Source organism: Zeus faber, assembly GCF_960531495.2.
Source record: "Zeus faber genome assembly, chromosome: 3".
NCBI classification, from domain to species: domain Eukaryota; kingdom Metazoa; phylum Chordata; class Actinopteri; order Zeiformes; family Zeidae; genus Zeus; species Zeus faber.
The window spans coordinates 21,714,566-21,827,065 of record NC_137190.1 but is presented as its reverse complement, the minus strand read 5'-3'; the positions used below and the strand labels follow the sequence as shown (position 1 = coordinate 21,827,065).

Sequence of the window (112,500 nt, the reverse complement as noted above, 5' to 3'; positions counted from 1 at the left end):
TATGTGGGACCATCGTGTGGGCACCCGCAAGGTGCAGGGTAGGGGTCGGGTTCAATGCCTGACAGGCAAGGGGAACTGGCGGAGCGGGACTCGTGGCGTGTTAACCGGCGGAGCGGTTCCAGACGTTCTTGACAGGCAACGTAAACTGGCTTTTGGTACGTGGAAGGTTACCTCTATGGGGAGGAAAGAGCCTGAACTAGTTTGTGAGGTTCCTTGATAGGGGCTGGTCTCTCACGTACTCAGGAGTTATCCAGGGCGAGAGGCGCCAGGGTGTGGGGATACTCAAGTCCCCAGCTGGTGGCCGCACAGTTGGAGTTTGTCCCAGTGGATGAGAGGGTCGTCTTAATGCGACTACGAGTTGCAGAGAGGAAAACTCTCAGTGTTGTTTGTGTGTATGCACCTAACAACAGTTCAGAGTATACTGCCTTCTTGGAGAAGGTGGGAGGGGTGCTGGAGAAGGCCCCATTTACTGACTCCATAGTCCTACTGGGAGAGTCCAACGCTCATGCTGGCAAAGATAAGGGAAACTGGAGTGCCGTGAATGGGAGGAATGGCCTCCCTGATCTGAATCCGAGTGGTGGGTTGCTATTGGACTTCTGTGATATTATGGATTGTCCATAACAAACACCATGTTCAAACATAAAGATGCACTTGGCACCAGAACACCTCGGGCCAAAGGTCAATGATCGACTTTGTAGTTGTTCCAGCAGACCTGCAGCCATATGTTCTGGACATTCGGGTGAAGATCGGGGGCCGAGCTGTTATCTGATCAATCGGGTGGTGAGTTAGGTCAGAGGGAGGGGGAGATCTGTCAGAGGGGGGAGGGGGGATCTGTCAGACGGATGCAGTAAGCCCAAACGTGTAGTGACGTTGTGCTGGGAACGACTGGGGGAGGAAAGCGTCCTGAACGACTTCATCTCTCAACTCCGGAAGAGCTTCTCCTCGGCAGGCGAAAAAGGCCGCAGCGACAGCAGTTGCGGAAGCAAAATCCAGGGTGTGGGAGGAGTTCGGAGAGGCTTTAGAGAAGGACTTTCGGACGGCCTCAAAGAGGTTCTTGAAAGCCATTCGGCGACTCAGGAGGGGGAGGAGACATCGCCTAGGATGTTCTGAGCAAGGGAGGGGAAACTAACTCTGACCTCGACTGGTCATATCGCCGAGAGGTGGAAGGAATACTTTGAGGAACCCGATGGAAGAGTCTATTTCCTTGGCAGAGGTCACTGAGGTTGTTGGAAAACTCCTCAGAGGCAAGGTGCAAGGAGTGGATGAGATCTGTCCAGAAATGCTGAAAGCTCTAGATGCTGTGGGGGTTTCTTGGTTGACACTGCGATGTCGCGTGGACATCGGTAACAGGGCAGGAGGGTTAAAGGAGGGTGTGTTGCAATTATCAGGGATCACATTACTTAGCCTACTAGGAAAGTCTATGCCAAGGTGCTGGAAAGGAGACTCTGGCTGATTGGGTGAACCCCAGATTCAGGAGGAACAATGCGGTTTTCGTCTTGGTTGTGGAACAGTGGACCACCTTTTCAACCTGTCGCAGAGGGAGCATGGGAGTTTACTCAACCTGTCTACAAGTGTTTTGTGGATTAGGAGAGGGTTTACAATTGTCTTCCCCAAGGTCATCTGGGGGAGGTGCTGCCGGGGTATGGGGTGCTGGGGCTGCTTCTGCGACCTATTCGGGCTTTATACACTCAAAGCGAGAGCTGTGTCCGTATTACTGGCATTAAGTCAAGCTTGTTCAAGGTGGGCGTCGGACTCGGACAAGGTTGCCCCTTGTCTCCTTTCCCGTATGTGGTTTTATGGACAGAATATCAAGGCGTAGCCATGGTCTGGAGAGTTTCCAGTTTGGTGACATAAGGGTGGCATCGCTGCTATTTGCAGATGATGTCGTACTTTTGGCACCATCAGACTGTGATCTTTGACACACACTTGACCGGTTTGCAGCTTAGTGTGATGCAGTTGGGATGAGGATTAGCACCTTTAAATCTGAGGCCATGGCTCTCATGGAAAAAAATGGCTTGTCCTCTGCAGGTGAGAGGGGAGCCTCTGCCCCAGGTGGAGGAGTTCAGGATTCTTGGGTCTCGGGATGATGAAGAGAGAGCTGAACCGCAGGGCGAAGGTCTCAATATACTGGTCGGTCTTTGTTCCCACCCTCATCTATGGTCATGAGCTATGGGTAGTGACCGAAAGAATGAGATCGCCGAGCAGCTGGAATTGAGTTTCTCCATAGGGTGGCGGGATTCACTCTCTGTAATAGGGTGTGGAGATCTGTGATCTGAGAGACCTCAGATTACAGCCACTGCTTTTATACAGAGAAGAGTCAGTTGAGGTGGTTTTGGCATCTTGTAAGGATTCCCCCTGGACGCCTCCCTTTGAAAGTGTACCGCGCACGTCCAACTGGGGACAGACCTAGGACACACTGGAGAGATAATATCCCTCTGCTGGCCTGGGAACACCTCGGGATCCCCCAGGAAAAGCTCAAGGAAGTTGCTGGGGAAAGGAACGTCTGAGCTCCTTTTTAGCTCTGCTGCCACCGTGACCCTGACCAGGATAGGCAGGTTAGAAAATGTATGGATGGATGGATGGATATCTCATCATTGCAAACACAGGTGATGATTTCCATGTGGCTCCTCTTTTCCTTTGGGACATCTCAGAAGCCAGATTTTTAATGGAAATTAACAAGCAATTCACAATTGATACTTCTCTGAGTCAACGGCCACTCCGCAGTCATCCTACACAGTCCTTCTTACTGCAACATCAGAGTGCAGATATTTTCTTGGATACAAAAAATAAATGTGTGTAGGTGTGTATGTGTTGTGGGGTTACTTTACGTAACTAATCCAAACTTATACAACTCCATCATCTTGGAATTGAGGCTGAGTCTCATTTGTGTTGCTCGGTTGCAGATTTATACTGAGCCACAGCCTTATGAAATGTGATGAGGATTGAAAAGGCAGTGGGCAGGAGATAAGTGTATGAAAGGAAAAAATGATGAAATTCCAAGAGAGCATGAAATGACACCAGGGTTTGGGATGAAGCTGCAAATGGCGACAGAAACAGGCCTGGAAATGGGCAGAGTGGGAGTGGGCAGGCAACAGACAAACCCACACACACAAAAATAAGCTTCAGGGGAATTGAAGCATGGATTGTTCTGCCAAGAGTAATCCACAGGTGGCACAAGGAGCATGGGGACAAAAAGCTGTGCTTTGGGCTGAAAAACACAAATGTGAAGATGCTGCTGGTGTAAATAATAGGAAGTTATTTTGGTTTTGGCACAGGTACAATTAGACATGGCTTTCTATTTAATTTAAGCTGGTTTCCTCTTGTGTGAGACAGATGGCAAAAGAGCAGAGAGCACACAGAGGGGATCCCTTCTGACATCACTTTAGTCTATTTTGGGATGATTTTTGGAGTGAGGACATAAAAGTAAAAGGCTGACGTGGCCTTTGTTGGTGTAAGATTAATGCTCATGCAAATGTCCCTATGACCGTTATACAACCGTTTTTTCTGCAACAGTTGCTGTCTGCAAATTGCACCTCCATTGTCATTCTGATGGTAGACTGTAAACCCGTCTTTTTTGGCCACAGGGCATTTTCTTCTTCTCTTAGATCAAGTCTACACCTAATAGATATGGCACACAACTGGGAACACACACCCACTAATCAAGTAGTAGGGATGGGAGGAATAGAAGAACACTATCTACTTGGCTCAGGGCAAAACGAAATCAAAGATCAAATTGGAGCAATATAAATATACAGCAAAGCTTATAAGCAATTTTTGTTGGTAGATATTTTGTTTATGACTTGATCAATATCACGAACCACCGGGTTAGTCGAACAAATTAACTTCATAGGAGGCGACCCATCTGTTGTATGGAGATTAATGATCAGCAGGTGTGAAAGCAAAGCAGGTAGGTGCTGAAAGGCAGCGATGAATCCCAAATGAGGGCAATGCTTCCACCTCATGCTCATCAGTTGACACTGCAGGCAACCCAGTCTCCATTATGCAACATAAATTTACAGTAAATGTAATTATACCACCCCCTTGTGTGCCATTTAAACTGCTTCATGTCAGTAGTTATGAAAGGAAAGGCAATGAGCACCACAAGACAACAATCACAATAATGAGCAGGATTTAATCACTGTACACAATGAATTCCCTAAAATTTCAACACGTCTGTGCCTGGGCTTTATTTAGAGATAAACACCTTGTCTTCATGCATCCATCAAGGTTGACTTGTTCCTCAATCTTCACCCAACTCGAACAACAAGTTATGAATTGTTGCTATAATTTAGAGTCATAATTATACATTAGGGCTGTTTCAAGTGGGTTTGTTTGATATACTGGGTGAAGAAATATATTACAAACGCTTTCTTAATAAATGTTGGACCTCCCTTTGTACAAACAACATCTTAAGCATCGCAGAACTCTTCTCTGCATCAGTAATGAACATTTTGCATAAGGCAGGGGATCCAGGGGGCTCCAGTCTCATACATATTCCCTATCCAAATACTCAAGATTCGGGGCGTCCAACCTCTGTTCTTGGTTGCGATTCTTTGTAAACTCCTTCAGCAGATCCATGACCTCTCCTTGGTAAACCTCGGGGGTTGGTTGGGCCTCTGCCAGCAACAAAGACAAAAAACTTTAGTTATTTTGAAAGGGTAGAATGTCTTGCATTGTCTGCCTATTAGGATACAGACTAGTCCATTATCAATGTGTAAAGATAACAAAACCATCAATTACATCTTATTTTAACTCCTAACTGTACCAGGGAATATACAGTATAAAATTAAAAGCTATTCAAATCTACTGATATGAGAGTATACATTTTAGAAGATCTTTTTGTATGCAAACACAATTCAACATATTGTCGCGTTACACGTACAGAGACTACACAATAAAAGGGAAACATTGTTCCTGACCTGTTGCCCAGTAGTAGATATCCCAGTCATTACTGGGCTCATTAATCAGTCTGTCATACTGCAGAAGCTGCGTCTCGCTCATTGTGTTGAGGTACTGCTTTGCGAAAAGGCTGCAAGGGAAATAGGAAATTTAATTTGGAGAAGACTGGCACAACCAGCTGTGCAGGCCCAATGCAGTCCAATGCAGGTTTGACTCCATATTTGTGCCATTTGTTTTCTCGCCCATGTTGGGATGCTTGTCTGTATTCAGTACACAGTTAAAGTAAGACAGTAGACTGTGTTGTAACATAAATATCTGTATTTGCTGCCAGAATAACTGGAACTAAACTGGGTTTTGGTGCTACATTAAAAAAATAAATAATAATACTTTGGACCCAACCTGGTTTACAAACCTAAGCAATATGCAGTTTTCCAACATGCCCCTCTTACGACTCTCATAGACCAAACGCCGCCTCTTGATGTCAATAGACTCTCCAACTCTCTCCTCCCATGGGGGCAAAGGAATCTCGATCAGATCAACCTTTGTGTCCTCTGGTGCCTCTCCTCGGTAACCACGAGTTGACACCAGCCCTGTTACTGCAGGCCTCCGTGCTGACTGGCAAACTCCGCTCACAAGCTGACAGATGCAAATATAAATACATTACAATCAACAACGGTGGAACAAGCTGTCCCAGTCTGTCAAACCAGCTGAATCGCTTCCCATCTCTAAGATCAGACTAAATCGGAAAATCGGAATCTCCTGCTTACACTGACCTGTCTGTCTCATAAGGATATCTATATCACCTTTACTGTTCTGCATCATAAGGATCTCAATGCCACCTTTACTCTTCTCTACCTCTATCATAAGGATCTCTATACTCCTTTAAAAATGGTTTAACTCTACTAATGCCTATAGAAGGGAATAGCTGGCTTTGACTGTGGTATACAGTTGGTTTGACTAAATGAGTCTGCTAAGTGACATCATGTAATGTTGATACAGCGATATTGATAAACAAATATGTTATTACTTACAATGGCCTCTATAATGTAATAGATAAATGTTTATATGCGTGATGACAACACATCCAACGTGTTTGTCTGCTTGACATAATATTTTCATGTGTAGGTGTAATGGAAATGATGCGAGCCATTCAAAAAGAAGAGTTACGCAATCGCCACAGCAGCAAAGAGTTGTTTTACTGAACTGCCCCCATGCGTTGGGATGGTACAACAACCCTGCTGTCCTGGGTTGAATAACTGCTCTTGGCAAATCCACCCCAAATGTACAGAAAACGGAATGATCTCGTATTATGCTCAGTCAAATCGGGATAATTCAAAAGAAGCACGTTAACATTGCTGGTTCTTTTTTTGTTGTTCGTTTTTTGGCAACACTAACGTAATTGTATTGCGGCTCCGTGCCTCGATACAACAAAGCCAAATAAATGTATAAAACCTTGCTAATAACATGTTTTACTTACTCTTCTCAATGCGGCGGGGAGCATGTTACACGCCGCCCTTGTCTTGTGCCTTGGAGCTGGGAAGTGGTCCCGAAGGGTGAATCTTAGGACACCTTAGAGGGAGAGCCGCGGTCGAACCAGACCAACAGAAACACACGTCACAACAAACCGGAAGTTGAGAGGGTTGAAAAGTCGGACGCACGTCGACGCCATGCTAGGAAGGTCGCCGTAAAAGTCGGCCTCACTGAAACGCCTCGCTAGTAAGGCCACTGTTATATTGAACACGACGCGGGGGGTGGGGGGAATAAAGGGTTTGCAGTGTCATTATAACGCAGGGCAGATTGAGGTTTCGCACGCACATCTATACAGTTAAAAATGTTGTTTTTCCTTAATGCCCCCGACAGCTCGGAACCTTTAAACACGCGGGTCTCGTTTGTCACCGGTTGCCTTTCACGAACGCACAAGCGCCGTGTGTTTCCAGGTTAGGTCAGTGACGTTCGACGCGTCCGTCGTCACAATCACGTGGTCATCGTAGGTCGACACAACAAGCTCCGGCGACGTCCTGTTTTGGTACGGTGCTCTGCACAGGGTGAAACAAGCACCGATGCGTCCCAGCCCTCCTGTAAATAGATATATATCCGTTCACTATGGCTGTATAATATGGATGTATAATTAGGCATAGTGCACGCACGAAGCAGGTACAGCAGAGTGCAGATCCATCAGCCTGGTTCCGCCGGGCCCTGCGGAATGGCTGCCAGGGAACCTGCGGCCGGTTCCTCCCAAAAGGATCCCATAGATCTCTACGAAGGACTGAACTGTGAGGTCAGTCTGTCCGGAACCGTTCCATTCAGCGTTTTGATGTTTTCCAGTGGTGCAGAGATAAAGGTTTTCCTTTCCACCTGTTTTCAAGGCTGTAACTGCTGCAGGGTGTCCGCAGGTGATTTCAAAAGCAATATATTCAATGAAGTTATTCAGTTAGGGTTGGATTTGCTTTAAACGTTATTGAACGGTCTTGTATTTAAATGTATGAGGTTTCATTTCAGCAAATATTATGTCTGATTAATTCTTTTAAGTCAAGTGTTTCTGACGTTACAAACCCTAAAACTACCGCTGAACACAATACTTGCAATGTATGTAGGTATGCCATGCACTTCCCAGAAATAGGTCTGAAGGGGTCTAAAACGTGCCTGATGTAGCTCTCTGAATCCTGCAGACACCCCGATATGCGATTTGCATGTAAGAAATGTTACTAATAACATAACAAGGACGTTCAGTCTGCTTCCGTAGAGCTCCAATAAACACCTGTGCAGGAGTAGGTGTTTCTACATCTGGTGGGAATCGGATCTTGGACCCAGTCCGGACCGATCGATACAGTGAGACGTGACTTTTGCTTTATTATTATTATTTTTTTTACCCTACAGGACGGTGATTTTGACAAAACCGCAGAGGCAAGCGATCTTTACGATGCCGTCCTGACTGGTTTCGGTGATCAGAACAAGAAAGTGCCTTCAAAAGTGGAATCGCCAGTCACTAAAGACAGAGCACCGGAAGAGAAGAAAAAAACATCAGTAGTAGACCCCAAGAGTGGAGAAAAGAATTCCAAGAAATATCCTGTGTATGTTGGCAATTTCTCCTGGGTGAGTCACGCACACAGAAATTTCTCTTTTCCTTCTCATCTTTATTAGTGTACATTATTTGCTCATCGTGTACTGCACACGTATTTCTTTTGCCCCTACTACAGTGGACATCTGAGAGAGACCTTATGTGCATAACAAAATCTCTAGGAGTAAAGGACATCCTAGAAATCAAATTTGCAGAGAATCTAGCCAATGGCCAGTCAAGAGGGTGAGAACAACCATTTTCCTTTGATATGTTGGGTTGCAGATGGATATTCATGTAGTGTGGGTTTGGGCAGACAAAACAACCAATTACACTCCAGCGAAATCCTTGACTGTGACTCGGCCTGCGCATGTTATGTCTGTTCCTCTGGAAGGTACGCAAAAATAATGGTGTCATCAGAAGAGTCATTGAAGAAGTTACTGGACAAAATACCACAATGTCGATTAGATGGGGAGAGCTTAAACTGTCTCTTTGCCACTCAACAAAACCTTGCGGTATTTGAGACCATAGCAAATCAACGTAAGGACACTACATGACATTGCAAAAAGAAACTGAATCACCCATAGTATTTGTTATTAACATGTATTAATTTTCCTCTGTTAATATGTCCTACAGGTATACCAATGCGTGTTAATTCAAAGGATCTCAAAGAATATGAGTTTGTAGATAACACATCATTATTATCTCATGAGCCCAGCACTCCTGCAGAGCCTCCCGCTTTCCCCCTGCACCCCTATGCCAACATGCCCCCCTCAAACTTAAACCCATTCCTCAATCTGCCACCTCCTCCATTACCACACATTCCTCCAAACTTCCCTCCCCCTGTGGCACCATATGTGTTCACCCCTCCACCCTTTCATGTTGCCACTCAACCGTTAGTCCAGCCCAGTCTTCACTTAAATCCAGCATTCTTCCCCCCGGGCCACGACAACCACAGCCATACTGCTTACAACCAGAAAAGGTAAATAAATGTTCCTACTCTTCACTGTTCTACCAAGTACATAATCATTTCGTGACAAGATAAGGTTATCCTGTGACTGAGGCACCAAAAAGACTAGACTCTAAATACTGACACAAAATAAAGCAGGCACACAAGACATATTTGACATAACCATGACTACATTTATGATAATGCAACAAGTTTAATAACAACAACATATTAAGGATAAACATGTCAGTGTCTTTGTCGTGCTTGATGGGAAATTTAGGGTGCATTTGTGTAATTGGTCATTTAGCTTGTGTGACAGCTGATCGTGACTTTATTATAGCAACACGCCTCAGCCTTCAGGTGGAGATTTTGAGGAGCAAATGGAGAGAAATAGAACCATAGCCAGCAGTGCCATCACCAAGGCAGTGTCAGAAGCAACAACTGGTAAATATGTTTTCAGAGAAGAACACATTTACATTTTTCACTGTGTAGGAAGGCAGCCATTATCCATTTAAATTAAATCATATTACAAATCTATGAGGCAAGACTTCCCACCTCTCTGTGACTCAGTAATCTTTTCTAAGTATATATCAAGTCCTTCCATATCATTGGAAAATGTACTAGGTTTGAATGTGGACACAGGAAAATATTGTTTTTCAACATCGTACTGTTATTTTCATTGAAACTCATTAAGGTTGGTCTTATTTTCCAATCCCCTCTATATTGCAGGAGACTTGCGTGTGGCAACAGAGACTCTTCTGACTGCAATTTCAATCATTAAACAATCCAGAGTTTTTGAAGACGAATGCTGCCAGTTCCTGATCACCTCACTCAAAGACTGTCTCGTTTCCATCCAGGGAAACTGCAGCTCTAGGTTCCAAATTTACATTACTTGTTCTTTTTTATCGTCGTATTTCAACTGAAACCTCTTGAAATACATACGAGCATGACATACTTTGTTTTTCACATTTCAAGCTTGGATTTCCATTGAAAAGTGCCCTACACAAATGGCAAATAAATGTTTCTCTGCAGGAGGGATCAGGACCGGGGTCATGATAGAGACAGAAACCGCAATAGGGATCGTGAGAGAAGCGACTCGAACGGAGCGTCCCGCAGACACAGAGAAGAGCGTTCCTGGAGCGGTGAGAGGGACCGCATGCGCGACCGAGACAGGCACCGGGATTACAGAGACCGGTACCGGTAGAGTGGTAAGCCTGTCCTTTTGTGCCACTTCTACTCGTCTGTTCATGGCTGCCATAATAAAGTATGTAATAGAATGTATGCTATATGAATATACTATCATTAAGTAACCTCTCCTCATTCAAAGGGTGGTTCTTTGGGTGAATTCTGAACCCAAACAGAATGGGCGGGGAGGAATACATCACCCTCCCTTTGCAAGGGAATTATATAGACCAAATGAAATGCGGAAGCCTTCTATCAAAACGAATACCAGCCAAGCCTTAGACTGTCTTCACTTGAATAGTTTGCTTTGAAATTGTTATCCTCAATACAGAATTTAAATATGGTGTATAACACAGGTTAAGAACAGAGCAGATGGCCCTGAACAGGCTGGACTTGACAGTTGGAGAACCATGCATGTCAGAGCCGGGGCCAGATATGAAGTTCAAGGACCTTTCATTATTCAACTACCGAGGAAAAACATTTAAATCGTTAAGTTGTTGGTACACAGAATGCCAACTCCCATGTCGACCTGTGATTGCATCACTGCTGGTTTTTCAATGGTTTACCCTTTTCTCCCAAACCATTCCAGCCTTGCACAAGACTATCTGCACCCGTCGGTAAGAGGCTGCTGTTATGGTCGAGCCGGAAGTGATGAGACTGACAAACTCTTATGGCACTCAAACTGTCAAAATACAGAATACACCTTGTTTCTTTGTGTACATGTTTTTTTTTTTTTTGTTTTACTCTGCAATGTTTCAATGTTTTGTATACAATGTGAGCTGAACAATTAAAAATATTCAGACATTTTAATGTAAACGTAGTCTTGTTTACCCGCATCATAGAATTTCGTGAGTGTATTGTGTGAAAGGATTCCTTTCAATTAAATGTTGATGAATATGCAAATATCTGCAAAAGAAAATATTTTAATTGAAAAATTAAAAAGTGCCAGTAATGGGCAATTGTGAAATCAAGATATTTAACATGAAGTAAGGAAATCCCTCAAGAACCAACCACAGATTAAATACAAAATTTCCATACGAGGTAATTGAGCGTTTAACATACCCTTTCTATATTATATATTCTATATATAAAATCCTACTTAGCTGGCCTCCCCTAAATCTATCAGCACAAAACACTGCTGAAACTGAAAACCCTTAACTGGGTTTTCTGGTTCAAGCCACTCATCAGAATACTGAAACGTTAATGATACACTAGCTTTTATTTAGAAAAACGTCTTTCAAACAAAGAAACTTAGCCATACAAAACCCGAACATGACAAATCTTGATCGCATGATGTGATGTGCAGGCGGTCGGCCTGGCCATCCCAAAATCTGAGTTCATGAGTCCTCTAGGGATGTCTCTTGACGGAAGTGTCACTTCTCTAATGGGGCATAATTCAACAACTTCTCGATAAGATCCACGTGGGCGAGGAGCATCCTTCGACAGCAGTACCTTTTCAGGCCCAGGGCGTCGAGAGCGTCTCTGTAAGAGGTGAGGGAAGGGAAAAGGTTAGGATGGGGAAAAAAACAACACGAACACAAGCTGTGACTCACACCTCAATGCATTTGATAGAAAAAAAATGAAATTCTCACCCTTCTGTGTATTCGGCTTGCAGCAGGCCGAGATATGCCTCCCATTTATTCCCCACAATTTTGCCACAAGTGAAGCAGCGAATTGGGATGATCATTGTTGTCTGTATAGAAATGTAGGACAACTGTAATAGTATTGTAACATTGCAATAATGCATTTTTGAACGGACTAAAATAGTTATAACATCGTAATAAGACAAACTCGTCCATTGTTCTGCGTAGCATCCATTGTATACATACGCGTATTCATCCTGTACCATCTAAATTTATACCCACAGTCAGCAGCTAAGCATACTGCCACTGAGCCTCTGCATCTATTAGTTTATCCTGTGTATAGAAACGCATCCTGTATATTTGAGCTACGAATGACAACTACAAACAACTTCACCAAACTATCTAACCATCCTAAACGTACACAGACGGCAGCTAAAGCGAAAAAGCTACATTACTAATAATCGTTCGAATGTCAGGATTGTGGCACTTTACGCTCCACTCAATACAACGACGGGAATGAAAGCCATTTTGGCCTTGAAAAGCTAATCCCATCGGGCGGAACGCACCGCGCCGAGTCCACGAGTTAGCTCCGAGTGTTTGTTTACATCGCGGTCAACGTCGTTAGCAAACCCCGGGCCACATGACGAAGCTGCACGCCACGGCGCGTCTTTCACCGCGAAGCCAATTCAATTTTCGAAACCCTTTCCCGCAAATTCACAACGGCACACCGGCATGAGGAAGGAGGTACAGGCGTCGTACCTAGGCCTCGGGAGGAAACACAGTCCTGGTGGTTCTGAAACGTTCGGGCGCCGTGGAGACGACGCGGAGCCTGGACGCTGGTGCGGGCGGCGGGCGGCGGGCGGCTGTCTTCTTTGCGTGGCGTCTTCCGCTGTTGCGTTCAACCGGTGCGCGCTGGCGCCACCGCCCGGAGCGGAGGCCGGAGCGGGAGGTCGGGGGTGAAGTCAATTGGTTCGTTGCCACGGTGACTTTGCAAACAACCGTCCCCACGGTCGAAGCTAATCGATTGACGTGGCCGTCAGGGCAGGGCCGGGGAACTGTAAACGGAACATTTATTCACGATTGATTCCTTTGTGTTGGGTTGCCTATAGCAGTACATTACAGGCTGTCAAAGGGCATGGCATATATACATACACACACACACACACACACACACACACACACACACACACACACACACACACACATATAGTCCCTGATTAATTTGGAGAGAATTTTGTCCCCATAGTCCTGCCACATTCAGGGACTGTATTTAATTGATGAATGCTATACATATACAAACTGTACATATACAAACTGTACATATACAAAGTGGCGATAGTGGCGCCGCCCCTAGCGGTCGCCTGCGCCGGCGCTCCGGTTGTCGCAGAGGACTTAACATGGACTGTACACACAGACACTCTGGTGAGAAAGGCGAGGCAGCGTCTCTACCGCCTCAGGCAGCTGAGGAAATTCCGGGTCCCGGTGAGGATCCTCAAGTCCTTCTACTCTGGAGCAGTGGAGAGCATCCTGACAGGCAACATCACTGCCTGGTTTGGGAGCTGTACTGCTCAGGACAGGCAGAGGGTGGTGCGTTCGGCTGAACGTGCCACAGGAACTACCCTCCCCCCCTTGCAGGAGCTATACACCAGGAGGTGTAGTAGCAGAGCCCGCAGGATCATGAAGGATCCTCATCACCCCAACAACGGACTGTTTCAGTTGCTGCGGTCAGGCAAGCGCCTCCGCAGTCACGCAGCGAGAACAGAGAGACTGAGACGGAGCTGTATGTAGCATACTGTACCGCATACTGTATCACTGTTCAGGGTTGTTCGTGATGCCGTATTGCTGCGCCGTACTGTTGTATACTGTGCTGTATTATCCCAAACACTACCTCACTTTATCCACATGCCACTTTAATGCACATATCTGTATATACATAATTGCCTATTCCATATACATAAGCATATTCCCTCTATCTATTCCATTTAATTTCATTTTATTTTTATTGTATTTTATTTTATTCTATATATTTTTATTTTATTCTATAAGTATTCGACTTACTGTATTACGTTTTAGGAGTCAGTTAGTTGGGCTATTAGAAATTTTTCCTAGGACATATTGTGTGTTATCACCGGGTGCGTTGCATTACATTTCACTGCATATATGTATGAAAGTATGTATATGTAAGTGACGAATAAAAATCTTGAATCTTGAATCTTGAACTTCAGTTCCCGATCGCAGGGACCGTCATTTTTTACAGTTTTTGTCCTTTGGGGCCACATGTCCTTCACCTTAAATACACAGGCCCTGCTCCAGTGGCATCAGGCCAAGCTGCTAGTGGAGCTGGCCGGCTCAGCCACGGCGAAGGAGGAGAGGCCGGTGGCGCCGCGACCTTTCCCTCCGCCGCACTCGCTGCTCGGCCCAGGCTGCCGGACATAGCATGGGCGCGAGCGTAGCCCTACATGGAGCCCTCTGGCGAGGCCTGACCTCCGGCTTCTGGATCCTCCGGCTTCTGGATCCTCCGGCTTCTGGAGGCTCCAGTGCGCCCCTTTCGGCGATGCGATGGGCCTCATGACGGCCAAATTCGAGGAGGAAAAGATGGGCCAGATTGTCGTTTGTGGTCGCGCAATCGCCAAAGAGCTGTCGCTGTCGGCTCACACCAGAAGCGATCGCTGTCGCTTGTGGCCGTTCCTATTCAACTCATCGCTGAGTAGTTGCTATAGCAGCTTATGAACATATTAATGTGCACATAGCTACATTCATTTATTTAGATGTTGTTTGCAAATATATACATTTTCAAGTTGGCATGGTTTTTATAAATATAACATTTAAAGGCATTAGAATGCGTCTCCACATGCGTCTCGAGTAACCACTTGTGATCGGATCTCACTTTCCCGCTCTATATACAAATAAACACCAACGTAATTTCCGTTTGCAAAGACCAAATGTGAAGACCTTGGCGTGCGGGGCAAAATCAAAACAATACAAGCTGAAATGTTGGTGCCATGTCTACAGTACACAGCACAGGGTTCAGGTTGCTGAGATTTATTTTGTTTTTTGATTTCTTACTTGTATGAAAAATTGAAAAACGTGAACATAACTCAGAGAATTGGAGTGGAGCTTTTTCTGTGTTTTTAGGTGCGTACACACCGCGGATCGGGACACTCTGGGAGAGAGCGCTCTGCGGTCCACTGACAGGTGTAGACAGGTGTATTTGTTTTCATTTGTTTCCTACTTGTACGAAACAACATTTTAAACACAACTGAGTTGAAGGTGCCTCGTGTAGAATTTAGCGGCATCTAGCGGTGAGGCTGCCGATTGCAACCAACTGAATACCCTTCCCCTCACCCTCCCCTTTCAAGTGTGTAAGATACCTATGCACTCTAGAGCCAGTGTTATGTTTGTCCGTTCTGGGCTACCGTAGAAACGTGGCGGCGCAACGCGGTGGCCTCCGTGGAAGAGGAACAGCTCGCTATGTCGACATACACAGCTCAAGTTCACGAAAACACGATTATTATTTTCATGGGATGATACACCAATTAAAACATTCTTATGAATATTATATTCCGTTTCTGTTCTGTAAATTCTATACACTGCACTTTTAAGCCACCGTCCTGATCATTGTATGTCTAATGGAAATAACAAAACTAAAAACATGTGTCCCGTGCCCACGCGCGTCTCTCCGTCGCCTCTATACCATCCTGTTCAAAAACGGGCTGTTTTTTTGTGGGAGGAGCCACCCTCCGGAGGCCCCTAGTTCTACGAGCCAACGGGGTTTGAACTTTACCTCTGGGTGCCCGCCTCGTATTTAGTCAGTAACTTTCACTGAGTTCACCAAAATCTGTTTCTAAACAAAGAAGTAGGCAAGAAGTAAGCAGTCCAGTTGCGGAATCTTCACTCATTATATCTACCAGGCCTCATTTAAAAGTTTGCCGGGACACTGCACAGGGATTTTTGTTTCACGTAAACATAGGAAAATAAATACATACATCTACAATAAAAACACACTTGTTTTATGGGTTTTGTTTGGAGAAACACAGCGCATCACGCGCTGCAGCCTACAGTCTATCTACCACATACTTTTTTTATAATTTTTTTCAGAAAGAAACACAGAAATATTCTTACAATACACACATTTCCATCGTCTGCAGTTTCTTCAGGGACCGTTGGTATTATTTCTTCTATTTTCAAAGATTTGTGCTGGTCTTCCCAGTGGCCTTTGTTATTCTCTGTGTTATTTATCCAGCCGTGGGGTGGACTAACTCTCAAATGGAGGGCGTTTCTAATTCTACTATGGGCCCTGTGATGTGCAAATGGATCAAAAGGCGATCCCTAATGTGCCCCAGGACACATTCGCGCTTACACTGCTCCAAGAATGTGGCTCAGACCACCTCCAAACGTGACCTGAGCGATCCGATGTTAGACCGCATCTAACAGCTGGCATTAGTGATCGGATCACCAAAGATGCATGTTAATTCCCGGTGTAAACAGGGTTTGTCTCTCCCTTTGTGGATGTACAGTATGTGAGTGTGTAGATGCACATAGAGTAGATTAACTTTAAGTAGATTTACTTTTCAAAAAATGTTCACGTGTTCCAATTTGTGCTGTATGACATCATACTCTACATGGAAAGGTTTTAATCAAACTATATGGAAGTAAAGGGGCATTGTCAGTCTGATCACATCTCCATGAGAACTGAGAGATCAAACTTGTATTTTCACACAGGGGTGCCAACTGCCTCCCAAAGGTTCTTCCCTCATTTTTTAAATTACATCTCTATAAATGAATAGCATCATAATCATAAAGTACGGGCAAACCGTCTCCCGCAACAATTAGCTTTCCCTCCAAAAACACTACCGACTTCAAACCAACGTGTTTGAAGTCGGTAGTGTTTTTGCAAAATATTAAATATTTTTTATTTATTATTTTGCAATTAATTAATAACATTTTATATTGCACGCTTAGTAGTGGAGAAAGAGAGAACGCAATGATCCGGATCTGAGAGAGCTTGCATGAAAAGGTCCTATTGTGTGTGTCTATGTAAATTAAGATAGTGTGGGTGTTCTTTATTGTTAATCTTGCCGGCCACTGGTATAGAGTTTCTTCTACTTTTTCCTTATAAAAGAATACAATAAAATAAACGCATAATAAATAAACAAATAAATAAATAAATAAATAAATAAATAAATAAATAAATAAATACATAAATAATTAAAATAAACTATATATAAATAAAAAAATAAATTACAATACAACAAATAATAGCAACATAAATATATCTGTTGGGATTGTTGGGAACAATATTGCAAGGTATAAACAAATACATAAATATCCACTTGGGAATAACGAAAGAGAAAGAAATCTGTATGTGTGCAATTTGACCATGACCATTGTGATCATTTTGTTGATTGCTGCTGGTGGTTGGGTAATCGGGGTTGATGATTGGTGCTTTTGGGGTGGCCAGGTTTAGTCCCACTCTCCATGTTGAATTATTTTTGGCTGTGAATGTGGTGATGTGACCTCATGGAGATTGGTCGTGTGGTCGTGTGCTGTTGTAGAGCTTTGACGATGTGACTATTGGGTCAGATGCTGAAGCTTCCAGCTGTGCTTCTTCCCATTACTGACGATGACATGACTGTTTGACGACGGTAGCCTTCGTGGTTTCTCCCCACCCAGAGGTTGATGGCAACGCTTGGAAAAATGTAACTACGAGGACTTTTATCTTATTAGGACAAATATCAGTGGGGTGTTTGTTATGTACGTCTGTTTGTTTTTTGTCTGTTTTTCAAACAATGTAAATTCTTTGCAATCGGTTGTGTTTTGTGTCTAACTGTAATAACCTGTTTTGTTTATTTGATGGCTGATTCCTTTAATAGGTAAAACCATACGTCTGTTGTTGCTTATTATGTAACACTATTTGTCTCCTTTACAGATTAGGAAATTGATTTAGTTGTTTTGCCTCATCGTAAAACCATGTGTCAAAAAATGGGGAATAGGTAGAGAGTATCATATTCTGTGTTTTACGATAATTGCTGAACAAACGCAGGATGATTGACCTATCGACCCAATTCCCAGCCAGGGTAAAAATATTGGTTAGTGGTAATTACCATGTTTTCTTAAATAGGGATTCCAGTGGAGGTAAGCTCTGTAACAATATTTATTTCACTAACCAAGTGTTTGATTGAGTTTATGCCTGCAACTATTAACTTCTACAAACTACTACAAACTACTACTTAATTCTTAACCACTTAACAGACAAAATGGGAGATTGTTTTTTTCTTCATATAACCACAGATAAATTACATAGTTAATCAGTAGTGATCAGTGATTGTTCAGTTAATATCTAACACTATTATTAATACAATTAATTATTGATTATGTTCGGACAACATATAATAAATGGGTTCCAGAAAGATTAACACTGTACAGTTCATATTATGGGCCCTTTTGTAGATGAACATTATCCCCTACATTATGATAATATTATTCTGTTGTTATATTTAGGTGCATGCATTATTTTGGTATTAAGATTTCAGTCTGTTATTCAAATAACTGATTGACAATCACAGATTTAATTTGTGTACTCCACTTTCACAACAGTGGACATGAGTAAAACAATGCTGTCATAACGTGTGCGTCTCACTCAACTGTTCTAAGTCTATGTTCCCAGGTCAACGCAACTCAATCCCCCTTGAAGGATCACTGCACGACCTCCAACCAGGTGACTGAGTGGTGATCCGTGACTCCGGTGAAAGAGCCGGAGCTCCGCCAGATTCCTCCTCATCACCGCAGCGGCAGTCAAAGTGACAGAACAACCAACTTGGATACACGCATCTCACAAGAAAGTTCCCAATCCCCCAGAAGATGGGATTAACGATAATGCAACGGATGTGAACTGAGATCACGATCCCCAGGGGGAGACAAGTAAGAAAACCTGGGATACGGAGATGATACTGCACTACATCTTTGCAAAGGCCTTTATTCACAAAGGATAATGCCCCGACAACAGGAAAGGATCGGTCACGTCTGAGTGATCGTCTCCCTCATCACCTCCACTGTAGTACTGTTGATCACCCAGCCCTGGGACATAGCCCCACAACAATTTTTAAATAACAGATGCTCCCCCAACCCACTCACACGACACCTAGAAAAAGAGCCCCAATTGAGAAATGAATGCCTCACTCTGTACAAGCACCATTCCATCTTACGCCTATACCAACGACCGGGGAAGAATCTAAATGCTTAGCATGGGCTACAATATTTCCAACCTATATCAATTTAGCTAAACGAACATATAATTCTACTGATCCTAAAGGGATCAATTCTGTCGAAATGATGAAGAACGGTAACCCGGTGATAGTATTTCACTAGGATCCTTCTAAAGGACAATCTAACTGCATTAATGTGAAGAAGATTAGTTGCTACTGTAATTGTTGCGCTATACTACTCAATTGTAGTTCATTCACCCGCTGAAGTCATTTATCCCTTATGTTACAAATCTGTTTGTTTGGATAAAATAAGCAACTGTAACCCTAAGATTCTGGTAGGAGTGACAACCTCATGCATCCAAACTGAGGGAATTTACACAATGGGACTAGCGACCATTCCAGTCATCTATTGGCTATGTGGACACACAGCATATGCAAGTCTGCCTGTGGATTGGACTGGCACTTGTGCACCAATTATGTTAGATATGCCAATCTACATGAACAATCTGACCCACAAAATAGCACGCGTAAAATGATCAGAGACATATACATCCGTGACATCAGTCCCAGCTGAGGATAAGATCGTAGGAGGAGCAGAGCAATTTTTTTACTTCTGTTAGCGCATCTGTAGGTGTATCCACAGCGCTTATGGGGCTGAACATTATACATTATAGACTGTTACTGTTCAGTAATTCAACCATCCTAGCAGAAGAAGCAGTCAAACAGGAATTAACTTCAATTCCTTTGACGGTCCTTCAGAATCGTATGGCACATTAATTATTTAAATTCCCTTAGAGAAAGCCCCCCTCTCCTCTTTGTTGCCACTCTCTCTCTCAATGTCTGGACCCCCCGAGTGTTCCTCCAGTATAAATGTGATTCTTCATGAAATGTATGTCAGAACTCACGATAAAACACTGTTTGGAAGTGTGTCTGAGTCTCTTGTTTAATTCTATAGAATAACTCCATTAATATGACCAAGTTTTCGTTCTCGGTAGCGGGGCCAGGTTAATCTCACCAGATCCGTGTTGGAAATTCCACAACAGGGTCCACTGGGTTCATGGTTTGGTCAGATCGTGCTGTCACGGTGCTTTCAGGTGAAGCCAAATGCAGGACACAAGGCGACTCAGGCAGGAATGCTCAAACAAAGGTATGTTTACTCAAGAACTCAAAATACTCACAGGACATACAGGCAACACTCACTAAACCGGGAATTTACGGTCTGACAGACTGACTGGGGAAGACAAATTAGATACACTGGGGTAATGACAAGATGAGACACAGCAGAGGGGAAAAGACTTGGATGCACGAGGGGAACACACTGAGGACAAACAAAGGAACACAGAGATACAGAGAGGGACAGAATAACCTTCAACAAAACAGGGCAAAACTGGGAACAGAATAAACTTATAACAAAACAGGGCAAAACCATGACAAAAACTGTAATTTGATGGGTGGCGCTGTCGCAAAAAAACGATGACCGTAGGGTCGTTGAAATGTAGGTCCTGAAACTGCAGCCTCTTCGATCGCAGGAACATACTGTACTCTCCAAGAGAGAGGTAGGCAGACAAGCATTACATCAGAAACTTTGTGGTGCCGAAAAAAAGACGCAATCCTTCCCCTGATAATAGACCTGCAAATACTGAACAAGCATCGAACGAAAATGAAATTTCAGATGTTGACCACATTGGTGAGATTTATTTGACCAAACAACTGGTTTGTGAAACTAGATCTGAAGGATGCTTATTTTCACTTCTCCATCCACCCCCCTCACAGAAAGTGTTCACAAAATGCATGGAGGCGGCGCACACCCACCTGAAAAGTCTCGGCTTCACCATCAACACGGAGAAAAGTGTATTAACCTTGAGCCAGCACACCCCTTTTTTAGGCGGAGCCGGACTGTGTTTCGATGATGGCCTGTCTTTCTTCAGACAGAGTTCAGGCCATCAAGTCATGCGCATTACAGTTCAGACCCAGACGGTGAGTGACATAAAATTTGTGCCAGAACCTGCTGGGCATGATAGCATCAGGAGCCATGGTACTGCCCCTCGGCATGTTGCGGGCCAGGGCGTTCCAAAGGTGGCACAGATCCAGATGCCTTCACCCAGTAAAAGACAAACAAAGAAGACAGACCATAAAACAACAGTGTCGTTGAGGTGCAAGAAGGTATTATTAGTGTGGAGAAGCCCCCGGTTCCTTCATGCGAAATCCGTGCTGGGGAGTGTATCATACCTCTCTACCCTGACCACGGATGCATTCCACCACGGGGTGGGGCGCGCCGCCACCCGCCACCACCAACAGGTGGCGACGCAGGCAAGCGTCATATAAGCGTGTTAGGGCTGCACCCAGTGTTATTAGCTCTTCAACACTTCCTGCCAGCTCTCAATGGCCAACCTGTTCTTGTAAGATCAGACACCATGTCAGCATGTTAGCATACATACTGTACATCAATCGCCAGGACAGGGTCCAGTCCCTCCCCCTGTATCACATGGCAAACCGCTTACTGCTGTATGCAGAGCAGAAACCCCTCTCCCTTCCGGCGGTCCACATCCCCGGCAGACTCAACCACCGAGCGGACCTATTGTCGAGGGGGAACCCCCGGGCAGCAGACTGGCGCCTTCACCCTCAGGTGGTGGTGGAGATCTAGAGACAGTATTGCTGGGCGGAAGAGGACCTGTTTGCGTCATGATAGACAACACAGTGCCCATTATGGTTCTCCCTGTGGGGAGAAACCCCCCATTGGGCGTAGATGCGCTTGCCCACCCGTGGCCGAAGGCACGGCTCTACACTTTTCCCCCTGTGGCACTCATCCGGCCATTGCCAAACAGAGTGCGGGAGGACAACCTGTCACTGCGGCTGGTGGCTCCCTATTGGCCCAGCCATCTGTGGTTTGCTGATCTGTGCGACGTGTGTGGGTCCCTCGTGGGAGCTTCCTTTCTGATGGAAACTACTATTGCAGTGATATGGCACCCATGGCTGGACCTGTGGCGCCTCCAGGCCTGGTACCTGAGAGGGAGATGCTCCAATAGCACCAGGCCTGTCAGATGTGGTTTTCACCACTATACAGAGCACCAGGGTGCCCTCTCCACTGGCCCAATACACATTGAGGTGGCGTATTCTTGCCCAGTGGTCTGAGCAACTGGGACACGCCCTCTCCGACTGCCCTATAGGACCAATATTGGAGTTCCTACAGGAACTATTTGCTGAGGGAAAAGCGGCCTCTACATTTACGGTCTATCTGGCAGCAATCTCAGCATGTCATGTAGGCTTGGACGGCTTCACGCCAGGCAGTCACCCACCGATGTTGCGGTTTTGGCGGGCGTGTGGTGCCTGCGCCCAGCCCGAACATCTTTGATCTCTACCTGGGATTTATTGGTAGTCTCCTGGGCGCTGTAAGGACCTCCATTTGATCCCCTGCACACCGCAGACATACTGTTATTTCAAAGACGTCTTGATTGCTGGCACTGGCCTCTGCGAAACAGGCACTGTCAGTCCACCCAGTCCTCATGCATGCAATTCTTGGGTGGAGGCAAAGTGGTCATGTGTCCTAACGCATCCTTCACTCCGACGGTCATGACCACCCTGTTTCGGGGTTAACAGCTTTCTCCCCGTCGCCTTTTGAGTTGGCGGAGCAAGAGAGGCATAACACTTTGTGCGCGGATGGGCTCTCCAGTGTAATGTTGAACGCACCAAGGACTTAAGGCCTGGGAACCAATTATTTGTGTACTTCGGTCACCAGGCAAAGGTTAGGCCCCTATCCAAGGAGAGATTGTCTCATTAGCTAGTGTCGGATATAGGTCTGGCTTACAGGAGTCATTTGAGGCCCCACAGGGCCTGCGCGCACACTCCGCGCTGTTTAGCGGGGTGTCGTGGAGGATATGTTGGGCAGCTTCTTGGAGCTCCCAATACACATTTGTGTGGCTATACATGTTGCCAGAAAGCCAGATTGGCAGAGTACTGTTAATTGATTAGAAATTGAATAACATTTAAAAATATTTACAGAAATTAATTGCAAAAATTTCAATAAAGTTCGTTATAAACAATGTCTTCCAGAACTGAGGTGGCGTATTCTTGCCCAGTGGTGTGAGCACTAGAAATAGAAAAGAAAAAATAAAGAATACAAATAATAAACCCTCAGCTATCATTCCTAAACCTTAATGTTTCATCCAGAGGAAAGGTAATCAACAAACCATTTATTTGGGATAGTCAAATTCCTTTAATACAATTGTGATTACAATGGAACCTAGTCTTACATTTAGGAGCTTTGGTGGCCAGAGGAGGAACAGTGGATGAAGAAAATATTTTGCAGGGATATGTAAAGAATATATAATCAACATCATCATAATCATGATCATTCATCATAATTGTTAAATGTTCATTTAATTGCTACAGCAATTGAGCTAAAATGAGGATCCTATCTGAATTATTGCATTTATACGCTCTTGAAATAACTAAAATAAAATATATTTTTTTTTCAAATCCTGTATATCATACAGTATTATACAATGTTAAGTGACTATTTTGGCATCTCTTCCCAAAATATCAGTTGTAGGTGCTGGGGCTGTTAATAATGGTGAACTACACTTGTATCAGAGCAAGATCTTTGGCTGTTGATATGTTAAACCTGTCCTATGTGCCCTAACAACTACTTCCTGTATGAAGTCGTGTGCACAAGAACTCACTTTATGATAACTTACTACAGTATACACCTCAAAGAGATATCTCTATATATATATATATATATATATATATATATATATATCCCAAAAGAACTGTGTGGAACTGAGCAGTGATCTGTGCAATTAAATGAGGGGGGCACCGGGTGATTATGGAAAAAACTTCACTAGACTACAGACTACATTTTTGGCCGCAGTGTACATTTCTTTTTTCCTACCAATAAACTTCCAAAAGGAACAAGAACAATTCATCTAATCTAAGGTATTGGTGCGGATTGGTTATGCGTAAAAATCTGTGATGTGCACATATAAGCCGGGTTTGACCGTCTAAAATACCTTATTCAATGTTTAATGTTTTGAGGAAATATGGCAACTTATTAAACATTAAAATAAACATTGTTCCATGTGCAGAGATTTATTTTAACATTTCTTTTCCATCAGCACTGTGCCTACGGGCGGGTGTGCAACAGATAATGCCTATCTCAATGTGTTTAGACTACAATTTAATTATTCTGATCAGAGTGGCATTAAGTTTATTTTTTGTTTGCCATTGCCCTAAAATGAATAAATGATTGTTCACACCCATATACTTTTCTTTCCTTCACCAGTGAATTAATTGAAATGTCTTCCTCTCCCTGAAAAAGAATATCTTTGAAATGTAAATTACAGTTCTACATTGGATTCATGTGATGTGCGAAGTCTTTCCCCTCCACTCGTCTGATGAACGAGGAACCAAGGAGCAAAGCAAGAAAATAAACTAATCTCTTATGTAAAATGTACAAATATTGCACTGGCTCTGTCGAAACCGATTTGTGCAAACCAGATCAAATAAGATAAAGCTGTGAATAAGAGTTTGGTTTAAGTATGTGGGCTTAGAGTACAGTGTGAGTGTTTTCATGAAACAGATTATTACAGATCTGGTGCTATCAAAGAGATTAAGCACATCCATGCATATCATAGGTAAATGTGTGTCTCATATTAGACATATTCATATTTGAATCGATTCACTGCAAGCATATTTAGAGAGAAAGCGACATGAAATACACAACAGCTCCCCACCCACGTCTCTACCACGATAGTCTATTTGCCAAATCAGTGAGTGACCCACTAAACCCCCCTGGACGATAAATAGCTCTTGATTATGACTCGGGTTTAATTTCTTCTCGCAACCAGTATGACCCCCAGCAAGATGGCCCCCACGGCGATGACAGCACCCCCGATAAGAAAGGGTTTCAGGTGCTCCAGAGAGTCTGTGCTGGAGCTTGCCACCTCGTCTGCCTCAGCGGCGGCCTCCGGCTCCGCCGCCGCATCCTGCGAGGGAAGCTTTTCGGGCTCGGCGGCCGGCGGCGCAGGGTCGGCCTTGTGAGGGGCGGCCGGCTCCTTCTTCTCTGCTTTCGATCCCGCTTTGGCCGCCGGCGTCCCGCTCTTGGCTTTGGTTTCCATAGGGACACAGAAGCAGAGGTGCAGTCTGGGGAGGGAGGGAGCTCTCTAAGGACGGCTTTGTGCTGCTTCGCTGAAGGGAGAGAGAAAACACACGCGGGCAGATTAACCTGCGCTATCGGGGTCGGACGCCGGTGTTTTCCGCTTCGCTGGAAGCTGCATACGCAATAGATTTAGATCTGTGTGTTCACAATGGTGACACAAGCAGATGAGCGCAATTGGGGCCTTAAATTTGACCTTGGAAAAGGATGACATTGGTGGGAACATCCTGACGGCCAGAGAGGTCAGAGAATTTTTCCTCCTTTTTTTGGGGGGGGGGGGGGTTTAGAGAGAGCAGCTGTGGAATAAATAAACATTGCCAAAAAAAATCCTGTCAAGTCGGCTTGCTGTGTGGAAGCTTTCTCCTTGGAGAATGTGGCTATTTCAGTCAGGACAGAAGGAATGCTGCAGCTGAAGAAGAGCTCTGTCACGGTAGAGGTTTCGATCCCTTCATGTCATGACAATGTTCACATCTGGATTCTAAAACAAACCTGCATGGATCGCTCTCTCTCTCTCTTTCTCTCTCTCTCTCTCTGTCTTTCTCTCTCTCTCTCGCTCACACACACACACGCACACACACACACACACACTCATGCACACATCAAATTGTATGAGTAAGGTGTTCTATAAATGGAGCACAAGATGGAGGAGTAGTAAGGACTCGAGTCACCGTAAGGAGATCTGAGATCGGGACAGATGAACAAAAAAAACAAAATAAATAAAGATAAATGACAGTGAAAACATGACAGCAAGTGAAATAAAATCTGGGTTTGCTGGCTGCACAGGTGTAACATGCTTAATCACTAATGCTGCAATGGTGTTTAGGCAAAGAAACGCAGGCGTTACATACCGTTGCAAATGTCTTGTAGATATTGCTCAGGTAGACAGCAGAGAGCCTTGCAACGCCTACGCCAACGCCGGGGACCGAGTGTCCTCAAGATCAGCAAACAAGAGGAAGCAGAGAGATGGAGGACGCAGGAGAACAGGGAGAGGAGGACAGGACGGGATGTACCATATGAGGCGCAACCCAAGGGGTGTTCATTTCTTGACGCTTCATGTTCATCACACGCTGGAGTCCGGGGGCTTGTCAGGTTGCTCAGGGGTTGTTGTTTTTTGGGTTGTTTTTTTTTACAGAATATCTCAGTGAGAAATCACTGCGGTCCAGTGGGCACACGTTATATGACATTGACGGGGAGCTGAAAGACTCTTCAACTGGAATGATGTGAAAGGTTGAATATGATTCCGGAAAATATATATATATTTTTTTTGTTTTTTGTTTTTTGTTTTTTGAAAGCAGGTCAAACACATTTGGAGTAATGCGAAGTGGTTATGCAAGGTGCCTCCTCTACTCATAAGTGTTCACTTTGAATGTACAGAATCCATACGCCAACATTAGAATACTAATGTGTGTGTGTGTGTGTGCTCGCCACAAAGAAAGTGACAAACGATTTGAAGTGAATAGAACTATTGTACAACTATTCAACAATTTTAACCTTATTTGAGTGAGAGGTCTTGTGTGTATGTGTGCCCAATATAACACACTGATAGTTTGGTGGGTGCCCGGTAGTACCAGCCAAACACACATTGAAGTAGTATATCCATTCATACTCCGTAATCCAACCACCATTTTATCAGAATGATATTGATATCATTGTCTGTTATGATGACATTGGCATGCAATTAAATGCTGCCAATTAGACTCATCTAATTGCAGCATTGTGTCATAGATTAATAGAATAGATGACTATGTCCCTTTTTAAATACCCGGTGTGTTTTATGTAATTGTTCATATGGGTTACTCCCTGAAAATGCTCATCCGCTGATCATTTTGACAAAGCCATGCGGGGAAAAAAAGAATATCTATCACGCTCCGTCTAGGACGAGACCCCTCCTGGCTACACGCTCCCTAGTCCCATCCATCCAGCGGCTCACGGCGATTCCCTGATATTCACAAACCGCCCAGTGGCGCACTTTCTCCGCAGGATCCCGGCGGTTTGAGCCCTGCGCACGGCCGCGCTGGGTGTACGTGAACGGCGTACTGCTTCGCTCCGCTCTCTCGCCGGGGGGTCAGCGATGACGTAAACACCCTACGCAAACAGCGTAGGCCGGGGCTCGGCGTTTCGCTGGGAACGGTGAGAGACTCGACTCTCTTTTGGGATTCGCTTCTCGAGAAAGCCGCTCGGCGAAAAGGAGCCGTTCGACACGACCTGGTGTCGCTCGCAGGTGTGTCCGCACGGCTCGTCGGGCGGCGTGCGCGGAGCGAGGGGTGGCCTCCGGCGGAACGAATCGAATCACGCCATCGTTTAATTCCGCTGAAACGGTGTATTTCAGTGTGGGGCGGGGGGGGACCAATTGTGGAGCCCGAGACATTTCAGCCCAATTCCATAAAAAAATAAAAAATAAAACAACAACATATTTGTTTTTGGCGCATAAATGCAATCACAGATCGATAAGTGCGCGATTGTTTATTTTGGTCCGACGAGAAGATGTAAATCCGTCGCACCGCGTCCAAAGCCAACAATACCGTCCCGTACAGCATTAAAACCAGTCGTCGGTCGTCTCTTCCCGTCGGCGAACCGTTCCGCCCGCCCGGATCGCCGCTCGCTCTTTGGCCGGCCGATTTATGGTGTCCGGTTTGCGACTTTACGACTCCGGACGCCTGAGTCGTTCGCCGGGAGCGGATCGTTGGCGAGCCCCGCTTCACCGGGGAGCGGGCCGACTCGGGGAACGGGAATAGCGACGACGACGACGACGACGACGTCCCTTTTTCCGGGAGGAAATGTTGTCTTCTGTGTAAGGGGGGCGGGTGGGTGGGGGGGGTTGTGGGCCGGTATGTGAGGACCCGCCGCTCGGCGCTCGGATGGTGGGGGACCGGGAGGCTTGCCCCGCGGCGGACTGCGCTTCACGCCGAGAATAGCAAGAAACCCGGGAGTAGAAGGACGACTGCCACGGCCGACGCCGTGTTGCGAGCAGCGGGCAGCCCGGGGAGGGAAGCGCCGTCTCCCGGCTCGGCGGGAGACCTGTGGAACCCCGCTGTCATTCCGAACGGAGGCTCCTGTGCTGTCTGCCGGGGTATGATGACGCCAGAGCCGGTCGGGAGGGTCGCGAAGAGTCGCCGTCCAAACACGGGTGAGTGTTGGGATTACTGCTCACTGTTGATCCCCTGATGTGTGCTGTGTGGCGGTCAACATGTTGCCTCAGGCCCTCCGCGACCATCACATACCGCTGACCGACACTCAGATCGGCGGTCCTCGACGTCGGGTCCGGGGACCCACGTTGGGTTCTCTCAAGAGGTTCCAGCGGGGGGATCCGACAGCCAAACGGTCACCGGTGACACGTCACCATTTATTTAATTCAGAGTGTACAATAATGTCAGTAATGTACAGTAAAGTCCTGGTGTCCCTCGCAGGTTGTTATATCGGGGGTTCTCCACCCGGGGTTCGGGGACGCACCTTGTGTCCCTTCAAGGGGATCCCGGTGCCCCCCCCCCCCCCCCCCCCAATCAATTTATTTCATTTAGAATGAGCATTTTTTGACTGTTTTGATTATTGTTCCACTGGTATCCACCTAACTACAATGTAGAAGTATAGTACACAGTAGTAGGGCTCTGCGATATGAGGTTATCGCAGTATTTTTTTTCACCAACAGCTCTTCTTGTCAGAAAAGAGACCCAGAGACAACATGCTATAAATCTTATCTCGCCTGATGCGTATCAAATTGAGGATCCTTGGGGAAAAAGGTTGATAATCACTGTGCTGGTGCACACAGAAAGAGCGTACTACTGCCATAGGCTTCTAATGTCACGCCCTTCTACCCCAAGGATATCACTGGGGGTCAGTGGCATTTCATGCAGTATGGTTTTTAATCCTTTTTTTATTTTTATTTTTTTAATAGTAATGTGTGAAACCCACCGGTCTGACTGAGGCTCCTGTGACAAGCATGTTGCAGAAAGTGATCAAGAAGTACTGTAGCTGGGACCATCTTTCCCAGAGACATTGGAACATTTGACTGATCAAATGTGGGTGAATGGAAAAGTTTATTACAGTGAGGGTTGTTTTAACAAATCAATCTTTTTGTGGCAAAACCTGTGTAAAATCCTGTCGAAGTTCGAGATGTTATTTTTCGGACGCTCGTGATATAGCATCAACAGCAGTATGTTTCGGCTGAGTTCTTGTATAAGCTTCTGCCCCCTCAGAGATTTGGTGTGTGTGTGTGTGTGTGCGTGTGTGCGTGTGTAAACTGACAGAGCTGGTGTCATTTGGCAAAACCTTTGGATTTGTTTAGGCTGTTAAGTTATAGGTGTGAGAGTTATATTTATTTGGACCTCAGGCGGTAACAGAGTGGAGCCTATCCAGTCCTGGAATTGTGGGCCTGATGCCAACATCAATAATTCCAAAACAAATATAGAAACCAAGGAGTCCATGAAAATGTGATTCTCCAACAAATAATAGGTTACAGAAATGCTTGATGTTTTGGTTGATTTGACCAAGCCTACATAGCTTAGGCCTAAAATATACAGTGTGTATATACTGTACACTGTGTACTGTTGTACATGCTGCAGGTTGTATTTTACAGCTTCTTCAGTAAGCATGCAATGTATCACTCAGAAATACAGCTGTTAAGAATAAAATGTTCAGTAATTTAATTATTTTGAAACTCTTATTTATTATAGTTAAACTTCAGAAAAAATACAATTTTGGGCTACTTTGAGCTTCAATATTGTTTGTGTGTTTTTGTTCTGTTTCGTGACCCCGGCAGTTTATGGTTATGACTTGTTTTTTGGATAATTTTTTATGAACTCAAATGGGCTTCACAGACCTGAATTAAGTAACTACAAAACAAATTAATGAATAATCTGAATCTAATTTATATAACATTTTCCTCCCGTGGCTGCCATGCACTGCGCAGTGCCCACTACTGGTGTCTGAGCAGAGACAATGGCAAACAAATTTATACACATGGGTTGAGACGGACAAACACAGTTTGGCAAAGCATATATAACACAAAACATTGGCATACTCCGGGCATAAACGAACGTGCACATACTCTCTTGCACACAATCGCTGAGCTATTCTGCCGTGCACATGCTACCAACTAACAGAAAAAAATAAAAATTAAAAAAATGAAGCGCTAGGAGGTGAAAGGGATTGAGTGGGTGGCGGTGGGAGAAAAAGATGGAGAAAGAGGCAGAGGAAAAGAGGGAGTGAGTGGCACATGGCTTTCCGTCTAAAAAAAGAACAACACGAAGCCAAAACCAAAATCTGGATTAGCTAGATAAGACATTAGAGACAGAAAGAGAGAGAGACTGGAAGAGAAAATGTAGGTTTCTTCAGTGTCGGAAAATAGTGCAGATGCTTGCTCTGGGTTTCATGCTCATAAATGTCCTCTAAAATATGAATAGTGAATGAGCATGTGGGTAGAGTGAAGCGGGAGCTGAGGAGGAGTAGAGAGAAAATGTAGGAGATGGTGAGATGATAAAAAAAAAAAGCAGGAGGTAGGCAAAAGGGAAGATGGAGGTGGAGGGGGGGGGGGGATTCCCAGCGATCTACAGCCTGGACAAGATAGGACAACGTGAGGGATAAGGGAACGGAGAGAGGACGGTAAAGAGGGGATAACCTGAGGATTTAGAAAGCGTGTGAGGGAGGACGGGGACGAGACGCAGTACCAGAGAGACATTCGTCCTCGGCCGGGTTTAACACTCACCCGCAGAAAGAGAGAGCGATGGAGGCTGAAGCAGAGGAATTGAGGACCGGACAACTGAGCTGATCGCCACCAGGTCCGCTCTCCCTGCCTCCGTGTCCTGCCTGTCTGGATAGGGCTCTAATCAATCGACTGATGAATTGATTTTGATTTTCGATTTGAGTAATCTATGCATGATGCGACTGTAAAAGCTCTGAACTAAAAAATAAACGAATTAAAGTTCTTTATAGGTTTACTTGTATTATCATTTGATAAATTAATATATGATCGCTGGCCACAAGTGTGGAGGGAAAAAAACAAAACTGTTGGTTGGTTCTAAATGGCACATCTTTAACATTTTCACACGCTTCACGAAATGGATTATTTCTGTGATCGGTCAGTCGACTAATAGATTATTTGATTGATCGTGAGACCCCAAATGTCAGCGCCTCCTTGCCTGCATTGTTCTTTCCTGGATTTTCTCTTTCTATCCTGTTGACGCCATTTCCTCTTCTCTCATAACTTTTCCTATTTTCCAGAAACTCTTTATTGTTGACGGTATTTGAACATGTAACTGACTTGCACGGCAGCATATCCAAACCGCCAAGGAAAATGTTGAAACCAGCACTTAGGCAGTAGAATAACCTTCAACCAAACACACGTGCACTATATGATCAGTATGTGGAGAGCTTGGGGGATCTTCATTGCTCTATGTATGGGGTGATTCCAGTCTATGTATCTTATATATATATATATAAATATATATATATATATATATATAAAACTCTGATTTTTTTTTTTTGTCTGGGCCCTGGTCAAATTAACTTGCATGTATGAAAAGATGCAATTTAAACATTTTCTGCAATCAGCCAGGAGAGGGCCACAGCGAGACTCATTTCCTTTATGGCTTCATTTTCTGACATGGGACCCCGAAACCCCCTCATATTTGACAAAAATATTTTGAATGGGATCATCACCCTCTCTCCTGTAGTGTTCCACTGCAGCTCCCATCAGGTCTGGTGGAAGTCAGAAGTTACAGCTTCTGACATTCCTGTAATCAAGCAAATTTATTTTTCTTTTTTTTCTTTTTTTCTTTTTTTTACTTTCTTAGTATAATTTAGGCCACACTTTAAAAATTTTTCTTCAAACATTATTTCATTCCCACCATCCGGCCTCCTGGGTCCCACTGGTGGAATGGATTATGTCATTTCTTTTCAACACCTGCTGTTACTGGAGGGAGAGCTTACAGTTTATAACGTTTTTCAATGTTGTACTGTTTACTCATACTTGAAAAACCAAATTTCATCACTTCTGCATGTAACTAGTTCCAACATTTGGCGAATAATGGCACTTCCATTGCGGAACAAATTGTCAGCAGCCTTTCCCCCTGTGTTTTCCGCACGCCGAACAGGAACACCGCTGTACGCAGAGCTGTGTCGATGCCATTTCGGAGGCTGTGGCCATGAGGCTAAGTACACAGAAAAGTTCCATGTCACGTCTGCAAACACCACACATCGCGCAAATCCAGACCGACAAGTGTGCTGACTATATCGTCACTTAATTTATTGGGCCTTTCACTTTCTGTTGCACTCGGGTCAGGTGTGTTATTTGTCTGGTGCGAAAGAGCCTGGCGACACCACGCTCAAGTCCAGAGCAGGTGTAAGAGTCAGTTCAGGGAGTTTGTTTTTCATGGGCATAGTAAGGTTCCCGTTCGGCAGGAAATACTTCTCAAACCATCGCAACGATCGAGCAAGCGTAAAATATCAACACAAAAACACAACACAAAACATCCACAGTAAACTATATCTACAATTTTTTTGTATCGATTAATATTGGCAAGATCGGATTATTAAGTGATTATCTGTCCATGGAAAAACATTAGTTTGTGTCATGTTCTTTTTCTTTTGTCCTCTCAAGTGTAGTTGCGTTATGGGTTGTGTTTTGTAACCGAGTTATTCATGTGTCACAAGTATTTATGGAGTGCAGCCGGTCCGGGGACTGGTTTTCATGATTCCTCCCATCCCCATGATGGTACATATCATTTCAGGGATGATGGATTTTTTTCTGGCATTGATTTCGCTTCCTTTAGCCGCGTGTACATCTAAGTAGGGTTTGGCACAAATGAGGGCCTTACGGCGTAGGCGAGATGTCACGGATGACATACACAACACCAATTCTTTTATTTCTTATTTCAAATCCACTTTGAGGATTTATTTGATTCAGCCAAGTCTAAACCACATTTATGTAATCTGAGTTTGCAACAGTTTACACAAATGTCCGCTTTCCTTTTGTAATTTTATGTCTCATGTTTTTTCATACTGAATTTTAAACAGCATTTTATTATTATTATAATTTTTTTTTATATCACCTTATCAGATGGATATGTTTGAAAAGAGATTATGCCGTTTCCAAACATGGATTTGGAAATTATTATTTTAATTCCTGAGCAATGCTTCTTCCTCTGTATTAGTACTTAATCATGCCGAGGACAATATTGGAAACATTGTTTCATTTAAAACATTAAAAAATATTATAGACAAGATCTAAATATTGAAAAGAAAAGATTATTATACAGTGAAATAGAATGTTTGAATCCATATCCTTTCTGTGAATATTACACGATAACTTACCCATTATTTTGCCATGCAGAATACACATTTCTGCTTTTCTGGTTGTGTTGGTTAATCACATTTGATGTGCAATATAAGTGAACAATCTCAACTGTTAGAGTTCCGTTTGTGTATTTATTTTTAACAAAGGTCAATCAAGGCGCTTGTTGAGTCCAGTAGTTTCGCTTGTAGTAGGATGGCTGGACAGAATCCCCAAATGATCCTTTTTTTTATGGATTAAAGAATCACGATTGAGATAAAATAGGCCAAAATTGTAAGCTCCGGGGCGAAACTCCAAAGTTAAACCAAAACAACAACAAAGCAATGTCTTTATTTGACTACAAACTTACTCCATGTCACAAGGAGATAATCCTGACGTGACCAGTCTTGTTCCAGTCGTTGGCAAATGGCCACGGTATAAAGAGGATAACGTCTGCTTACTTAAGGTTCGCAATGACACCGGCAGACACTTGAATTATTATGTTTCAGTAAGTACCGCAGAATCCGGTGTTGCAGTGTTGGTGCAACCGTGCCTTAATACTACTCACTTCTAATCTGGTCGTATTGTGTCTGTGGTTTGCTGACACCCACGGGACAAAAGTGTCGTTGTTTTGAACTAATCCCGCTCAGTTGGATTTAAGTGGCCAAATAAACACAGAGTAGTATTCAGAAACTATGAATGAATAAGACAGCCATGACAAACATACAGTAGTAGCGTAAGAGGAGTCTCGTACAGCGAGACTGGACCAGCTGCATACCACCAGAGATAATGCTGGCATTCTTCATCACGCTATCTGCAACGAGGCAAAAGAGAGACAATCACAGCTTCATGCGCTGCAGATGACCTACTGGAGAAGGAGACAGAGGAAAGATCAGCCACAGTCGCTGCTAACCATACCGGTTCACCTTGCTGTTTAGAACCTAATAGATTGGACTGGAATGCATTGCAAGTCTCTAAAGGACTCAGGTGTTTGCTCTACTCCTAGCGGCAATCTTACAATATATTGTCATATACTGACCTAGTTTGTCAATGCGTTTTTGTCTTTGAGATGACATGTTATTTTTATTGATTTCACCAGTTATTAGACTTCAGCTGTGTCAATAATTAGAGCAGCACTATGTTACTCCTGGGATTTGGCGCCCCTACAGTCTCTGAGTACAATTGCACTTTTACACCACTGTCGTAAAACTCGGCCCGGTATTTGAAAATCATTTATTGTAACGGACAAATTTGAACCTTATGGATCACGTTTAAATAACAGTCTTTGTTACAAACGCAAATATCCAGCGCTCCTTGCACGGACCTCGCCGCTTCAGCGAGTGCCCAGTCCGCAGGCCCGAAGCTGTGTCACGCCTCTCACCCTGGGCTCTGACCTGCTATTTCAATGGGACTATGCAAAAGTTGAGGCAATAAAGACGGAGTGGCTCGCCCTGCCATTGTTGTTGCGTCATTGTTGTTATGTCACACGGGCCTGGCTCGGAGTAGCACACTGCAGAACACAAAAGAATTTCTCACATGCAGGGACTTGTCCACAAAACGCACACCACTCATATTCAGATAGAATCTCCAGACTCGGGGATATAGAAAGAGTTTGTGTGAGTCATGCAGCCGGCTAAATGAGGGAGAAGCACCGCTATAGGGGGGTTAGAGAGAATTTAGCGTCTATGTTAACAGCAGCAGGGCATCGTGGGTGCTATAGAACAAGCACAGGCCTGTGTGGAAGTTTCTGTAGTCCTCCGGCTGTGAAGTCCTTAAATATGACCTCATATAACAAGCCAGGAGGCAGTTCTTCATTACCTTTCTGTCTGTGCACAATACTTTCCAATGCGCTCTATGTGCTTCTAGAGGTGGTCGACTGTCTGGCTGCAATTTGCAATTAGATATTTTTGAAAAACTTTCTGCCCTTCATTCCCAAACATTGTCCTTTTAAAAGAGCTCTTCAAGCCTCTCATTTATCCCTGGCCTGCCCACAGTTCCCCGTATTATTTTCACACATTTTCCTTCCTTGAACCCATGTTCACCCAAGTACAAATCCTCTGTGTATATTACGCAAATTCTAGTATTATTTTCGTTTTACTACACCATGTCCATCAAAAACTTATCGGCAATGATCTCCTACAACCACGATACACTCGCGATATAAGAAATTCCCTGAAAGAAGGCCAGAATGGCCACTGGAAATTCTACACGCCAACATTATCAACAAAGACAATAGCATCAATGGAGTCGCTGTTCCAAGGGTGGGCCGATAGAGAAAACACTGCGGTAAACGAGGCGGCATTCAGATCAGAATGAACCTTACCATCCACCTCTGCCCAGCATCCTTCTTGCCGATGTCCAATCCCAACGCGGCTGTAGTGGTGGCTGGGGCAAACCTTGAAAAAGTTCTGCCTAATTTCCATCAACACATCACGTGTGCAACCAGGGGACAAAGAACATTGGCCCACCGCTACACACCGTACAAGAATGGATACAAGACGGTCTTGCTCCCTGCTTTCTGGAAATCGGACCACGCCGTCATCTTGTTGCTTCCTGTTTACAAGCCTAGCATTAAACGTGGAACGGTAGTGATGAGGGACAAAGAGTGGTGGTCGGACCAATCAGAGGCTGAACTTCAGGACGCTCTGAGTGAGCTAAGAGTTTCATAGCTACGATAGCAGACAGCATCGTTCCCACAGTGGAAGTTAGGAAAGTTAGTTTCCGAAGCAGAAACCGTGGGTCGATAAGTCCATCCGCGGCACTCTGAATGCTCGTCCTGAAGCAGCGTCAAACAAACTGCGGAAGGCGGTGAAGGACACTAAACGAATATACAGGGACACAGTCGAGCTACAGATGGAGCAACGAGACACCAGACGCTTGTGGCAGGGGCTGCGGACTATTACTAACTACAAGAGCAGCCCCTGCCTAGCCATGAGCAGATCCACAGACGACTCGGTCTCCTAGGTGCTGCACACCACGCTCACGCACCCAGATGGCCGGAAGGGGGCTATGTAAGATTGCTGTTCATTGACTATAGTTCAGCTTTCAATACCATAGGCCCCACCAGACTGGCTGTCAAGCTGCGGGAGCCAGGTCTGAACACTCCGCTGTGTGCCTGGATCCTGGACTTCCTCACAACCAGGCTGCAGGTGGTTAGGGTGGGGAGGTTCACATTCAGCACCCTCACCCTGAACACAGAATCCCCCCAGGGCCAAGTCCTGAGCCCCCTACTGTACTCCCTGTCCACACATGACCATGTGGCCTAGTCCAGCCGCAACACTATCATCAAGTTTTTTGATGACACTGTCGCCAGTGGCTGACCTGTCACTCTGGTGCCAGGACAACAGCTTCCTCCTGAACATCTGCAAAACTAAGGAGCTGATTGTGGACTTTCAGAGAGGTTTACAACCAAGGACACACATGGGGTTGGTGATTAATGGGACTTCTGTTGACAGGGTGAGCAGCTTCAAGTACCTGGGAGTCCACATCACAGAGGACGTACCATAGGCTATACATACAGACACTCTGGTGAGAAAGACGAGACAACGTCTTTACCACCTCAGGCAGTTGAAGAAATTCAGGATCTCGTGAGGATCCTCAAGTCCTTACACTTTGGAGCAGTGGAGAGCATCCTGACAGGCAACATCACTGCCTGGTTTGAGAACTGTACTGCTCAGGACAGGTGGGCCCTGCAGAGGGTGCTGCATTCAGCCGAACATTTCGCTGGAACTACCCTTCCCTCCCTGTAGGACTTATACACCAGGAGGTGTAGTAGCAGAGCCCGCAAGATCAAGAAGGATCCTCACCACCCCAATGACGGACTGTTCCAGCTGCTGCCGTAGGGCAAGCACCTGAGCAGTCACGCAGTGAGAACAGAGAGACTGAGATGGAGTTTCTTCCCGAAAGCCATAAGGACTGTCAATGATGACCTCACCAGAGGCCCTCACTGAGACACACACATAGGCCCCACTGCTTTACTGTATTGTATGTTGTATGTCGCATGTATTGTACTGAATACTGTATCACTGTACTGGGTTATAGCATACTGTGCTGTATTGCTGTTAGGTGTTACTGTACTGCTTTGCCGTACTGTTGTATACTGTACTGTATATCTCAACACACACTACCTCACTTTAGTCACATGCCGCTTCACTGCACATGTCTGTATATACATAATAGTCTATTCCACTTACTTCTATTTTGTACCCCCACTTAGTAGATCACCTTTTTTCTCCTATTTTATTATATTTACTAACTGAATTACATTTGAGGTATCAATTAGTTTAGTTAGTTAGTTAATGAGTTAGCTATTGTGCCAGTCAGTACCTTATTGTGCATAATTTCTGGGTGCGTTGGCAATGTAATTTCACTACATATATGAATGCTCATATGTATATGTATGTGACAAATAAACATCCTGAATCTTGAAAGGAGTCATAGTCACGATCCTCCCATTGATCTTTTATAAACATAATAACAAAACACTAGACGAGACTCCAGTTTCTGTTGCAGCTCTGTTCCATCCCATCATTGTTCAGCTTTTAAATCAAAAACATTGCACTGGTACAAATGGAGCTGGGTTTGGGAAATGAGAATGGATGTCATATGTTGATCGTAATCTTACAATAGCTTAAGTAATGTGACTGCTGAAAATACAAAAAAAAAAGGTTCCACTAATCTGAATGTACCGTATGAAACAGCAATGGTTGTTCCAAAGACATCATCGGGTGATCTATACTGTATATGTATGTATGTATGTATGTATGTATATATATGAACTGTATTATGAAAATGAAAGTTATGACTGAGCTATAGGATACCCATATAAACCTCTGATTGGCTTAAGTGCATCTGCTAATATTTCCTACCTCCTAACGCTGTCCACAGCAATTAAAGACTGCAGGCCCAGGGTGATGGATGAAAATGCCCCTTAAAGTATACAAGTCGTTGCCTGTTTGACAATTTCATCCTTCGTTTACCTGTAGCTTTATTAAACAAATGGCGAGGTCCCCTTTAGTTTCTGACTGTGACGAGATGAAGAGATTCACACTAGATGTGTCATATCTGGAGAGGATCACAGTGGTTCCTTTTTATCGGTTTCATTTGTTTGTGTTAAAGGGGATTTCCTGTCAGTAGTGGAAAATTGCAATTCATTTTCCCTTGCACAAGGAGCCAAGGAGCCATCTCAAACATTAGCCAGGATTTGTTGTCACTTGCAAAATTGCCCTCCTGAAATATCAGACCAGAAACAAATATACTTGTTTGTGTGGGGTGTTTTCTGCAATGTCTGCAAAGCGGTCACTATCGAGGTGGTTGACCATTCATAAAGTTGCAGGGGTGCACAGAGATGTGTGTATATATGTGTATGTGATGCTCAGCAGGTTATAATAGAATCAGAATTGGGCATTATCTGCCAAGTGTGTGTACCTACAAGCATACAAGATGTTCTTAAACTTTCCTTTATTTTTTCTCGTCAAACAATACATACACTCCGTGATAGCTATAGTAGTAAACAGTATTTACAATGCAAGTATGAGTGCAGCAATGAGCACAGTCTAATTCGATTTAATTGTTTATTTTCTGTTGTGGTCCCTTTTGGGAGCTGGAGTCGTGTTGTGCCATCAGGCCTGAAGGGGGCCGCTGATAACTCAGTCTCCAGAGGTACCAGTCCTCCTGCATCCCAGAGATCTGCTGCGTTTCATTGGCCTGATTAGTTTGGCCTTAATAGAATGGTGTGTGTGTGTGTGTGTGTGTGTGTGTGTGTGTGTGTGTGTGTGTGTGTGTGTGTGTGTGTGTGTGTGTGTGTGTGTGTGTGTGTGTGTGTGTGTGTGTGTGTGTGTGTGTGTGTGTGTGTGTGTGTTTTAACTCATGACTGTACACCATTGTAAATTAAACATGGTGAATCTCATTAAGTCATACCCAAAAAGGAGGGTTTTTTTTACCACTATTGAACTAAATGCTTCAAAATAAAAGCGTTGGTTGTAGTCTGCTTACTCAATGAGCCAATATATCCAACTGGGACACTTTTTCAAATTGATGAAATAGGTGTGGCACTGCCAGCTGGTATAAATAAGATCAGTTTAGGCAATTATACAAGTACATTCTACTCCCTAAACGAATTAGCATCGTTATATTCTGCTCTGTTTCTTCATCGACACAAATCATGACCGTCCTCAAACAAACAAACAAACCAAAAATTGCGTCACCCTTTGAGTGGGAGACACGATTATTGAGTCTGTTTGTTTGCCCCCTACTTTCTACCACCCCAAAATATTGTGACTTCATGGTAAAACGTTTTTCAAACTGTTTTGTTCAGGCCAGGGCCTAGGATCAGAATCGTCATTCTTGTCTTTGTGTCATTTTTTTTACATTGCTATTATGGCCGGCCGTTTGGAATTGACGACTTGTGCCTTGTTGAAACTCCTGCTCACTATATAACTCTGAGTCACTGTTCCCGGAATCCAATCAGCACTTTTTTTGGGGAAAATGCTGTATTAGGATGTATATACAACTGGGGAAATAGAACAATTTCATGATTACAGATGCAGGGAATGAAAGGGAAAAGGAAGCGACTGCCAATTTCTTGTGAGTATAAAAATATTTTTACGATTTTTATTTTTATTTTTATTTTTTAAACGGTTTTGAAAAGGGTCCTGTTTATTGACCAATAAAGATCTCATTTCCTGAGCCTGGCTTTTAACGTTGAGCTGCTTTTCACATTTCGAGCCATACTGGTTCACTCTTTCCAGTTCACTGTAGCTTAAAGCCCAGGGCAACTGGACTGCGCTCAGAGTGGCTTCATTGTACCAAGAGAGTAGCGGGTGAAGAGGGATGCCTTTTTACATCCCATAAACAGCATGAGACCATTAGACGTGGAAGTCCTCTCCAGTGCTCCAGACAATCTTTTAACATTGGTGGCACTGGTGCACCTAACTTTTTATTTGAGGTGGACCAGCACATTATTGAGGTGCACCCAAAAATGTTCAGGTCAGGATTAGGCATTTTAGGACCAGGGACAGGGTAGACAGGTTGAGTGGTTATCCCCGCTAATGATGTTAGGATTGGGCTGGGTCTTTCAGGGCCGGGGGGACAGGTGTAACCGGAACCGTAGCTTTTTTTTTCTTGACGAAAAGATCAATCAATAGTTAGTTGTCTTCATTTTGAATCAAGTCCTCTTCGTTATGTTTTAAGGTTGCGATTCTCACGATTTCTCTCGTTCGCACGCAAGGAATGTGGGAGGAGTCCAGGGCGCGGTCTCCCACATACACACACACACACACACACACACACACACCCACACACACACACACACACACACCCACACACACACACACCGACATGCACGTCACATGTGCAAGATGTACATAAAATCCCACTTTACGCTGACAAAATAATCTGCAGAAATGTATTTTTATTTTTATTCAATCAGACCAATGAAAATGTTTAAATGATTAGTCACACTTGACAGATTTTTGGCCGCAACATGCGACCAAAATGGTTACACGCCCTCATTCTCTGTGCAATGCACTTTACCCAGTTAGTCTAATCTGCTCAAACTGCCGCTACCTTTCTAACACTCTTTACAGCTCTGAGTGGGATATTAACTTTCAAACCTCCTCTCAGTTCTTACATATTGGTGTTTTTTGGAGACTTGAGGGAAGTAAGAATGCAGCACAGCAATCACAGTCAGTGCCTGTTTGTTTATGCGTGTTGTGTGTGTGATCAATTTTCAAATGATTATTATATAATTTGTGCTACCTATTATGGGTTTCAACTTTTTCTAGGCTAGACTTCATGTTATTTACTCAGGATGTGAGCTCAAATTTCGATGAATTTAGTATTATTTCATTTGAGAGGGGTTCAGAACGTGTCCATCTTTGTTGAAGGCGTCTCTCTCCTCTTGGCCTCCCCCACAGGGCAGTGATGCCTGGCATGGTGATGTTTCGGCGGCGCTGGTCAGTTGGCAGTGATGACCTGGTGCTGCCCGCACTCTTCCTGTTCCTATTGCACTGCATCTGGTAAGTCAGGATTTATTTGCTTTTTGCTTTTTGCTTTACAGTTTCCTTCCAATCTTACATCAGAACAGGGTTTTTTTTCTTTTGATCGGGCGATCCTGACTGATCAACGCACAAATCCCAAACCTGGCAGTTATTTCCTCCGACTTTCCTCATTTAATTGAGCTTCAAACTTGACACGCGGGCAATTTTTATTCATCCTCCTATTTGGTATTTTTCTCTCGTCTCCCTCCCGCCCACCTCCTCTCCTCCTCCCCTCAGGCTGGTGGTCCTGTCGGTGGTTCTGTTCGGCCTCCCCTACGGCTCGGATCAGTCGTGTTCCATCACGCTGGTGGACCATGGACGGGGCTACCTCGGCATCCTGGTCAGCTGCCTCATCTGTGAAAGTGCCATCATGTGGCTGAGCATGAGAGGGAGCATCCTCTACACACAGCCCCGGGAAGCCGTGCAGTATGTGCTGTACATACGTCTCGGTGAGACACGCACATTATTATTTTGAAATTATGTTGTACAGAGCACAACCTTACTGCGGTCGAGCTTCACCGACTGTATTTAAGGCAACCCACTTATGATTTGAGAATTATTTATAGTATTGCATAACGATTGTTATTCATCCTCCTTTTCTGCTTTCTTTCTCTGTCCCCGCTTTCTTGTCCTTGCATCCGCTCTTCCCTCCACTTTCATCTCCTCCAGCGATCCTGCTGGTGGAGCTGGTGTACGCCGTGGTTGGAATCGCCTGGCTCGTCCAGTATTACCAACCCTGCTCTGATGTCACTGCCAAAAACCTTGCTTTGGGTGGGTTTCAGGGGGGAGAAATAGATATTTCGGTTTGGGTGGTGTTGTTACATTTTAATTAAGAATTTGAACATGTTTTTTTTTTTTGTTTTTCTTCCACAGGAATCGTTGCATGCAACTGGCTCGTGATATTCAGCGTGTGCTTCACCCTCATGTGCACCTTCGATCCTACGGGACGGACGTTTGTCAAACTGAAAGCCACGCGCCGGCGCCAGCGCAACCTCACCACATACACACTCAGGTATTAACAGGCCGGTAGAAAGGGGTCTATCTTGAAAAAAAATGACTACAACTTTACAATAAAAAAAACAACTTGATACCGACACTAAACCTTGACTTCAATACCTGTTCAATACCAAATACCTGGTCAATACCTGTTCATTACTTAGTTATTTATACAGGAAATCACTGATTTAATGCCCATAAACTGCTATGAAAAAGGGCTGAGCGATATATTGGTAGTAATAATATTGTGATATGACACTAGATATTGCCTGTGATAATATTGTGAAATAGTTAAACGTTGGCTTTAAGGCTGCATTACTGTAAAGTAATGCAGTTTAAGTTAACAGGTCAATTAACAATGCTAGCCCCTCCACCGGAGCAACCGAGTACAAGGCGCAAAAGAAGTGCGACTGCCCCCAAGGCTGCTAGATCCTCAGGTATAGGTCACCTTTAACCAAGAGCTGCATGGCGTACCCAATGACCATCCGGTAATAGCCGAAGACTGGATAGTGTTGGGACAAGTCGCAGGCTCTATTCCCATGTACGTGCCAGGTGGTAAATGCTTAGAATCTACCTCGCAATAGCAGATGGATCAATTACTTGTGGTATAACCAACAGCGCTTCATAAACCACACCAACCAGACATTAGAGGGAGTAAGACAACAACTGCATGCTGTGTCCCTTATGACCCTGCAAAACAGATTTGTGATAGAAACCTTACTTGCCGAGAATCAAGGGGTGTGTGACATCGTGGGAGACGAATGCTGCACAGTCATTGGTGTGCATGCGGGCGAAGGCGGCAATCTCACCGAAGCATTGAAGAAATTGAAATAACTGAGGGTAGAACGTGTTCAGCGTTCCAACTGGGACACAGTCCACTGCTGTATGGAATTTCTTACAGTACCTATCATGGCCCAAGATCTATCATGGCCCCACCCGTACAACTTCCCCACTAACAACCACACATTTGGACAGACCGAACAGAGAGACCCCCACCCCCACTAACACCTAAACATGCGACCGTACAGTTCAGTCGGACCCCTACCACTTATACAGTGTCCCCGCTAACAACCAACCATGTGAACCCTTATACATGTCTATGGAGTAGCCCATACAGTGGCAGATTGTGCAGTCACGACACCACTGATTCTGCTATTGTTTCGATAGATAGTCATGGCTGACAGCTACAACTGGAAGGACACCTATACTCGCTGTCCCGCCCCACACATACCACTTCCCACTGCGAAGCCTCGTACGCTCAACCCACGCCCGTTGACGCGCGTTCACTGGGGCTTTTTGATGGCACCCCTTGCGGCCGCCTGCGCGAGCGCCTCGTGTCGGTTACGCTTATTTTAGTGTTTTTTGTATTTTTAGAGCTTATTGTGCGCAATCTCCGGGTGTCGTGACATTTTTCTGCATATATGTATGACCGTATGTATATGTGACAAATAAACCTCTTGACTCTTTTCCGAAGTTTATAGACTGTTCTAGCTTTAATCAATGCCTCTACCTGCTTGGTCATAATATCCACATGATACTAATGATGGTCTTAATTCTAATTGACAATATTTCTTGTTTATAAATATCTCATCCCCAAATATCATCAAGTTATTGATATTGGGGTAATGTAATTATAAAAAGATATTGTATTATTTGATTTTCATCAATATCTCCGTAAATGAAAGAAATAAATAAACAATTTCTTCTGGGTAAAAAAAAAAAATCCCTTTACACCAAAAGGAAGTCATGACACATTTATTCTTTCATGTACAAATCTTAAGGTATCAAACTTTGGTATCAAATGACAGAATCTTTAAATATTGAGTAGTATCAGTGCAATCTGCTCGATACCTTGAAAGAAATTTCGGTACCTGGCACTACATGGAACGCAGAGTTCCAATCTACATCTTGTTCTGATTCTCTTGCAGACACCGGCTTGAAGAAGGCCAAGCCAGTAGCTGGAGCAGGAGACTCAAGTTCTTCATGTGCTGCACCAGAGCCCAAGATACTCAATCTGTGAGTCACAATTTTTTGGTGTTCTATATTTCACTTGATTGACGGCTCACTGATCACACGTATTGCTATCAGTATTAATTGACAAAGGTCCTTGTAAGTAGCCTCGTGTGCAGCGATGTATTTTGAAGCCGTATAAATAAAGACGTTGTGTCTGTGTGTGTGTGTGTGTGTGTGGCCATTATCTCCTTCAATTTGCTGCTCACTGTAGCTGTGATTTGTGGTGCTCTCATGGCCAGGATGCCTACTCCGAGGTGGCCAGCCTGTTTGCTGAGTTCTTCAGAGACCTGGACATTGTGCCTAGCGACATCATCGCCGGTCTGGTGCTTCTTCGGCAGAGACAGAGGTCGAAAAGATCAGCCATCCTGGACCAGGTAGGCCACGTTGCGTGCGTCTCTGTGTTTATTCAGGTGTGTATGGGCAGACCTTTTCGTGTACGGGTGACTCTTGTCCTTCTCCACAGGCAAACAATGACATTTTAGCCTTCCTCTCCGGGATGCCTGTCACTCGCAACACTAAATACCTTGACCTTAAGAACTCGGTGAGTTTCTCTCTGTGATTGAAGCAGACCTTTATATATTTGTCCCGATATTTTTGGAAAAGCTGGTCCCTATCCTAACCCTGATGCACCACGATTGATCCAGAAATATGGGCTATGCAGTCACGCTCGTTTTGAAAGACGCTCTACAGTGCACTTTGCTTTCGAAAAAGCTTTTTCCCTTCAGAGCTGCATTGTATAAAGTTCTAGTATCGCAAATGAAAAGGCCAAGCATTTATTTTGTCACAGCTGGTGAAATTGAGATCAAATCAAAGACAACAGAGAATTTAACAATAGAACATCAGTGTGCTGTGTAAATACTTTGTGTGTGTGTGTGTGTGTGTGTGTGTGTGTGTGTGTGTGTGTGTGTGTGTGTGTGTGTGTGTGTGTGTGTGTGTGTGTGTGTGTGTGTGTGTGTGTGTGTCTTTCTTTCTTCCTCGGAGACGGAGATGGGCATGTACAAGGAGGTGTGCTACTACATGCTGTTTGCCCTCGCTGCGTACGGTTGGCCCATGTACCTGATGAGGAAGCCGGCCTGTGGGCTGTGCCGCCTGGCCAGCTCCTGCCCGTGAGCACAAACACCTTTTTTTTTCTTTTTTTTTTTGGTTTTATTTCATTATTATTATTATTATCCCCCCCCCCCCCCGTGTCTCTCTCTCTCAAGCTCTTCAAAAGGGCTCACATTTCAGATGCACCATCACTGACTAAGAGACGTTCCCCTCTCACTCACACACACTCTGCACCTGCTTTGTACTTGTATTTTAATCGGTCCCTTTTAACAGTGTTTGTTTATTCTTTCAGTCATTATACGGGTGATTCCGCGGTTAAAAGCACTTTTGGCCGTCCACTTTTTTCAAAATCGAAACCTCTTGAAATTTCATGCTTATAGCTTCATCATTTTCTGTTTGTCTCGATTAAATATCGGATAATGGCCGCACTTTCACCGAGGGACGAAAAAATAGCCTCTTCTCAAGTGATATTTTCCTCTATTCTTCATCATCTTAAAAATAATCCTCCTTCTCAGGCAATTGCCTGACTGGGAGAATGTCACATGCTCACGAAATAAACTTTATACAGTATACTGTATATATACGTATGTGTATATTTTTTTGATCTGTTGAAAAGAGCTGTTCCAAGGATGCAAAATAGGATTTTGGGGGTGAACTTACAAGGAAGGAGAATAATCTTCACTTCAGACACAAAATGTCCTGCAGCACAAAATGTACCGCTTTCAGACGTGTGTCTCTGTGTTTTGGTGTGCTCCTGTACTCTCCTGCCTCCCTCCTCCTCTAGCTGCACATCAGTGTCGGGCTCTCGCTTGTCGCAGAGTGTGACCGTGGAGGAAGACAACTGCTGTGGCTGTAACGTCCTGGCCATCCGCCGACACTTCCTGGACAGGGACCTCAAGCAGGTTCACATTGTCTACACTTCCTGCCATGACGCCGTGAGTGATCTCCCGAGTACTCCGCAGGGTGTTAGGGGGTTGTTTCAACTCAGTTGCTCGGGGCGACAAGGAAGGATGTAAGGAAAAGCACAGGTGGCGGCGTTGGGAGCGCCGATTCCGGCTTTACCTTTGAAAAGACAACTTTTCGGAATCTTATTTGGTCCGAGCATCGGTCCTGTCCCAACGTGTGAGTGAAATGACCCCTAATAATCCCACACCATATTAGAGGAATTACTGCTTTCACAATCACCTCTTGAGCACGGTCTGTAAACACCCTGTCACGTGTTTACATAATGAAATGGTTTAAGCCTCAATAGTAATTTGCATTTACCACGAGCCGCTTTGCATTTTGCATTTTATTGCTGAAGGCGTCCTTCAAAGCACTATTTTCGATTGCTTTCGAGCCGTCACATACCACATTAAGCATACGATTTCTATTTTACATTGTTGAATTCCCAATTCCCATTCATGCAGGGCCTACTGGTCAGCCCCTACTTACCTCTGTAACAGCTGAATTTACTGTTACTACTACTGTCCTATTACTCAGGCACATTTGTTTGTGTTTTTATTTACTCCCTATTCCCTTTCTGTTGCTGCATTTTTTGTAAGGTTTATGAAACTCCATTTTTTGTGGCGGTGGATCATGGGATGAAGAAGGTTGTGATCAGCATCAGGGGAACCTTGTCACCGAAGGTGAGATGCAGTTGTGTGTGTCCCCACAAACACAAGCGGCAAATGATGGGCCTGACCCATTCTATATATGTACAGTCTAAAAGTAATGTTTAAGGACAAATTTAAGGAGGACTGAGGTTCTTGAAAAACCCCTCTTGCCAAAAATGCAAGAAAGAGTAATTTACATTGCCAACTAGAAGATGAAAATTTAGTTGGCAAATTATACAAAATGTAATATTATTATTATTTATATTTTATTATTGATCACGTTCACAAGTTGGGGGTTTTTTCTGAACATAATTGGATAATTTTTGTATTTCGAAATCTAAGTCTTTGGTCATCAGGACAATTTTCTGAAATACCACTGTTTGTCCGTCAATAAAGTATTTACCAGGGAATATTAAAACATAGACCTGAACACCATAGCGATGGATCAGGATCAAGGAACCTTCTTTAACAAATGTGCAGGTTTTCCACTTTCATTGAGTAAATGACACGTTAATCACCACAACAAAAAAAATCGGATACGAAGAATACTTTCTAACTGCCTTTGAATGGCAAATGGAAAGATTTAAATGGAATTTTAAATCCGTTTTGTTCAGTTCTCGTCTCTCTGCATTTCAGGACGCCCTGACCGACCTGACGGGGGACTCTGAGCGTCTTCCTGTTGAGGAGCAGCACGGGAACTGGCTCGGCCACAAGGTCGGGGTCAATCTCTTTGCTGTGGCTTAAAGTAGAACTTCTGCAATTATACCAAAAAACCCAAAGATCCATTTTACCCCGAAAATCGAATAATTCATGACGTCATTTAAATAAAAAGAGAATAGTGTGACTTCCTACTGTATTAAGACTTATTTTTCGTTCACCACTCAACCCCTATTCCATCTCTCCCTCATTTCGACTTTTTTCCCAGGGGATGGTTTATTCAGCTGAATACATTAAGAAGAAACTGGAGCAGGAAATGATCCTGTCACAAGCTTTCGGAAGAGACTTGGTAGGTTGGCAATTTTATTGGCCACATTTATTGGCACATATTATTTTAAGAAGAAGAATCTTCAATTATCACACAACACACCGGACTACAACACATGCACATGCTTTGGATGGTGGCCGGTGAAATGAGGCCTCCGCATTTAACCCATCCTGGCTTGTCCTTCCTCCGGGGGGGCAGCCAGGAGCAGTGGGCAGCATTCGTGGACGCGCCCGGGGACCTGGTGATGAGTGTCCATCACTGGTCAGACGATGATGTGTGCATGTTTTTGGTGGGGGTCCTTACTGACGTTAGGTGGAGCAAACCCCATGTGAGCACGGGGAGAACATGCAAACTCCACACAGAAAGGCTCCTATTTGGGAGATAACCCGCCCGGAGCAGTCACATATCACAATTTGTTTGAATTTTAATGTTAAGCTTGATATGCAATATTTTAGGAAAGAAGAGCGCTGGCTTCAATTTCAAGACAAATTCCTTGTATATGAAAATGTACTTGGCCCAATAAAGTAACTAGCTCAGTGCTCTGCTAAATACTCCCAGTGGATCTAATTGTGCTCCCCTCTCAGGGGAAGGGCACCATGCACTACGGGCTGGTGATCGTGGGGCACTCTCTGGGTGCCGGCACCGCTGCCATACTTTCCTTCCTGCTGAGACCTCAGTATCCCACACTACAGTGCTACTCCTACTCCCCGCCCGGTGGCCTTCTCAGGTGAGTGCACCAAAACCTACAGTCAAACTCGTTCTGCTAGACATCAATCTCATTCATGCCTCAACAACAGTGCAGGGTTCATTCTGGAATCACAAAATTGAATTCAAGGACTTTCCATTTCTTTATTAGGCACTATTTTTTCCTTTTGAAGGATTTTACGCAAAATACGCAGATCTTCGATCTGATCTTGATTAATTAAAATATAATCTAAGTCTCATAATCAAGTCTTACTATATAGTGTGTGTGTGTGTGTGTGTGTGTGTGTCGGTATGTGTGTGTGTGTCGGTGTCAGTGTGTGTGTCGGTGTGTGTCGGTGTGTGTGCCGGTGTGGGTGGGTGTATAACTGTATGTATGTATGTATGTGTGTCTGTGTGTATATATAAATATATATGTGTGTATGTGTGTATATATATGTAAGTGTGTATATATGTGTGTGTGTGTGTGTATATGTATGTGTATATATATATGCTGTTTATATTCACCTTGTGCATTTTAAGCACGTTTTAGTGTACTGCAGCTTTTGTTTTTTTGCCTGTTTTCCAGTTTTCATGTCACAACACACTGGAACACATTCCAACACCCTGTGTTTACGCCTCAGATTAACCTACACTGTTTAAACAGTTTGACTTAGTCCTTTGTATGTGTATGTTTGTATGTGAAGACCAGAGAGGAGTTAAATACATAATACAGTTTAAGCGCCTTGAGCCACAGCCTTCTTCAGGAGATGTCAGTGGTCTCTCGAGGATATCCCTCCCCTCTCTGGCCTGTATCGTGATGTTATGTGCAAATAGAGCCTGACGAGGGGCTGCTTTTGGAAAATGTGACGTTCTTCGGTGTGCTGCCGTGGCCTCTGGAAGGTTAGGTACTTTGTGGTTGGAAAGTGCGCCTCAATTATTCATTTCTTCACTAGTGGCCATGGCTGCCAATCATTACTCCATCATATACAACAGAGCATTGTCTGTAACTGACTCTCTCCCTCCTTCTCATCAGCGAGGATGCCATGGAATACTCAAAAGAATTTGTCACATCTGTGGTTCTGGGAAAAGACCTGGTCCCGAGGTAAAGTCTCCTCGAGGAGTACTTGGTTTTAATAGAGTTGGGTTTGTGCCTTGTATGAAGAGATAACCTGCTGTGGCTCAGTCACCACATCTGCTACTGCTGCTCTCCTGTAGGATCGGCCTCTCACAGCTGGAGGGTTTTCGGCGCCACCTGCTGGAAGTCTTACAGAAAAGTAACAAGCCAAAGGTGATTGAGAAATTTTACACCAGAAGTTAGTTCGTCAGAACATCAAGTTGAGACTTGAGGGGCGAATTCACAAAAGGAATGTGCGACTTTAGTGGCCACTAAACCTGCACAAATAACAGAAAAAGCAAGAGTCTAATTCACAAAGAACTCACAAAGGGTGAAATGCAACGCTAACTCCAGGTATTTAAAGTTATTTAGAGGTATTATACATAGATTATACATAGATTTTGCGCGGAAATGGCCCCTTTCAATACAAATGAGCCTCGTTGCAAAAAGCGTCCAACACCGGCGCAATAGCCACACGCCATGAGAGTGAAATTATTACCGTCTGTAGAGAGCTGGATGTTAAGCGGAGCAAAAGTTAAGCATCGCGTTGCCTCCCTCAGCGCGCACGATCAGGGGGGCCCAGGGGGGGGACCAGGGTCCCCATCCTGGACACACACACACACACACACACACACACACACACACACACACGCACACGCACATGCACACACACATTGGAATGCACACACACACACACACACACACACACAGAGACATAGACTCGTTACGCAGAAAGGGAGTGTTGGAGTCTCCTCGGGGGGTTGCGTGTCTCTAACCTCCTAATGGAGACTTCTCCATTATGGATTTACCCTACGCTGCATACGCTTGTTTCCTGTTTGGCCAAATAAAACAAATAAATAACAGTGTGTTTTTATTATTTCAGGTGTATTTATTCTACTCCTTTTCCTAACAAAAGACATGTACGTTCGGGTTTAATGCCCCTGACGCTGCCCCGACCAAGGCACTGGCAAAAGCTGGAGTTGGTCCCGGCTGCACTGCGGCTGCCCACTGCTCCTGGGCTGTAAAGCATGGGTCAAATGCAGAGGGATTCATAAAGTATTATAAATGAATGAAAAAAAATAATAAAATAAAATATTTTACGAAACAAAAACGCCCGGCGTCTCCCGTCCCATGTCAGGGCTCTGCGGAGCCTTTGATACCCCCCTGCTCCCCTCCAACGTACGGAAGCATGGATGATTTACTTTGCCACCTGGATAATTGCGATCAGACACAAAACAAGCGCAAATTGCACTCAGCAGCAAAACTTAATGGGCATGTTTGCGCTGGCATATCATTAGCGCAATATCCTTTGACAATCAGACGCTAAGACGGCGCAGATCGAGGGCGCAATTCATGCGCCATTCATGGTGATATTAGCGGTCGCAATCCATTTCTTTGTGAATTTGCCCCAGAGTCTGATGTTAACACGGCCATGCTGTCAGAGCTGCATGCCTAGAACTGTCGCAATTATTTAGCAAAAAAAAAATTATTTAGCTAAAGTGCTGCATTTCCATCTAAATTCCTGGGTGATTTCGAGCCAATTTTAGAAATGTGTCAAAAAACAGAATGTCAATTTCGTGGGTTTACATCAGTTAGAATGAACACAAATAATAAATCATCTTTCTTTGCGGCAGTGGAGGATCATTGCGGGCGGCACAAAGTGCATCCCCAAGTCGGAGCTTCCGGTGGAGGAGGACGGACCACAGGCGCAGCCCCCTCCAGCCCCGCCCAGCAGCCGCCTCTGGCTCCACCCGAGCGACCTCAGCATCGCCCTGTCTGCGTCCACCCCGCTCTACCTCCCGGGCAGGATCATACATGTGGTGCACAACCACCCCCCAGAGACATGGTGAGAGAACAGGGGCAACCCGCTTTTGTCAAGATTCTGGAAGAAATTTATACCAGGAGGGCAGCGGTGGATGCACTTCAGAAGTGACTCTGATAATATTCTAAACTTCTGACACCATATAAAGGGAGATATTTTGTGTAGCGGCTTTGCTCGTGCTCAGTTATTTTGATGAGAGGATCTAATTTGCCTTCAAGCCAGCTTTGTTCTCCATTTGTGTCTCACAATTCTGTTAATCTGCAGAAACCAATTGAACTCTGATGGAAGTTGGCAAGAAATCTATGAAAGACCAGCTGGCCCCTTGCCAGTACTGGGAGGCACCTGTCAGACCACTGGTTTGGTCATTTATCTTCTGCTTTTATCTGACATTTAATTCAACATGCACATGGGTCTTGGCTCAGTGAACCATTGAAAACATGTCTGGTTATGTTAACTACAATGGGTACATTACAAATAAGGCATTATAAACGTACACAACTATAAAGGCTTAATATTAGGTTGAGCTCTGTGCCAAAAAGAAAATTAAACGAATGAATAAATTACATGGCCAAGTTCTCCAGTTATCAAATACCACTTACCCGTCTTCTTTAATTCTTTATGTCGTAATGCCTCCTCCAAATATTCTGATCTGCAAAAGGAAATAATTTATTTTGCCTGCAATGGAAGCAAATGTTACGATTAAATGCAAGATTTCGTAAACAACAGCATAAATGACAAAGAATGTGTAACATTCCAGTTCCAGGTTAAATCCATTTACAGGTTTATTTATGATCGTCAACGTTTGTACTCCTCAGCAAATTGTACATTTGACAAATTTTTCAGTTATCACTCCCACTGGGCTGGCATCTGTCAGTATTTTTAGCCCACATCTGTCAGCTCAGAAGCCAGAAGGTAAATAAATGTACTGCACATTCATCACTCTTCAACAGAAACAGTGTTGTGAAAAAGCATTTGCCCGCTTCCTGATCACCTCTATTAGTGCATATTTGTCACATTGAACGCTGTCAGATCTTCAAACCAAATGAAACTAGACAAAGGAAACAGAGTAAACACAAAACACATTTATTTGAATTAATATTTAATGAAAGCAGTTCTCGTCACCCACATCATCAACATCAATTTACCCTTTAAACTGAACCAATGTGTGCAAAGAGGAGCCGGCTGAACTTCTTTCTTTCTTTCATTCAATCGTTCTCGCTTTCTCTCTTTCTTTCTTTTTTTTTTTTTCCTCATTGTTTTGTGTTTTCTTTCTCTCGTTCTCTCTATCTCCAGCTGTGGTCAGGAGGAGCCCACCTACTCGGCCCTATGGGGGAACAACAAGGCCTTTGACGAGGTCATCATCTCGCCGGCCATGCTGAATGAGCACATGCCTCACATGGTGATGGAGGGACTGAACAAGGTCTGTAGGCCTCTGCGTGCATGTGCTTAAACAGCAGAGTTTTATTTTTTTCTTTGATTCCTTCGGTGAAATTAATTGTGGGTCCTGTGGCTTGATTAAAAACTAAACAGTCGAATGGAGGTGTATGGATTTCGGTGCCAATCTGTCATGGATATACACACACACACACATTTCTGCCAAATTGTAAACTTTTCCGAAGATTCTTTTTCTTCGAATTCACATTTGTTATAGCTGTGACCTACAGGCTTATTCAATTTGGCCTTTTTCCCAAACTTTTAACTGGGTTTTGGAAAGAGGTTTTTCATTTCTCAAAATGAGCTCACAAATTCTTGGCTCCTAAATAAAAGGAAATGCCAACTGAGCTGCTGAAGGGCACCGGAAAACTGATGTGAATTCTATTATTCTGTGGTTTACCCCTCGTATGGGCTTCCGGGATCGGTAATGAAATGTTTGTTCAGATCGTGGAGGGTGAGGGTCTGATCTGTACGAGCTAATCGCGCACGGTCTCTGCCGTGTAACTCACAACTAACTACCCTTCTTTTCTTTACATCACCTCAGTAGCTCCCCGTGGAGACCGTTCGCTCCTGGCGGGCTTCTTTTGGGTTCTCTGGTCTCTGTGAGTGGATGAATAACGGGCGGAGTGCGTCTTTCCCGATGAGGCGGTGTTGATTTGTGCGCTCACGTGCGGCGGGGGTCGCACGGGGGTCTCTGATTCACGGGTCAAAGTTCTCGGGTTGATGGTCTCTGTGTACGTCTATTTACTATGATATTGTCCCTTGTGTGTGTGTGTGTGTGTGTGTGTGTGTGTGTGTGTGTGTGTGTGTGTGTGTGTGTGTGTGTGTGTGTGTGTGTGTGTGTGTGTGTGTGTGTGTGTGTGTGTGTGTGTGTGTGTGTGTGTGTGTCGTGCCCAGGTTATCGTTTGACACGTGTGGTGTTTCTGCAGGTGCTGGAACCTTATTGTCCGCTGCCTGAGCAGACAGACTCTGACGCAGAGGAGATGGAAGTCAATCAGCCGACTTCCTTGACACACGCTGCGCTCGCCACCTCTCTAACGGAGCTTCACTCTAGCCCCCTTATTACCGACGCGCCCGGTCTGAAAGAGCTCTCCAGCCGCCCCCCTCTTTCAGAAAGTCCCCCTCTCCCGCTAACCGCTTCCGCCTCTCCTCCTCCCCCTTCTTCCTCAGATCGCACAGCCGCCAGTCGGCCCAGCTCCACGCCTGTCCTCTCGCCGTCTAACCGTGCTTCCGAAAGCCCGTCGCCGACCCCCTCCGCGAAGTGCAATTCGTACATCTCATCAGGTCCCCAGACGGATTCGCTTCCCTCTCTCCCTCGCGTGGCGGTGGTTCGCGCCCCCGCGCTATCTGACGCGTCCACCTAGATGCCTCGTCAGACAGGCGCCATTCCTGTTCTGTAGTGTGGAGAAATCCTTCTACCCAAACAGATACTGCCTGCGATCCACAAGTGCCAAACATTCCATCTCTATGCTCTGTGATTGTCTCCCTGGCCCCGACCTGACCTAAGGAATCCCTCTTATTCCACATCTTAACTCTTCACACACTTATAGAAATGAGAAAGAAAGATTGAAATAAAGTAAAAGCAACTCAGTTAAATTAGATTCAATTAAATCACGGTTGTAACACCTTCCGCATGAAGCTGGCCAATACATTGATGTGATCTTTTACTTTTTTTTTTTTATATATCCAATGTTTCAATGCTATCCTATTATGAAATTTAAAGCCACCTTCAGTATATTTTCGCATTTACGAGCAATTTCATGTTTTTATGGCACCGCCTGCCTCAATGCATTAATTCCCCTCACTTATTTTAGCACCAAAAGTAAGACATTAGCAAATTATTATCCAAGCTGGCGGGTCTACTCACTCACCATGAAAGAAAAGCGCTTCTTCACACGTGTTGTGCCTCTTAGCAGCGGAGTGACTGCGGCCTTTAAACGACAACATCGAGCGAGCGACAGCACCCAATATCAACCGATTTATCCGTACCGCGTATTGATCCGTAGACTCGAAGACATCTTCATTATGTTAATACACAACTTTGAGAATAAGGAGATATGACCTGAGCTTTCTCGCGAGAAGAGGTCTGAAATATTAGAAGATTAATTGAAATAATATTAATTAAAAAAAAAAAAAAAAAAATTCCTGCCTCAGTCGAGCGTACTTCTCAGCTCCCTTCACTTCGTAATGACACTGCGCCTGTGTCACCCCTGTCTTTCTCTTCATTCGCTCTAAATCTGCAGTGCTACTTGCTTGGAACTTGGAGCTTCTCTGTGCTCCTCAGGAATTCATTGTAGCCTCATTTCCGCCCGCCTTTGCTTCCTCTTTCTTGTCATTCTTGGCTTCCCTCTCCCAGGGTTTTAATTTGCTTTGACTGAAGATAAGCTCCTCATTAGATGAGTGTACTGTGCCGCCCTCCTCTCCCAACATAAAATTTTCTCAAACATAATGCTGTGATAAGATTGTTACAAAATGGTGTGCCTTAAGTACAGTCGGTATCAAGTGAAATGTGGTTTACATTAATTCTCCATCTGTCTCGGTTGGTGCTGAAATGCCTTTTTTTTTAGGTTTCAAATCCTGCTTCACTCGTTTTCTTTGCGGGTGACCCCGTTTACAGGCAAGGCTCAAAAACTGTTACGGAAAGAAACGATTTATGGGAATCCCGTGAAGATTTATGGAGATCTTAAATGGCTGTTAGCTCCTCAGAGAGAAGCAGAGATGCATGGTTGGACTCACGGTGTGTGTACAGGCGGTGTGACGCGGGGATCCAGGGCATCGTCAGCGCCAGTGCGGATTTTCACGTGGAACTCAAGGCTTCAGCCGGTCCAGGAGCTCTGTGTGTCGCTAACCTTCAAGCCCCTTGTGATGTGATCTAACTACGCATGTCATCTCATTTTGTCACGCATATCCATCCCTTTTATTCCCCAAAGGCATTCCTAGGCATTTTGACTTGTTGTATCTAATATGTTTTATGTGTAAAAATGACGTTTTCCCACCATTGCATGTTCCATTGTTTTTGTGCCATATTTCTGTGACGTCAGTTTCATCTGCACTCATACCATTCTTTGTTTTTAACATGTCCTGTATTTCACACGCATTAAAGATAAGAAAGTCTACTGTGTGTAACTTGTGGTTGTGTGTGGATGTGCTGGTTATCATAAGATCATGTTACAGAACACAATTACCATTTTCTAGTGGCTTTCCCCGGGTCTCATATGCTTCCCACTTTAGCATCCGTGAGTCCGTCCGTGGGTGTTTAATGTCAGCTGGAGTGGGCGGTTGCTATCCTTTTCATCGCAACTTCACTCCATCCAAGCTGCACTTTTTGTTTGTATGTTTGCAGTAGAAATGGCGACGTTTCATTGTTTGAGATTTTCTGCGGCACGTCTTTAAAAAGGACTGTTTTTCTCCGATACGTTGCCGCTTAATGTAAGAAGCCCTGGGTGAATGGGCCCTGCGTTCCTTGCACATGAACTTAAACAATGACATGAGTTTCTGTGAACGGAAACAATGATTGCATGTGCACATTGGTTTTCATAGGCCTCTTCAACCTGTGACCTAATTTTGAGAAACCTTTATTTTTTCAACTAAACTACAATAAATTGCTGACTGCATAAAAATAGAGGTTGAGCATTTATTGCATTTCATATATTTTAGGAGGGTGAAATGAAATGTCTTTCAATGCATGTTTAGTCACCTGCCTCGAACATGTTTCAGGAGATTTCAGGAGGAATCAGGAGATTACGTTTTTAATTAATGCCATCTTATTTGGGGATGGTGGCTCAGGATGGTGGCTCAGGCGGTAGAGCTGGTGGTCTAGTGATCTAAAGGTTGCTGGTTGGATCCCAGGCTCCTCCTGCTAGCATGCTGTAGTGTCCTTGAGCAAGACACTTAACCCCTAATTGCTCCTGATGGCTGCGTCCGTCGGTGTTTGAATAATTGTAAGTCGCTTTGGATAAAAGCGTCTGCTAAATGACTAAATGTAAATGTAAATTTGATGTCTGTAAGCCAGTGTATAAGCTATTTAATATTGCCTGGTAATTCTGTGAAGAAAGGGAACCTGACAACGACAGTTTGTCTCAACTCTGGCCATATTCATCAATATAAGGTTTACTATTGTAGTTATTTTACTCACTTATTCCATTTAAAATTAAAGACCGCTTTGCAATTCGTTGACAGTATTGATGTCCCTCGTGGGGTCGTTTGTGCCACAGGTGCTGGAGAACTATAACAAAGGGAAGACTGCTCTGCTGTCAGCAGCCAAGATCATGGTCAGCCCTACGGAGGTGGACTTGAATCCCGAGACCATCTTCATGGGTGCATCGACCACGTCCCACCAGCCCACGCCGACCACCTACCACCGCAGAAACAGCAGTGTTCGGTAAGTATATAGCACATGTACTCGTAAAGATGGAGTCTGAATTTGAATTCATCCACAAGCAATTGTCCACTGTTGTGCCCTTAAATCATTTCTCAAAGTATTGACTTACTAGTCGAGGAATGTGATTATTTATGAGAAATGTTTTTCTCTCTATTGTCCTGTTTCTTTTTTTTTTTTTTATGAAACAAAAGTGTAAAAGCCTTCTCTTGGTAAGCAAAGTTTGAGAACATTAACTTTGCATCTGTCCCTCTCTCCCATGCACGCACGCTGTCTGACTACAGGGCAGTTGCAGCGTATGGTAGTATCCAATTCCCTCCTCGGCCTCTCTGGTTTAGTCCCTGCCCAAATAGAAGATAGACTCCTCATAGTGATGACTGATGGATCATAGTGAAGTCCACATATTAGCACCCACTCCTCGATCCTCTTTTCCCCCTTTGTCCCCTCTGTTATTTCCTTACATAGAGATTATATTATATATAATAGTATTGACCTTTTCAGTTCCTATGGAATTGTTATGGTTTTACAACCATACCAATTGCTTATGTTTGCAATATCCAGCACTGTACTTAGGATATAGGATAATAAGACCCAAACTCTATATTGTGTCCTTTCAATTTCCCCTCACCCATTCCCCTTTATTCTCTTCCACCTTTTTTCTCCCATCAACCCTGTGTCCTCTCTCCGCCTCTAGTTCCTGTGCACAGTCTGAGATTTCCCTGGATGGTTTCTCTGAGTGCCCTCCTCCCCCAGTGCCTGTAGTGTTGCGGGGGGCAAGGGAGCGCCTGACTGTGGAGCTGAGGGACCGCAAAGCCCCGCTGGCCGTCATGGAGAGTCTGTCAGATGCCGAATCCCTGTACAGTTTGGACTCTCGACGTTCCTCAGCTGCACTGAGAGGCTCGCCCATGCTCAGTTGCCTCCCGTTTCCTTTGGACGCACCCATTCCGGAGGAGAACCCGTCACTTAGCTCTCGCACTGAACTGCTGACCGCCGACTGCCTCTGCCAGGCGACTCCAGAGCATCAGGGAGAGGCAGGACCCTACTTAACCCCCCTGGAATCTAGAGCCACCCCTGAATACCCCATGCGCCTCTCTCCAGCCACGCCTCGCTACAGTGGGCATCATTCTCCAGCCCTGCTGGGCCAGAGCGTCCTAGCTCATCCTTTCCAGCCGGAGCCCAGTGCTGATCCAAAAGTGCTTTCTGATGATGCACACAATCAGATGCCTGCTGTCTACAGTCCAGGGAACACCCCGACCACGCCACAGAGCCCCCAGGTGTGCTCCAGGCAGGTGGACAGCCAAAAGGAGGTGTGGGCAAGAGAGACTCAGCTCACAGCTTCCACTCCTCCACCGCAACTGTCCAACGGCAACCCCAGCCAGGCGGTGCTGGAGTTTGCCCAGTATCTGGACTCTCTGTTCAAGCTGGACGGCAGCAGCTCGCCACCTCTGGAGCTTTCCGACGGGGAGTCGGAGTCGGGTCGCGGCTCCTTCGGACAAGGGGAGTGTCTGTGTGACGGCCAGCGCTTGGATGACAAACAACTTCTGGCTAGAGCGACACTGGAGCCCAACCTGGTCCCTAAGCCCCCACGCACTTTTGCTGGATCCGCCGACCCCTCCTCCGGCATCTCCTTGTCACCCTCCTACCCCCTCTCATCGTCCGGGGAGCTTAACGACCTGTCCCCTGCCGACGGGGCTCCCCTGGCAACGCACTCTCTACGAACATCGACTCCCTGCCACTACCCCGAAGAGAATACATTATCATCGATGGTGTGAGCCGCCTTCCAAGTCTCAACCTCTGCCCTTACTCTACAGGTGCATCCATCCGATATTCTGAAGCATATCACTGAACACGCATGCAAAGGAATGCAGTCTGCCATACGTTCACTTAACGGAGGCACAATAACAGAACAATGCTGACTGATGGGATCTGTGAACTCGTTCAACTCTTCAGGTGTCCTCTTTGAATGCTGTGTTTAGCATTTTTACACTATTGCAATGACTGTAAAAAAAAAAAAAAAAAAAAAAAAAAGATACCTCTGTCTGCATGCCAGAGGACTGTGCTGCTTTTGGGTGAATATAACTAACTGTAGCTTCACAATTCCATTCCAGAATGATGCTATCTCACTGCTGAAGTTAGCGTTCCATCAGCATCAGATCCATTCACAGACAATAGAAATTCAAATTGAGAAGCGAAAACAGAGCAGGGATTCAAATGTAAACACTGAGCTTACAAGAGGTTAACATGGGCACACCAACTTAGTTTATATTCTCTTGACTGTCCTGCACCTACAGCAGCTTTGGATTCTCGTCCAAACCCGTCATGTTATTCTTATTATTTTTTTTCTTTTAAACAAGGAAGCTACAGCAGAGATAACGATGATCGGTAACGGTGAAAACGGCAGGATATTTTCCTCAGGTCTATCAAGAATTGACTCTGTAGGCGAGGGGAAATGTGCTTTATTGGTGGGAATATACGTGTCTTAAAATATTGATTGTGAACAGGTATTACTGATGCCTCTGGAGTCATTTTGTTAACGTTTTGTAGTTGCATGAAAACCTTTTTTTTTTTTTTTAAGTGATATAGTTTTAGTAAGCCACAAATTAATTTCCATTTGGATCATGACGCACACATCCAAATCCTTAATTTGCCCTTTTCTTTTGCCAAAAATGAAACCAATGTATTGCCAAATGTATTTATGGGATGTAATATTATGTATGAATGTGAATTGTGCTAAAAATTAGCTCTCCACGGATATCAAGTTACAGTCACAGAAGGTGAGGATTCATATCATCCCTCCCTCAGCCATTTCTTGACTTCTGTGCAGACTGAGTGAGAGAGTAGCTCCCGAGTAAGGACGCCATCCTGACCTTGCATCACTGCCATGGCTGCCATCTCCAAAACGCAATCTTAGCACGGAGATGTGCTTCATAATTGCATAACAGAGAGTCACTATCTTCTCTCTCTCTCTCTCTCTCTCTCTCTCTCTCTCTCTCTCTCTCTCTCTCTCTCTCTCTCTCTCTCTCTCTCTCTCTCTCTCTCTCTCTCTCTCTCTCTCTCTCTCTCTCTCTCTCTCTCTCTCTCTCTCTCTCTCTCTCTCTCTCTCTCTCTCTCTCTCTTTGGCGAGGCTTCAGCCAAGAGCCAGTTTTTCTTGCATCTCAAAGAAGCAGTAAAGCTCTCCCATTGGATTTGACGGTCGAGTTATGAGGAGGTCAAAAATCTGTCCAAAAAAACAAAACGAAAACCCTCTATTGTAATGACAACAAAACCACCTGAGCCGCAGCGGAGAGAGAGGCTTAAAGTCAGCCCCAGTTCCCCAAAGCTGGACCAAACTCTTTGTAAGGAAAGCTGTTTCGGAGATTTTCTCTTGTCAAGGTGCTCTAACTTGTTTCTGTTGTCCTGGGCGGATTTGCTACCCTTTAAAGGTGTTCATCTCAAGCACCCTTGATGCTACACGGGGGCAGTAAACAAGTTCATTCCGTAGATTTGCTACACGGCATATGAGCTTCTATATCATTTAGGGTTCAACGGTTGGTTCACAGTTTTCATTATTTATTACCATTAATGTCATCGTAATTATTGCTAAATGGAATAATATATTTATTATAACTCTTGCAACGGATTGGTTTGACCTTCTGTAAGTGGATTTTATTTCAGTTTTTATTTCAGGGAGTTAAGGGGACATTTTTTAGACTTACCCAGGGTAAATGAATATCAATGTGGATAATTTTTTTTTGTTCAGGTTTAAAAGTACCAAATGTGTCATTGCATGGTGATGGTATGCTTTTGTTAAAAAAAAGAAAAGAAAAAAGAAACAAAAAAAAAAAATCAAGGTGGTAAAACATGCTTTATAATTATAGGCACCTCATGGCGATCGATGACAACCACCAAACAAAGCGATATCCGGTAGTTGCTCCTTCAGGAATGACATTTTCTGTGGTGTCACACCCTAGTTTTCATTCTATCACTTCCAGAAATCGAAAGAAAGCACTGTTCAATAATTCTGCTTGCAGGGTCATAAGCTAAGCACTGCTAAAAAAAAAAGAAAGAAAAAAAAAAAAGGAATAAACACTACTACAGTTCTTCACCAAGACATGTACAGCACTGTCTCATTTGTGTAATTATTTATGCAGATATGAAAATAAAATCCAACTAGAATAATTTAGGAAATTACTGTATTATGACGATGAGATATATTATAACCTTTATCAATATTGAGATATGGAAAATTTATGAGAAAATACATATATTTCGACAGAAAATTATATGACTAGATTTAAGGTAACTACTGGCAGAATCTGATTTCATAGATTTAGAAATTGGTCTGTATTGAAAGAGGAATCATTCAACTATGTCTTGTCAATGTTTACTTGGTTTGCATCCCCTCCTTCCCTGCCCCAGAATGAGAATGTATTTATCCCCCACCCTCCCCTGCCTGTAATGGAATAAAGCAAAACCAACTACCAAGAATCTTTCTGGACGTGTCATATTTTGGGTTAAGGGATGGATGGGTGGTTATTGAGACATTTGAAGCAAACCGACGAGTGTGTGAGTGTGTGTGCCGGTTAGGACTGCTCATTAATAATGAATTAGGTCCATATCCTTGTAAATTACTCGGACACTCCTTTTACTGTTTATTAATTTTGCATTGAGAAAAATATATAATGCATGCATCTGCAGCGTGAGCAATCAGAGCAATCACTTGTACTTTTGATACTTTCAGTGAATTTGCTGGATTCATTTTGTGTCACGGTATATGTACTTAAGTCAAAGATTCGAATACTTCCTCCACCACTGCAAATACACTTGGCCACATTTTCCAAAAACTGCGCTGGCTCTACAGTTTGCTTCTGTTACAAAAAAAAAAAGCAACGCAGCTTTCAATCACACTTGCAGTCACACCGCGGTGCCACCGGGCGGCGCCACTCTCCGCCTGCGCCGGAGACGACGCAGAAGAAGTCCGGCACTTCCGCAAATCACAGGAAGCCCCCCCCCCCCCCCCCCCGCGGGTCAGAGAGTGGCTGGAGCAGCAGCAGCCCGGGAGCTCCTTCTCACGCTAGGGACCCCTACTATGAATTAACTCTAACCCTCCGGCAGCTCTCCTCCCGCCCGTGCAGGTGAGTGGACCAAGAACTCGGTCGACATGTTTATTCCACCGTCTGCGGAAGACCCGCAATAAAGAGCAAAAAAAAAAAAAAAAGACATTAGTTAGCTAGCAAGGTTAGCATCGCTGACCACAACTGTTTACGAAGCTCCAGCCTGTTCAGCCGGGATTTGATATTTCTTATTTTACACTGAACCTTTATTCGGCCGGGTTGGTCTAATTCACGATCAGATTTGATGTATTTATTTGATTTGCGTTGCCTTCATGTGATCAAGTTAGTCTGACCAAGATTCTCTTTTTATATTTGCCAATGCTTGCAATGTTGCTTGTCTATGTTAAATATTAATATCGTGTTATATTACCAATAATGCCAAATGACTGAAGTTTTTTTTTTTTTTTCTCCTCATTGTTTTATGTGAGCTGCTATATACTCCTGTACATACATAAAGCGCTTGGTTTTGAATCACGTTCTAGTATTTTACTCTCCCTCGCAGTGCCGATCAATAATGCATGGTTGTCATCTAGTTGTCATCTAAATAAATGTATTTAACTGGTATTTTCTTGTAGTTGCTGTCTTTGAAAGTGGAGCCAGGCATGTGTTCCTCTGGGAAGTATAGTTCGCGGGGCCCGGCTCTCATCCCGCGGATGAAGACCAAGCACCGCATATACTACATCACCCTCTTCTCTGTGGTCCTGCTGGGCCTCATTGCTACGGGGATGTTCCAGTTCTGGCCGCACTCCATCGAGTCCACGACGGATTGGACCCTGGACAAACGCAGCGTCCACGACGCGCCTCTTGTCCGCCTCCCAGTTTCCAGCCAGATACCAGAGAGGGGGGACCTCAGCTGTCGCATGCATACTTGTTTCGATGTTTACAGATGTGGCTACAATCCTAAGAACAGAATCAAGGTGAATATCATTTTAGGGATTCAATTATAATTATCTTGAGCCCAAGCAATTCCCAGAACATTCTCTCAATGCCAAACCTCTCCGATTGCCTTCTGGTTATGTCTTTGTTGACATAATAACCTTACGATAAAACCTTTGCCTTTCAGGTTTATATCTATCCATTACAGAGATTTGTGGATGAGGTTGGGGTTCCCATCAGCAGCACAGGGCTGTCGAGGGAATACAATGACTTGCTCAGTGCCATATCTGACAGTGAGTTTTACACCGACGATGTTACCAGGGCCTGTCTCTTTGTCCCATCCATCGACGTACTGAATCAGAACTCTCTGCGAATCCGAGAGACTGCCCAGGCGTTGGCCATGCTACCGAGGTAAACCAAACCTCTACCTTACTTTCTGGTCGAGGGAACATCTCAGAACTTTATCAGTTTTGTCATATTTCAGTATTTGTTTTGTGTCTAGAGCCGTCAAAATTATTGTGTAATTGCCTGATTGCAATTATCTGAGCTGATCACAATCATTTTGCAAAATCTTTAGGCTCCATAGTTATATTTCTATCCAAATTAAAGCCAATGTGAGAAATGTTGCAACAAATTAAAATGAAATCATGTATGTTTCAATCGGTTTAGATGAGGGAAATCAACTATCGACTTGAATGTTTATGTTCCAATGTTTAAAGCAGCACTATGTAACTTTTGGTATTTGAGATTTAGCGCCCCTACAGTTTCTGAGCGCAATTACACTTTTACAACATTGTCGCAAATCTCCGGTGAAAATAATTTATTTTACCAGACAAATTTGAACCTTACTCGTCATGTTTCACTAACAGTCTATGTTACAAACTAGGGCTGCCCCCTGAAAGTCGACGAGTCGAATCATCACTCATAAACAAATAAAAACGCACTGTTTTGGTGCGCTGTTCGCAGGCACCCCAACGCTTGCGCGTGCATCGTCGGTGCCATCAGAGAGGGAGACGAGTGCACAAAATGCGCCCCGATCGCTTACTCTCCACGCCCCCCTTCGGGATGCCACCCTGGGCACCTATCTCTCCTCTAGAAATTAACGAGCCGCCCACCCCCCAATTGCAAACACAAATAATAATGTACACTTGCACAGACCTCGCAGCTACCCAGAGCTGTGGACTAAGTGCTCACTGCTCCGGGAGAGATGTGGCGAAAAATGGAGACCCCAGCTATTGGTGTAGGTACCAGGTGTGTTGGGCCTGGCAGATTGGCTCGCACGCTCGAGTCAGAGGGTTAAACAAACCCCGTGCCACACAGAATGTGAAGGCCTGCCGGGGTTGGGCGCACCACTGGCCCATCTGGCCCATCTCGCCCCGCTGTTATTTTAAGCTAAAAATAAAGTTACATAGCGTTGCTTTTACTTTTACATTTACTTTTTCATCAGGTGCATGTGTATTATTACACTAAAACAAGCTATGATAGTGGCACAAAATAATAAAAAAAAAAAAATACAATTCATTAACCTCTTATCTGTAAGAGAATTCATCATCAGCTGCAATTTCATGATTGTGACAGCCTTACAAATGTCTGAAATCTTTTGGGTTACGGTTAGAATCAATCCTTAAATGTATATTGGATCCAGGTATTTTTATTTTTATTTTTTTTTACTTTTGTTTTCACAAGTATTCTCAACTGTGCACATTCATTTTTCTAGGTGGGACAAAGGGGCGAATCATCTGCTTTTCAACATGTTACCTGGAGGCCCCCCAGACTACAACACCGCCTTGGATGTGCCCAGAGACAGGTAGCTTGAAGCCCCTAGTCACACTAGTCGGTTAATCATTTGGTCGCATGGAACCTCCCTCCCATACATATTGAATTGTGTATCCATGCTTCCATACATTTATTTTAGAGACTCAACTGACCCTGTATTTAGACATGAAATAAATAAGGTTTATTTCAAACCACTAGAGGGTAGCAGGTTGTCAAGGTTATTCCTGTTGCTCTCCAATTGTTTCTCACTTTGAGTATGTTCCTTTTTTTTAAAATATTGCTTAATAAATACAAATAAACAACGTTTTTTGTCTCAATTGATCCAAGGACCTTTTGTTTGGGATCTTTTGTTAAAGATGAAAGGGCTACATATATAGACAATAAGCACTTACACAGGGCTGTAGGGAGTTTCCTGGGCTCATCCATCTGGGCTCCATTTCATGCGTAACCTTATCCGAACCAGGTGTGTGACATTTAGTGTGTTTGGAACTAAGTAAACACCTTATCTGAATAGGATCACCTATACTACATTTTGCTGCTTTACAGTACTCAGCACTAACTTTGTGTTGGTTGCCGAAACTGAAAATATGGTTGCCATTTTTAGTCACCTTATATTTTGAATAATTAAGATACTATGAAATTATACATCAGCTTAACAATGAAAATGTGACATATGGGAATGTTTAAAAGCTTTATTACTGTAAGCAAACACAATTCTTTGTAGTTTGTGTTTTATTTGGTACTTTATAGAATTTTAATCTTCAGAGGGGAAGAAACACAAGTTCAGACAGATGAGCTGTGATAACACTAACTCCTCTGGTGACACTTAGCCTGTCTCTCTGTCTCTCTCTTACACCCACATGTATATGCTCACCAAACAGACTGTCAGTCAAGTTTGCAGAGTGGGTTTGCTCGTTTCAGTTGAGTTTTTATTGTTAAAGAATATTGACTTTTAGTTTAGTTTTCATTTTATTTTTTATTTATAGTTGTTGTTTTTTTGGTTATGATACGGGGGAGATCGTCAGGGACAAGATTTAACAAGTTCAGAATTACAATACAAACACAACACTTTGTGATGGCAATTGACTCGGTCATGTAGACATCCCAGTCTCAAACATACGCACAAATGCCTCGTCACGCTTGTTGTGTTGACCAAATTGACGGACTAAAACTAAAGCCATTTCCTGTATATTTAAATTTTATTTTAGTTTGTTTTGTAAGTACACAATATTGTTTCAGTTAGTTTTTGTTTTTTCTAAAGTCTAGTTTTTATTTCTATTTCAGTGAGCTAAGAGTGATGTTTTTTTACACCAAGTTTTAGTTAACTCGAATAACGTTGCTCTGCTTCCATCCACTGTGATTGACTCTTCGGCTGTCGGCGCTGTCGGCAGCCTGACAGGAGAGACGTACCTTGGTGCGCTGGGATTTTAGAAGTGACCAATGAGCAGGATGCACAGTTTCACTTTCTTTGATTGTGTAAATCTGATGTTTTCACATAATAGATGACAAAGAAAGGCATTAAAACGTTGCGTATGTACGTTGTTTATAGAAGAGCCAAATCTGATTCTACTGACAAAATTCTGAGTCGGGTGCAGCCCTGCTATATAACATACTAAGATCAGACGTTAATCTCCAAAGAGTTACTGTGAGTTCCAAATACCAAATCAGATCTGTTCTTTATTTGAAGATGCAGCAGACAAGGATGTGAAGGGTTTCTCATTTTTCAGGACGTAATACAGAGTGTTGAAAAGTTTTATAAGGATCTCCAGATTGGCGGCATTAATCTTGCGAATTGCGGTGTTCATCGGCCCGTCAATGGGTGTGCCAGCTCTTGCAGCCCCCGCCTCATTATGTTGTTTAGCTGCCCGCTTGTGTTGCTTCGAGCTCCAGTGCTTGTCTAGCCCCGTGGTTCTGAAGGATGTCCTACCTTGAACTAGTGAACGTGATGTGCCACTTATTGAGGTTTATGTTGTACATGCTTTGCAGTATAATTTTCCGTCCAGCTCAAAGATGCCGGGATACTTGCTCCCAAGACTTCACAAATGTCCTTTTTGTTTTTTTGTTCAGGTTCATCTGGTTCTTTGTCAGTTGAATCAATTTGCACATTCGTATGTGATGTTGACAGGTTAGTTGTACCTTTCACTGTCAAACAACTTAATTTGCTTCGCCATTGTCTCTAAAACAGGTGCCTGTGCGCACCGGTGCGCACGTGATTAAATGCACCAATGCACATGCAGCGTTCAGGTTCCAACTGTAACAGCAATATTTAAATATCACTAATGCAAAAAAATTGTTTATTTTGGGGTGCACGTTCTGTTGTTTACTGTCCCTATTCCTTATGTTAAAAGTGGTTGCGAGTGATGGCAACCAAAGGCCAAGTATTTGTTGATAATTTCTCAAAATGGTTGCGGATGGAAACCTTGCAACAGTAACTGTCAAACCCTGCTTTAGAGCTAATGTAGAAAGGAAAACGATAAAGAAATGGTCTTACTTTATTGATTCACTTGAAAGTGTTGTAGTAGTGTTAACATTTGTTATTTAGTCATAAATCCAGAGGAAAAAAGTAGGTTCAATAACTTTTTAGCCTGTCATTTACAATTGCTTTGTTGCTCTGTCTAAATCACTATTTTCACAGCATTGGTTTCACAAGCAGAACTCGGGTAATGGAATGATGTAATTGGAACTAATTTATACCCTGTGCAGCACGGATGTTAGTAATATTATTTTCATTTAACTCCAGCACTAAATACTTAAGAGTTTTCAATGTATTCCTCATTTCTGTGATTAATTCAGTCCGGTCCAGATGGACACGCTGGCTTTTCTTGGAGTCTTTATTTTTATGTTTTTATTTTTTGTGACGTTTATTACAGTCACGGTACTTGCGCCCCAGATAATCCATGCATGCTCTGTGTTTGGCCACATTAAACCATAAACTTCTTTGAAGATGGACTCCCACACGTAATGATCATAAATAGTATTTTCAAATTGCTGCTGAAACCTTCACACTCCTTCCACTCGTTCACTTTACAAAGGAGAAATGTATCCAGGGTGTGTCTGCAAATTACGACCCAGGGACTAAACTATTACATTTTATTACTGCGAAACAACAGTAACTATTCGTTACCGAACGTGGTTGCTCAACCCTGTTCTGACGCTGGATGACAGGGGAGATGAACGGTCTAACGGGATCGCCCATACACAATATGTACTTGTGTGTTGTGTTTGTTTTGCATTTCAGGGCGCTGCTGGCCGGCGGAGGGTTCTCCACGTGGACTTACAGGCAAGGCTACGATGTCAGCATCCCGGTGTACAGCCCACTGTCTGCAGATGTCGAACTGCCTGAAAGGCAGCCTGGGTGAGCTCACCGCCACTTATATCATCACACATCAGCTTGCTTGAGGTTAACGTTGTGACAAGATGATCACCTGAATGATGTGTAATACTGGACTGGCAGCACCGTAATGGCAATAGCAAGTATTGTTTAACAAGTTGTATCTGACTATTGGATTTATAGACACCCAGTTCCAATTGAGCAGTAAAATATAGATGGATGGTTATAAATAAAGTAATCGGCATCATCTCTTCTCTTTCCAGGCCGCGGCACTACTTCATTTTGTCATCTCAGACCGCCATCCATAGGGAATACCGAGCTGAGCTGGAACGCCTAAAGGAGGAGAACGGAGAGGCGCTGCTCCTTTTGGATAAGTGCAGCAACCTCTCACAGGGAGCGGCATCCACGCGCAAGCGCTGCTACAAAGGACAGGTGTACGACTACCCCCAAATCCTGCAGGTGAGGCAACCTATATTAATAATAATGTCATTAACAATATGTTGGCACCATTAGAGAGTGTACATATCATATAGAGTTTCATATCATAGTTTTTTTTTGTTGTTGTTTTTTATCATAGGTCATTGTTTCACTGTAAACAACACAATTCCTGTAACTTTCACTCAACATTTCTCTCCAATCAGATATTAAACCACCCTTTCTCTGTTTCTTTGCAGGAGTCGTCATTCTGTGTCGTTCTGCGTGGAGCTCGTCTGGGTCAGGCTACACTCAGTGATGTGCTGCAGGCCGGCTGTGTTCCTGTCCTCCTAGCGGACTCCTACATTCTGCCTTTCTCAGAGGTCCTCGATTGGAAGAGGTACTGTACATCTCAGAGATCTATAGCAGTTGACCAACTGTACATTGGATTTAATCTCTGCAGCTAACCTATTATAATAATTTGTTTCTTTTTCTTGTTTTACACAGGGCATCAGTGGTTATTCCAGAGGAGAAGCTGTCGGAGATGTACACCATCCTAAAGAGTATTCCTCACAGACAGGTCGAAGAGATGCAGAGACAGGTAAGAGTTTCTCGCATATATAAAATCAGTCATCGGTGTAAATTAAAAATGGCTTATGTGTGGTTCTGGCTTCTCTCTTGGAAGTATTACATATGTCATATTTTATACAAATAAGCCATACGGGCCATTGACAATAAATGATGTGGAATTTGTTAAATAAAAAGAGGAAGAAATATTTGGGCACATCCAATTTTGAGAAAGAGGAAAGACCATGAAGAGTTCCATTGAGATCGGAAAATATAATTGAGGATAAATTGCAATAATAAATTGCACTGAGAGTGTAACGGCCTTTTAGAAGTGTAGTCGGTGTCTGTTCTGGTGTACTTGATGGAAAGAGGTGACCGTAGGAGTTGACATTAGGATCGTAACGCTTTGAGTTTTACCTTGGCGAATGAATGGATTAAGGAAATCCCAGAAAGACAAGCAGCTACTAGACAGCTCATTCAATCCAAGAACCATTTCATATTATAATGATATGTATATTTCATATTGTGAAGTTGAATTTCCTCTGTTTATTTGGAAGACTCTGGCTTGTTGATTTGAGTGCTTCGTGAAACAAATGGCAAAGAACTCACACTGTCTCTCTTTATTTAATAGCAATATCCAGCCACAGTATACAAAAGTGAAAGCCAAAGTGAGAGAAGTGCTGCAGTTCAAGCTGTTTCTCATTCCTTGTATCAACGCTAGTCCATTTACCAATTATGCTGGCCAAACACACATCTTGGGCCTTGGGCTATTCGACAAGCTTGGGGTTAGATTACACCAGACAAGGTCTAAAACTCGTCTCCTGGGGGGTAGTTTGCAGCAAAGTTTGCAGGGTCGCTCTGACGTGTTTATCCACTGGTCTCAGTGGTCTTATGTCTGAGGATCTGAGCTAGAGTAGCTTATATGTCGATTATATTTCACAGGTTTTCATAATTCCACCTCTTAGTATCATTACACTACAGAGGAGATGGTGAAAATGTAAATATTTTTTGATTGATCTTGGATGACACGAAGAGGGCTTTTACACACCATGTCATTGCAAGACATTGCAAGACATGTTCATTTGTCAAGATTTCTAAATCATCTTAGGGTAGTAGGGGTAATACAAAATGTGTGTGCTGAATAGTAAAACGGCTAAAACTCAATTTCACATCCAAATGGTCCTTTAACTTAAATTTGTTATGTCGGCGAATGTCCTTCATATGCAAATTGAAGAGATATAAGTATAAAGTGGGGTATGTTTAAAGCAGGGCCCCGGTATAACACAGTTTTGACATGTGAAGTCAAAGCCAACTAAACAAACCAACAAATGCCAACTAAAACAAAGGGAACTACTTAATACTAACAATGTTTTGAAGATTCAAAGCCTTCTGTGGAGATGCTGGTGGCTCATGAATCACACTTGGATGAAGTCTGTGGGCATTGGTCCAGTTAAAATGGGACAATGAAGAGGTTAGGTTGTGTAAATTTTGGCCTGACATTTGGTATATGACTCCCCCAGGGCTGATACAATTTAAAGGCTTCAGACCCTGAGACAACCAGGCTGTTGGGACCAGGGTGCATTCATTTCTACCGAGTTCCATCTCAGAATTAATGGAATGCCGTAAAGACCCTTTCCATGTTTGTCCATACCTGTAGACATTCCTCGTCTGTGCTTGTTGGCTTACATGTAATCTCAACCCCCCATGGATGGAAGAGATGGCTAGTTTGGTTCCCAACTGAAATGTTAAGTACACATTTTGTGAGCGCTGAATGAATCTTTTACTGTACTTATGAAAAGCTACACCTCCCCCCCCCCCCCCCTCAAGTGAGCATAATAGACATTAAAGAGCTGAAGTATTTCCTCAGAATAACCAACAGAGGGCTCAGCAGTCTACGCTCCAAAAGGAGACAAACTATGTGCCCGGCACTGGTTGACTGAGATTTTTTTGTCAAGACAACCACTGGATGGTGTCTACTCTTTTAATGAGTGGACTGTTTTCAGTCAATGTCAAAAGCTATTTTCTAAATTAAGAGAAGTTAAAGGAAATAAACTGGTAATAGTAGAGCCTTAAATTAAATCCCAAAAAACATGGCTGACTTAACTTCCTCGTCTTGTGTCGTGGGAAAACCCTCAGAACAAACGCTTGAATCCGTCATGTCATCAAGTGAAATTAAAATCAGATGAAATTAGATGTCTCAGAGTTTACAAAAGATGTAAATCTGAGGTTCATGTCACTATGTTGGTTATGTGCCAGTATCCTGAGTTTTGTGACTTGATATTTGTAGGTAAGGCGATGCAGGCTTAAATAGGGTACAGGCATCTGAAAATATTACAAAAACGTACCAAGAGCCATATCAAACATGTCAGATATTAAGGTAAAGAAAGTAACATTTCTGCTTTCGTGACACATAGAAACAGGTTCCATGTCCAAGTATTTAAAGTAATATACACAAGTCATTACTCATGTACTCCATATACTTATCATGTAATTCACTTAATCAGATCCAAGGTCAAGTAGAACGAATATGACCAGTTTTTAGCTGTCACCAGTAGCCAGCAGCATACATGCAGATGACGAAAAACTTTCCATTGCTGTTGTAACGTGCGTATAGGTTAGAGATTAAAAGGCTAAGTGCTAAACAGCTGCTAGAGGTTAACGGTGCTAAAGTGAGGCCGTGTGCGGCCGGGTCTCTTGAGTCTAGTTTAGGTCAAATCCTTAGAATAGAATACATGTAGGCCTTCATTACACCAGCCCTGCCAAAGTCAATAGGTTTTAATCATTGGGCTCCAGCTCACACCAAACCATGTACAACCATGGTTGAACACAACAGCTATTAGCTGAAGTTTTAAGAACAGTGAAAAACATTTGTGGAAAACAAGGTGGAATGGTAATGATCTACAGCCCAATCAAGTCAACTAGCCTTGAACCTGTTTTAGGAGATGTGTAATTAATTAAAATAATTGGCTTGCACTGCACATATCTTGCTCTATGTGAGCATGAGTTCTCACCATTATCACATATTCCTTGAGCAGACCGCAATCTTTTTGTAAAATTGTTAGATCCCACAATCATATGTTTCCATCCAAATTTAAGTGAAATTTTAAACCAATGTGAGAAATATTGCAATAAACAGAATGTGAATTGGGTGCGCTTCCATCAGTTCCATTCTTCAATGTCAATAAATGGCTCTTCTGCAGTGGGATACATGTATTTTGTTACATGTTATTTATTTATTTATTTATTTATTTATTTATTATATATTTTTATTATTATTATTATTTATAAAAAAAAAGTATTTCTATGGACAAAAAAGACAATTTATTTAAGTGACAGAGATTACTTAAGCCACCTCTGACAATTGATTTTGACCAAATCCACGGGGAAGTTGGTCAGTTATGCTGTATTCACATGGAATGCTGTTGGCAGACGGCCAATATAAAAATGCAGCTTACTATTAATATGTTATGGCAAACTTAAATGAATGTTAAATTCCCTCCAAAACCTCAAAGCAGGTTTGACAGTGGATTATTTTGCATTATGGATATATTTATGGATATTGTTATCCGGCGTTGAGAGAGAACGCATCTTGATCTGTTAACTGAGTGATGCCTGATTACCCCGTTTCCACTGCCAATATAAGCCCTTCTTTTTTTATTGGTTAGTCATATTTCATAATATTATATAAGTAATAACATGGAGCCGCCACTTCACTGGGCGAACTACGCCATGCTAGACCACCACATCCAAATCCTCCATCAGCTTCCTCGCTACATGCACCAAACAGCCTCCATGCAAATAATAGATAGAAAAAACAACTTTTATGTCAATCCACGGTTTTTATTTAAGCCATCTAGGTGCGATATTCCAGGGAAAACGGCTTCTACCACGTCCGACTCCAAAACTCCAGGTCTCTCGCAGCCACGGCAGACATGCGCAGTAGAGTCGGCTCCTCGCCTACGTAACATCCAGTTGTAATGCCGTCTCGGAGGACCTCAGGAAGTTAAAGTATTTAAACTTGGACGGCAAATGCCATGTACCGTCTCTGCCGGTCTGCCATCATGCTCCCGTCCACGTAACATGACTTCTGCTTTGCCGTCCGCCGTGTTCCATGTGCATGCAGCGTTATCCGGAGAACGGGCGAGAGAGCGGTGCATGTTACTCTCTTCAAATCTATCCTTGGATTTGGCATGAATAACCTTTTTTACAGAAAAATGTTTTATCTTTGCCCCAATTTTCTCCGGTTTGTGGCTCCCTCACTCAATGGGTAAGCAAGGAGAGCAAATGGGCTGTCACAAATGAGTTTGTACTGCTTCTCATCTCCTTTCATCAGAAAAATTAAGGAATTCTTTGTCCATAGTTCTGACTGGATCCAATGACCCAAAGATGAAACAAACTGCTGCGATGCTGTCAATACTCTTCCTCTCCCGCAGCTTTCTCGCTTCTTCCCTGCTCATAAAAATTCCTGTGTGTGTGTGTGTGTGTGTGTGTGTGTGTGTGTGTGTGTGTGTGTGTGTGTGTGTGTGTGTGTGTGTGTGTGTGTGTGTGTGTGTGTGTGTGTGTGTGTGTGTGTGTGTGTGTGTGTGTGTGTGTGTGTGTGTGTGTGTCTCAAACGCAGTTTTCTCTCTGCCTCCTCCCACTCGGAAAGCAAACTTTCATCACGGGCTGATTTATTGGCCACCGGGATCCCCCGAGAGATTAGAAAGTCCTTTTGAGTTCTCCCCACATGCCCCTACCCTGTCTCACACTCTCACAGACACATTTGGAAAAAATGAGTGTTTTTGTGTTGTACATCTCCAACACTAAGGGGTTAAGACGGGAAGGGGGGGTAGGAGTTGGGGGTAAAGGGAATGGGTTTATGGAGACGGGAGGGAGGTTGAGTTCTTCTCATGTGTGCTAGGACGATGTGTAGGACGATGCCCTGAGCAGCCAGTAAAACATCTGTGTGTGTTTGGTCAAAAGATTGAAGCAAAAATCACGGCCATAACTCTGGTTCGCAAGCAGGCACATAACGTGTGTGCGTGTGAATATAGCCGCTGATCAATGTTTCAGCGTCAACATTACGTCGTCTGCATGTCTACATTGTGTCTTAAGTCTAGTCATGATTTCTGTTTGGTAGGGTTGGGTTAAAAAAAACAAACGATACTGTGATATGATTAAATTGTACCGTATCGATTTCTGAATCAATTTGAATATTTAAATATCTTACTTTGGGAGTTATGCAATCCATCACCACTTCAATTAAAAACCATCATGGTTACAAGTTCATTGAAATACAAATCAGAAATAATCAGAAATCAATATCTCTGTCTCGGACCGAATTTGATCTGTGAAATTATTTTGTCACACAAATCAGATGGTATACGGAAAAGTTGGTAGCAATTCTCATTATGAATAAAATGTCGATGTATCGATATATAATCATATCGTGAGCAGCGTTAGCGTTGACCCGGAAAATCTGTTTGAGTCCAACATATTGAATTCTCTCCGGTCATAATGTCTGGTGAAAACAATTAGAGTGAGTTAGAATTATCACAATTCGAGAATTATTTCTTTTTTTATGCAAGTTGCAATGGAATGCTAATTGGTTTAGGCAATCTGAAGCTAATCTGTCATCTCGAACCATTCATGTTAGTAGACATAGAAGTAAGCCCCACCCCCTTCCTTATGGACAGGTTGCGTTTGTAAACACATACACACGCACAGCAGCAAGCGGTAGCGAGCAGTATCCAGAACTCGGAGGATAAGCGGAAAGAAGATGTAATCTAACAACAATGACACAGTTGTTATATTACACAATGAGTTTTTTTGGGGATATTTAAGAACTGACCCAAAGCAGAAGGTAAATATCCATTGTTTAAAATATGTCGACAAGACGTCCCGACAAAGACAGACAACGCCACAAACTGTTATTATTTCTTTAGGCCTACTTGCCATATTTATTTTGTTTTTTGATTTGATCAAAATTGTATTTGAGTAAAATGTTCTTACTTATTGATCACGAACATAAATTATTTGATTTCAAATCGTAATGTCTATCCATTTATTTATTTATTTTTAAAACGGTGCTAACTGACTGGAATGATTTTATTTTGAATATTCAATAAAAAAATATTATAAATTGGCATGCACTCATGATACATTCTTTATATAGCCTCCCTATCAATTCTTTTTAAGCTCAATAGATACAGATAATATCTGACTGGAATCTCTTACATTTGTCCGGGAAATTGAAATCTTCCAGGACACGTTGACTGGCTGCAATTTTTTTTCTCGCGGAAACTCTGATCGTGAGTGTCTCAGCAATATAGTGATCCTGCCCAATACCAAATACACATACACCGATCACACACAACATTAAAATCCCTGGTCACTGACAGGTGAAGTGAAAAACACTGCTCATCGTGTTCCAGTGGCACCTGTCAAAGGGTGGGATATATTAGGCATCAAGTAAGCAGTCAGTGCTTGAAGTTGATGTTGTTGTTGGAAGCAGAAAAAATGGGCAAGCGTAAGGATCTGAGCAACTTTGACAAGTACCTACCAAAGTTAGTTAGAACCTCCCAAAAGTGGTGCAAGGAACGACAATCGATGAACTGGGGGCAGGGTCATGGGAGCTCATGTGCTCATTGATGCGCGTGGGAAGCTAAGTCTAGCCCATCTTGCCGATCCCACAGAAGAGCTACTGTAGCACAAATTACTGAAAAGGTTAATGCTGCTATGATAGAAAGGTGTCAGAACACACAGTGCATCACAGCTTGCTGCGTATGGGGCTGCGTAGCCGTAGACTGGTCAGAGTGCCCATGCTGACCCCTGTCCACCGCCAAAAGTGTCTACAATGGGCATGTGAGCGTCAGAACTGGACCATGGAGCAATGGAAGAAGGTGACCTCCTGATGAATCATGTTTTCTTCTACATCATGTGGATGGCCCGGGTCAGGGTACGATGAAGCATCTGTGGGATGTGCTGGAACAACAAGCCCGATCCATGGGGGCCCCACCGCGCAACTTCCAGGACTTAAAGGATCTGCTGCTAACGTCTTGGTGCCAGATACCGCAGGACACCTTCAGTGGTCTTATGGAGTCTCCACGGGTCAGAGCTGTTTTAGCGGCACGAGGGGGAGCTACACAATATTAGTGGTTATTTGTGGTGGTTTTAATGTTGTGGCTGATCAGTGTACAAATGTGCGCTTCCCCCAGAAAGCATGGCGGATGAGGAGAAGGTCTGAGCTACAGTCAGGTCTGCATAGCCTGGCACCTTCGGGTAGGAGATGTTGTTTGATGCTTAACTTACTCTTACCGGCTCTTCTTCTGTCTGCGCTGTCCCTTGAGGTCTGTTAATAGAGCAGCACCAAGGAGACAGGGGGTGAGACCTGCTGGAAATAGCAGCCATAGAGACCCCAACCTCCTCATAGGTCTTCAAGGTCAAGGGTCAAGTTTGTTATTTTGTTTCCAAAGTGTCTTTCCCTTGAACGAATGGAAGAAAAATGTGCTATGCCAGATTACTCTTGTACGCAGGTGTCTGCCACGTGCGTGTTTGTGTGCGCATTATACATGTATATGTGTATTGTTTCAACAGGAGTGTGTTCTGTCTTCCCTCAGGCTCGCTGGTTCTGGGAAGCCTACTTCAGCTCCATGAAGGCCATCGGCTTGACTACGCTCCAGATCATCAACGATCGCATCTATCCCTACGCCTCTCGCACATATGAGCAATGGAACAACCCGCCTGTCGTGGTAAATGATGTGATCATCACAACCTCAAAAAAAACACGAATATGTGATAGGCAAACATCTGTGTGTTAATTCTGCCTTTAAAATCTGCACAATTATTTTTACAGCAGATTGTTGTGTCTGGTACTTGTATGTAAAAATATATACTTTTACATACATTCATTTCTCAGACTGACAAATTAATACATTTTTTGAGACAAAAATATGGCCAACAAAGGTTGAGAACTCTAGTGTAATGCATGGTCTCAGGCCCACAGCTGTCCGTCTGAGCTGTGAGATTGCACTCATGCGACTGCATTCAGGTATGGCGAGCTACTGCAGCTCCAGGGACACCAGGGCCGGCTGCTCCTGGCACAGCAAAAACCTTCAGCCCCTAGATAGTGCTTTGAACACACTCATCCCGTTACACATGACACATCCTTCCCGCTCAACTGTGCCCTGTTTTCCCGGTGAAATTGAAAGCTAATGCGGCAGAGTGGGAGCGTCACCCAGGCTCCACACATGCAACGCTAAACTGTTTGGTAAACGCCCAGCCATCTCTGAGCCAGTGGGCTTGTGTCAGCAGTTCTGAGTTTGCCTCCAGTGTGGTGAAAAATAAGTTCCTGTATGTCTGAGTCACTGTGTGTGTGTGTGTGTGTGTGTGTGTGTGTGTGTGTGTGTGTGTGTGTGTGTGTGTGTGTGTGTGTGTGTGTGTGTGTGTGTGTGTGTGTGTGTGTGTGTGTGTGTGTGTGTGTGTGTGTGTGTGTGTTGTCCGCGCGCAGCATCCCTGTGGTTGTGGGAGTGTAAGGCTGCAGACAGCCTGGCTGAGAGACCCTCTTCCAAGAGTTGTTAATCAGCCCAATCTGAGCTCCAGCTCCTCCTTTGCACTCAGTCTGTGGGGTAGAGGCGTGCATGGATAATTTTGTGTGTGTTTGTGTGCATGCATCTGTCAAATACATGTGACCTTACGTCACTAGACAACTATCAGGTTGGTTTGGTGTAAACAATCACGCTACTTGAGGAGTGTTATGATTGGTTGGAATTTCAGATCCACCGGTTTACAGACGGCCAGCTGCTCAGTTGTGGCCACGGTTGCGCTGTTATTTCATTGTTCCTTCCTTTTCCTCTGTGAAGTCTCTAGTTAATCAACAATTAGTTAATGTTACCCACTTCTGTCAGAATGTTCGGTCTGTGGGTTGGGCCCCCTTTCGCCATCCATCAGTATCACTCAGGCCTCTGGGCTTGTCCAGGCCCCCAGGAGGTTAATTGTGGCAGGGTTCAGACCTTTGGCCATTTCTGCCTTAGACGGGAGATGAAGTGCTTTCTCGATGGATTCGGTGGACAGACGGTGAGAAGAACTTGAACCAAGCACTAAATAAATCAGGCAGTGTTTTTTTTTTTTTGTTTTTTTTCCCTCTCCCTCTCCTGTAGTCTTCAGGCTGGTAATTGAAAACACATTTCCCCAGGATTGCTGGTGCATTTCAAGGGGGCTGTCAGGAGCCGGGGACAGGCTGCCTTTTGTTTTGGAGTTTGGAATGTATATGGAGAGCGTAGCTCTGAAGTTTTTGCATATCATGACTTTAGGAAACATGCCACAGCATTTTGTTACTCCTTTGGTTGTCAACAAAGGGGCAAACGAAAATCAGTTACGTAATTTGTGACTCACTTTAAATATTGTAATGGTATGTACTGACTCTTAATTTTTCTTTACTTGTTTCTCATTCTCCAGTATTTTAAGTGAAACACAGACACAAACACAAACCTGGCATTAATACAGGCCCATATTGACAAAATCACATATCATAATTAATTTGCTTTATCGATCATTTGACATTATTTTTGAGTTGACTTTTGGTGTATTCATAAAATATTTTAACACACAAGATAATTGAGAACAATAATCAGTAATGTGGATATTATGACCAAGGAGGTAGTGGCATTCATTAGAACAGCTAGAACCATCCATAACATTTGGAAAAGCATGACTCTACTGTATTGCAGTAAAGTAAAGACAACATTAAGAATAACAATATCACAATAACTAAAATCCCACATGATGGCTAGTTGATATTAACATATGAGCCAACCCTACCTAGCATTTTTTTCTTGTTTGTGTGGATGTCATGATCGTTTTTTGTGCACCTCTGAAGCATTTCAACCAATACATTTAAATTTGATTAATCAAGAGACTGTCCAATTCTATAGGATATTTTTCCCCTCAGTTTGTTTCAGTCGGAACTTGAATCTTTTTATTTAATAGAATGTGTATGAACTCATAATGGCACTGATCCTTCGAACATTGTTTAAGACTCCATTTGGCTTTCTTTTCATCTAATTGATTTTGTCTGACAAATGATTTAAGTGGTCTCTGCCTCTTTTTAAATTGTATTTTAACACTACATGTCCCGTGTAAGTTTAATTATTTCCCCCTTTTACTTGTATGACAATGTCAGCGCGACCACAAGGAAGTTTCCACTTGCCAATAAACTCGGTTTTTATTGGTGGAGGAGTGACTGATGTTGGGGATATGGCGGTGCCCGGTGTCTCTGTTGACAGACTTGTGCGGACGCCATGGAAGGAGCCACTTAACCGCCAGCTTGTGTTTGTGGCCACCTGGGGTTAAGGCAGAAACGTGCACAAGGCGCACTTCAAGAAAGCCGCAGATTTAAGACGTCAGATGTGCCCTCTATATAGCCCTCTCAGACAGGTTGTGAAGCATCTTGCTAACCAGTGCCAAACACATGGGAGGTCTTTGATGAAGATTATTAAATGGGGGGGGGATTTTTTTTTGTTTGTTTTTTTCACAGTAATTTCTTATTCTGCTGGTTTAGTGTTGCATGCTGGTGCATAAGATAACTGAGAGGGCTTTATTTTTGAATGTTTCGGTGTTTTGTAGATTGCTCTACATTTTGGATTGTAACATTGTAACAAATTTATCTGGATATACCGGGGGTCCATCAATAACAAATTAAAAAAAAATTATTTGGTTTGCTGTTTTCATAACATTAGAAATCTCCATGTTGGCACATTCTTGTTTTGAACAGCAATTTCCTTGTGGCAATCCATAAAAAGTCTGACTGGCTTACACTATTACTACTTTCACTAATTTGAAACTGCAACATTTTTTCAACATTAATGTTCATAGACTAATCTTTGCTCTAAGGCGGTCGCATTATTTTCTCAAAAGTATGCCTTCTCCTGGCTATCTTTGCATTCCTGCCAGGAAAGGCGTACCCCACCACCAACAATGGAAACGGAGAAGAAAATGCACAACACAAATGCATTGAATGACTCTTTCTTAAAAAGTGCCAGCTACACAAAATATCAAAAATGGGAACATGTCAATGGTTAAATTGGTGGAGAGATGTTGCCTGCTTACTTCTTTGTGCTTTTTTTCCATACATTTTAGAAATGGTCCAGTGTGAACAGCCCCCTGTTCCTGCCGCTCATCCCTCCGAGGTCACCCGGCTTCACAGCGGTGGTGCTGACCTACGACCGCATCGAGAGCCTCTTCCGAGTCATCACCGAGATCTCCAAGGTGCCCAGCCTCGCCAAGCTGCTGGTGGTCTGGAACAACCAGAACAAGAGTCCTCCTGAAGGTGAGCCCCTTTAGACCTTCTTATGTCTATGTTTTCTCCATTTTATGTTTGGGGGGGGGGGGAAATGCATTTAGAGATTCACAAAACTATTGTCACTTTGAAATGCTCATGGAATGGAATGATCACGGAGTGCTGTGTGTAAAACTGCCTAGTTGCTATGAGTGGGAGAAGTTGGTGGCTTTTTTAAACTTTATTTATTCTTATATCTTTTCTTTCACCGTGTTACGGTGGTTTTAAAGCCAGAGTGGAGCTCCCTGATCTGTAACAGATGAGTGATAATGGCTGGAGCAGCCAAGACTCCTCTCATGAGCTGAAACACTGCCGTCCATGTCATGCCGAGATCTTGGAGCAAAGCTCTCTAGCTTCACTGTAAACGACGAGGAGGCAGCCAAGACTGCGATTTGGCCAAGAAAAAAAATCATATTGTATAGTTTTCTTATGGGTTTTTTTTGTATCAGTGTCTGTACTGACGAGATGCCAATCAAATACTGTAGGTCTTTCAGACTTTTATGAGTTTACAGTTCTAGATCAATACAGCTCTGTGGGTTTGAGATGATCGTGTCAAGTTCTGCACAGACATGGGCTTGATGTGGGAGGCGGGTGCACAGATTTAACTTGAAATGGGTTTATAATCGGAGGTCCGTCCTGACAAGGAACAGAATTCTTTAATTTGAACAATTTACTTGTCTAGCAGCGTGTCTGCCTGCCGGTCTGCCTGTTCGTTCTGCTTATCGTGGAAGCAGTGCAAGATGCAGGCCATTATTCCAGCCTGTTATAGATGTGTTGGGGTGAGGTGTTATTAGCTGTGATTTATAGTACCACGTGCTGTAATTATTTGGCTTAATTTGGCAGTTAAGTATACAACTCTCCATGGAGTCTTATTTATCTGACAGCTTAGCTCAGCTTTCAGAATAGAACTGGTCAAGACTGTGAATTAAATCTTTCCTCCTGCTGTAAGAGTTGGCTAATTTAATAAAGTAGCAAGGCCTCTTTGAACTGCCCCTTAATGGCCCTGTGTTGCCTTTTCATTAGAGGCGTCAGCGGCGCCTGGCTGGAGCTTTGTGACCCATTAGAATTAACAAGGGGCCATTGACGGGTCACACTCTTAAGGCCTTGCTTCAATATACACACAGATTTCTCTGACATTTGCACCAAGGTCTGATGTGTTTAGCATTTTGGTTCATGCCACTGTTTCTGCATCCTCTTTTATGAGGCATCCCATGACATAACCTTGGAGTTCCCATTTTACTCTGGAAAGGAATGCAACATTTTTTTATTTTTTTAATATATTAAAACCCATTCTGTGGACAAAATCAGAGCACTGCAACAACTGCAGTGACAAATGAAAGGTTCCTAAAGGCTCCTAGGCTAAAGTTTCTGGGCTGTTTTTCAGTGGACCATTTGACTACGGTCTGTTTCAAACATTGTGAATTTAAGAGCTAATGTAGTGGAATCCTTGATTGCACATTGAAAAGGGTCGCTTGACATCTGATATCATGACAAATGAGTGACAGTTCATACCTCTTCACTTGGTTTCTCTCCAACTATATTAATGGAAAAAAATGTAAACTCATCATCACTTCCAGCAATAATGATAGAGAGAGAGGAAAATAATGAGTCTGGAAGCTGCTGTTGTCCTCAAAATCACTTTTGACAAGACCCCTCAGAACTCTGATCGAGAGACCTAGAGTGCTGTATGTGCATTTGGTTTGTCAGGCACCATTTGCACCAGAAGTGATGGGCCTCATTCCTTGTCCTCTGTCTACACCACACTCCGTGCCATGGATGTTGCTCAAGCTCTTTGAACACTCATCTTCAAAATCAAACTTTGTTGATCTGCCCTGAGAAGAATCTCCATGTGTTTATGGATTTACACATGTGTGTTTCACATAGTCAAGGTTGGATGTTACTGCAGTTTTACCACAAGATTGCTTTTTTCCACTCCCAGGAACTCTTAAAATTGCCTCTCTGCAGTGAATTGGTTCATCATTTTTGGCTCATCCTTAAAGTGGCAATCCATAATATTGTCTGTGTTGGGTGGATTACACTGCAAGTCCCAGAATTCCATTAAAAACTGCATGGCTTTTTTTCAACAGCCGGGTTTACATTCCTCCTCACTCTAAGACTGGCAAACTCTTTTCCCCCATACGTTGCCTTCGTCTGGTTGATTGTTTTGTTTTTCTCGGTCACTGAAGATGGAGGGGATATTTTTTTAATGTTTTTTGGGGGAATGTTCATGCATATCGACGGTTTCCTGACCACAACTAGTTACACTGCTTCATTAGATTCACCCCGGCTGCCTTTCACTTCTTGGGCTTGCCTGATCTGTGCATTCTTGCGGAGAAAGGCGGGCCCTCCCACCAACAATGGAAACAGCATATAAAACAGCACGTACATGACATATACACTCACTGAACACTTTATTAGGAACACCTGTGTACCTACTTATTCATGCAATTGTCAGCCAATCGTGTGGCAGCAGTGCATTGTATAAAATCATGCAGATACGGGTCAGCCCCTTCAGTTCATGTTCACATCAACCATGAAAATCGGGGTGGGGGTGCGATCTCAGTGTTTTGACCGTGGCATCATTGTTGGTGCCAGACAGGCTGGTTTGAGCATGAGTGCGGTGCGAAAAACAAAAACATCCAGCGGCAGTTCTGTGGACGGAAACGCCTTGTTGATAAGAGAGGGCAACTGAGAATGGCCAGACTGGTTCGAGCTGACGGAAAGGCTATGGTAACTCAGATAGCCAGTCTGTACATTTGTGGTGAGCAGAAAAACATCTCTGAATGCACAACATGCCCAACCTTGAGGCGGATGGGCTACAACAGCAGAAGACCACGTCGGGTTCCACGTCTGTCAGCCAAGAACAGAAAGGTGAGGCTGCAATGGGCACAGGCTCACCAAAACTGGACAGTTGACAACTGGAAAACGTAGCCTGGGCTGATGTATCTCGATTCCTGCTGAGGAACACACAATGGTAGGGGCAGAATTTTCCGCTTATGGCATGTATCCATGAACCAACCTGCCTTGTGTCGACAGTCCATGTGTAATGGTGTTGGCAATTTTTTCTTGGCACACTTTTGGCCCATAATACCGATCAGTCGTCGCTTGAACGCTAGGTATGTGTGTGATTAGTCGATTAAACGTTGCTACCCTCGGTAGTCGGCACCAGAAATACTCGTCGGTTTAACTTTTTTTCATTAACGTACACATTTAAATTACATATTGACATAATTTGCGCTGAAATGTGTCATACAGAAGATCATTTTTCTGGTATCGGCTTCCCCTCGTCAGGCACATTTCCCGGGGCAGCAGATATTCGCTTGCTGAACCTTCCCCGCCCCCGGCAGGGATCCCACCCCGGAACCCGGACGGCCACTGGCTTAAGAGCGCCCCTCTGCCCGGTCTTGCCACGGACTGTTTCTCGCTGCGCCGACTCGGCCGCCAGATGGACCGGGCACCTCTGCCTGGTCTGTCGTACGTGTGAGCGATATGCCTGAAAGATGCTGAACTATGCCAGGGCAGCGACATTTAAAATACGATTTTGGTTATTGACGAATATAACTGTTGTAACTACAATATTTTTCCGATTTCTCGATGAGTCTACAAGTCTTAAGTTTGAACTTCCGTTTAAACGTCAGCAAAATTAGTCGTTAGCAACATCCCTATTGAATGCCACAGCCTATTGGAGTTGTTGTTGCTGACCATGTCCATCCCTTCATGGCCACAATTTACCATCTTCTAATGGCTACTTCCATCATGATAATGCACCATGTCACAAAGCAAAATAGTCTAAAACTGGTTTCATGAACATGACCATGAATGTTCTTCAGTGGCCTTCACCAGTCATCGGATCTGAATCCAATAAAAAAAAAAAGAAGAAAAAAAAAAAAAAAAGAAAATCAGTTCCAAAATCTGCTAAATCAGATACAAATCTGCAGGAATTGCGTGATGCAATCATGTCAACATGGACCAGAATCTCAAAGGAATGTTTCCAACATCTTGTGGAATCCATGCCAAGAAGAATTGAGAGCTGTTTTGAGAGCAAAGGGAGGCCCTACCCAGTACAGTGGTACCTCAACTTACGACTGCACCTACTTACGACTAATCCAAGATACGAGTAGCGAGAGTCGCGAAAATGTGCATCGACTTGCGACAGACTGCTCCAAGATACGAGCGTGGAAATTTGCAGTTGGCGCGTCAGCAGCCAGTCAGCAATCATTCAGCAGGCGACCTACATCGTGTGTGCACGTAGTTCGTGGCTTATTGATATTTTTTTCATTTACTGTGTTTGTGCTGTGTATTTTGTTTATTTTCACCCTTCATGATTTCATAATTCATATGGGAAAAATTGCTTCAACATACTACTGTTTTAACATACGACCGTTCTTATAGAACGAATTACAGTCGTAAGTCGAGGTACCACTGTATTAGTATATTGTTCCTAATAAAGTGCTCAGTGATTGAATTGCTTTTCCTATAAAGTGACTGCTTAAAAAATAGTATTAAATATGGAATTTGTTTTTAAACGAAATAATCACAATTTGCCACTTTGAACTTTAATTATAATTTTTTTGCTTTTTAGTCGTGCTACTAGAATTGAATTATTCTTATTTCGTCCCTCTTGTGCTTGATTCCCTCAACCCTATGCTAGAGTCCCTCTGGCCAAAGATCGCTGTACCTCTCAAAGTCGTGCGAACGAAAGAGAACAAACTGAGTAACCGCTTCTTCCCCTACGACGAGATCGAGACGGAGGCGGTCCTGGCCATCGATGATGACATCATCATGCTGACATCTGACGAACTGCAGTTTGGCTACGAGGTGGGAGAAGATTAAAAAAATATATACTATAAAACGTACATTTTCCACCTTCTCGTGTTCTTATCCTCCCTCAAATGGCAGTTCATGTAACCCGCCATTTAGATTGATCCCAGAGTTTAAAATCATTGCAGGAGAGTCCAGGTCTCCAGCTGAGGTGATTTTACTGCCTGCTGTTTAAGGATGTGTTTAATGCGTGAGAGATGATGACGGGCGTGTAGCTGACACTTTCCGTGCTCACAGGCCAGCATAGCTTCGCCCAGCTCACCTGAAGGCATTTAGGACCCATTTAATACAATTCTGCTCAATTAAGGGTAATTACATGGAATGAGAGGAGGGATACCCTGTAAGAGTTGTCTATCTGGCCACATGACTCGACTCGCACTCTCAGGATCAGGATTTGAGAGACTGCTGGTATCAAAGCAAAGACACTTATGAAAGCTGCCTTTCAGAGACTGGGCCTTTATCCAGCAGTTGAATTTCAAACTTTGATTATCGTCTATGATCTTTGTCTGAGACCAAAATGCCCAGATGGGCCAATTTTGAAACCTAAAGACCTAGTCTCCACGACTATACGTCTCCTTTGGTAAGCCGTCAATTCTCACCCGCGCTCTGTGTAACCGAGCCGGTCTCAGACAGTCTGTCTCCTGCCGTGGCTCTAGGTGTGGAGGGAGTTCCCAGATCGGCTGGTGGGATACCCTGGCCGCCTGCACCTCTGGGACCACGAGATGGGAAAGTGGAAGTACGAGTCCGAGTGGACGAATGAGGTCTCCATGGTTCTGACCGGAGCCGCCTTCTACCACAAGGTAACAAAGTTGGCGCGGTGTTGTTTCTATCCGCTTTCTTTCCGGAATTATGGCGCAATATTGTGTAGAAAATATTTATGAAATTATATCAAAGCATTTTTTTTTTTTCCCTAGTTATTTGTTTTTAATCCTCAGCACATACCTGGAGTACCCCAAAAAAAAAAGAGAGAACTATGCGGAACCGGATTCCCTGTATACCCTTGTACCATGCATATGTTCAGTGGGAGTAGGCAGGAAGGTCACAAGAGAAGAGACAGATGAGCACAGAGTCACAGGTGGAGCAAGGTTATCTCACGGTCGCTCAAATGCGCTTTACATTAATGCAAAGCTAGTTCAAAAGGATGACATGCCTCGCTCTTGTATGGTCAAAGGTTGGCCTCATTAAGTCTAGAATTGCATGAAGTACTGCGCACAAATGTTTTATTTCAGGCATGTTATAACATTTTGTGTAAAAATAGACTGAATTAGGAGAATGTCCAAACATAAAGATAAAGGAACTTTATTAACATGGCAACAATTATCGCTTCAGCAGCGAAAAGTGCATAATCGCAACCTTGAAATAAAAGAAATCTAGCACGCTGTTGTATTTCACACACTCAATGTGATTATTTGTGCTCCTCTCCCATCGTAGTACTTCAACTATTTGTACACGTACAAGATGCCGGGAGACATCAAGAACTGGGTGGACGCTCACATGAACTGTGAGGACATTGCTATGAACTTCCTGGTCGCCAACATCACCGGCAAAGCCCCCATAAAGGTACTGAAGGAACAACAACAACCCGCCGCACAAACCCTCCGGTGCCGCAACCCCAGAGCCTTGGTCTGACGTCTCTGCGTTTGATCAGTTCTCACCATTCCATTTTTCGGCTGTGGCCCATCTCTTAAAACACACACACACACACACACACACACACACACACACACACACACACACACACACACACACACACACACACACACACACACACACACACACACACACACACACACACACACACACACACACACACACACACACACACACACACACACACACACACACTTTTTTTTTTTTTTTTTTTTCCCCCCCCCAATGTGCATTTGTTGTGTACATTACAGTAACAGGATAGAACAGAAGCTTACAAAAATGCACAGGGATAACATTTCAACGAGGAATTATAAATAAGGGGATAAATATATTTTTGTATGTGTGAATCAACATGGACACCGCTCTCCGTGCTACCTGAAGAGCATTGAGCTGTGCCATGTTCACATCCGCATTGAACGGCCAAATCAGGTTCGACTTTCTGACTAAAGTTCAGAGTCGGGCACAGCCCTAGAAATAATTAATATCCCCCCCCCCCCCCCCGTGTAGATTTAATGGACCGTCCCTCCCCTTCGTGCGGCGCGAAAATCTGAAGTGATGCGCCGGAGCAGCGCACCTGAAAAGTTTCTCCGGAAGTCTTTTGAACGTGGCGTGGAAGACAGTCAACGATGAAACAATGCTAATTGCGTTTTTTTTAATTTCATATCCTCCCGTAACTTTCACCAGCGAACCAAGCGCAGGATGAAGCTCAGCGTCAAGCTCCCTTATCTGGGTGTCACTCACTGGCACCACCCCCCTCCCCAGAGTTTGTTTTCCTTAGCGTGCAGGGGCTCACGCACACCCTGACAACAAATCAGACTACACACTCCCCTCCAGCCCCGTTTCCCATCTCTCACACACACACACACACACACACACACACACACACACACACACACACACACACACACACACACACACACACACACACACACACACACCTCGCTCACTTTAACCATCTATCTTCCTTGTCTCTCTCTCTCGATTACATGTAGGCCAACAGGTCTAGCAGAGTTGGGTATAAGTATCTGCCGCGGCGTACATGTGATAGCAGATGTTGAAAAGAGTGAATGCTATATATCACTCGAATAAAGAAAACACTGCACGGTATGCACGTCCCATTAATCCTTCCTCACGCACTCTCTCTCACACACACACACACACACACACACACACACACACACACACACACACACACACACACACACACACACACACACACACAGTGAGGAGAGCATTGTTGCGTGCAGTTGCTTTTTTTTTTTTTTTTTTTTATTGTTTATTTCTTTTTTTTTAAGGAACACACAGGTTAACGTGGTGTCACTCTGCAACGCCGAGATTTAGGGAACACCGGCCAAAAAACTTCAAATATGTTATTGTAATGACATGACTCCTGCTTCCGTTCAGGTGACCCCCAGGAAAAAGTTCAAGTGCCCCGAATGTACTGCCATTGATGGACTGTCCCTGGATCAGACGCACATGGTGGAGAGGTACGGCGCTGCTCGTTGCTCGGGAAGCTTCGCTCGCACCCGCGTCGTTTATGGCGTTTTTATTTTTTTATTTTATTTTATTTATTTTTTTAATGCCCCATTTTCATTTATGGCTCTTGAGAAGCACTTTGACTGTAGGCAAGCTCGTTGACTTTAAGTGAAAGGACGGGGGAAGAAAAAAAAACCACACTATCTCTGGCATGTTGTTCTTTTAAATGACCTCAAACCTTTAATGAAAAACTTATTTCAATAGTGTTGGTGCAACCGGTCAACTACTCTTCTATATGCTTATCTTAACCTTCACCAAATAAACCCTACACCCTAACCCTAATGTTTGGGGTGTTACTATTAATTCATTTCTGGGGTATTAATATTGAACAAGTTGATACTAAGTTAGGCATTCACATTGACTCAATTATAAGTCAGCTTATAGTCAGTATTTACTGAGTTGAGTGTTAACTTTGCAATATTCAAACAACAAAGTAACCGAAACATTAACCAAATAACCTTTTATTTGTGTACTCCCCCCCCCCCCCTCGTCTATAGATCCGAGTGCATTAACAAATTTGCGTCCGTGTTTGGCACGATGCCCCTGAAGGTGGTGGAGCACCGTGCGGATCCCGTGCTCTACAAGGACGACTTCCCCGAGAAACTCAAGAGCTTCCCCAACATCGGCAGCCTGTGACGGCAACGCACGGCGAGCACCGCGCGCGGCTCGGCAGTGATAAACGATCCTCCCCCGCCCCCAAATTGAAATTGCTTTTCCAGTTAAAAAATTCAAAATGAATTCTCCGTCGCTTTGAGGGCGTGGAGTGGATCACGCAAGTTTTTATTGTAGTCGTGAGACTTGACTGTGTGTAGCGTTGACCTGTAGAAGTCAAGTGAGAGTGAGTGCTTTTGGAAACGGCCGATGTTGAACTGTGTCGGTGGGTTTACCGTTTCAATTTACTTTCCAGTTGAATCAAAGTGAATATAAGGTATTATTTTGCTCACTTGTACTGACAACGTGCAAATTAACGATGAACCCGTAACTCAAAAGACTTTCTCCGGTTACACGAGTTCCTGAGAGACCTTCCGGAGAGCCGGCAGTCTGCGGCCGCATCAAAGTGTACAGATCCTAAGCAATGCTGGCGTTACCGCACCTTGAGATTGTATAGAAATACGATATGGGAGAGGAGCTTACAAGTGTACAGTGTAATATGTTTGGAAGGTATAAGTTAAAATTTGTCCTGTAATTTATAATGCTAAATGGGTTTTTGTTTTTTTTTATTTTGTTTTAATTTTTTTTCCTCTCGACAGAATACACATTATTTATTAGTAAAACAAAATGGCTGACACTGATTTAATAAATCTTTATTGTGGAAAACAGAAATTACAATTGGGGGAAAAAAATTATTATTTTTTTTTGAAGTCACAATTTGATTTAGAATTTGCATGTTAGCTAACTGGTGTAGATATCTCATAAGGTTCAGCTTGATCTCATATATTCTGCTTTTTTTTTTTTTTTTTCCTCCATTATTTGATTACATTTCAAGAAGAGCGACTCTAATATTTCAGGGGTGATCATTAACAACGTGCACGCCATGAAAATCATCTCGTGGAATTGTCGTGGAAATGTCTATGTGCACTGCAAAAGGGAACAAACTTGGGATGTTATGAACTATTATGACAATGCTCTTCCTTTTCAATGTTGTGTTATTTGATCATTTATCATTTCCTGTTGTAGCTATGTGTATATATACCACATGTATTACGGCTATCATTTTAAATATTGCCTTGTGAAGTTTCTGTTCACCTTTTTTCTTTTTTTTTTTACTTTTGTAAGATGTATAGTGTGTCATGAAACTGTTCCGCAATGCCGTGTTGTAAAATATATCTATAATTATATATAATAAGACTTTATAATACATTATGAATAAAGATAATTAAATAAAGATTAACGTATCTGTTGCTGCTTTTAAAGGGGGTGTTGGACATGGCAATGCCTTACCGCATCTTCACTCCACGGTGCGTCGGCTGGAAGGGAAATGAGGAAACATGCCGGGCATATTTTCCGATGTCCCCTTCTAGACGAGGTCCTTTATTCCAGTCTCTGTCCAAAGCAGGTCCTCCGTGGAATGACCGATCTGCTCATAGCATCACAATTCCTCCCAGCCCCGTCACCTGTTGTTAATTCCGCCGCCTAATCCGCCCTGTACAATGTCAGCAGTTCAAAAGGGCGCAGTTCGTAATTTTGTCATCTTTAATTAGTGTGATATTCGTGTTGCCCGCGCGATCTCATTTCAGCTCCCATGTCCCTCCGAAGGCGCCTGTGACGCGGAGGGATTTCAGGCTGCGGCGACAGAAACTACAAACAGGATATTCTGCAAATGTAAGCAGACGTACTTTGTGATCGACAAGTCGAGCTTTGACGCATAATGGGAAAAGACGGTCTTGCTGAGTGGAAATGATTTCTTAATGTCATCGGAGGGCTGTTTCTTTGATTTTTTTTTTTTTTTTTTTTCTCAATGTAAACTACTAATTATAAATGAATCTATCTCAAGATGAAAATCTGAAGGAAAGTTGATTTGCGTGTGTATATTAGAATTTATTTTATTTATTTTTTCATGGCAATTAATTATTTTGTGTTGCAGATATTTCTACTTCTTGGGTTATTTTCCACATGTTCTACATTTCAAACATATAAACAAATACAAAGGCCAATGCAAGTGCAATAACTTATCGTACTTTAATCGCACACAAAACATATATGAGAACAAAAAAGTATGCCATCATTTCAAAAGCCATATACTATAGCTTAAAGCTATTTTCTACTTGGGGAAAACTTGTCAAACTCTTCAATATAATTATTCCACATCTCACCAAGAGGAAAAAAAAAAAAAAAAAAAAAAGTCCAAACGCAACTTAGCAAACTCAATGCAGTTAGTCACTGGTGCACCAAAAATATAAACATGAAAATACACACAAAATGGCAAACTAGTTTGCATCCAAAAAAATAGTACATCAAATTAGTAACATTTCCAGGGGTCTTCTAATGCTCCAGTCCTTTTCCATGTATAAAAATATGTGCACACAAAAACACATATGTATACACTTAATCATTTTATGCTGTTTGTCTGACTTCAGTAGTACAAGAAAATAAAAAAATGTGAGATGACGTCACGCGGGGACCTTGCCGCTCATAGGAAGTTAGGACTGTTTACGCAACGTCCCAGAGGATTAAATCACAGGAGCGATCTGAAATTCATAAATAAACAAGTCCGAAACACAATGAGAATTCTAATGTGAGTCTTGATTGCCTTGATTAACCTGAGCGAACACACGATGGATTTACTTTTTTATTTTTATGACGCTTGCGGTCTGAGCAGGAACCGGTTCGCCGCGACCCCGATAACCCCAGAATCCCAACACACCGTCCGACTGAGCACAGCTAGGAGGAGAAGCCAGGCGCTGGGTCCAATCTGTTCCGACACGTAATCCCACGAAATGCAGCCTCGTACACATGTCCCAGTGTTAATTAAAAAGCCGGCATAGGTTGGCTGGCGCGGCTGTGCCTCCCGACTCTGAGGTGGGCTGGGGCCTGAACGGTTTTGGGGGCTGGTGGAGACTAGTGGAGGGGAGCAAAAAGGAAGGGCCCCCCAGTGAAAGAATAGGAGGGGGGTGGGCCTTTGAAAGTAGAGCCATGACAGCTGAGGGGGAAGCATGTGCGAGGCATGTTTGTTTTGCCTTTACCCTCTGAGCACAGCTGTGTGCACTGTCCTTTTTCCCAGAACACCGGAACACTGTGGATCCATCCCTGCTCGAGCCAGCTACGGCAAAAAAGTTCTAGTTGATATGCGCTACATTTGGACCAGAAAATCAAACTGGATTAAATTTGCATCCAGGTTATGGGTGAAGTGAGGTGGTTCAAGGTGAGAGTGAATGGTTCACTTAAAAGAAGAAAAAAAAAAGTTCTTCCTATTGCCTTTGGCGAAATCCAAGGTATAAAGGTTCTCTATTAAAACCATGAGAGCATTTGTTTAGATTCAGACCCGAGTCTGGCCTTGCAAACAGCGTCGAGATATTGAACCGTGGTTATTTGTGTTAATCCCGGATCCTTCTCCCCTTTCCCTTGCGCCCTCTCTCCTTTACACACACAAACACATACGCCCACAAAAGCCCCGAAAAAAAAAAAAAAGGGGGGGGGGGGGGCCAGCGTGTAGCGCGGCTGCCGTGGAAGGAGGGAAGACGGAGGAACCGGATCTCTGTTCGTGTCCTCTCCTCGCTCGCTGCTAGTGGTTAGGCTTCCACTTGTTCCGCTCGGACTGCGTGCCAAAAAAATTAACGAAGCTCAGCTCGAGCTCCAGGCGGCTCAGGCCAAGCATCCACGTTGAGGGTTGTCTGCAGGATGGGGACATCGGGACAGCTGCGAGGCCACGGCCACGCTCGTCTCGTTGCTCGCACAGCCCTGGCACCTGAATGCGGCGGCGTTCGGCGCTGAGAAACGAGTGTCGCGTCGTGGCGTGACCGCGTGACAGCTTTGTCGCCTTCCTGGGCGATGAGATCGTCCTCCTTGTTGTTTCTTCAGATTTGAGTTATTGTAATTCTTACTTTTTTTTTGGGGGGGGGGGGGAATTTCAGACGTTTACAACCATGTTTTGCTTTCCCCCGCGAAGTGGAACCTACTTCGTTTGGTTTGATGAAATCTGCCCAAGCGGTGGAGTTTGAAACGGCAGAACAATAAAAATGTAATTCAAATGAAACAAAAATGATGCTTCTGTTATTTTGCTGAAAGAGAATAATGCGAGGGGTGGGGGGGGGGGGGGGTACAAAGGAGCAACATAAAAAATGAAAGCACTTTTGCCCTTTCAACGATCCAAGAGGTGAACCGCAGAGACACTTTACGACCCGGCTGCGGCGGCCGAACACATCCAATGCCGGAGTAAAAACAAGTCGTCGCACATACTGGCGTCCTTTCAGTATTTGAAAGCGTCAACGAAAATTCTGTAATCTCCAACGGTCTCCCCGGTTTCAAAGGTAGCTGCGGCAGATCTGGGTGTTATTTCTGGCAGACCGGCCGTCCAGCGGGCACTTCTCTCCCGAAAGCTCCAGAGACTGGGAATACATGGGGCACAGAAAAGTCCACTTTTTAAGTGCGTCCTCGCGAAAACAGAGCCGGGTCTGTTTCGGAGGCCGGCTCTCACAGCTCTCCACACCTCTCGAACGCAGCGGGCCCGCTGTGACCCCCTCGTACTCCCGCGCACCACTTCCTCCGTGCCCCCCCCCCCCCTCCCTCCCTCCCTCCCTCTCTCCCCCCTCCTCCATCCCTCCTCTCCCCCCCCCCCCCCCCGCCCCGGGCTGTGGACATCGGCAGGCCCGAGGCAGCGTGGCGGCAGGTGGGACTTCCCGCTCCGTCCGCACTAGAAAGGAACGTTTCTCCCGACGATGGAAGGTAAAGCGGCGCTGGGGGCGTTCTAGTGATGACGCTGCAAGACGGCGCCGTGTGTTTTGTTTGTGTTGGAGCTCGCGAAGCGCCAGAATCGGAAAAAAAACCCACGTGCTCGATATAGACTCGATAGCGGGTTATCTCGGCTCCAATCGTGAACCTAACCCTACAACTCGATATGTGGTAATAAAAGATAAATACACGCCTTGGAATAATATGTATTTGGTATGAAACAATATTGTCCTTTTTTTTTTTTTTTTTTTTTGTTTGCAAGAACTCGCAGGAATATATTTGCCAAAATCAGTACCAAAAGGGTTGGGAAAGAAAAAAAAACAAAAAAAACTCTTGAATTTTAAATAACAAGATCAAATGTTTAAAGAAGAAACAATATCTGAACACAAACTAAATTGACATTAAAAGAGTCTTCCCAAACAGTGTTTCCTGTTTGTTTTGACCAATAAGTGCAGGGATTTGTACAATTAGTAATAAGCTCCTACGCTCGTTTTCCTTGGCCTCGCTGCACAATTACACGTCCAAACCCGAAGCTCTGGCTAAAGCTTTTGGGTGCGGGGGCGTCGTCTTCTCTCATCGGAGGCCTCGTGGAGTTGATCTGGTGCGACACGCACCGTGAACGTTACCTTGCCAAATCTCACTTCTCTCCTCGAGAATAATAATCACCCACGAGCTAGCACCGCCACCTTGATGTATTCCTCCACCTGTTCTAAAGGTAGTCACTGTCACCGTGATACTTTGCCTACACTCTCTCCATGGCGGGTGGATTTAGGCGTGTCAGGGGTCAGAACGGGTCCCCTGTGTCCAGATGTTTTTTTATTTTTTATTTTTTTTTTAAATCTTTTTTTATTTTTTTTTAAAGAGCACATCATGTGGCCCAGGAAATGGCCGCGCTGTGCTCTTTGGCCTTCATGCGCAAGGCGGCAATACTAGACGACTTTCGGTCGGGGTCCATGTTGAGATCGTACCCGTTGATGCTCGTTCCCACGCCGCCGGGTCCCCCGAAAAGGCTGCCCATGTGCCCCTGCCCGACGTGGCCGCCCGGGCTCGGCATGCCGAGGAAATCGGAGACGCCGCTGGCGGAGTGAGGGTGGGGGGTCATGCAGGGGGCCACGGTGTCACAGGGAACCACGCAGCCCGGGACGGGAGACGCCGCGCTGCCGCCGCCGATCCAGGACGGGTTCTGGATCTGCAACGGTGAAGGGCGTGAATCAAAAACTTTGCACAGTTCTCGATGCACCGTTTTTTGGGGGGGTTTTTGTTTTTTTTTTGTTTGTTTTTTTTAAATCCCCCGGCGGGCGGGAAGGCGCGGCGTACCTGGGCGTAGTTCTCGGGGCGCGTTAGGAGGGGCAGCTCGTACGCCGTGGAGAAGTGCGTCCGGACCTGCTGCATCTGGCCGAAGCGCTCCCTCTTCCTCCATTTGGCTCGACGGTTCTGGAACCACACCTGTTCGGTGAGAAGAGCGGGACGGAGTCAGACTCGTGTTTTCTCCGGGCAGGAGTGGATGTTTCCTCCGACGGAGCCGAAATATTTTCGTCTGGTGTTTGGATAAATCCCCCGCCGTGCGGAGTTGCATGTGTGTCCCCGCTGGCCTTGAATCCTGACCGGAGATGTCTTTCTCTGCACAGTCTCGACTTATAATAATATAAATAATAATTTTTTACGGAGCACTTTCTGATGCAAAGTAACGGTACCAGGAGTGAGTAGGGGTAAATGAAGTACTCATAAAATACCCAAATCGAGATTTGCTTTCTGGTAAAAAAAAAAAAACACATTTTAAGGAGAGATTTTAAAAATGGCACCGACTCGGGCCGGGATAGTGGCTCTGGACGCTAGGACCACCCCAACCCTGCTTCGGAGTGAGCGAAGTGCCGCCAACTGAACGACTGAACGGAACGGAAAGGAGACAGAAGTGGAGTCTTACGAGCGTCAGGTCTTTGATTTATCCGTTTTCTGCACACTCGTGCACAGCAAACTGCGCGTTAACGGCGTTTGCGCGGCACACTCCAAAACACACACAGATGCAGTGCAGGAGTAGTGGAAGCGAGGCAAGACGGGGCCCGAGTCCGCCGCGTGTGATCGGGAGGGGGAGGGGGAAGGAGAGGACGCCATCTGTAAACAACGTATCCCCTCCAAAAGCTCTCCAAACAAAATGTCCCCAGACCCCATCGCTCCCTCCTTCCTCCCCCCGTCGCCTGCTCCTCTTGCCGCGCCACGGGCTTCGGGGGAGACTTCTCCCGAGGCGAAACGCCCGCCGTGACCAAATGGAGCCCCGACGCCTCAAAGCGGGCGAAAGTAAGTCCAAATACGCTGCGTCCCGCTCCCCGTGACTCGGTGCGTCCTGTCTGAAAGCCGGACATTGAACTCGCAGCTGTTTTTCTTTTTTTTTAATTGTACCGGCGAAACAACGGCGTTTCTCGCGTTAACAAGGAAAAATATGATCAAAGCTGAAGTTGTCCGTCGAATTTCCGCCCAGTCAAAATCTCCCGGGCTTAGCGCTGCTGTCTCGTTAGCCTTTGAGAAGTGAACCTAGACCAGAAGTTGGACGCGTTTCCCGTTTTCTTTTGGTTTTTTTTTTCTCCTCCAGATATTTCCATTGTCCCGTCCCCTCCCTCCTTGGCTAATCTTACCGACCGCGCCTGGAATGTCCCTGCGACTCACAATCTCACGAAAAAAAGCCCTCTCTCCGTGACCCGCCGGATAAACACCTGAAAAGAGGAACGGGAGGGCGGTCTTGACCCCTCCGTCCCTCCGACACCGTCCCCTCGGTGTCCCAAACTCCCACCGCGACGCGAGCTCGACTATCGGCTTCGAGGCCCTCGTCTTAGGACGCGGTCTGTTGCCGATTACACGGGGCAACATGCTTTTGTGTTGCGCACGCTCACCAGTGACGGTAATTGGTAAAGACCATGACAGCTAAAGTAGCTCGGAGACTTTACGAGTCTTTATTTATGTTACAGTCCGGGGAGAAAGAGCAGAGAGCTGCCAGCGGGCCCTCGGCAGGAGAGCCGCCCGGGGCCCAAAGCACTTTGAAGTCAGAGAGCGAGGCTCCCAGGATTGATAAGTTGCCTCCGCTGTCACTCACGTCCTGCTCCCCTACGACAGCGAACGGAAAGAAATCCAAGGCTGAGTGTGGCCTGGGCTTTCTTAACGCCCTGCCGGCGTCGTCTCTGCGTGCGGAGGAGGACGTCCTGCTCCACACGCCAACGGGGCCAAAGTATTAACAGTCGTAGCCTATGATCATATTCCTGAACCCCATCAAAAGTATTATTTTAATTAATGCCAATTTACTTAGTTTACCTCAAAATGCATTTCAAATACCAGGAAACAAAAATTCTGTCGGAATTTTAAGTCTATTTGGATCTATACTGGAGCTATTTTTCCACCATCTTGGATAATAAATGACTTTTGAGACAATCCTTTATCTGTGGGCATTCACAGATTAAAAAAGTACAATTTCATGCTCTGAATAACAGTAATGTTACGATTTATTTAAAACTTTTTGTTTTTTTGCAATTTTCGCAGTACAGCCGAAGCGTAAAGTTGTCTACAGTCGGTTCCTAGTGAGAAGCGACGCAATTTCCTGTTTCTAGTCTATACTCTTGTGGTTGTTTTTCGGTTGATTTATTTATTTATTTATTTATTATTTTTTTTTTTTTTTTTTTCGGAAAAGAGGCAACAAAACCCAGAGTAATCCTGATATAAACGGAGGCTTTGCAACCAATTTCCCCAGCACAACATAAACTGTGTGATATGTTGAGCTGCTCATTTTTCGAAAAGGGAGATCTCAGAGATATTCAAGCTGCGGCAGAGTAGTTCAGCTTCCAGCCCGGGTTGCAAACTCGCAAAAACCTATCCTGTAATTCATGATGCGCTCTCCGAAGAGCCCGGCCAATTGGCTGCAGCATAACTTCTCGGGGTTCTTAGTTGGTTGTAAAAAAAAAATGTCAGGGGCCATCACTGTACTCAAAACTCGCGCTTGTGTTGTTCAACGATGAAAACGCTGAAGCTCATCTCCGTGTCCAACTCTGTCTCAACCTCGGTCCCAGCGTCTGGATCCACAACCTCAGAGAGACACCTGTGTTTGCCGGTTCGAGCTCCCGATGTCAAACCCCGCCCTGGCCCTCGACGGAGCGTCGGAGCCACGCGGTTGTTGTTAAAACCCCTGACCCCCGTGACCCCTGAACCCCCCCCCCGCGTATCCGCGCCGCATATGACTCAGAGCTGAACTTAGCTTTCCTGCCTTTGAAAAACGGGGGGGGGGGGGGGGGGGAGTAAGAAAGCAAACATCTCCACAGCTCGACGCTTCCACTCAAACTCTCCCGTTCTGTCATTTGAGACCCGTCGGAGGAAGCCGCTTTATATCGCCGCGCTTCGATTTGTACTCGAATGCGCCGCTGGGCAAAAGAGTTCATAACGAAGGAGCGGTTCTTGGAAAAAGCTCAAAGAAAGTTTGGAAATTCTCATCGTTAAAGAAAAACGCATGAGGTATCGGATGTTTTTTCCCCCCTCTATATATATTTCAGGCATCACGTTGTCCTCTCCGTGTAATTGACCTGGAAATGCTATTTCCAGGTCCGCGGCCCCCGGCTCTTTGACTGACGAGGCATCTCGGGTCTTTAATCTTTTTTTTGAACTCGAGTGTTTGAGAGGGCTGCCGGGAGCGCCGGGGCGCGGCGCGTCTGAAGCCGCCAGGCCTGCGACGGTGTGAGGGGCCGGGCGGAGCGCGTCGCTGAGTTATAACCCTGCGGACGGACACACTTCCTGTGGTTCAGGCCATCCAGTCCAGTCGTTGCTGCTCCAGTAAGTCAGCTAAAAAAATTGATATTTTTTGTTTTTTTAATATAATTAGACCAAAAGTATTCGTTTTAGACCCAAATTATACTAATAATCTGGGTCTAATACTGTTTAAGAAGTTTTGTTTTTAATATCACTTCACAAAAGTGTTTAACAAATAGCCACCATATGGACGGGCTTTTACACCTTGGTCCTGTGTACTGGGGTCAGAGAGACGTGGGGACGGCGTGGACGGCCTAAAGTCGGATCCGAAATATTGCGACCGGAGAGGCTCTCAGAACGCAGCGATCGCACGTGAAGGGCTTTTCACGCCTTCCTCGGAGGCCACAACACGGATACCAGCTCCTCCAGACAAGGCGCTCGTGAAAGACAAACACCAGAGAAGCCGGACGGGCTTTGGTTCAACTCTGATGCACAGGACCCGCGTGCGCGCGTGCACACACAGGCACACACGCACACACACAAGGACTCCTGCCCTCAGTATCACTGGAATGCATCCCCGGGTCGAGAAAGGATTATATGCAAATCAGAGCGGTGGTCCGGGGAAGACGCCGCGTCTCGGCGACGCTCCGCCCCCCCGGCCCCCCCCGAGCGGAGCTGAGGGCTGGACTCGCTGCTGGAGGAGAGCGCGACGGTTTGGGTTTGAGGCGACGGCCGCAGTGAAAAAAAGAACAGGACAAAAAGTCGAGAGCGGCGTTGCCTCATACGCCGATGAAAAAAAAATAAAATCTGCTCTCTTGACAATGAACATATGAAGCCCAGGCAGCCAGAGCCTCAACCGCCACCCCCACCCCCACCCCCTCCTCCAACCCCCACAACCCCATGAGCGCCGTCTGCTGTGTTTTCCTCCCATTCCCCCTCACTCCCCCCATTTACTCCCACATTAGCCGATAAATCTCTCCCGCCGATCTCTGAATGACGTTATCTCTCTGTTGAGGTGCAGATGTTGAAGGAGCCATGAGTCTTTTTCTTTTTTATTTCATGTTAGGATTATCTATCTATCTATCTATCTATCTATCCATCTATCTATCTATCTATCTATCTATCTATCTATCTATCTATCTATCTATCTATCAGTCCATCTGTCTCTGTCTGTCTGTCTGTCTGTCTGTCTGTCTGTCTGTCTGTCTGTCTGTCTGCCTTTCTGTCTGTCTGGCTGTCTGTCTATCTATCTATCTATCTGTCTATCTATCTATCTATCTATCTATCTATCTGTCTATCTATCTATCTATCTATCTATCTATCTATCTATCTATCTATCTATCTATCTATCTATCTATCTATCTATCTATCTATCTATCTATCTATCTATCTATCCATTTAAATGAAGAGTTGTTGTCACATCACAGTCCAAATCCCTTGTAGATGTGCACTCATATCCTAAAGGCCTCAAACCCCAATTCCGGGTTCCCTCTCCATCCCCCCCACCTGAACGCGTGCCTCCGTCAGGTCGGTCCTGAGCGCCAGCTGCTCGCGGGCATAGACGTCGGGGTAGTGCGTCTTCTGGAACACCTTCTCCAGCTCCTCCAGCTGGTAGCTGGTGAAGGTGGTGCGGTTCCGCCTCTTCTTCCCCTTGTTGCTCTCGCCGCCGTCGCCCTTGTCCATGTCGCCGGGCGGCCGCTCGGAGGGGCCCTTGGCGATGCCCGGGTCCTTCACGCCCAGGTAGCTGCCGTCCATTCCGCAGGGGTCGGAGGTCAACTCGGAGTCCGTCAGACCCGTGCCGTCCTTACCTGGATGGAGATAAAGTAGAAAGAAGCGTAAAATTAATAAGAAAAAAAAAAAAGATATTTGCGTTTTGACTTCATGCCAGGGCTCATGTTTCTTAATGCGCTGGGGATGAAAAGCGGGGGAGAGAGAACTAGGAATGCTTTAAACCTGACAGATTGCCTCCACCGAAAATAGCTATTACAACTCCAGACTGCTATTGACTCCATTCGTCATTTTCTCTGGATGGAACATGAAAGCAAAATGAGACAGACAAGCGTTTCTCGGCTGTGTGTTCTTCTGTACCAGACACACACATCTATTATGTTGTGAGAAACTTGGCTGTGATTGGGAATTAGCTGTGACCAAGTTGTTTTCTTGAGTAGATCATTCAATATTCTGCTCCGTCTGCCCGCTACAAATGAGGCCCCCAGATAACAACATAAATGATTTCAGAATACAGCCTCTTATCTATTAGTCTATTCGCTCTATTAAGGGTGTTTTAAGTTCTGCACACATTTTGTTTTCAATTTTTGGTGGATATCTTAGTTTTAATAAATCCATCAGAATTGAACAGCTAAGACTTACTTATATCTTTTATTTTTTCTCCCTCGGATAGCGTTTCAGTTTCTGACTTCCACTCTTTTTAAAGGCTTATTGCAACATATGACGCATAACAAATAGCATCACTACCAACACACAGTATTTGTTAATAATGATGATAATAATTCGATAATTTGACCAACTGACTTCGACGTCTGTGATCCAGCATCAGACAGTTTGGGAATCAGTGTGATAACCAAAGAGCCGCTTGACAACCCCGGTTCCCGCGCCTTCCTGAGTCATTGTGCGAACGAAACCGATGCAGAAATCAACCTTTGAAATCCGGTCGGAACCGATGTTGCGACGTCATATATGATATGTGATGTCATGTATCAAAGTGTTGTGCAACGGGGGGAAAAAACAATACGGCTGTGCCCGCGGAATGTTGGAAGATTAAAAAACATGTTTTTTTTTGGTTTCGTTAACTTCAACCACGCAGGTCCATGCTCGCTCTCTTTTTTTTTTGTTTTGTCTGACTCTGTTTCTCGACTTGAAGTCTACTCGGTAACAGCAAATTCACCTGGCAACACGTCTGTCAACAGTCATTTGCTGGTTAGTAATTTCTGGCCAGGGAAAAGCCATACACACACACACACACACACACACACACACACACACACAAGCGCGCACACACACACACACACACACACACACACACACACACACACACACACAGACAGACATCTCACAAACACCCGACGTGTACTGTACCCGAAAAAACTGTCTGCCAGTTTACTGATCGTAAATTTCCACAGCTCTCTCTGTGCCAGTGTGTTATTCTGGTTTGGCAGCTTTTCGACCAGTGTTCCACAAGCCTCCTGGTCGGACAAAACCATTTCCATTGAACTCCCCAGTTTACACACTATTTACTGCCACGGCTGCTCTGCCAAAGTGGGCCTACATGTTTAAATTCTCCCTTTTTTTTTGTTGGAGGAGGATTGTTGAATGGGTGTATAGAGAAGAGTTTGGCTTTCTAGGACTTTGGGAGAGTCCCTAGAAACCAACCTTCCAAAGCCCGTCTTCGTGGCGACAGCGGGAAACTACACCTTGCGCGAAATGAGGTTATTTTGAAGTGCAAATCCATTCGGTTTTTTCGTGTTGGGTGGATTACACCTCAAGTCGCAAAAATCCATGCTGGGTTTACCCCTGTCTCCTCTCTCGGTCACTTTCGTTGTTAACAAAATAATCTTACGGATCAGCGCTTCAAAATACTGAAGTTCTCTAATTCCCGGTTGGAAGAGGCCTTGTCGGTTTAGAACCGGGATGTTTGTGTCTTTGTGTGAACCCTCTGCAAGCTCCTCGTTCAAATCCCCGCACTCGGCCTGTTCAGCTGCCACACAACCGGCAACCACAGCGGTTAATTCCTGCTGCGCCGGAGGACCGGATATTCTACGAGAAAGTCACGTGTGCTACCTCCGTCTTTTCTATATCAAACACGTGCACCGCACGCGGACGTCTACAATTCAAGGACGATGGACAATGCCACTTAGTCGTCTCGTGAGTTTTTGGTTGCTCCTGTTTGAAAATACCAGTTTTATTCACCGGATGTGTGACTGGAAGGGGCATAAAACAAAGCTTAAATTCTCTCAATTTAGTGGCTTGATTGAACCCCGCAACGCCCTGCGTGTGAGGGAAGCCTCCTCTCGGGATGTATTTCTCAGGCTCTCTCTGGTCTTTGGTGGGGGGCGGGCGGGGGAGGGGGGGGGCATGTTATGGTGGCAGAGGTTTTGGCTACAGGGGGTATAATGGCCGTGTTTCTCCGCTGTCCACGACTGACACATCCTGTTAGGCTTGAAAGAAGCAAGTGTGCTTTTTTTTTTTTTTTTTTTCTCTTCCAAAACATAAATATTTTCTAGTTATTCCATCGTGTCGGCTTGGCCTACGACCACGGTCGCCACAAGGCAGAAAGCCCTGTCAGGCTGTTTGAAATCAGGGGCTCCCCGCTGATCAAAGGCCCTTGTTTATATCTTATGTCACTGATGGCTTTTGGCAGGCGTGGGGTATTGTGACAGTCTCCCGCTTGTTATCCGTGAGATCGGGGCCGAGCTGCGGGGTTTCCCGCTGCTGCCCAAGGTGCACGGCGGAGCGGCCTCCCGCCGCCCGTCCATATGGAGAAGGAAGACGAGAACGCCGCGCTGCAATGTTTGTCAGGGTATCGCTCTAAAAAATAGGGGGGGGGGGGCGACCATATGCTATCTCAAAAATATCATCTACAATTTCCCCGGGAGGACCACATTCTTTCGTCGTGAGGCAATGAATATGTCATTTGCAAGATGTGTGGTGCGATGTGGGACCGTGTGTTTTTGGACGATAGGTATTACAGCTTCCCCCGCTACGCTCGAACACGACGCTCTATTTGCTGCCATGTCGCTGTAGCGGAACAAGAATTAAAACTCTTAGATTTTCTTTACTTATTATCTTTAATTCTCTTGAGCTAGGTATCTTGCGAAAATTGGTTGGTTTTTTTCTGCTCTATGGATTAATTACCATTATACAAAGTTTGTTAAAAAAAAAAAAAAAGGAAAAGTTTGTTGAAGGTAAAAAAGTACAAAATGTTTTGAGATACAACCATTAAATGCTGTATTTTTGTCCGTTGCAATTACAGCTGAAATTTAAAGGAAGAAAATATAAAAATGTATATATATTTTTTTCTGGCTGTGTTTGTCCCAGTGCATTTTAAGTTAAAAGTGAGACTGATGCTACAAAACATGCTTAAACACAGTGTATACACTATCAACTACTTATAGATGCAGAGCTACAGTAGTTTTTCGAGAATGGGGCATGTTGCCCTAAATGTAGACAATTTAACAAAAAAAACCCATATACTATAAAATATGACCTGAAATAGGTAAGGTTTCTCTAAAGGTCTAAAGAGTGCTCACACCCATGCCCACACAGTCACAAAAGACCTTGTAAACACCGCGCTACAACCTTGGCGTTTCCCCTCCGCCACCAAACTCTGCGTTATATTCCAAATCACAGCAATTTATATCATTGCAGACGTGGTTATGAAAAAGGCGAGGCCAAATGTATGCTTGCAATTTTTGGGTTTTGGTTGTCATTCTTCATTTCTGGGATGGCACACGCACTCTTGACCCTCTCTCTCTCTCTTTTGAATATCCAGTGCCAGACAAGTGGAGTGAGCGAAGGTCAGACGTTTGCCATCAATTCACAGTTGAAAACGACGGGCTTGCATCAAAGTGTCATTTAAATGGCCGTAAAGCGACGTGGAGCCTACCCGGCCTCTTTATTGAATGGGATGGCAGGGGTCAGCGCACAGCGTTTAAAGGAAACTCTATAAATTAGACAAGCCGCAGCGCTGGAGCGGGATTAACAACAAAAAACTTTGCTTTGGATGGAAAATGAGGACAAAAAATCTAAATATATATATATTTAAAAAATAACATTAATAGCAAGAGAGCGAGGCAGGAAAATGGAACCGAAAAAAAGCCACAAACATTTTTCTCCACATGGAACCTATTGTGAGTAGAGAAAAAGTTATTTATTTATTCATTTAATCAAGTTTGTTTTTTACCACTAATGATATAAATAAGGATGTCATGGTGAGTATCTCTTTTTTCTTTTTTTTATTTCTTGTAAGGGTCTGTCTGTCCGTCTGTCCGTCTGTCCATCTGTCTGTCAGTCTATCTATCTATCATCTATCTATCTATCTATCTATCTATCTATCTATCTATCTATCTATCTATCTATCTATCTATCTATCTATCTATCTATCTATCTATCTATCTATCTATCTATCTATCTATCTATCTGTCTGTCTGTCTGTCTGTCTGTCTGTCTTTCTATCCACATACATATATACAGGGTATATACTCTCAACTTTTCTCATTCCACTCACAAATATGATTCTATTTTTCTGTTGTGATCCATTTTTCCTCTTTTTATTCCATCTACTTTGATTGCTTGGCCGACCGTGCCCAGAGATGATCCATTGTTAATCTCAGGGGATGCAAAAAGCAACTTCTACAGGAGCCTCCTAAAAACTCAAGATTCTCCTTGAGACTGATAAATCACCCACCACCCCCCCACCCCCACCACCACCCATCCCTCTCACTTCTCCTCCCTGCGCTGCAGTCGCTTCACTAGAATCTGGGAGCACAGCAAGTATTTTCTCATTCTCTTTTTTCTGCAACCGCATAAAATGGAAATAAACGGAATAATAAAAGAATACTATTGTCGTTAGCGTTCCCTTCCTTCCCTTAAGGATAGAAAAACCAAGTTTCTCAAAAGTTATATCGCAATAGTGTTTTGAACAATATACCTTTCATGTCATTGGATTGTCATGCTGTATACTGTATAGCTACATGTAATTCAGGGAATTTATGGTCAAATGAAGCCAAATTAGATAGATTGCTCATACTATAACTTAGAGTTAACATATTTCTATTGTAGCTACAGGAGAAAATAATAATTATTTACAGATCTCAAGTCTGTAAAAGGCACAGAAAGCAGCCATTGAGTCAAGAACGTTTCCCTCCATGCGGCAGAGCGGACGGCAGCTCCGCATGTAAATCGCTGCCAAACCTTCGGCTAAATGGTAAAATGATCCTGAGTCCTTGTCACCTCCACTCATGTCATCAACCTGCAGAAGTGTGCCTTTGCTTGTCTGGGCTCGCTGGTTCCCATTACACCCTGCTCAAGCCAGTCAGCGGAGACGACCATTAAGAAAAGCTAAAATGGCTTGCTACATTAGAGGGGACGAGGAGGGAGAAGAACGCCGGCTCCTCGCTGCACAAGATCACAGCCCAGTGTAATCGCACCTGAGTGTAGCTGCTGCTAACCTGCCCGGTGACATCCACAAAGAACACGGTTTGCAGCAGAACTGACTTCAACATCCTCTATCCCTCCTCCCCCGAAAAAAGATTTGAAAACCCACTGCTGCTTTTCATGTCCTTGCTTCGCACTAGGGGTGTCACCGGCGTAAACTATTAAAACATTGCCAATACAGTGGTCATGTTGCAGGGGATCTGTTACCACTATGATTACATCTGAATACCACACCATCTCTTATTAGGCTACTTAAAATATATCTTACACATAACTGGAGCCAAAAGGTTTGGCCTTGGTCAGGGTTTCGAACGGATGCTCAGTTCTCTCGCCTCCAAAAACGACGAGGGCGTGCAGGGAAATTTTAGGGGAGAAGTCCCATCTGCGACTTCATTCGCTGTGAGGAGACACTGAGGCGTCTCCAGAGGAGGCCTGCTGTTTTATAATTATGTAAAAAATGTTTTTTTTGTGCTTTGAGTGTGAGTCGTCTTCCGCCTGAACATCTAACTGCCCGGGTCCCTGTTTCCCCACTCATTTTGACCCATTTGAATCGTTAGAATCATTGTGTCAGCCCCTTATTTCACATGAAGTTGTCTTTCTTTACTTTTATGCTTTGAAACATTTCCATTTGGGATCTAAGGGCTGTCATTTTCCAAATTGGGGGTTGTGTTGGGGCTACATTGGGCTACTTTCTCTGAATCAACTGGCCAATATTTTAAATCTTCATCAAATATCAAAATACCAATCCAACTGTAGGTGAATTATGCTACAAGAGCTGTTTGGTTCACTTGGGGCCATAACTGTGTATATTATCTTGTGGATAAGCGACATTAACTAAGTAATCAGAAAACAAAACAAAAAATAAAAAATGAAAATGGGAGTCATAGCTTGCTGGACCGAACTTTATTTGATAGATAGTCCATATCGTCCATTCCGTTTTTCGGTGACATTATGACGAATTCACGGCCTGTGCCAGAGGACTGCAGCACATATCAAGACTGTTGTCTTACTACGTGTTGCAGGCTCCTGTTACAGGCCAGTGTCCCCTCCTGTTAAAAATCAAAGCCAAAGATCCGCTGGCTCAGGTACCAAAAAGTCATTTGCTTGAGTTGATCACACTGAACTTGGCATTATTATTATTATTATTATTATTATTATTATTATTATTATTATTATACATTATTATTTATGTATTGGTTTGTTTGTTTGTTACTTATTTATGTATTTATGAAGATAAGACAAAGCGGGTTTTTTTTTTTTTTTTATCTAAAAACACCCCAAATCCTTATTACAGTCTTCAACACGCATTGTGACGCACGGAAGGAAGCCGCGGTGTTCTCCATTCGGGCCTGGAACGTCGCTGCCATGTGACGCGCATTATCCCTGCGGCCCCGTCTCCCCCGAACTGGACTCTGAGCCGCGTCCCCGCGGGGCCTGGTTGTCAAGGGTGGCGAACACGCCTCGCGTCCGCCCGACGGGTCAGCTCGGGCTCGAAGACGCGCGACGCGGCACGAAACTACACCCAGACCCCGAAGGTCTTGGGAGCGCGTCCGTCCCACCTCTCCAGGGACTTTCACCCCCCCCCACAAAAAAAAAAGATTTCAGCCTGACTGCGGAGCTGACGGCTTGTTAACCCAGGATTTATTTGTTTTGTATCTGTTTTAACGGCGAATGATGAGGAGCCTCACTGGGCCTTGGCAACGACTGGTGTCCACGGTGAACTTCGCCGTGTTTGTATACAGAGTCACTAATACTAAACGAACACTACTCCCATGTTTTGTGTCTCGATTGTTATATGATTTAACTTTAATCGTCGTGAAATCGAATTCGTAAAATTGGAGGACTCATTGATTGCCTCTTGATGTCAAGGCCCTGTTTTGTAAATGTAATTCTATCAAAGCATGAACATTATTGTATTTTAATGTATTATATTTAATTGTTTTAATAATAATAATAAGAACAATAACAATAATAATAATAATAATCACCATCACCATCATCATCATCATCATCGTCATCATCTTCATCATCATCATAATTATTATTACTATTATTATTATTATTATTATTATAACAATAATAATAATGATAATAATAATAATAATAATAATAATAATAATAATAATAATAATAATAATAATAATAATAATAATAACAACAATAATAACAATAATATTTTAGTAGTAGTAGTAGTAGTACGAGTAGTAGTAGAAGTAGTAGTAGTAGTAGTAGTACAAATGTCTCATAATCTTAAATTATGAGATTCGTCTATTTTGGTTCAAACTGTGAGGCGTGGGAATGGCGGAGCATTCATGAAATTGTCTTGAATTTCCTCGTGAAAATCCCGTTGCCGTGGACTGTGCATGGGCTACACGTTTTAGGCCTGTATTTCACGCGTGCGGTTTTTTTTTTTTTCAAGTATTCAGAAAACAAAAAAATCTAAATCGTGGGCGCAATAGAAGTTCCATCTCACTGTTAAGTCCCTCTGCCACTAGGTCTAAATTCATATAATTTATATTTCAAAAGAAAATGCAAAACTCTGTCTATTCCCTTTCTTATAAATAAATAAAATAAATGATTATGCTGCTCTACGTTGACCTAGTCCTCAATTGATCTCGCATCTGGCCGCAAAACTGCGCTTATATAATGTTTATTAACTTTTCAGTCGCTCAGTGGTTCATTTATTATCAACCATCGTATCAATGCTCGTGGTTCCACCTGATACAAACTATTAAAAATGGCTTTCCTTCCAGTGGAAAAGACAAGATAACATAAGATGCGATTAAATAAGATAAGATAACACTAATTAAACCCGGGGTGGATTCGTTGAAGTAAAAAAAAAAAAAAGATCAAACCAAATACAATTAAATAATATGGAATGGTTTAATGGTTTCATTGAAAACCCCAACGGGAAAAAAATCTCCCATTTACTTTCAATTGTTAGAACTCAGTTTTGGATTTAAATGGATACCATTTCGATTTGTTAATTTTTTAATTTCAATTTTATTTTTATTTTTTTTTGGGGGGGGGGGGGGGGGCGCACTTTCTAGATGGGAAGAAATCAAACACTACTTGTTGAATACGGCTGTGAGGACTCCTGTTTACTTTATCATTACTGTTCTTCAAAGCCCAATTATGCATGACCGCAACAGGCCAATACACAGTATTTTTTTAATAGAGTTTCCCCCTGAAAAGTGTTAACTCAGTTGTCCGATAGCCGTCCAATAGGGGGGATTGTAATGCAGATTATCGCATTTAATGCGCCCTAATTTAATTCAATTCGTCCCTAGAGGGAAAATGTGATAGTTGGGGAGATGCCTCCTCTTAATTGTGTTACAGGGATATATTAGTTACCCCGATGTTTCGGTGTATAGTTGATAGTCTTAAGTTGTGAAATCCCTATTTATCTTCGGAAATTAACTTGGCGAGGCAATTTTACGCACCGCTTTTACGCACGGCGTGGCGAGAAGAGACAAAAGGAAAGCTCATCTAACCAACCCCAAACTGGATTCAATGTTCCACGCATTAGACACGACAGCACACCCCCCCCCACCCCCACCCCCACAGTTGTTTTTCGGGGTATTATTCTTCCGACTCACCATAGCATTGGATGTGCGCTCGGCTGGGTGCGCTCCCCCGCTCCAGTGCGCCTTCCCCCGGGCTGCGTCTGCTGAAAGTGCCTCCTTCCTCTTCCCCGGCAGGAGCGTCCAGTGACTGGCACTCCGGTCGGAACGGACTCCGGGACTCCTTCTGCCCGTAGGCTTGACCTTTGCTGGCCAGGAAAGCAGGGCTGTATTTGGTGTCAAATGTCCTGAAAGGGAGGCTCGGCGGACTGTAGTACGCGTCCATGGATGTCATCTCGCTGTATGAAACGCAGGTCTCGGCGTCCATGGCTTAAAAAAAAAAAAAAAAAAAAAACCCTCTCAGGAAGGGGAGAGAAATCCTGAGTTTTTTCCTCTTTCGCCTCTCACTCTCTCTCTCTCTCTCTCTCTCTCTCTCTCACTCTCTCTCTCTCTCTCACTCTCTCTCTCTCTCTCTCTCTTGGAAAGGGGAGCAAACTGATACCTCCTCCCTCCCCCACCCCCCACCCCCCACTACCTCCTCCTCATAGTGTACACTAACTCAATGCAACTCCACATAGGCTGCAGCTGGCTTTGGTTAGAACACCGTGCAAGATATTTTCCAGGAACCGCTGTGGTGGTGGTGGTGGTGGTGGTGGTGGCACCGCCAGGCACCCCCCAAAAAACGCCGAAAAACACCCCCTTCGGTTTCGACCCAAGGATGGTACCCAGACCCCCTCTCGGAGACCCCTCCTCGGCGATTACTCGGATGGAACGAAGGCACCGGGGCTCCCGCATGAGCTGGGGAAAACAACCCGTTTGTAGTAAAATATATAGGGGAGTGGACTGGACACATGACATTGATTTAATTAGGATATGAACTATGACTGGCGCTGCTGGGGCGTGGAGGGCGCAATTTTACGCTTCGTTTTCAATGAGACATTCAAGAGGAATCGATCCGTTCCCGGCCTTGTTGGGTTGTCCTATCGCGTCTGAATAAATGCTAATATAACGTCTTATCTAGTGCCCGTTTTTAATTGGCTGTCCATTAGTTTGTGCGTGAAGCAACCTGACCTAAATCATAGGGAGAAAATAAGGACACACGTGTGAATGTGTGTTTTTTTATTATTATGTTACCTTAAATCAAATGTAAATATTCGCTATTGGTTCATTTAGAATGTAGACAATATCTATCATAATAAATTAAGTGAATTGATATTAATTTATATGAACACTAATATCAGTTTTTTGAGCCGTCTTAGCTTGTATATTGTTCACTCATATTGGCCTGTGTGTAGTCAATGAATGGAAGTGCAACAGGTGTTGGCTTGTTTATATATTGAAATTCTTTTTTTTTTGACAGCTCAATTTGTTCAAAAAAATGAACAACAAAAACCAAATTTTCAAATCTTAGCAAAAACACATGGTCCGCTTTCGTTTTCACACCTTTCGACTCAATAGGCCTATACATAACATAACTATAAAACATTACATTGATGTAAAAAAAATAACGTAAAAATAAATATTTGAAAATCGATTTAATGCGGTAACAGGCTTACATTTAAATGAGTGAAAGTCGATTTTAGCTTTGTTAAACATGATAGGATGAGATAAGATAAGATAACATAAGATATGAAAAGAATTATACAGAATGATGATATTATCCATCAAAATATGCTCATTTTGCCCAACAGTCAATTAAGGTAAGAACTAATAGCTAGCGTTCAATAGTGGCAAACATCGGTCAAGATCTATTTGTAATACAATTACAATTTGTCATGTTGGTAATATCGATTTTAATGCTATTTGATAAGGTAATGATATTCTGTTAATCATTCGGGCAAACAGATTGAATGCAGGATTGAGATCCTGCAGAAATGTGTCTAAACTTTGTGTTATGATGACTACTACAACAAGCACTCTAGTAGTATTGAGTAGTACTAAGTAGTGGTACTACGGGCACACAAAATAACATTGTGTGTGCAGATATTTATATATATATTTATTTATACACATAACATTTCAACAGTATGCTGCATGCATTTTGCCTCCATCATCATCTGGTGCCCACATCAGATGTGGCCTGGCGCGGTCACCCTTCCTCTGCGGCCAGTGGGCGCTGCATGGCAGACATGATGTCACTCGGTATGTTTGTTATAATGTGTTGAGGTCCAGGCCGGCAGTGGGACTTGTAAGTAGCATTGCTTTTGGCAGGTGAGTCATGTGGCAATACTGGGCACATGAAAAAACAACAACCATTAAAGGGCCCACGGCCTGCTGCTAGACTGCCATGCAGTGCACACAAAATACAGACATCGCTCAGAGTTGCATCTATGGAGTGTACATGCAATCCTACAGGCACAAAAGATAATACAAGGAGACCAAGGGAGAGGGAGAGAGAGAGAGAGGGGGAGGGAGGAAGGGATGGACGGATGATGGAGAGAAGAGGTGAGAGTGCAGTACACTGTACATATTTACTTGTCTCAACTCAAACATCAAGGGTGGGGATGGCTGCCTCAGAGTTCAGGTCTAATAAACCTTTCAACTTTATATTCTTGCTAGAAAATTTAGAATATAATCAAAAGCCAAAGTGATTTTTTTTATTTTTTTTTTACAGTGCACAACAGACAACCCCCGAAATGGATGAAAGTGCATTTATTTGTCTTCAACAGCGGTTCATCTTCGCAGCGTGCCCTCATGGCACCCAGACTAAACGTTTCTCCTAAAAGTATTAACTTTTTAAGGCGTGTTTTTGAAAAGCGTCGTGGGCACGGTGCCCAGGTGGAGGTAACAATGTCAAAATCAAAGTGCATTAATAGCCAACTCAGGTACTTAAACCAATGGTGCTTCAACCCAGTCTCTACATCCCTAGCCTAGTCTGT

General features: G+C 44.0%; 6 protein-coding genes across 6 annotated transcripts; 3 read left to right on the top strand and 3 right to left on the bottom strand.

The window, feature by feature from the left end:
- Positions 1-4,112: 4,112 nt before the first annotated feature.
- On the bottom strand, positions 4,113-6,513 carry sdhaf2 (succinate dehydrogenase complex assembly factor 2). The gene is made up of 4 exons (XM_079998082.1): positions 6,377-6,513; positions 5,312-5,535; positions 4,920-5,029; positions 4,113-4,616 (listed from the first exon to the last, which is right to left on the bottom strand). Exons 1-4 carry the CDS (start codon positions 6,398-6,400, stop codon positions 4,486-4,488), a joined length of 489 nt encoding a protein of 162 aa, XP_079854208.1. The 5' UTR covers positions 6,401-6,513; the 3' UTR covers positions 4,113-4,485.
- Positions 6,514-6,895: 382 nt separating this feature from the next.
- LOC307228631 (cleavage and polyadenylation specificity factor subunit 7-like) lies at positions 6,896-10,912 on the top strand. Its single transcript, XM_079998352.1, has 9 exons — positions 6,896-7,177; positions 7,777-7,992; positions 8,097-8,200; positions 8,349-8,494; positions 8,591-8,936; positions 9,244-9,347; positions 9,633-9,777; positions 9,936-10,111; positions 10,675-10,912. Exons 1-8 carry the CDS (start codon positions 7,103-7,105, stop codon positions 10,105-10,107), a joined length of 1,308 nt encoding a protein of 435 aa, XP_079854478.1. The 5' UTR covers positions 6,896-7,102; the 3' UTR covers positions 10,108-10,111; positions 10,675-10,912.
- Positions 10,913-10,990: 78 nt separating this feature from the next.
- Positions 10,991-12,565, bottom strand: polr2l (RNA polymerase II, I and III subunit L). Its single transcript, XM_079998353.1, has 3 exons — positions 12,428-12,565; positions 11,678-11,778; positions 10,991-11,567 (listed from the first exon to the last, which is right to left on the bottom strand). Exons 2-3 carry the CDS (start codon positions 11,770-11,772, stop codon positions 11,459-11,461), a joined length of 204 nt encoding a protein of 67 aa, XP_079854479.1. The 5' UTR covers positions 11,773-11,778; positions 12,428-12,565; the 3' UTR covers positions 10,991-11,458.
- Positions 12,566-27,882: 15,317 nt separating this feature from the next.
- Positions 27,883-60,440, top strand: dagla (diacylglycerol lipase, alpha). The gene is made up of 20 exons (XM_079997178.1): positions 27,883-28,154; positions 41,210-41,311; positions 41,570-41,781; positions 42,002-42,103; positions 42,206-42,344; positions 44,257-44,344; positions 44,581-44,715; positions 44,805-44,882; positions 45,323-45,447; positions 46,173-46,323; positions 46,933-47,016; positions 47,620-47,697; positions 47,909-47,989; positions 48,553-48,695; positions 49,686-49,754; positions 49,868-49,940; positions 51,401-51,612; positions 52,882-53,008; positions 57,237-57,403; positions 58,095-60,440. The coding sequence occupies exons 2-20, from the start codon at positions 41,217-41,219 to the stop codon at positions 59,170-59,172; spliced, it is 3,237 nt and encodes a 1,078-aa protein (XP_079853304.1). The 5' UTR covers positions 27,883-28,154; positions 41,210-41,216; the 3' UTR covers positions 59,173-60,440.
- Positions 60,441-62,432: 1,992 nt separating this feature from the next.
- On the top strand, positions 62,433-90,657 carry ext2 (exostosin glycosyltransferase 2). Its single transcript, XM_079997383.1, has 15 exons — positions 62,433-62,514; positions 63,069-63,410; positions 63,557-63,780; positions 65,087-65,176; positions 68,384-68,500; positions 68,740-68,935; positions 69,151-69,290; positions 69,398-69,491; positions 77,056-77,187; positions 80,573-80,762; positions 85,423-85,589; positions 86,249-86,392; positions 87,024-87,152; positions 88,647-88,729; positions 89,276-90,657. The coding sequence occupies exons 2-15, from the start codon at positions 63,096-63,098 to the stop codon at positions 89,412-89,414; spliced, it is 2,160 nt and encodes a 719-aa protein (XP_079853509.1). The 5' UTR covers positions 62,433-62,514; positions 63,069-63,095; the 3' UTR covers positions 89,415-90,657.
- Positions 90,658-95,034: 4,377 nt separating this feature from the next.
- alx4a (ALX homeobox 4a) lies at positions 95,035-109,949 on the bottom strand (the record flags this gene model as incomplete). Its single annotated transcript, XM_079997280.1, has 5 exons — positions 95,035-95,355; positions 95,484-95,612; positions 100,392-100,693; positions 102,463-102,600; positions 109,658-109,949. 5 exons carry the CDS (start codon positions 109,947-109,949, stop codon positions 95,035-95,037), a joined length of 1,182 nt encoding a protein of 393 aa, XP_079853406.1.
- Positions 109,950-112,500: the final 2,551 nt, after the last annotated feature.

What these genes read in the sequence shown, in the direction of transcription:
- sdhaf2 (XM_079998082.1), bottom strand. Translation starts at nt 6,400, where the DNA reads ATGCTCCCCGCCGCATTGAGAAGA. An exon ending in GAAAACTGCATATTGCTTAG is followed by an intron (nt 5,030 to 5,311) that starts GTTTGTAAACCA and finishes TTTCCCTTGCAG; the next exon opens with CCTTTTCGCAAAGCAGTACC. An exon ending in TATCTACTACTGGGCAACAG is followed by an intron (nt 4,617 to 4,919) that starts GTCAGGAACAAT and finishes TGTTGCTGGCAG; the next exon opens with AGGCCCAACCAACCCCCGAG.
- LOC307228631 (XM_079998352.1), top strand. Translation starts at nt 7,103, where the DNA reads ATGGCTGCCAGGGAACCTGCGGCCGGTTCCTCCCAAAAGGATCCCATA. An exon ending in ACGAAGGACTGAACTGTGAG is followed by an intron (nt 7,178 to 7,776) that starts GTCAGTCTGTCC and finishes TTTACCCTACAG; the next exon opens with GACGGTGATTTTGACAAAAC. An exon ending in TGAGACCATAGCAAATCAAC is followed by an intron (nt 8,495 to 8,590) that starts GTAAGGACACTA and finishes TATGTCCTACAG; the next exon opens with GTATACCAATGCGTGTTAAT.
- polr2l (XM_079998353.1), bottom strand. Translation starts at nt 11,772, where the DNA reads ATGATCATCCCAATTCGCTGCTTCACTTGTGGCAAAATTGTGGGGAAT. An exon ending in CAAGCCGAATACACAGAAGG is followed by an intron (nt 11,568 to 11,677) that starts GTGAGAATTTCA and finishes CACCTCTTACAG; the next exon opens with AGACGCTCTCGACGCCCTGG.
- dagla (XM_079997178.1), top strand. Translation starts at nt 41,217, where the DNA reads ATGCCTGGCATGGTGATGTTTCGGCGGCGCTGGTCAGTTGGCAGTGAT. An exon ending in TTCCTATTGCACTGCATCTG is followed by an intron (nt 41,312 to 41,569) that starts GTAAGTCAGGAT and finishes TCCTCCCCTCAG; the next exon opens with GCTGGTGGTCCTGTCGGTGG. An exon ending in GGAAAAGACCTGGTCCCGAG is followed by an intron (nt 49,755 to 49,867) that starts GTAAAGTCTCCT and finishes GCTCTCCTGTAG; the next exon opens with GATCGGCCTCTCACAGCTGG.
- ext2 (XM_079997383.1), top strand. Translation starts at nt 63,096, where the DNA reads ATGTGTTCCTCTGGGAAGTATAGTTCGCGGGGCCCGGCTCTCATCCCG. An exon ending in TTGGATGTGCCCAGAGACAG is followed by an intron (nt 65,177 to 68,383) that starts GTAGCTTGAAGC and finishes TTTGCATTTCAG; the next exon opens with GGCGCTGCTGGCCGGCGGAG. An exon ending in TCGAAGAGATGCAGAGACAG is followed by an intron (nt 69,492 to 77,055) that starts GTAAGAGTTTCT and finishes GTCTTCCCTCAG; the next exon opens with GCTCGCTGGTTCTGGGAAGC.